This window comes from Zingiber officinale, chromosome 8B (genome assembly GCF_018446385.1).
Source record: "Zingiber officinale cultivar Zhangliang chromosome 8B, Zo_v1.1, whole genome shotgun sequence".
Lineage (NCBI taxonomy): Eukaryota > Viridiplantae > Streptophyta > Magnoliopsida > Zingiberales > Zingiberaceae > Zingiber > Zingiber officinale.
The window spans coordinates 4429406-4570037 of NC_056001.1; the positions used below are offsets into that span (position 1 = coordinate 4429406).

The following is a 140632-nucleotide window of genomic DNA, read 5'->3' on the forward strand; positions in this document are numbered from 1 at the left end:
AACAAGTCAAAAGGAGCTTGAAACGCTAGCTAGAGGCGCCTTCAACGAATTGCTGAAGGCGCCTCCAAGCCCGCAGTCAGCGTAGATGGATAAAGTTTTATCCATCTACTCGGCAGGAGGCACCCTCAACCTCGTTGGAGGTACCCTCAAGGCTTGAGATAAGTTTTCTAGGAGCTATATAAAGGCCCCTAGAGTTAGGAAATTAACATTCAACTCTATAACAACTTCCTAACAACTTCTGAGCATTCTTAGTGTGTAAAAAGGCTTCTATGCCTACAGTGAATAAGACATTCTAGTAGAGCTATTCGACTGCCTTGGATTAACAACCCCCTGAGCTGTAATCAAGTTAAATTCTCTGTCTCTCTTTTATTACTGTTTATATTAGATTTTATTGTTGCTATTATTATTCTTTAAGTTGAAAAGTGTAGAGGAGGGTATTCTTTATTTGTAGGCAATTCATCCCTCCTCTCTTATCGACCCCGCTGTACTAACATGAATATAATCAGGAAAGGTAGACTAACACGTAAGAACTAGTTTTATATCAATCTGATATCATTAGTTAGTTTTGGGCAAAATCGACTGGTGGACCAAATGCCTCCGGATTAATATGAAATTAGTTTTTATGTGTTAGTCCACCTCTCCTGATTATATCCATGACCTCAAACATAAATTTGACTTAATATATTAAGAGCAATAATTTTTTGAACATGAATATATTTGAAAAATTCAATTTGTATTCAACAATTCATTACTTTAAATATATTGGGTCAAATTGATGTTTAAGGGTATGATGATGTTTGAGGGTAAGAATATATATCAAGAGAATTAGTTGAGCACATAAAATCTAGTTTCATGTCAATCCGATATTATCGGATTGATATGAAACTAGATTTTATATGTTCGGCTAATTCTCTTGATTATATTCATTCCCATAAAAATTAATATAACCTAATATATTAACAACAATGATTTGTTGAATATATTTACGTCTAAAAAATTATTACTCTTAATATATTTAGTTAAATTTACGACATAAATATAATTAGGGGAGGTGGTCAAATATATAGAAATTAGTTTGACCTATCAATTATGTTTACTTAAAATTAAATTGGATTAAAAAAATAAATGGACTCATTTATTTAAAATTCTAACATTCGAGTTCAATGTAAAATACTAATAAAAATTATGAAAAAGTCAGCGTTGCAACTCCGCAAAAGAGACCTCTTTTATTATCGGCGCCTCTGGAAATTTTCCTCATTTTACGGCTTCTGGATTTCTGAGAGGCGACAGAGATGGAGACAGCGTTTCAGGTATTTAATCTTGCTATTTTCCGATGTACTGCAAATCGATCTTTTGGGTCTGGTTCTTTTTGTTTTCTGAATTCTGATCGTGGTGTTTGCGGACTTCTGTTGCTTAAATTTTCTTTTCTTGTCTTTCGTTGGGATTGGAAGTTTTTTTAGGTATTTTGCCCCTACGATTAAGTTAAAAAATTTGAGTTTTGCATTTACCTTTCATGAGTTTGCTTGACTCTGGGTTACTGAAAGAACGTGATCGGCAAATACCCTGTCCGCTGCAAGTTTTGAGCGAAGCGATTTAGACGAGTGGGTAGGGTTCTCGAGATGATTGAGGTAGCTGATCTACTGTCTTTTTGAAGAACTGGGTAACGCAGAGAGTTGGATAAGGATCAGGCTCTTAGGAGTTTAGGCTTTTTTTTTATTGGAGACATTTGAGGGTTGTCATAAAACTATAATCTTGATGCCTCATCATATTTGGCAATGCTAAAATATCAATAGATGATTATTAGTCTTCAGTATTGTTAATTTGATAACTGATATAATATTTGCGTCATGAGAATGTTAAAATCTTATCTCAAATATGAGTTTTCAGTCCCACTCTATGACATTAATAATCCTTTCAATTCATTGGAGTATATCAAACATGAGTTTGTTTTTCCCCCTCTAAATTTCATGGTAGGAGATAGGGTGTTCATTGCTTGGTCAAAAACCGAAAATTATTTAAACAATTTGATTGTTTATTTATTTATTTTTGTACTAAATAAATTTAATATAATTGGAAAGCCAAATTTATATTTTTGAACGATAAAATATATATTTTAATGTTTTCCATTGAGAGTTAATTTGAATAACTCAAAATTCATACTTTTGCAAAATTTTACACTATGAAAACTCAAACTCAATTAACGTATTATTTGCTTAAACAAATTGGCCCATAAAGGGTTTCAATTAAGTATTAGATGTTTACAAGTATGTTGTTCAATGCTAATTTGCCTAAAATAATAGAAACAATTGATATAATTCACTACCTCATAAGATGAGAAGAGTCGCCGAAATAGTTGTTGAAGATTTGACCTTCTCACCACTTTAAAATTTTACATTGTTGTCAAGGTCCAAACCTTTATTTGTTGCCTATAATTAGTTGGTTTATAAGTCTTGGGAGCTTCAAACATTCAGTAAACTGTTTTCTACCCACTTCATGATACTAGGCTACTCGCAATTCTTCAACTGCTTGGTAAACACAAATAACCAATACTTGGCAGTGAGTAGCTGGTTACTTTCTTTTTCCTTAACAAATTGTAATTATCCAGTTTATAGGTATAGCAATATGCATATGTTTCAATCATCATGATAGTAGGCTATTCATTGTATCTTCAGCTGCTTGACAAACGAAAATCACCAAGCATAGCAGTAACTGTCCCTCTTCTATGTATGTTGCAGGATGGCAAAGAGGAAGTTCTTCAAGCTTGGTATATGGACAACAGTGAAGAAGACCAGAGATTACCCCATCACTGTGAACCAAAGGAATTTGTTTCATTGGGCAAACTTTCAGGTTTCAATTTTCATTTCAATATATTTTCCAAATTTTCTTTTCACTATTTCCACACTAGGATCTATTACATAGTAAACCTGCTCCATTTTCTTTTCTAGAATTAGGAATAGTCAGTTGGCGCCTGAATCCTGATGATTATGAGAATGATGAGGACTTGAAAAGAATCCGAGAGGCAAGGGGTTATTCTTACATGGTTTGTCATGAGGACCTCTTTCTTTTGATACTTTAATTAACAATGAAGCTTTTCTTCAAGAAAAGTAGCTTATTGCTTAAACCTTTCATAGGATATATGTGACGTATGTCCAGAGAAGTTGCCAAATTATGAGGCTAAGTTGAAGAATTTCTTTGAAGAGCACCTACACACTGACGAAGAAATACGTTATTGCCTTGAAGGGAGTGGTATGATATGATTTCCAATACTGGGTGTTGGGTTGATAGTTTGGCGGTTGAGTCTTATTTATCATTGTTATTCTATTTTTTTTTAAAAAAATTGTAATGCAGGATATTTTGATGTGAGAGATAAAAGCGATCGCTGGATAAGGATAGCAGTGAAGAAAGGGGGCATGATTGTCTTGCCTGCTGGAATCTATCATCGTTTTACCCTTGACACAGACAACTATATCAAGGTAACAGCAGTTCTTGAAACTTGTCCACTTAGATGCTGGTTTTTGTGCACTGGCTGAAGCAGAAGTGATTTTTTTTTTTTGACCTTTCAAGATAGTTTAACTAATCTCAAATACAAAAAGCTCTATTGAATTGTATTTTTATTAACCAATCAGAATTTTCAAAATGCAATTTTATTGACCAATCATAATTACCTTATCTCTTTTCAATGCATTTAGCTCTCACTACAATTTCATGGAGTTAGAAGCCTTTGCACAATTAATGTTGATAAAACTACTTAAGGATCAATTGGCAAGAGATCAACAATTACATTAGTTAGTTGCATAAGCAATCCCAATTAGACTCACTCAGGGGTTCTGTTCACCTATGTTATCGACTACTCGGGAATATTTTGCTTTGCAAAATTATATTTGCTGATTCACATAGGATTCCATGGAACAAGGCAACAATTGGACCATATACTATGACTGCATTCCATCATTTTCTTGAAACACCTGTTTGGGAATCCCGCTTCTTGTAAAATGAGAAATTGCAATGGCTGAGGTATGATATCAGGCAATGTTGATAGTGCATGATTGGTAGATTCGGATATACATTTTGACTCAAATTTGAAGGAGATGATCCCAGATTGTAGAAGTTTTCGCTTTTGTTATAGATTTGGTAAAATGAGCAAAGAAGAGGAGAGTCACGAGACAATGTTGGGCTATGTTGGTCTACGATAGGGCAAGCCACAATTGTGGTGCAATTGAATATTTTAAATACTGATTTTATGCTGGACCAGTCTTTGTGCTGTTGAGTATGCTTGTTATGTACTCAACATTTCATTATTTGATCGATGAATCATCTCTATAACTTTTTCTTGGGATGAAAGCAGCTATAGATGTTGGATTTAATCTTTTTCTTCTTGCAGGCAATGCGCCTCTTTGTCGGTGAGCCAGTGTGGACTCCCTACAACCGGCCTCATGATCATCTCCCTGCAAGGTTTTCAGCATGTCCTACCCTTCTCGTCTTGGTTCATTTCGGTTCATGTTCTTACTGGATTCGCGTATTTGCAGGAAAGCATACGTTGAATCCTTTATCGAGAATAAAGTGTGCACTCAGGCGGTTGATGCTAATTGATGGCCATCGGAACCAATCTGAAAACTACAAGTATCCGAGTCCACCTAAAATATAATTATACTAATAATATTTCTGCATAATTCTACCAGTAACTCTCTGCGTTGTTCATCAACATGTAGACCTATTTGTGATATGATTTCGTCTATTTTTGTTGCTCTGCTTTGAGTTGATGTATATGACACCTATAAAAAAAAATCATCAAATACCCTTCAAAGAGTTAATCATTTTCTAAAATGTCTTGTAAATTTTTCGTTCGTATCATAACAACTTCTAATGCTGCCATTTTTCTGTTAGAAATTTTCTTTCTGCTATTGAATTATCTGTTCTAACTTTTTAAATAATTATTAAAATATTGATTAATTTAAGAGATTTAAGCATTACTCTAATTATGTCTATTAGAGATGGCAATAATCCTTGTAGATCCATGTTTAGAAGGACATCGAGCATTACCTGTCAAGTTAGGGTGACTCATCGAAGAGAACTTGATGACTTTTTATTTAAATTTTCATAGCAAATATCTTGTATCATACTGAGGATGAAAACTAGTTATCTTCTGTCTGGTTATAGGAAGAGCTCTAATTCGAGCATTTTCGAATGAGTTTTATCTAGATTTTTTAGCTTTGGGTTTTGTGGAAGCAAAAGATCACAGACAAGAATTTTCTGGGGGTATTGTTCCATCACAACTGTTTGATTTATTTGACAACGCCTATTCATTGTTTTTTCAAATTGACTAAAAACCTTCATTAATCATTACCAATAATAAACGAGTCTTTATTTATTATTTTATTATTATCAATTCACACGCAATTTCCTTTTTCTTTAATAAAATGCAAACTTCTGCAGCTTAAGACACCATCAGGCACAGCACTCCTTAAACTACATAATCAAAGTTCAAGACTTGAGGAACATCATCATCCTGGAGAATTCATCAAAGTTCACTTGTCCGTCGCCATCCATATCAGCTTCTCTGATCATCTCTAAAACCTGCTCACTGGTAACATCATCTCCAAGGCTGATCATCACCTTCATGAGCTGCAATCCTCGAAAACAATCAAAATACTCAGCCATAGTAAAAGCAAGAGACAGCAGTGTCTTACCTCACTAGCCGAGATGAAACCATTCTGGTCTATATCAAAAACGTTAAAGGCTTCTCTCAGTTCCTCTTCTGCTTCCACCTCCTACAAAACCAGGATTAGGAAAGAATGCCAGATTTGAGCATCCGGTACGTGTCTTTATTTATAATTTGTCTAAACCTTCATTTTTCTATCCATTATGCTGAGGAACTCATTGAACTCTATGGTCCCATTGCCATTCACATCGACCTCCATGATCATATCCTGCAGTTCTTGTTTAGTTGGGTCATGTCCCAATGAACGAACGACATCAGCCAGTTCTTCGACTGTGATGCAACCTGATTTATTTTCAAGACGAAAAGACAATAATAATAAAACAAATTAGTCAATTACTCAAACATGAAAATCAAACTAAATAATGAGGGAATGGAGCAAAGTGTTAGGAACAAATTAATCAAACCATCTCCATCTTTGTCGAATAGGGAGAAGGCCTCCTTATGCCCCGCTGTGAGATCCATGGTGATCTTTCAACACTAGAGGTAACGAGGAAGGAAACAGAATCAATAAAGAAGAGGCAGGAATTCTCATCAGGACTGCCTCGTTTAATAGACAACGAGAAGAAGTGGAAATTTAGTTGAAGGTGCTTCAATACAGAGTATTGACTTGATCTGCCGAAAGTCAGTAACCAAGTTTCTTGGAACTTTCATGCTTTATTATTATTATTGTTATTCTATTCCAAAGTTTCCAAGAAAGCATCCAGTGATGTTTTAGAAGATGGCCGGTGTGGCCATGAGGATCAATTCACCTATTTGTTTGACCATTTCCCATTTCTCACTCCTATCGATCTTTTTAAAAACTCAGATTACTCCACCCAATGCCTCTTAATTATTAGCATGCAATTTCTGAACATTTTCCGGTGTATTTTTCAAAGCACGACAAGGTGCAAATCAAACTAGCTACATCGATCCACTAGATTTGAGTATAACAAGTTGAAATCCATTTTGAGTACTGCTTGCTTGCTGTCGTTACCACATATCAATTTGTTCGTCCCAGAAATTTGGCATCCAAGAACAGCATGATCGGAAGGTGTCAGTCCATGTCCCCCTTCACTTTATGGCTCATAAAGAAGAAGGTCCTCTTCAGAAATACATGCAAACAGAGAAAGATAGTTTAGGTCTGTCTGTGCATTAGTGGCGTTGTTCTTCTATTATTATTAACACAAACATAAAGAATAAGAAATTATGGTTCTCCAGTACAACTATGATTTTAACTTTCTGCAAGAAACAAACCTACTGTGATTGCTGAGAGAGGACTTCGCTAGATCTAGTAAAAGTGAACAAGTTCTTTATTCTAGCTATTGCCCTCCCTGTGGATCTCTCTCCTCCGTTGAAATGAATTTTCTCTTTGATTATTAAATCCAAGCAGTTTTTTGATATTTTTATAAACCTGACACAAATTTGTATCAAATGGTTGTATGGCCCTTTTTGTTTAATGTGTTAATAATAATCATTCATTCAATACCGAAGACCTTTTTACATTGGTAGTTCTATTTATTCACTATACTAGTATGATCGTACATGCAACGGGTAATATAATAATATATAAATTATTTAGGTCTTTGAAAATTTAAATTATTTGGATTTTCTAGTGTCACCCTTATAAATCAAGAATTACGTGTGTAATATAATAATATATAAATTATTTAGGTCTTTGAAAATATGAATTGTTTGGATTTTCTAGTATCACTCTTATAAATCAAGAATTAATTATTTGACTGTAACGGACTTCCTTATGCAAAAAATTATTTTAATTTAATATTATACTTGTCTTAGTAAAAAAAATAATAAAAGTATATTTTTTAACATCGTCGGTCTAAAATATTTATAGAAGTTTCTTTGATCATAGTGTTGTCAATTCAAAGATATGAGATTAAAGAGAACTATATTTTTTTATATAAAACAACCAAAGAAAATTAATGATGAGAAAAATTCATAATAATACGTTGTAGCTGAGTCTCGAACTCTAGATTACCGATTGTTTCGCTTGTGGAATTACTAATAAATCTTGGAATTATTTTTAGTGTAAATAGAAAAAAAGATATTAACATAAATATATTTTAGGCTTCACCAAAATTGATTAGTAAAGAGGAGAGATTTTTAATAAAATAGTAACATATTATCAGTTTTGACCAAGTGCAATATTGTAAATCATTTCGTCAATGTGTTCCGTGTGCATAAATTAATTAGCGAGAGCGACATTTCTTTTTCTATACACAATGACAAAAACGTTTTTCTGAATAATTTTATTTTGGGAGCTCGCGATAGATAAATTTTCTTCAATATCGCCAATGCAATTCGTCACTCAACATTTGTTTGCCATATCCTAATCCTCCTTGTGAAAGAAAAATTTAGTAATTAAGAGCCAAAAGATATTTTTAAATTTTGACTATACTATTCGTATATACTTATTAGCAAATCCAAATAAAAATCCAATTAATGCTTCCAATTAGCAAATCTAAAAGCAAAAGTCACTCACCAATCTAAATGTTAATAATTGTTTTTTTTTCACCGACAAAAAAGAATCCTTTCGGCTTGAAAATAGTTTTTTCTCTCTCTCCCTAGTCCCTAATCCATGTAACATGGTACTAAAATGTGTTTCTCATGTATATTAATTTCATTTTCATCTTCATAATTAGCGAATAGCCTAATTATAACCCCTGCAAATTAAACTTTGTAAAATGTAATTTAGTATCGTCGGTGCTCGAAGGTCATTTTCCATGACTAGGCTGCATACTACAAATCTGCCAAATGATCCTAGAGCTCATAGGCTACATCAACATCAACGTCCTCTCGGAAGGTGCGATATAGTTAAGACATAGAAACTCGACCTATCCGAATATACCTTCCCACGTATCTTGGCCAATCGCCTTTGCCCCCATCATAGGCTAGGCTCCACCACCACTGGATCTAGCAAACTGTTACGAAACAATAAACTTTGCCGTGAATCATCATCGTGTTTTCCTAGGCAATATATACATCTGTTATATATTCCCATGACCTCTCTTCCAAAGATTCTCCTTGCCACTCTTTTGTTCTTCTCTTCCAACAGACTCGCCTGCCTATAACTTCTTCGATCGACTCTTACGTACAAGCGCACCAACACAATGGAGGCTTCTTGTCTTATTGGTTATGCAGGGATTAGATCCTCTTGCCTTGGACCAAGGACTAGGAGAGGAGTAGCCTGCAGGAGGAGAGCAAGTCGGAGGTTGATGATATCTGCGACTGCGGCACCTCAAACGCCGGCCATGTACACTGCTTTGAAGATGACCGACGACACAAGGCCGCTGCTGGCGCACATAAAGGAGGAAGAAGAAAAGAAGGAAACGTACAGAGACAACTGGCTCGACCTCCTCGCGATCCGTTACTTGACCCGAGCCATCCAAGCGACCACAGGTTGGCAATTATGTATGCTCGTGCTAACTCATGCTAATGCTTGCGATTGCGCACTTGATCACTATTTGGATTCGACGACGTACAGAGAGTTAATTAAAAGAACGATCTTATTTAAGATCGATATACAGTTGATCGAAACAATGGCTTGCTTGTATTCAAGATCAATCACCTTCAATTCACCATTTATAGTTTTAGTATGCATAAAAAGGAAAAGAAACCAAAATTAGAAATTATTATCAAACTTTTTTGTTTTTTTTTCTAATATTATTATACAGAAAATAACCTTGGAGAAGGATGATTTCATTTGAGTTGCAGGGATAAGCAGCGAGAAGGAAGGGTATGAGGGGCTGGTTGAGGCAGCAGTCATGATATCCAAGAAATTTGAAACAAAAGCACAGCAGAATCTAGTGATCCAAGCTCTGCAGAAGGCCTTCCCAATAGCCATACTGACAATGGTAAGTGAGCTTACCTGTTTCCAACATTTCTTGGTCATTGATTTTTTTCTGAGGAGACCAATTTTTTTTTTTAAAATTTAGATTAATAGTATGAAATCCAGTTACATATTCAATCTGTGATACAGTTTTGAAATGAACAAAAGTTTTACTTTTCTGCATTCATAATTTATCTAATATACTAATTATTATATCATCATAAACATTTTTCATCCCATTATTGTATTATATATATATATATATATATATTTTGTTTTGTATAAGTTATAACTATATCCTCTCAGACACCTTTCCACTATCCGTCCTACCGATTTCATGTGGAACCGTCATATCAACGGCCTCCCTAGAGCCGGTCCCACGGATATGGAGGAAAGTAAATGCAGGTACACAGATGGAAAATGCATGGCGGAGACGTTAACTCCAGGTAGAGACACCCTGGGGATCGACCCCTGGACCTTTTAGCCACAGAACCATGCACTCTCCATCTGTGCTATGCCCTGGGGACCTACACGATCGATTCCATGATCATATGTGAGGAGGTAAATCAAGAAATTGTAGTTAACCAGTACGTGGAGAGATTTCTTTCTTAGACTTTGTCAAGATTTGAATCCTTATCCTATAATAATAACTCTATCCCGTTTTAGTCAACTCCACTATCCGCCCCAATGATAGCAAAAGGTGGAATTTGTCATCCAGCGACTTCAGTCACCCCTACCACTATCTATGAGGAGATAAATTGGGAAGCTATAATTGGTCAGTGCAGGAAAAGATTTTTTCTCTAGATTTGAACTATTGTCTTGATAACAATCCCACTCGAGGCTCCACTATCCATCCCATATGACAAAAGACGATTCACTTATTCTCAATATCCCTATCAATCTGTCCCTAGGCCAACGCCACTATCCATCCCATAGTGACAAAAGACGAATACGCTGGCTCCTAGCACCCCTATCAATCCATCTCAGGGTCAACACGGAGGAGGTAAATCACGGACGACTACTAACCTTTAGAATAATGACTAACACATAAGAAAAATATTTATCTCGACCTTATCAAAATTTAAATCCAGACTTCATGGTGACAATCATCACTATCCATCCCAGGACCTTATAAAAGGGGTCCGTGAATTATGAAATTGAGCAAACTCCTGGGAGGAAATTATTTCCAAAGAATGAACCCAGGGAATTAAGCACAGAAGTTATGCATTATTATTATACAGTTTTGCTGATGCGGAATATATTCTAGTATATTAACAACTTGTCATATACGCAAATTAAATGCTAAAATATAGAGATATTTGAGCAGAGATGATGATGCAATGAATATGGATTGGGAAATAATAGAGAGCTTTGACAGAGACGATGGCTTCTTAATTTTTTTCACTATTGAGTCTTCACCCAATTCATGAAAAAATGAATAAAATGATATGTATATATCTCTTAAACATAAAATTAATTGTTCTCTCACTTTAATTCTATCTCAGTAAAGAAGATAAATAAGAATAGATATAAAATGCCAAAATTCAATTGTTCTTTTCTCTTCACATAAATTATTTTATTTTCTTTCTGTTTTCTCCCCTCCAAATACACATGCCATTTAAAAATTTGGAGGTTCTGAGATATATTGCAAGGAATATTTAAAAATTTGGAAGAAAGAAAAACAAGTGAATAAAAACTAGAAATTAAGAGACAGATATGGTGTTTCCTGGAAACAGATGGTATATCACACTAGTTCATAAATCTATTATTTGTGAATTTACCTGGTTGTTTATGGAATTTGTCTCTTGCGATGGCAGATAAAGACTTTATTGCCACCATCCACATTTTCAAGAGAATACTTTGCAGCTTTCACTACATTATTCTTCCCATGGCTAATAGGCCCCTGTGAGGTAAATGAAAATTCTCAAATTACTACTCTTTTATGATCTGTATTAACTTGGAATTCCAAAAACTAAAATGAGAGCGATCCTTGTCTGAGCAAGGTCAAGGAATCACAAGTCAACGGCAAAACAGAGAAAAATGTGGTCTACATCCCTAAATGCAGGTAAAAAAAACCTATATTTTTTAGGCATGTTTCACACTGTTATTCATAAAGCCTGTGCTTTTCAAAGTAGCATGTCACACCTGTTCACCATCCCTTGTAGGTTTCTTGAGAGCACCAACTGCGTAGGGCTGTGCACAAACTTATGCAAGATCCCTAGTCAAAGCTTCATCCAGGATTCACTTGGGATGCCAGTCTATATGAATCCAAGTATATTAATTTTTTTGTAAACTCATTTCTATCATAACAAATCATACATGCCTGAGTTACTGCACCTGCATGAAATTTTTTGCATCGTAGGAAAACACCTCTTTAATTTCCATGAGTAGCTAGATACACCAACCACCAAGCTTACTGATTAGAGACCATTTGTCCCAGATATTTTTAAGTCTATTTCAAAAAAGAAGAAAGTTGGGAGGCATTATAAAACTTGTATTTGCCATAGACCGACATGTAGAGCAACAACAGCCCATTGTAGGCGCACCAATTTCTTCTAAAAAGAAGAAAAGAGAGGAGGAAAAGGGAGGAACTAGCTAGGGCCACAGAGCAACCACTTTGGGAACAAGACCAAGGAACTAAGTTCCACAAAGCAAACATAAAGTGCCTCACGTCGAGAAGCTTGCATGCCTGGAGATCCCTATGCAATGAGCCATACATGTGCTATGCGTCCACTAAAACGTAGCATCTTTGAAGAAACGTCATGTTCCATCACTTCCTCCCAAATGGCTGCTCCAATGACGCCCATTTCCAAATGAAGTGAACACACCGGCCGGTAACGTCAAATCTCGGTCCGCAGCAACAAGCACTGCATTGGTCAAATTGAGCTTTGTGCTCTTATAGACGCGCATAAGAAAGTCAGAAAGTCAGTATCCATATTAAATGTCTTAGATTCAAGCATCGTGATAATTACATGGTCAACCATGAAAAATGACCAACGTTTACAGTGCACAAAAGATTCAAATCAATCAAGATGATTGAATTAGCTAGCATCTATGCCCTATTGATGAAACATACTTTGTAATTTTTCTAGTTTCTACAATCTTTTAACTATTGTTATGATGCTTGATTTCAGAATTTGAAGACATGAGTTGTGAGATGATCTTTGGTCAGCAAGCACCAATTGACGATCCCTCACTGAAGCAACCATGCTATCACAAATCCTGTAATAGTCTTAATCAATGAATGTAAACTAGAACAGAACCTTCCTTTCTTTGAATTTATTCCTAGCCATTTATTGTATCGTTATTTTTTTTCAGGCAAAGCAAAGCAGGCACATGGAGTGAACTGCTCCTAGTGGATGGTGACTACGCAAAGAATCCAAGGACTCAAATCATTATACCAGAGGATTTCAAAGATTTCGAGGCCTCAAATCCATCCAAATATATGCAGTTCAGTTGGTTCTTCCACTGCAGTAAATTCTACCTGTCAAGTGAACAGTATCAGTATAGCCGATCGATATGATCGGTTGTTCTATTAGCAATTATGTGGTGAAAAATGAAATGTGTTAGTTTGGGGTTTTCTTTCTATAATGAAATAATGTGTTGATTTTTAGCTTCTGAAGAACCTCAACATGGAATCTAATGATTCAGCCACAAGCATTGCCATGAAGTATCCATGATTCTTTGAATCCCTCGATAAATGACATGACAGGATATAATGGGTAATTCAAGTCAAACATCTATATTGATTATCCAAGATCTCTAACAAGAGTATTAACGCTGCCGACAGTACGAGATCATTTTTCAGAGTAGCTGATTTATTTAACCAGATGATTCTGAGTGGAAGCATAATGGAATGTTGGCTGAGGCCTAGGTCTGATTGAAATAAATGAGCAAGTAGGAGCGATCTGAGATGACTTACATGCTCCACTAAAATTCTGAGGAATTCAACACACGAATCATTATGATCAACGGGGTTAAAAACCAAGTGTTCTTTCATCACTGGTAGAACATGGAATCAACTGCTAAAACAGGAAAAAAAATTTAGAGATAAAGCTTAACTTACAACGGGAACAATTTTAAAGAAAAAATTGACTGCCACAACAGGAACAATTTTACACACAAATTTGACTATACTGCAACAGCAACAATTTTACAGAAGAATATGAATTGTATTAAAAATGTTATATCCGATTATGAGAAATAGTATTTAAATTCTGATTCATCACAAAATTAAATTGAAGAATTGGAATTACAATATTTCTACAAGTTTTATATGCACTGATCCTGTTCGAGAGTCGAGGTGACGGACGCTAGAGATGTGACGCTCCTATTGACCGTGCATGGACCTACGATGAGACTAGCCTGCAAGCACAGAAGCGTCAGTGCCGAGTCAGAGAGTGGTTCCCTGGCGATGACCCTCCGACGCTCAAGTCAGATCTCCGGTGAAAATAACAAATAAGCAAAAAAACGAAAATGATAGTGTAACTGTAGCTACAGTAGAATGAACATACTTCCGATGAAGCTTAGAGTTCCTTATATAGGACACTGGGAGCGCGCGTGCATGCTTCTCAAAGCCTTCCCTGAAAGGACATATCAGAAAAAGTACCTATGACGTCATATTTCAATGACCCGAGCATATCCTGACAAGACAGTGGAAGCTTCCGTCGTACGATTCTCTACATGATCGTTATCTGATCATGCGCCGACCATGCTGTTTGTCGGCGGCACGGGTCTCGAGGAGGATATCAGTCGATCCTGCTTTTGTCTGCTAGTGGGCCGAGCGGATGACTGCTTGGCTACTTCTGCTATCTGGGCCGAGTGGGGGTGGTCGCTCGGGTACTTCCACTGTCTAGGCTTGCTGGATCGTGTTTCCGCTTCGCTGGCTATGATCTGATCTTTGGCCGATCCGGATGTCCGCCTGGCACATGCCCAGCCGCTCGGCACATGACCTGCCGGCCGGCGCCTGTTTTGGTGATACTGGGTTTTTGAGCGTCGGAAGCTTGGTACGAGACCGAGCTATGATAACGTTGGACCAACCATTTCTTAGTCCGCTCGGCTGACGGAGTCGCCCGGTCAGACGCTAGCTTGGGGGCGTTGATCGCCTTGATTTTCTGGTAGACTTCTACGTGACGTTGACCTCTTGCGGGACGGGATCTTACCTTATCATTGGATCATGCACCTTGCAGTTTCTAAATATAAGTTTACATGGAAAGTATTCTTGTGGGCAGCAGGCCTGGTGCCTGAGTGCAATAGAATCGTATCAACAGAAAAAATCTCGTCAGCTCAAAAAAAAGGAATAATAAGAAAACCAGATTAAGTTCTCCAAGTTCAGTCAAACCTGTTTTTTCCCAGTCTAAGCCCAAATTCACCAGATACAAATCTCAACTTATTCAGAACAATACAATTGACGCTGAATCAACATGGGACTTGAACAACTCCAAACATTTGGTGAAATTGATAAACTAGATGATGAAGCAAACAAGTTATCATGACCATTACAACATGGAGGAACAGGTTAGATGAATCTTAACTTTCAAATTGCACTCTGTCTCATCGTCAACTGCCCTACTTCAATCGGAGGTTTTGCCTAAAACTGTTCTCTTTCGTCATGCTCGACTAAGGACAGAGACCCCAACCTGCACAGCAGAGGGATGACATGGCCTTAGATAGAGCTACCTCTGCTCCGTGAGCAAACGTCAGAGGCTTCTGCTGCCACACTCACCGCCTCGTTGGGCCTCCATTACTAGCCCATTCAATTCCGGGTTCACTTCACCGTTTTACTTAAAAGGCCAGCTTGCGGCGAGGGTTAAGGCGCCGGGAATCGCTGGCAGCGCTAGCGAGGTGGCGAATCGTTTCGCCGACGAGATCCCTAAAGATCAGCCGCTCAATCTGGAGGGCAGCGTTGGATATCTCGGAAGCAGGCGTGGCGCCTCCATCGGCGATGCATTTCTGCAGAGCCCCGCACGCGGTTTTTTCGCCGGCGTCGGACAGGCGGAGGGAATCGGGGAGGACGCCATCACGTACGTCAGCACCAGGACTCCCCATGCAGTTTCCATCACCGGTACGTACCGCTGCAGCAGCGCACCGCTCCTCCAACTCCTCCGCCGATTGATCTGCGCACCACATCGCATCAATTTTATGAAATTCTCAGGTATGACTGACATTTCTCGACAGATTAATCCGATGTCAAATAGCCGATTGAATCGAAAAAGTTTTGGTGCAAAAAATTGTTTTATTTAATTTACCTTTAAAATCGATGCATCGATTGGTAAGAGGCGAAGGCGAGGAATCAAGCACGGAAATGGGGCTTGGCCGCTGGTCCGACACATGATAAACCTGCCACGCCTTCTCGCGACGAAATTCCGGTTTGATTCCGAACAGTCTCTGCATTGACTTTTTTTTTAAATAGTAATTTTAATTTTAAAATAATGAGAATATGAACACATTAAGGATTGTAGGGTTGGTATGGGAGCGATACCTCCATGCCGAACGGCGGATGGCATGAGCCCATGCTACTTCCATGGATGGTGGTCGCGGTATCGTCCTCCGCCGGTTTGAGAACCCTATTTTTGTTACGTGCAGCCGCCGTGTGGATGCAGTTCGTCGGAGACCCAGCGGCCGGCGGATCCGGCACTGCCCTCTTCGGGTTAGATTTTGTGGAACCGACTGCGGAGATTGTTCGCTGGGGATGCGAAGCTGCGCTCGACGGTCGCCTGTTCACAGGTGACCTCGGCGGCGTTCGGATCAACATGTCGCTTCGCCGATTAACACCTCGTTGCCCCACTGTGCCATCGCGCCGGCCGGTACCAGTGCTTCGGCTGCTTCTTGGCGGCGGAGCGAGCGAGAACTCTCGCGGGGCTTTGGGGACCTTCTTGATCTTAACGATTGGGGAGTCGCATTGGAGCTGATCTTCGAAGTCGTGCGTCAAGATACGGCGGCTGTTCGTGCGGTGGTTCGCCGGATTGGAGCGGAGGAGCCCCTGGAGCTGGAGCGCCTCCAGGATTTGCTTCAGAGTCTCCAAGTCCTTCGCCGGTTCGTCGATCCCTCGCATCTTCAGCTTCCTCTCGATTTCGCCGTAGAGCTCCCCCGACCGCTTCGTCTCCCGGAAGAAATCCTCATAAAGAAATCTATTCAAGTGGAGCGGCACGATTTGTGTGTTTCTCGTCGGGTCGAGCTTCTTCGCCCCAGTGAAGGTGAAGGGATCTTGATCGACGGCTTTGAAGAAACCCTCGGCCGAAATTGGATCGTCTTCGGGTGTTATAAACGAACTCGGGTATAGCGACCTGTATCGCGATGGATCTCTCCGAACCCCCGACTCAGACGCCGATCGACGGAGTTTGCAACGGCCGTGCTCCGCGCTATCTGCGCTCGGCAAGGCGTTGATCCCCATTAGCCGGGCGACGACGCTCGGCGACGGCCGTTGCTCCTCCACCTCCGTGTAGACGCCGGATTGACTTCCAGATGCGACCGGGATTACAGTCCGGACCTCCCGCAGGCGGCGGTGCTCGCTCTTCGCGTCGAACAGTGCGCGGCTATCGAGAGAGAGCCTCGGAGAGTCCCGGAACCTCCAGGTGAGCCTTCCCCCCTCCCTGAACCCGAAGACTGGGATGTAACGTTGCGCTGGTGTTTCTGCGGTCGGGAGGCTCCTCGTGGAAGGAGAACAGGGTTCCGGCGACGAAGGCATCGGATGACTCTCCTTGAACGATGAAACCGAAGTAGAGTAATAAGAACCCTCTGATTCCTGCAACGGGAACGTCGATACAGAAAGCTTAAAGTTTCGATCACAACCAAAACAGCTTCACGAAGCGAAGTAAATGCGCGCATTCTTGTTTACTCACAGAGGTCGTGGTCGACGGAAGGCGATGGTTGGGGCACTGGCGCCTCCCGGCCAGCACGCTGTGGCGGTCGAATAGCTGTCGGAGCCCGGCCATGCACCCAAACTGCGGCTCGAGGCTCTGCTCCTCACTACATCCACGGCCAGCAACTCCGTACGTCATCCTCCTCTGCCCTCTCTCGTCGATGCTCCGCCGCTAGCTCTTCACAGGTCAGATCTCAACTCCTAACTCGCCTTAATTCTCCGCTGCTAGCTCTTTCTTCACGCACACAACCACGAGAGCCTTGTGCACTAGTGCAGCGTTCATCACGGCTCCCGCTAAGGGGCTTTTAAAGTTGAGGTGGCCGCGCAACGACCGTCTCCTTTTTCCACTTATTTAGCAGAGTTTGACAGGGAGTCAAAGCTTCTTCAGTTTTGGAATGAGCTAGCTAGTGTGCTTTAGTTTTCACTCTTTTCCGAACCACGGCTGTAATCAAGCCGAGTCGATTGAGGGGACCACATACATCTATGTAAAGAAAATATAGCACATGTGTCCATACATCCCATGGAAATCGCACTGACGACGAGAGGACGTCGCGGGTGCTCGTTTTTGAAAGACTCGAGTGCCAAAAGTCCTGTACGTTCGTATGAATGACAATTCCCTGCTTCATACCGTGGACATTAAAGCAGCTCTCTCTTTTCCTTTGCCTTTCCTTCCGTTAGCTGTCACTTCAGTGCAGGAATTCATATGCATCTCGTGCAAGAAAGATTTCAGAAAGGTGAAGATGGGATGGGTTTGGTTGTATGTCCTCTCGGTCGAACCCACTCACATGCATTCCTCCAGACCCGAGAACGATGGGGAATGGTGTGCCACGCGAGAATAATAGAATGGGCGCTGTGGGATACTGGGCCGCCAGTGGCTCCCATGAGCAGTTGGCAGTCAGAGAGATACGATGACACGGACACTTTGTGCACTCATCCGTACCTTCCTCCCATGTTCTATCACTCTCACCCACCTCGCCCTTGTGCCTCTGATCACCTTCTCGCCACTTTTCGCTGCATCATGAAGTTCACTATCGTTAGTCATAATGCAACTCTTTTTCTATTAATAACTTGAACTTGTTTAAAGATCAATTTCTATAAGTGGCAGCTGGTCGCCCTTAGTGACTCAACTGGTTCATAAATTGCCATTGGTGGATCTGAACATGAACACCATGGAGCTCAAAATACTGCTCTTAGAAGTTGCACCATGCCATTGGATTATCAGTTAACAAGGAAGGAATCTTTTGAGAAGGAAACACTTGCAAATGCCTGCCATTGAAGTGAGGGCCCGGCCAGTCAATGTGCCCCTCACCCTGCCATCTGTGCTACGGATACAGCGAACCTCTTTCGAGTATTGGGAAGAACAACGAGAGTAGTGGGTACGGGAACATGAGGAGCAAAAGGTTCCAGTATCACATCGTCTGAGTATGGCAGGAGGTCTTACACTTCCCCACTGCCTGGGAGAGTGAAAGCAGTGAGTAAATTATATTACTGTTGGTTCTACCACATGAGTGCCTAAAAATCACATGGCTCTGGGATTCCTGGAGAAACGGCTGCAAGAGAACAAAACTTATACTAACAAACAGTCCAAATATGAGAAGAGGTTGATGCAGTGACACTTAATCCTAGCTACATAGTGCTCCTCTTAACGAACTAATTAACTTTAGTTATTCTGAGGTTTGAATATCTAATTGGCAAGGAAAAGATATGTTATTTTGACCATGCTCTGTTTAATTGGAGACCGTGCGTATTGAAAAGAATGCTGTGTTATGCAAGTAATGGCTCTTATTCACATAATATATAAGATCTTATCAGGTAAACTATATTTGTTTCCTTGTGTCCGATGTGCAGGGTGGCATGGCAAGGAGATGTATGCTTAAATATGAGGGTTAACGTCCTGCAGGCTAACTGCTGGGCTAGTGCTAACACTAGCAGTGTGTCTACTCATTCAGTTTGTGCACCCACCTCAAGACGAACAGGGGCGTTAGTCACTTCTCGATGGCGTCGCGTCGCCTCGAATGCGGACAAACGTTCTGCGCCAAAATAAAGGACATCAAGTCAAATCAGTCAAACTGAAAATCTTTGATTCATATGGTGGCAGTAATGATGACAAAAACAGGCAGACACTGCTCGCAACAGTCAGCACTGTGGCAGTGGCCGCAAGGGAGCAGCAGCCTGTTTTGCTCAGGTTAGTACACGATCGCATGAGTAAATTAGGTAAATATTGTGTTGATCTGGATTGGTTCTGCATCCTTTGAGCAGATTCTCTCTTATAAAAGCACGGGAAATTCTACCATATTACGGAAAAACTTGACTGGACCAATTCTTTTGTCAGTCGATATCAGAGAGCTTTTTTTTCTGCTTTGCTTTTGTCAGCCTGTGACCTTTGAATAGGATTTACTACTCGGGACCGAGCATTATTTGCAGTCAGGAATCTGACGGCTCTGTTTACTGTGAATAGGCATTAAAGAGCTTCAATTGCTAAGGCTCCTAGTTTCATAAGCTACACCGTGATAGGAGGATAATGGTCCTAAAAGCCTCGAAACTTTGAGGACGTAAACAGTCCACAGGCTTTGTCAAGGCACTGTGTTCTCCATGACTCATTTTCGGTTAGGATTTACCAAAGCATTGTTGCTCCTTTTCCAAATAAAAATACAAAAGTGAATATAGAGGACTGCCTGATGAACAACATGATCTGTAGAAGCACTGGAGTGGAGAACCGGGTTCTTTGTGCTGCAATGGCGTGTGTTGCCGAAAACTTGGCGGATCTATCGTTCTCAACAGCTATGCTTGAAATCGGACAAACAGCACAGTTTTATCATTTCAAGCGACAAGTTATAGAATAGACAGCCAAAGGAATTGATGCAGAGGTAATCAAGGCGATTATGTGGTACTAGAGGTCAGTGGAGATTATGTTAGTCAAGGAGACAAACAGCACAGTTAGGAATTTGATTCCGTAGCGCCTTCTTGGGGACCCCCGACCCAACACAACTCAGATTCCCTGCGAGGTTCCCCTGACTTCAAATGGCTCCCAATATTAAAGAGAAAGAATAGGAAGAGAGAAATAAATAATGTGAGAGCAATAATAGTACAATACAATATATAATGTTCAAAAAGTACTTAGTCGACTAATTAATAAATAATAGAATTATTCTAAAAATAATTCTAAGAATTATTCAAATAATTATAACAAAATTATTAGAATAATTATAATACTAATTTGATTTGAATTGTTGATTTGATCTGGTTAATTCTGATAATTCTCTTTTATCTCTTTTACCCCGATAAATTTAACGAGAGATCTTTGACGTTGAGTTTGTTTGCTAACTTGTTGAAACGTTGTCTGGATAATGACATAGTAAAGATATCAGCGATTTGATCTTTAATAGAAATATAAGAGACGGATAATTGTTGAATTGTCATACGTTCAAGAACAAAATGGAAATAAATTTTCACATGTTTTGTACGAGCATGAAAGATTGGATTTGCTATGAGATATGTTGCTCCAATATTGTCGCACTAAATTTTTTGTGCAATATTTGATGCAAGATGAAGTTCAGAGAGAAGTGTTTGAAGCCAAATAATTTTTTATGTTGAATTTGCTATAGTTTTATATTCTGCCTTAGTGTTTAAACGGGATACCGTATGTTGCTTTTTCAAATTCCATGAGATAAGATTTCATCCAAAAAATATTACACATCCACTAGTAGAGCGTCTATCTTCAGGAGAACTTGTCAAATCCAAATCACTATATGCATGTAAATCTCGAGATGATTGACGATATAAAAGAAGACCATGTAGAATAGTACCTTTAAGATAGCGAAGTATTCTTTTCCTATTATCCCAATTTTTTTTTATGTTGGAGCATGCATGAATTGACAAGCATAATTTACTATAAAAGTAATATCAGGGCATGTGATAGTGATATATTATAAGTCTCCAACAATACTTCGATAAATCTGTGGATCATATTGAGCAGGAGAGGATGAAGTTGGAGAGTTGTTTATAGCAATGGGTGTAGAGATCGGACGTGCTCCATCCATTTTGGCTCATTGAAAAAGTCTAGTAATGTATTTGCTCTGAGAGAAGATAGTCATCCTCATGTGAAATAAGCTCAATACTAAGAAAAAAAATAAGAAATACCTAAATCTCGAGTAGAAAATTCTTGATTAAGAAGACTTAATAATGTTGTGATATCCTTGTAATCATTGCCGATTATCAGAATATCATTCACATAAATAAGAAAAAATATCATAGATCCATTATTATATTTGTAAAATAGAGACGAGTTAGTGTTTGATACAGAAAATCTTTGAGCTTGTAACCAATTAAATAGTCGATGAAACCATACACGAGGAGCTTGTCGAAGACCATATAAGGATTTTTTACGTTGGCAAACATGAGATGAAAATTGTGGATGAATGAACCTAGGTAGTTGCTCCATAAATACAGTTTTCTCAAGATGATCATGGCGAAACACATTTGATATGCCCAATTGTCATACAGGCCAATTAGAACTAACATTTATTGATAATGATAGTTTGACAGATGTAATTTTATGACTGGGCTAAAAGTGTCACTAATGTCAATACCAGATTGTTGACTAAATCCTTTGACTACAAGTCGAACTTTGTGCCTTTCAAGAGAACCATCAGCTCAATGCATAAGACGGAATACTCATTTAGAGTCCACAACATTCATTGAGGGAGTGCGCGAAACTAAACTCATGTTCCATTGCGAAGAAGTGCATCAAATTCTATAGTCATTGCACTATGCCAATTTGGATCCTTGCTTGCTTGTGTAGAATAAGTTGGTTCAATAGATTTTAAAGAGACCACTAGAGTTCGTGGAAGGGGATATCGAGTTGCATTTGGTGGACAACGTTCATAAATGTCACTAACGGGAAGCATGTGATGAGAAACATTATCATCTGAATCACTTGTTGATGGCGACGAGAAAGTAGGCTGACATGGTAATGTAGATGACGGACTTGCATTATATGAGAATTCAGAACTAGAGAGCATATTATCTTCGACCAGTGAAGCTTCCAAGATTGGAGCAGCAACCTGAGGTGATTTTGATGGTATAGTGGAGTTATTAGAGAGCACCAGAGCAGGACCTAGGATACCATCACTTCTGACAATAGTAGGTGACATTAAGAATGTGTCACTTGTATCTGGAGGAGAGATCGAAGAAGCTACTGAAAAAGGGAATAGAGACTCATCAAAAATAACATGTCATGAAATATAAATTCGTCCCGTTGGTATATGCAAGCAACGATAACCATGGTGTGAATTGCTATAACCAAGGAAAACGCATTGTAGTGAACGAGAGACAAGTTTGTGTTTAGAGTAAGGGCGTAACCATGGATAACATGCGCAACTAAAAATTCGAAGGAAAGTATAATCAGGAGTTTGATTATAAAGTTTTTTCAAAAGGATACTTATGATTGAATAATAGAGTTGATCCGGTGGTAAGAACGGGGGACCCCCTTTTTGGGAAGTCAACGTCACGGGGAGGTCAAAGTATCCGACGTCCGACCGGAGAAGCGGAGGCCGGTCGGCCGAACGGGGTCACAGCTGAACCAAAGAAGACCCGACGGGACTAGGGGTTCCGACGCTCGTTGAACAGAGGTATATGGCCGAGCGGATACTGCGAACAGTCTCAAAGCACATTACCGAGAAGCTCCAAGTGGACCAGCACGAATGACCGGTCAGACGATGCCCATGACTGCCGACCGGTAGGACGCTCGGTGCAGGAACATAAGATACAAAAGGACAGAAGTATATTCTGACAGCGAGCATGTTCAACGATTAGATCATACGCAGGATCTTATGACAGCGGGTTCCCTTGTCACATCATAGACGTGCTTGGACAGTAGCAGTATGGTGTCAGGTAAGCTTGTCTGACAAGCACATACCGAGGTATGGGCTAAGGACACGTAGTTGTCTCGGTAGGTGTGCGTGAGCACCTTCACAGCTCTATATAAGGAGCCTTATACTTCGCCGGAGGTATGCATTCTGAAAGATTTGGAGCCACTTCTTTGTTGTCCACTTGCCTGACTTGAGCGTCGGAGGGTCGTCGTCGGGAACCCCTTCCCGGCCCGACTTCTTTGCAGGTTCGCCGGAGCGCCGTGTGACCGGCCGGAAATCTACGTCTGCGACAAGGAGAGCGCCACGTGCCCAGCGTCCGTTGATTCAGCTTTCGGACAGGATCAATTTGGCGCCGTCTGTGGGAACGCACCTGCATTCGACGGGAAGCAATGGACGAAGCTGGACGACCACACACCGTGATGCTCTCCCAGGAGGGGCCTGACGCTCTAATCGAGGCAAGAGCAGCTAAGCTCGTGGAGCAACAGAAACAGAAGGCGCAAGCTGAGCGTTCTGAGCAATAAGCGACGTCGACGTCAAGAGGTCGAGCGACATCAGAGTTCCGACCAGAGAATATCTCAGCATGGGGTCGAGATAAAGATCCGGTCGGCATTCAAGGGGAAAGAGGATGGCCGAGCAAACCACCTCCAGCCGTACCGAGCTTGGTGAAAGGTGCGCCGATGTAATTCATTTTATGTATGTCTTGGTCGCCTGTGTCCTTTTAATGCAAGAAGCAAAGTGATAAAACATATTTTGGAATTATTGGCCGAACGGCCGACTACACGAAGACCACGTGCCGCTCGGACCGTGTTGAAATTAGCCTTGAAGGTCGTCGAGCTCCGACGTTAAAAATCGAGAGACGAGCCGGCGTCTATAAACCCTCCGAGCAGAAGGTCGTCGAGCTCCGACGTTAAAAATCGAGAGACGAGCCGGCGTCTATAAACCCTCCGAGCGGAAGGTCGTCGAGCTCCGACGTTAAAAATCGAGAGACGAGCTGGCGTCTATAAACCCTCCGAGCGGAAGACCATCGAGCTCCGACGTTAAAAATCGAGAGACGAGCCGGCGTCTATAAACCCTCCGAGCGGAAGACCGTCGAGCTCCGACGTTAAAAATCGAGAGACGAGCCGGCGTCTATAAACCCTACGAGCGGAAGACCGTCGAGCTCCGACGTTAAAAATCGAGAGACGAGCCGGCGTCTATAAACCCTCCGAGCGGAAGACCGTCGAGCTCAGACGTTAAAATCGAGAGACGAACCGTCTATAAACCCTCCGAGCGGAAGGTCGCCGAGCTCCGACGTTAAAATCGAGGGCCGCGTCTATAAACCCTCCGGCGGAAGGCCGCCGAGCTCCGATGTTAAAAATCGAGACGAGGCGTCTATAAACCCTCCGGCGGAAGGCCGCCGAGCTCCGACATTAAAATCGAGAGACGAGCCGGCGTCTATAAACCCTCCGAGCGGAAGGCCGAGCTCCGACATTAAAAATCGAGACGAGCCGGCGTCTATAAACCCTCCGGCGGAAAACCGTCGAGCTCGTTAAAATCGAGAGACGAGGCGTCTATAAACCCTCCGAGCGGAAAACCGTCGAGCTCCGGCGTTAAAAATCGAGACGAGGCGTCTATAAACCCTCCGAGCGGAAAACCGTCGAGCTCCGGCGTTAAAAATCGAGAGAGGGCGTCTATAAACCCTCCGAGCGGAAACCGCCGAGCTCCGGCGTTAAAAACCGAGAGCCGCCGGCTAAAAACCTCCGCGCCGCCGAGCTCCGGCGTTAAAAACCGAGAGCGAGCGTCTATAAACCCTCCGGCGGAAGACCGTCGAGCTCCGACGTTAAAAATCGAGAGAGCAGGCGTCTATAAACCCTCCGGCGGAAGCCGCCGAGCTCCGGCGTTAAAAATCGACGGGCAGGCGTCTATAAACCCTCCGAGTGGAAGGTCGTCGAGCTCCGACGTTAAAATCGAGAGACGAGCCGTCTATAAACCCTCCGGCGGAAGGCCGTCGAGCTCGACGTTAAAAATCGAGAGCCGCGTCATAAACCCCCGAGCGGAAGACCGCCGAGCTCCGGCGTTAAAAATCGAGAGACGAGCGGCGTCTATAAACCCTCCGGCGGAAGGCCGCCGAGCTCCGACGTTAAAACCGAGAGCGAGCCGGCGTCTATAAACCCTCCGGCGGAAGGCCGTCGAGCTCCGGCGTTAAAAATCGAGACGAGCCGGCGTCTATAAACCCTCCGAGCGGAAGACCGTCCGAGCGGGCGTAAAATCGAGAGACAAGCGGCGCCTATAAACCCTCCGGCGGAAGGCCGTCGAGCTCCGGCGTTAAAAATCGAGACGAGGCGTCTATAAACCCTCCTAGCGGAAGGCCGTCGAGCTCCGACGTTAAAAATCGAGAGACGAGCCGGCGTCTATAAACCCTCCGAGCGGAAGACCGTCGAGCTCCGACGTTAAAAATCGAGAGACGAGCCGGCGTCTATAAACCCTCCGAGCGGAAGGCCATCGAGCTCCGACGTTAAAAATCGAGAGACGAACCGGCGTCTATAAACCCTCCGAGCGGAAGGTCGTCGAGCTCCGACGTTAAAAATCGAGAGACGAGCCGGCGTCTATAAACCCTCCGAGCGGAAGGCCGTCGAGCTCCGACGTTAAAAATCGAGAGACGAGCCGACGTCTATAAACCCTCCGAGCGGAAGACCGTCGAGCTCCGACGTTAAAAATCGAGAGACGAGCCGGCGTCTATAAACCCTCCGAGCGGAGGGTCATCGAGCTCCGACGTTAAAAACGAGAGACGAGCCGACGTCTATAAACCCTCCGAGCGGAGGGCCGTCGAGCTCCGACGTTAAAAACGAGAGACGAGCCGGCGTCTATAAACCCTCCGAGCGGAAGAAGGTGATCAAAAGGACTTGTAATCGCTATTAATATCGTTTGACCAGCTATGCGTTCCGCTCGGCCCAGTATCCAAGGGTACTTAATCAATATCAAGTGAATAATCTCTTGTCGAATCAGAATATACTCGTCCGAGCGGGAATGGTACGCAAAAATACCTTTTGAGCACGAGAGGTGTGATAAGAGGCGAGCGGACAACACACATATTAACTAGCAAAAGGACAACAAGCGAAAGGATAGCATATTAAAAAGACGGGCCGAGTGGCCAAATTACAAAAAAGGAGTGTCTTTGGCCGAGCGACCAAATTACATGTAAAACTTCTACTCTAGGTAATCATAGAGGTCTTTGGGGATGTTGTCGAGAAGAGCCACTTGATCTGTAGCCGGGATGACGGGGGACTAGGGAAGGTGCCCCTTGGACTTCAAATATGTTATCGTGGCGCTCATAGCAAGGTCAAATGCTGTATACATCCGCTCGCAAACCTTCTCCGAAAATTCAGGCGAGCGGATGTAATTCTATCTCAGGGCGGCGACTCAGCTCGGCTCGGCCTCCTGATATTCTGTGAAGACCGCTTGGGAGGCAGCGAGGGATTCCTGCAGATTTTTCAGCTCGTCCTTATGCTTGATTGCGTCGGCCGAGCGGCCCGCCTTTCCCTTATCGAGCTGCTCCATCAACTCCTTGACTTTCTGCTCCAATCCCCGAGCCTCGACATTCTTTTTCTCCAGATCGGAGATGGCAGCACCGCCATGTGGCATTCAACCACTGGGATGCATTTAATGAGCGCGTGCTCGACCTTAATGATGGAGATTGGCGGAAAATTCGAAGAGACGCTGAGGAAAGTTGGCGTTGTCTGGCGTTTTGGCTACCCCCTTTGTTTCCGAGCGGATGGTATTTTCATGGCGCCGCTCGGCCGAACTGATGGTCCAGTCAGTCGGACTAATCGCCTCCTTCGACTAGACTTGAAGGGGAGGCAAGTGATCCGGTGGTAAGAACGGGGGACCCCCTTTTTGGGAAGTCAACGCCACAGGGAGGTCAAAGTATCCGACGTCTGACCGGAGAAGCGGAGACCGGTCGGCCGAATGGGGTCACAGCTGAACCAAAGACGACCCGACGGGACTAGGGGTTCCGACGCTCGTTGAACAGAGGCATATGGCCGAGCGGATACTGCGAACAGTCTCAAAGCACATTACCGAGAAGCTCCAAGTGGACCAGCACGAATGACCGGTCAGACGATGCCCATGACTGCTGACCGATAGGACGCTCGGTGCAGGAACATAAGATATAAAAGGACAGAAGCATATTCTGACAGCGAGCATGTTCAACGATTAGACCATACGCAGGATCTTATGACAGCGGGTTCCCTTGTCACATCATAGACGTGCTTGGACAGTAGCAGTATGGTGTCAGGTAAGCTTGTCTGACAAGCACATACCGAGGTATGAGCTAAGGACACGTAGTTGTCTCGATAGGTGTGCGTGAGCACCTTCACAGCTCTATATAAGGAGCCTTATACTTCGCCGGAGGTATGCATTCTGAAAGATTCGGAGCCACTTCTTTGTTGTCCACTTGCCTGACTTGAGCGTCGGAGGGTCGTCACCGGGAACCCCTTCCCGGCCCGACTTCTTTGCAGGTTCGCCGGAGCGTCGTGTGACCGGCCGGAGATCTACGTCCGCGACAAGGAGAGCGCCACGTGCCCAGCGTCCGTTGATTCAGCTTTCGGACAGGATCAAGAATAGGAAGTCGATTTATGAGATATACGACAGTGTTAACAGTTTCATCCGAAAGTTTACGCGGAACCGATGCATAATGAAGAAGAGCTAAAGTAGTTTCAACTATATGTCTATGTTTTCTCTCGGCAGAGCCATTTTATTCTAGAGTGTGAGAACAAGAGATTCGATGAACAATTCCACAAGAGACAAGATTACGATGGAGAGTTTGATATTCGCCTCCCCAATCAGAATAAAAAGAGAGTATTTTACGATTAAAATATCGTTCAACTTGAATTTAAAAATTATAGAATATATTAAATAAATCATATTTCCTTCTCATAAGATAGAGCCAAGTATATTTACTAAAATGATCAATGAAGGTAATATAATATTGGAAACCTTGATTAGACAAAATAGGTACAGGGCCCCAAACATCAGAATAGATTATTTCAAGTGAAAAATTAGAAACATGATCGGATGAAGAGAAAGATAGCTTATGACTTTTAGATTTCATGCAGTCCCTACATGAATGAGATAAAGAGGAGGTAATGGAAATAGGTAAACCATACCTATTGATGATTGACTGAATAATACGAAGGGTAGGATGACCAAGTCTAGCGTGCCAAGCTAGTTTATTTATGCGTTCGCCAACAAAAGCTTTGATTGAAGAACTCTGAAGATAGTAGATGCCATTTTTTATTCTCCCATAAAACACAATAGTATTTGTTCCTTTATCTTTTATAAGATAATGATTATGATGAAATTCAAAAATGACAATGTTATCAAGATAAAACTGATGTGTAGATAGTAAATTTTTAGTGGTAGATGGAACATGAAAGACATTGCACATGTGAAAAGTTCGATTAAATAAATGAACATATGTGTTTCCAAGATTACCAATTTGCAAACCTAAATCATCGCCTACTTGAACCGTATCTGAGGCATAATATGACATTACGTCTGTAAAGATATTATAATCTAATGTGACATGATGAGTTGCTCCAGTGTCAATATAATATACCAATCAGTAGATGAAAATTTTGAGGTTTTACCACAAGTAGGCACAGACGAGAGGACTTTAGGATATACTTGTGAAATAGACGATTGTCTTGAGGTTGTACGACCACCGATGAAATTTGAGTCAAATTGACTAGGACATTGAATATCAAAATGTCCATTTTCGAGACAAATTTGACATTTTATTTGAGACCAATCAAGTCTTTTGGGACACAGATTTCCAGTATGACCAACGATGTGACAAATCTGACATTGGTCTGAATTTCATTTTTGGTCTCCTTGATGGTGTTGAGTATTTGACATCTAAAGTAAAATAACTTGTTCTGTAGATCATGTTGGCTCTGCAGATTGCGAAGAAGATGCTTCTGTGGCTAGTAGTGGCAGAAAAGAGGCAGCAATAGCGAATCTCCTTTTTGGTTAGTATCGGCAGTAGAGAAGGAGAGACAATCGACAGTGGCAACGGGCCGCTTCTTCAGAAAGGGCGGCGGCAACAGGTTGCTTGAGTCGGATTCTTAATAAAGGGGTGGCTTCTTCAAAGAAACTGGTGGCAGTCTTCTTCAGAGATTCCAGTGGTTGTGCATGCGAAGAAGAAAATGAGTAAAAGCTCTGAGTTGAGGTGAGAAACCAGTGCCAGGAGATGAGGTGGCGCTAGCAGAGGTGGGAGCGAAGGAGAAGGGGATGCAGGCTGATTGGTGTTGGGTGTCGGCTCTTTAGCTTGGAGTTGTGCCCACTTGGGTGGACCAATGGCTCGACAGTAGAAGAAGATGCACCCGTAGTAAGTTGGCATCGACAGCAAAGAAAGGAGAAAATCACTTCTCGTATGCTGCTGGAAAATCCCTTGGCGTCGGCGATGGAGCAGGCGGCGGCGGTGACAAAAGATGAAGAAGAAGGGAAAGTGTCGATAGAAAAAGAAAAAAAAATCAGATTAATAAATGGAAACTTTGTCTTGAGAAAGGGAAAAGGATAATAATAAGAGGAAATAAGAAATGGTGGTGGTGGTGCAATGAAAAGAAGAATAAAAACTATGATACCATGTTAAAAAGAAAGAAAAGAAAGAGAGAAAGAAATAGTGTGAGAGCAATAATAAATCTTATTATTCATTAATGTTTGTCCTAAGGATAATATAATATATAATGTTCAAAAAGTATTTGATCAATTGACCAATTAATAAATAACAGAATTATTCTAATAATTATAATCGAATTATTAGAATAATTCTAATACTAATTTGATTGGGTGATTTAATCCAGTAAATTCTGATAATTCTCTTTTTATCTCTTTTACCCATACTCCCTAAAAGATTCTCCAACTCCAAAGAGATCTCAGACTCCTACTCCCTGAAAGATTCTTTGACTTCGAAGGGAACACATTCGAAGGCGAACGTTCGCCATCACTTGCAGTAAGATGTAGGTAACATCACCATTTAGCCTGGAAGTCATAGATAATGCTTTATTTTAGAAAACGTGGGTAACATTAGCAGGAATCTTGGAACACATGAAAATTATGGGAATGCAACTGCCGCTATATAAAAGATAGCCCGATCTTTCATGCGTAGGTACGTATACACACACATTCAAATCCTAACTATTGTTCTTCATTCTCCTTTTATCCCCACTGGAAACTGACTTAGACATCAAAGTGGTTGCGTTAGAACCCCTAACCATCATTCTAACTTTCTTTCCCTATTTTCTCTCCCAGGTCCTGACAGACCTCTTCACAAGTCCTCATCATTGCTCGGTGCTCAACAACCCAATCAACATCAACGTCCGCTCTCCTCTCCTGTGGTTTGTTTGTTGACATTCACAAGTGGGATCAGAATCAATACGAGCAGATAGGAAATTTGTAAGTTCCTCACCTAAGCAAAAAGCTTTGTTCTGCGTAGACTATGGCTGTTAATGGATTAGCAACAGAAGCTTGGTAGACATATACAAAGCTAATTATACTCCCCTCGTTGGGCATTCTCTGGTGTTAATTGGATTCTACGGTGATGCTTCTTACTTTCATGATTCATAAGGTTAATTTCATTGTAATTCGACTTCATCACTGATTTAAAACAACAATGTAATCCAAGAATGGGCCAACAGTTGGAGGCCCGACTCAATATATGTCCAGGCTTACAAAAGAATAAACTATTTATAAATAAGTTGGGTACTGGATCAATAAGTTTATTTATATTAATATAACAGTATAAATTATATTGAATAAATAAATTTAAACAAATTGTCCAGAGCACTTTTAAACAAATTAAAATCTTGGTTACGATTTTATTTTATTTTATGTTTTTAGTCAGATATTTAAAGAATATCTCGATTATCTATAACAATTTTATTAAATTATAAGAACAATAATTTTAGTAATCGAGCTCATTAGAAAATATTCATTTATTTTTCCACGTTGAGAAATTCCATTAAGGAGTCTAAACATAAAAAAAAAAATATATGATTAAAAAAAAAACACTTTTGAGGTTGGAATCCACTGAAAAAGGAAAGTGTTCATCTCAAAGCGTCGATAAGTAGCAAAACGACATTTGACTTTATGAGGAATTATTTTTAAAAGGAAAAAAGATGGCTGACTTTAAGATGAAACACAAGGTAATCGTGGGCTGCGTGAGGTGAGACGACGTAACTAACTAACCATATGTAGATGGCACATCTAATGATAAATAGCTGATGACGTCACGAATGATTGCTGAGGCAATTTTAACAACGACAATTATATTTACTAAGACATTTAGGAATCATATCATGACCATTACTAATTCAAGATCAGTTATGTGATCAACTAGTGACCATTTTCCTCTGTTTTTTTTTCTTCCCTTTTTTTAAAACAAATTCTAACATGCAATTGCTATTTGTATTTGTCACACCTTTTTGACTCAATTTTGATGTAGTTGGGATCGGTGGAAATTATTTAAAAGTTTGTGGTGTTGAATGTTAATGGGGCAATGTGGAATAAACATGAACTTCCAATTTATCAAATCACATTAAAAAATTATTATTATTATTATTATTATTATTATTATTATTATTACTACTACTATATTGTGATAAAGATTATTCTATATTTCATAGCCTTGATCAATAAGATTTACAAATACAGATTTTGAAGAAGATTATTAATTGTAAAGTATATTTGTTAATCGTATCATCACAATTTCGTTTTCAACCACCCCAATTATCAATTCTACACATCACTTTCGTTTAAGTTTGTTCACAATAGTACTACTTGTTCAATGTTACATTAATCCCTTTCCTACGTGATTTACATGCATGCATCACTATCGTTTTTTTATTTGTTTGTTTGGGTTCGATGTTACTGTAACTTTCTTCGTTCTTTTTTTTTTATTCTTCTATTTCTTTTCTTCAGTGCTCTATGTTTTTTTAAAATTCTTTAAAAATTCTAAGTATTCTGCTCTTACCCTGCATTAATCTTTTAGATGGCCGATGTTTCAGGATTATTATATTTATTTATTTATAATTTTTAAGATAATTTGATTTTTTTTCTATTAGAGTTTAAATTTTTTTAACTTAACTGTATACGGATTTATATTTTATATTTCTGATAATATATTTTGTATTCAATAATATGATTAATTTTTTCCTTTTCTTTATTTCTATATAGTATTAAAGTAGTTATCCTTCTTTGACCTAATTTTTCTGTCGCTCTCTGTTATTGTTTCTTGTTACCGTTGTCGTCTCCTACAGCTGCTGTCAATTTTAACGCAGACATCCTTTTTTATTGATTTCGGCGCCAACGTCCTGTGTTGTTGATTTTGACGCTAACATTTGTTTCTGTCTATTTCGGCACCGACACTCTATGTTATCGATTTCGACGCCGACATTCTTTTATACCATTTTCGATGGCAACGTCCTGTCCTGCCAATTTCAACACCGACGTCCTTTTATGATGACTTCAACACGGATGTCCTATACTGTCGATTTCTACGCTGACTTCCATTTTTGTCGGGATTCTTCGAATGACTATGGGTTGTCCTGACACCAATTTTTGTGGATCGTATAGATGTATGTCCTTACAGTTTAATTATTCTGAGCATTATTCGTTCTGTTATCATATCAGGTCGTACAAATACTTCACGGTAATCTGATTTGTATATGTTAGAGCAGTTTCAACAGTTCCTTGCTTCACAATCCTCTGTCATGTCAGCTTCCTCTCATATAAGTTTGTCATCGTTTGGTATTTCAGGGATATCCATCTATGTGGACTTTAGACTCTGGTGTCTCCCATTATATGCCATCTAATTTATCATCTTTTGTTTTATTTTCTTCCAATTTATCTATATCTATTGTGACTATCGATAATACTCCTATGTCATTAGTAGATGTTGGTTCAATTGTTACATCTTATTTATCTCTTACTAATGTTAATTATATTCCGAGTCTTACATTAAATTTTGTTTTTGTTAATCAATTATGTGAGTTAGGATATTTAGTCTCTTTTTCTTCATCCAATTGTTATGTTCATGACCCGTAATCTCATAGGCTGATTGGGGCAGGCCATAGGCAAAGAGAACTCTATGTTTATATCAACTCAAAGTACCAGAAGTTGTAGCTTCAAGTGTGGATTTATCATCTTTCCATCTGAGTCATTCATCTTCTGATTTTTATTTGTGACACTCTCATTTAGGTCATGTTTTAACTTTTTGTTTGCAGTTTTTATCTTCTACGGGAGTATTAGGATTTTTAAAAAGTTTTGATATTTGAGATTATAGTGGTTGTAAAGTGGTCAAATTTTTTGTTTTCCCATTTTCTAAAAGTTTTTTTTTCTTCTGCTCCACTTGATCTTATCCATTCTAATGTGTAAAGACCCTCTCCTATTTCTACAAAAAGAGTGTGAAGGTATTATGTTTCATTTATTGATGATTGTACTTGTTACTCTTAGGTTTATCTTATGAAACATAGATTTGATTATCTTATAATTTCAACAACTTTAGAGTTCTTGTGAAATTTAACATTCTAGTATCATAAAATATTTTCATTGTAATTTAGAGGGTGAATACACTTCGAATCATTTTTCACATTTACTTGTTTATGATGCATGGTACTATTCATCAAACCTCGTATACAGATACTCCTGAATAGAATGGTATAACTGAACGGAAACATAGACATTTTGTTAAAATAACCCGTTCATTTTTATTGTCTGCAGTGTTCCTAGTGTCTTTTTTTGGGGGAAGCAATCCTTACTGCTGCTAATGTGATTAATAGAATTCCAACTTCACACAATTCAGACTTGTCACCTTTTGAAAAATTATATGAGCATGCTCCTGTCTATTTCTCTTTGCATGTTTTTTGTTGTACTTGCTTCGTCCATCATTCACATGTAGAGTGTAATAAGTTAGTCTCTCGGTCTGCTCTTTGTGTCTTTCTGGATTAGGGTATTAGTTAAAAAGGATATCGTTGCTTTGATCCTATTAGTCAAAAATTATATATCTCTCGTCATGTTGAGTTTCTTGAGCATATTCCATTCTTTTCTATTCTAGCTAGTTCGCATAATATGATAAAGTTAGATCTACTTTGCATTGATCCTTTTAATATCGACACTGAGGAAGCTTTACCCACAGCTCCTACTGGTAATTTAATTGAATCTGGTACTTTGGTTCTCGAGATATCCTACACACTTCTCCTTTTACGACTACCCAATCATCTCCTGAAGTTGTGGATGATCCTTCTCTCCACCGTCGTCAATCCACTCGTGTTCATAAGTCTACTAAACTACCAGATTTTGCTTACTCTTGTTATTCTGGTTCTTTTGCTTCATTTGTTGTATTTGTTCATTATCTTTTTGAACTTGTATCCTCTAGAGAAGTTATTTATAACCCACTTTGGTAGAGTGCTATAGTTGAGAAACTAACTATTTTGCATCAAACTCATACATCGGATTTGGTATCGTTACCGCCAAAAAAACATACTATTGGTTCTCGTTTGGTATGTAAGATTAAAACTAAATCTGATGGATCTATTGAAAGAAACAAAGCTTGTCTTGTTGCTAAATGTTATTATCAGGAGTATGATATGGATTATGAGGAAACATTTGCTCCCGTTACAAAAATGATGAATGCTTGTACTCTGATTATTGTTGCTTCTATTTGTCGATGGAGAATATCTCAGATGGACGTCAATAATATATTTATAAATAGGGATCTTCAAGAAGAAGTTTAAATGACACCTTCTCCTAGTATTTCACACCAACCTGGTGAAGTTTGCAAGCTTCGTAAAGCACTTTATGGTCTCAAACAAGCACCTCATGCTTGGTTTAAGAAGTTTTCTATAGTGATTACTTTGCTTGATTTGTATCCTAGTAATTATGATTTAACATTGTTTGTCAGATGTACGAGTGCAGGTTGTATTCTTTTATCATTATATATTGATGACATGATTATTAATGGTGATGATTTCGATAGAATTGTTTCCTTGAAATCTGAGTTGACATGTTGTTTTGCTAAGAAATACTTGGGTTTACTATGCTACTTTCTGGGCATTGAGGTCGTTTATTTCTCAAAATTGTTGGGATCGATTATGTAGCTAGAGGAGGGGGGGGGGGGGGGGGGGAATAGCTCGGTGCGCTCGTCGTGCTCTTCGTTGCTTGTTTCTTCAAGATATGCAGCGGAAAATACAAAGAAACAAAATACACAACGATAACAAGAGGATTTACTTGGTATCCACCTCACAAGAGGTGACTAATCCAAGGATCCACACACTCACGCACCCTCCACTATGAAAACACTCCTTTATGATAACTACCAAAGGCGGAGAAGCCCTACAAGTTCACACTACAAGAAGAAAAGGGAAAGGGAACAAAAATACAAGCAAAAGCTTACAAGTTTGCACAATAAACCCTAACCCTATATTTCTTCTTCTTGCTGTAGATCCGCCTCTTGACTTGGAAGAACCTCCAAGAACTTCAAGAACTGGCGGTATGAACTCTGTGGAGAAGCCTGTGAAGATTTGTGTTCGCTGGAGAAGAAGGCCGTTGAAGTTCTACCGAGAGAACAGCTCGCCAGCAGCTAAATACGACGCCAACGGTCAGATCCCGATCGATTGGATTGCTCCCAATCGATCGGGGAGGCTTTGGATCGATCGACCGATCGATCCAGAGCACCTCTGTGCTCTCGAAAATTACCTGGATCGATCAGTTGATCGATCCAGCCTTTATCGCGCGAAATCACACCTAGCTCCCAATCGATCCACTGATCGATTGGGGGATCTGGATCGAACGACCGATCGATCCAGCGCTGTTCTGTGCAATCGCGCACTTGTCCCAATCGATCCACTGATCGATTGGGAGGAGGTTTGTCGTGAAGACTCGCCCAATCGATCGGCCGATCGATTGGGCATGAGCCAATCGATCGGCTGATCGATCCAGCTCATGATTTCTCCCTAAAATCAAGTCTAAAGCTTCCTAAACCAACATCTGGTCAACCATGACCTGTTGGTTCATCGTGCCTAACATCCGGTCACCCTTGACCTGCTAGGAAACCCTCACCAAGTGTTTTGTCAATCCCTTTGACCCACTTGGACTTTTCTCCTCGTGCCATGTATCAGGTCAATCCCTTTGGCCTACTTGGACTTTCCTCCTCGTGCCAAGTATCCGATCAATCCCTTTGACCTACTTGGTCTTTCCAACACCAGATGTCCGATCAGCCTTGATCCATCAGGATTTCCTTCTGCCTAGCTTCACTCACTAGGTCTTTCACCTGGCTTCACTCACCAGGATTTCCTTCTGCCTAGCTTCACTCACTATGTCTTTCACCTGGCTTCACTCACCAGGACTTCCTTCTGCCTAGCTTCACTCACTAGGTCTTTCACCTGGCTTCACTCACCAGAATTTCCTTCTGCCTAGCTTCACTCACCAGGATTTCCAGTCAAGTATCCAATCAATCTTGACCTACTTGACTCTCCTTCACACATGAACAATTGTGTAAAATACCAGAAAATGGCGAATAATAATAAGAGAATTTTCCAAGATTTTTAGAAATTTTTCAGAAATTTTTCGAAAATTGTATGGACGAGTTTATGGGGATAAAACTGGGTTATAGGAAAGCCTATTTGGTTACCCCATTTAAGCGAGAAAAAGTTTGATTTCTTTTCCTTTTCATTTTAGTTTTTCTTTTTCTTTCTTTTATTTTTTCTCCGTAGTTTCCTTCTCCACTCACGCGTGCCCTAATCGGCGCTGCGAGCAATTTCTCCTCTCTTATTTTTCCTCCCGAGCTCGACCTTCTTTCCCTCATCTTCTCCCGTCGCCGTTCCCATCTCTCCCCCATCCTGTTCCTGTCCTCCGCGCAGCGCCAAACCATCATCTTCCCTGATCTTCACCGGAAACCCAGACGCCGATTTCTTGCCTGTTGACGCCATCCTCGCCGACCGACGAGAGCCAAGGAAAAGTCGATCTCTTCCTCACGTGATTGTGCTTTGCCCTAGCACCGACCGCGATTTCCTCTGCCTGACACCGACCCTCATCTCCTCTGCTCGGTGTCGCCGGCGCATATATGGTCTCTTTCATTTCCGCCGCCGCACGGGACAGCGCCAACTTCTCCACACCGAGCCCTAGTTCCTGATTCGTGGTCGCCGCCGCACGGAGCAACGCCGACCATCTCTGGAGATTTCCTGTTCGCGTGCCCTAGATTTCCTCTTGCTGTCGGATCCAAACAAAACAACAATGATGGTATCAGGAGAGTGCCACGGTTTTGATTGTTTGGTGGTTTTCTTGGTTTCCAGCAGCGTTCCTATTCCTGCAGCAACTCCTTCCAGCATCAACGATAGCTAGGAATTGAGGTATTGTGTAGGGATTTGATTACATGATCATGTGTAGATTTGAATTAGGGTAATTGTTTCATGTTGTTGATGAATTAGGTATGGTGTAGGGTAATGGATCCTTGTTGTAGATTGGGTTGGTTTAAAATTAATCTAATGGAACGATTAGGGTTAAGACAATTAACCCTAGTCAATTGTTAGATTTAATTTAGGTAGGCAAATGGTTATGTGGATTAGGGTTTTCCCTAATTTAGTCTCGTGGATTTTATTTAGCTATTTAAATTCTTATGAATTTAGCTAAATAATTGTATATCTATTGAATACAGGACTTTGACGCGAGACGAGTATCTTGATGTCAGATTTGGACATTTCTATTGGAGGCGGGTACTTCTGACTTTATGTCGTTTGATATGCATAGTAGTGAATTTGACAAATTACAATAATTATGTTTCTTATCTGTTCCGATTAGTCACTACCCGATACTTGTTACATGCTTGGTTGATACTTGTTTTGCATATCATGTTATTTCTTACCTGCTTATACATGCTTATAGGGGGTAGTGATATACCATGCTTCACCATGTTCAGGACCTAGGTTTTATACCTTGTTTTATTTGTGTACCTTTGATTTGATTCATTGACCTAAGGTGCACCTTCTATATATATATGGATTAGCTCAGGATATTTCCATGGTTAGTGTCATGCACCATTCGCATGATTGCATGCTATGCGATATTCCGCTCCATTATTGTTGAGCACATCACCAGTTACATGGATCTGCACACACCACCACTAATGGGTTAGTGGTCGATTCAGACAGAGTGTGTTGCAGTAGGGATTTTGTTTGGCTTCGTTGGTCCGCTCATGGGTAGTGTGACGCACCGTGGTAGCCGGCAGAGATTCCTCCCCGTCATCGTGTATCGGGAGATGAGAGCATTGTGCTCCCCCATTATGATTTGGGGTAGGAGGATAGGTGTGTTGGTGCGGGAAGCATCCGACGATCGAACTCGTGTTTTGATAATGGCAAAGAATTCAAAGTTAAGATGTTTTGTATCTAACATGTTGAATGAGTGTTTCAGGAAAGTCATAACTGCTGTTAGGCAAAGGGGTAAACCCTAGGGGGTGGTAACCCTAGGTCATAGGGGGTGGTAACCCTATGCGAAAAGTCTTGGCAGGTCGATGACTTCAGGCAAAAAGTCCTAAGGGGTGGTAACCCTAGGTGAAAAGTCCTGGTGTCGCGAACCAGGTGAAAGACTGGACTAGCCGGGAAGCGGATGTCCAGCAGAAAGTCCGGAAGCGTCGAGTGCTGAGCAAAAGTCCAGTCGATCTGGAGAATCGCACTGGCAACAGGTAAATCTCCTGAGTGGAGTAGGTGAGGACGCGTTCCCCGTAGAGGGAACAGTATGCGTCGGGTCGACCTAGGGTTTCCGGGCGGAAACCCGAAGTCAGATTCGGACAGTCAAGAGACTGCCATTATCACTTCTATTATGTTTTATGTGCTAACTTTGTGCTGCAGGGTATATTTGGGATTAATGTATCTTGCAGTGACTAAAGTGCAAAGATTAACCTCGGAAGAACAGTGTCCGAGGCGCCTCCATGGAGCTTGGAGGCGCCTCGGGTGCAAAACCTAAACTGGTTGCGAAGCAAGCTTCAAGGCGCCTTGGATAGGCTTAAGGCGCCTTGAACAAGTTGATGAAGGTGCCTTGGAGAGGTTGGAGGCGCCTTGAACAGGATAGAATTCGACCAGGTCGGTTCTGATCCACGCGGGTGATGCGGCCAGCCTGGAGGGGCCTTGGAGGGGTTTAAGGCGCCTTGAACACTGTTTATAAAGGGGATTCGACCAGCAGCTTGAAAATACAATATTCAAGTCTTCCTTCTGCATCTGCTAACGAACTCGTCCCGAAGTGCTGCAACTCGACACCGACAACCCAAAGCTTCAATTTAGTATTTTCCATTGTCGGTATAAGATTATTTACTGCATTACTTGTAAATCATCTTTGTATACTTTCGAACTTATAGTTGTTGCCCACCGGAAGCGATCAAGGATCGCGAGCCTTCGAGTAGGAGTCGCCTTAGGCTCCGAACGAAGTAAAATCGACCTGTGTCTTTTGTGTTATTTTCTTTATCTATTCCGCTGCGTTTTGTGTGTTTTTATTCCGATACGAACGAAACTTCCGCGAGCGCTATTCACCCCCCCTCTAGCGCGATCTCGATCCAACAAGGTGTACTCCGACATCATCCCGTCCACTCGGTCACTCATCAGGAGCAGTGACGACAGAGTGCACGGTTGTCACAGCCCTACCCACTCTGTCTCACTATTGTGTGTGAGATGGTTGACTGGCGTCAGGGGTGACCAGGACACATCATTGGCATCATACGCATTGATGCATTTATTTCTTGTGATTGTATTTGCTGCATTTATTTGCTGCATTTTGGTTGGATGGTCATGCTTGACATGCATACAGGATTTCTATACCTCTCGGACTGTTTATCCTTGTACCAGGTCCTAGTTAGTACAGTTTTCTCCTGTGTACTACAGTTGCATTTTATCCTTCTTATATCAGGAGACTGTACGCATGATTAGTGCTAGATGTTATTTCTCTACTATGTATATCAGTTGTTACCCGCTGAGGAGTTGACTCACCCCGTGGATATTTACTATTTTCAGGTTGATGCTGTCAGGAGAGAGTTCCAGTTGTTAGTCCCCTGCAGTCACGAGGATGTTTATTTATCTTTTGGTTTTATGTACTAGACTATGTTTGGACTTGTTTTGTTTTTGATACTTGGAGCATGCATGGATTGTACTTGTCGATGGGTTTTTAATTGGATTTGTTTTACTATATGTCTGACTAGACGGCAGAAGAAGTAAGTTGATTTGATCGTCGGATTTGTGTTTTATGGGTGTAGTTGAGTATGGTGGATTTTGAGTCTTATTATCATTGCCTATTAAACTGCGTGGATGTCTATATGTTGTGGTTTGTTTATTATTATTATTTGTTCCAGCCGCATGTGGCTGAGGTATATGGTGATGTAGTAAAGTTTCAGATTGTCCGTCGTACAGGGGAGATGTTGCCGAAATTTCTTAGGACAGGGACTCTTCCGGGGTGTGACAAATTGCACCTGTAATTTTCATGTATTGACTACATGTATTGTCAAACATCGAAACCACAACATCAAGACTCGAGCTTGACTCAATTCAAGCTCAGTCAACCCGGTCAACCTTGACCTGGGGAATATTGCACCAACAATCTCCCCCTTTTTGATGTTTGACAATACATTCTTTAAGTTAGACTAGTCCCATAGCCTCAACCTTCTTCATGCCACTAGGTAATGAAGACGTAAGTTAAACCCTACATTCTCCTCCTAAGAGGGCAAACTCTCTCTTAGATAATGAAGACCTAATTTAAACCCTTCATTCTCCCCCTATTAGCACACATCAAATTCATTCCCAATCTTTGGGCAAACTCTCCTCCTGAAGAGTTACTCTTCGTTGTTTACAACTTCACTCGTTGCTCACAACACAATAATGAATGTCTCATACCCTTCATTTTTCTCAACGCTCATCCTTGAGCATATATCACTTGGTATATTTACTTGTTGTACCACTTGTTGTGTGAGTACCACTTGTTGTGTGAAAGCCACTTGTTGTGTTCAGACATGATTCAAATGAAGATTCCATACCCTTCATTATCATCACATGCTCATCCATGAGCATGCACCACTTAAACAATGAAGATATCCACTCTCCATTGTAGTCAAATGTCCAACCTTGAGCATTTTCATGATAGAAGGTTAACCACCTTCCAAGGTGTATGAAAATTAGATTTTCATGTCCTTAAAGAGTAACTCCACCTAAAGATATGCACGTAACTTCTGTCATAGCACCAACAATGACTTAGAATCCCTAAACATTTAGGAAACCCAAATTTAGAAGTTTTGGGGTTCATAAATTCAATATTGAAATCAAACCTCAACCTAAACCTCTACATTGTCTTCCTTAATCAATCCATCTATGTTTTCATCATGAAAACTCCCCCTAAATATATATAAATATGTTTTGAGGGGTTAGGAGTGGTTACTTAGACTAAGGACGGTCCAAAATGCTGAAATCAGGCTTTCCCAGCCAAAATCAGCATCCCCAATCGATTGGAGTTGAGTCCCAATCGATTGAACCTTGCTGAATCGATCCACTGATCGATTCAGACTGCGTGGATCGATCGGCTGATCGATCTAGCGAGCTTCTTCTCGCGAGAAATGCCTTCTCAATCGATCGCCCGATCGATTGACGCACTCCAATCGATCCACTGATCGATTGAAATTCTGAAAAGGCTAAAATTCAATTTCAGTCAATTTCAGAAACTCCCCAAAAATTCTACAAAATTCGAAAAATTATGAAAATTTATGTAGACATTCCTTAGGGCATATAATATCATGGAAAAATAGTTTTTTTTTAAGAAAATACTTCATATTTTCCAAGATTGACACAAACTAGAAAACTTGTAAAAACTTTAGTGTTTTCTTCATGTTTGTGCTCAACTATTCAATGATGATTACTATCAAAAGATAGCCTTCACCAAGGTTTTCCAAAAGCATTTTAAAATGATTTTCAAAACCAATATCCAACTATGTTCCTTGGGCTTAATGCACATGACTTGTACATTAGCTTTCCCAATGATTGAAAAACACATAACTATGTGTTTGATGAACCTAAAACTCACAAAAATGCACTAAATCAACATCTTGAGTTTTGTTCATCATCTAACATCTCACTTGTATTTAATGTGCACTAAAACACATACAAGTCATCTTATAGTTCTTAGTGAGATGTAAACTTTTAGTTTTTGCCCTAATCTAGGGATCATGCATATCTATCTAGGCATTTTGAGTTGTGAACATCCACCAAGAATGTTACTTGTTAATAAATGCCATTAGTCCTTAATTTACAAGGAAATAAAATAATGCATGATGATGTTATGGCATACATCAAAAAGAAATAATTTTCAAAAGAAAATTTCTATAACTACATGATGTATGTATGACATGACATGGTATTTTTGTGTTTTTCATAATAAAGTATGAATGCAAAAACAAATATGATGTCATGGCATATGATGGGCAAACAAAGCATGACAAGTTTTAGCATAAATAAAATATACCTAGATTACCTATCTAAGTATCTTAAAACCTTAGCTCAATTAAAAATAAACCTAGATTGCCCACTATTTCCCAAGAAAATGCCAAAACCCAATTTTGACATTTCTATTGTTTTTCCTAATTTTGTGCCAATTCAAATTAAGCATATTCCTCAAATTTTGGCACAATTTTCTTCTTCAAGGAGTAATCATCAAGATCAAGTTCTAAATTTTTTGCCCTTACTCCTTAAGAACATACCAAACTCCTAACTTGGTAGTTCTTTATAATTTTTTCCAATTGTGTCAATTTAATTTAAAATTGAACTTTCAAATTGTGGCACATTTTACTCTTCCAAAGAGTAAACATTAATCCTTATCATTTTCAAAGGTTAACAATAACCTTGAAAATGCTCTTAGAGTGCCAACTTTATTATGATTGGGTTAACTACCCTTTCAATTAGAGTTGACACTCTCTAACCCATCTAAGGGGTAGAGAAAAATGCTCCTAGGAACCCAAAACCTATTGGTGCTCCTTGGATGCTCTAGGTATTCACTAGGGATAACCTCCCTAGATACCTTCTTAGTGACTTTCTTTGGCTTCTTAGAAGCCTTTGTCGCCTTTTCTAGGTCAACCCTAAGGATTTCTTTCCTTGTGACCTTTTTAGTGACTTTATTAGACTTCTTAGAAGTCTTAGTCACTTTAGTTGTAAAAATACTCCTAGGGATAACTTCAATTGTACTTTGACTTGACCCTTAGACCTAGACTCAGTTCCATAGCTATATGGAACCCTATGGTAAGAAATTACATCCTTCTTAGCCTTAGGTTTATATCCCAAACCTTTATGGCCATTGGATGACTTTAGTTGTCCTAAACCTAGGTTTTGCTCATTTTGTCCTTTTAGAATATTTTCAATCCTTTGTAGGGTCTTTTCCATTTTATCAAGTCTTGACCTCAAGACTTGATTTTCTTTCCATAAGTCCTTAGTTTTTGATTTATCATTAAGTCCATGAGCATTTATATCTCTAGGCTTATAACTAAAATCCTTAGAGTTATTGCCTAAATTCTTATCTACCTTCCTAAACCTAGGTGTGGTAGTTTTAGCATGTAGAGCCACATGTTTTTCTTTAAAGCTCTCATGCTTTCTATTCTTATGGTAAATAACATTAAAATGATAAAAATTAGAACTAGCATGCTTTTTACCATTATTCAAGGGAGTAGACTCAATAAATGATATCTTCCTTTTTACCTTGGAGGCTCCCCCTTGACTTGTGCTTCCTCCAAGAGCTTTGACCGCTTTCTTCCCCTTGGGACATTGACTCCTATAATGTCCCTTTTGATTGCAAGAGAAGCACACAATGCGCTCTTTGCTCTTCTTTGTTGTGGGGACGGTCTCCTTGGGCTTCTCCTTGCCATTTGGTGCCACTTGGCTCTTTTTCTTGGCCAATTTAGGGCATTTGCTCTTATAATGTCCATGTTCCCTACACTCAAAACATATGATATGATTTTTATTTTTATTTGAAACATTTATACCTTCATGTGTAGAGATGACACTTGATCCTCCATTTGATTTTGCTTGACTTGTGGAGGTGGAAGCTTCTTCACCCTCTTCTTCTCTTGACCCGGATGTGGAGGCTTCTTCTTGCTCCGGTGTCAATGATCTACACTCCCCCTCAATCCTAGAGGTGGGGGCTTCTTCATCTTCATCTTGTACATGGAACAAGGAGTATGCCCTCTCCTTGCCCTCTTCATTGCATTCCTTTGAAGATGAAGCTTCTTGGACTTCTTCTTCGGAAGATGAGCATCTCTCACCTTCGGAATTCTCCTCCTCTTGGTCTTGCTCCAATGAGTCACCCTCTTTGGATTTATCTTGATTTGGTACAATGGAGGGGATCTCATGAATCTTTGCCAATTTGCTCCATAGCTCTTTGACATCTTCAAAATCTCTAATTTGCTCCAAGATGTTGCTCGGCAATAGATTGACTAAAAGCTTGGTCACTTTATCATTTGCCTCACATCTTTGGATTTGGTCTCGGCTCCACATGCTCCTCTTGAGTACTTTGCCCTTGGAATTTGTTGGAGTTTCAAATCCTTCCATTAGAGCAAACCATTGCTCTATCTCCATCATCAAGAAATTCTCGATCCTTGATTTCCAAAGATCGAAGCTTGTTGAAATAAATGATGGAGGCACCCTTGTATCGAATCCGAGCCCATCTCAGAATTCCATCTTGAAGTTGAGCCTTTTGATGAAGTCTTCGACTTGTAGAATTACTCCAACTTCTTCACCCTCTAGCTTGTTGACCCTTCTGGCGATGATTCCGGTGAAGAGCGGCCTTGCTCTGATACCACTTGTTGGGACCGATTATGTAGCTAGAGGGGGGGTGAATAGCTCGGTGCGCTCGTCGTGCTCTTCGTTGCTTGTTTCTTCAAGATATGCAGCGGAAAATTCAAAGAAACAAAATACACAACGCTAACAAGAGGATTTACTTGGTATCCACCTTACAAGAGGTGACTAATCCAAGGATCCACACACTCATGCACCCTCCACTATGAAAACACTCCTTTATGGTAACTACCAAAGGCGGAGAAGCCCTACAAGTTCACACTACAAGAAGAAAAGGGAAAGGGAACAAAAATACAAGCAAAAGCTTACAAGTTTGCACAAGAAAACCCTAACCCTAGATTTCTTCTTCTTGCTGTAGATCCGCCTCTTGACTTGGAAGAACCTCCAAGAACTTCAAGAACTGGCGGTGAGAACTCTGTGGAGAAGTCTGTGAAGATCTGTGTTCACTGGAGAAGAAGGCCATTGAAGTTCTACCGAGAGAACAACTCGTCAGTAGCTAAATACGACGCCAACGATCGGATCCCGATCGATTGGATTGCTCCCAATCGATCGGGGAGGCTTTGGATCGATCGGCCGATCGATCCAGAGCGCCTCTGTGCTCTCGGAAATTTTCTGGATCAATCGGATGATCGATCCAGCCTTTATCACGCGAAATCGCACCTCCCAATCGATCCACTGATCGATTGGGGGATCTGGATTGATCGACCGATCGATCCAGCGCTATTCTGTGCGAACGCGCACTTGTCCCAATCAACCCATTGATCGATTGGGAGGAGGTTTGTCGCAAAGACTCGCCCAATCGATCGGCCGATCGATTGGGCATGAGCCAATCGATCGGCTGATCGATCCAGCTCATGATTTCTCCCTAAAATCAAGTCTAAAGCCTCCTAAACCAACATCTGGTCAACCATGACCTGTTGGTTCATCGTGCCTAACATCCGGTCACCCTTGACCTGCTAGGACACCCTCACCAAGTGTTCGGTCAATCCCTTTGACCCACTTGGACTTTTCTCCTCATGCCAAGTATCCGGTCAATCCCTTTGACCTACTTGGAATTTCCTCCTCGTGCCAAGTATCCGATCAATCCCTTTAACCTACTTGGTCTTTCCAACACCAGATGTCCGATCAGCCTTGATCCATCAGGATTTCCTCGTGCCTGGCTTCACTCACCAGGACTTCCTTCTGCCTAGCTTCACTCACTAGGTCTTTCACCTGGCTTCACTCACCAGGATTTCCTTTTGCCTAGCTTCACTCACTAGGTCTTTCACCTGACTTCACTCACCAGGACTTCCTTCTGCCTAGCTTCACTCACTAGGTCTTTCACCTGGCTTAACTCACCAGGATTTCCTTCTGCCTAACTTCACTCACTAGGTCTTTCACCTGAGTTCACTCACCAAGATTTCCAGTCAAGTATCCAGTCAATCTTGACCTATTTGACTCTCCTTCACACATGAACAATTGCACCTGCAATCTTCATGTATTGACTGCATGTATTGTCAAACATCGAAACCATAACATAAAGACTCGAGTTTGACTCAATTCAAGCTCAGTCAACCTGGTCAACCTTGACCTGGGGAATATTGCACCAACAAAAATGTTATCTTTTATCCTACTCAAAGTATATATCTGATATGTTTGAGTGTGTTCGTCTTACTGATAATGGAGTCATTGATACTTATATTGAGACTAATGCTCGATATTCTCCATCTGATGGCTCACCTTTGGCAAATCCTAGTTTGTATAGAACAATTGTTAGAAGCTTGGTTTATCTCATCATGACTTGTCCATATATTCCGTATATTGTTTATGTGATTAGTCAATTTGTCACTGCACCAACTACAGTTCACTAGGTTGTTGTTCTTCGTATTCTTAGATTTCTTCGGGGCACTCAATTTCAAAAGCATTTTATTTCCTTCTATTTCATCTCTGAAGCTGCGTGTATACTCTGATGCTGATTGAGCAAGTTATCCTACGAATCACAAATCTACCATAAACTTCTATATTTTTCTTGGTGATTTTCTCATTTTTTAGAAGAGCAAGAAATAAGATATTATTTCTAGATCTTCCATATAAGCTGAGTATCGTGCTATGACCTCAACTACTGAGGCAATTTGATTGCGTTGGTTGTTTGTGGATATAGGTATTTCTTTTCATCAACCTACTCCATTATATTATGATAATCAGAGTGCTATTCAAATTATGTACAATTCATTTTTTTTATGAGCAAACAAAACATATTGAAATTGATTGTCACATTACTCGTCATCATCTTCAGATTGACATCATCACAATACCTTTGTTCCTTCAAATCTACAGATTATTGATATGTTTACCAAGGCACATTCTGTTTCACATTTTTACTTCTTATCCAACAAACTCTCAATAATTCTAACTGTAGTATCATGATTTTGAGGGGAGATGTTAGATTATATATATATTTATTTGTTCATAACTTTTTGGGCAATTTGTTCTTTTTTTCTTTTTTTATTTAGTGTTTAGGATTTCTTAACTTAACTATATAAGGATTTATATTTTGTATTTCTAAGAATATATTTTGGATTTAATAATCTAGCTAACTTTTTTTCCTTTCCTTAATTTCTACAAGAATAAATTGAGACATGCAAATAGTTTATGATAGAGATTGCCCAGCGTCGTAAATAATTCAAACTCCTTGTGTCATTTACCCTAGGTGAGATTCGAACTTTTATTGCCTAGGGTGTTCATTCCACCGCTTAGGCACTTACCATCGCACCAAACAAATTAAGATTTAATATTATCTTTTTAGTAAGCTAACTAGGTATCTAACTCTTATGATCCAACTAATACTGGAGGTAACCAACACTGTCCCACGGAAGTTTCTCACCAACCATCCTATTGTAGTGGACGATCCAATGTCACAGAATTTTCAAACTCCCTGATTTAATAGTTTTTTTATAATCTAAGTATTTAATTAACTCTTCAAACCAACTAATCCAGGAGGTGACCTTTTTTTTTATAATCCAAGTATCCAACTCTTCAAACCGACAAATTTTAGAAGAGACTAACCCTGCCTTACGAAAGTTTCCCATCGGCATCAGGATAAATCTGAAAAGTACTTGCGGTTGCCCATGTTGAGCAACCAACGCTCTTAGGTTTGTCATCCCATTGGCAGAAAATATCTTGTAATGCGATGTGGATGAAATTCAAATCTTAAATGTTTGGTTAAATGTTCCTAGGTTTGTCATCCTTTTGGAGGAAAATGCCATGTAATGCGTCATTGCTGGGATTCGAACTACTTGGTTAACGACTAGAGTGTTTGATCGTTGCACCATTCCTCGGGAGCAACATTGAATATTATTATTTTTTGATAATCCAAGTTTCTAGCTCTTCCAACAAACTAATTCTAGAGGTGATTGGCCTGGCTCCACAAAAGTTTTCCATCGACCATAAGGATAAATCCAAAAGTATTAATGTCTTATCGCCCAACAGCCAATGTCTCATATTTGTCATTCTATTGGAGAAAAATACCTTACAGTGCGCCGTAGTTGGAAATTGAATAATGGGTGTTTGGGAACCGTTTGAATGATGTTATCTCTATGCCGTAGCTTGAGGGTAGTAGTGAACATTTTATTTTTTTATATATCGGATATCCTAATCTTATAACTTGACTAATCTTGGAGTAGATGACCCAACCTCACATTCTGTTCACTAATTAAATAAATTCAAAAAGTATAGTAGCTCCTAATGTGACATTGATGTGTCATTAGAATTTTGATCGTCGCAAGTGTACCTTACATGAGAATGGAACCCTTGTCATCGCCCGACAGCCAACGTCTCATATTTGTCATTCTATTGGAGAAAATACCTTATAGTGTGTCGTAGAGGGGAACCGAATAGTGAGTACTTGGGAACCATTGGAACGTCTTTGTCATTACACCGTAGCTCTAGGACAGCAATGAATGTTTTATTATTTTATACCGGGTATCCATCTCTTACAACTCAACTAATCCTGGAGTAAACGGTCAGACCTTACATTCTGCCCACTAATTAAGTAAATCCAAAAAGCATAGTAACTCCTAATGTGGCACGATGCATCATCATAAATTTGATTGTCGTAAGTGCACCTTACATGGGAATGAAACCCTTGTTGCTTGAGAGAAATGCCAAGCCTCTTGCTACCACATAATGTCCACATGTATCAATGAATTTTCTATTATTATTATTTTTTGATAATTCAAATATCTGGCTATAAGTATCTAGCTATTCGAATCAATTAATTCTTGAAGTAATTGATCCGATCTCATAAAAATTTATCACTAGTGATTAGGATAAATTGATTAACGTTCAAGGTGACCTATCCAAACTATAGCAATGTTCTCAGACTTATCATCCCATGGGAAAAAAAAATTCTACAATGTATCTTAACTACCAACTATCAAGATAAATCATAAAATGTTCACTGTGATCCAATATTTTTAGGTTAATCACATATTAAGAAAAATTCTATTGATTTTATTGGATCTGGTTATTAATTGATTATATATAGTGACTCCATTGTCAGGTATGAATAACTCTAGAATTAAAATAATCAAAATTCAACTCCAATGGGAGAGCCATCAACTTGGATGATCCGGTTGAGTACCATGCAATTCTGCCAATAACATTTTTTTTCATTACATTAATTAGAGATTTGATTAAACAAACTACACCGCATGCACCAGATGTACGATTTGTTTACGTTAATTCGAATAAATAACTCGGACAACCAATTCCGCATCGTAAGTTGTTAGACTCAAATATAATTAAATTATAAAAATTAAATTAACACCGAAAAACATATAAAAATAATTAAAAAGGATGGTGAGTCCGGGTAATCCCGTTCACATTAGCGAAGAAGCCTAGCAAATCCCGCTTGTACGGAAGGAACGATCGCCGGCCGGCACCGCTCGCCGCCGGTACGCCTTTCCCGTAATAAACCCGATGCGCCGTGGTTAGGTCCGTTCCTGCCTTCACGCTCTTCGCCCCCGCATCGGTCCTCTCCTGCTTGCCCACCGCCTCGCGACGCTTGGTTTCGCGGCTAGGACTTCCTTTCCCCTTCTTCTCCTCCGCGGCGAGGAACACAAACTTCTCCTTCCCGTCGCTCTGGCTTCGTCCGACCACCAGATCCCGCAGCCGCCACCGCAGCGACGACCCCGTGGAGCTGCTCTTCTTGCAGCGTGTCGGCGACGGGGACGCCGACGGGCTCGGGGTCCACACGCAGTAGCTCGCCGGCGGGATCCCCTCCAGCTCATCCATCCCCGAAGAAGCGGAATACGAAGACGACGACGAGGCGAGGCCGGGATTCTCCGCCCGGTCCTCCATTAAGAGCTGCAGGAGAGTACCTTGCACCGCTTCGGTCTCCTCATCCACCTGCGACTCGAGACGTTCCCCGTCTTCGAGGGCAGGGGCGGCGCGGCCGAAGACAGGGTAGATGGGGGAGCGGATCTGGCGGCCAGAGTAGATCTCCTCGGCGGTGAGGCCCTGGCGGGCATCGGGGTCCTTGACTACGAACTCAAAGTCGTCGTCAACGGCGACGTCCTTCGATCCGCCATCCCCCGGCAGCGGCCGTGACTCATAGAAGGCGGCGAAGGGCGCCCGGAAGCTGGGGGAAGCCGAGACGACAGGTACGCTCTCTTCTTCTTCTTCTTTTTTCATGGCTGCTGCGGCTGCTGCTTCTTCTTCTTCTCGTCTCATTGCTTGTCTGGTTGCCGGCTACCTGTTTGCTCAAATGCGGTAGAGAACATAAGGAAAGGTCGAGCAGCCTTCGGCGTCGTTAATAAAGGACAAGCGGAGGCAAAAGGATAAGCAAAGGACATTCTAGAAGGGCAGCCCCATTGGCCCCTCTTGTTGCGTGAATGCGTGTGACTGTGTGAGTGGGTGGGTAAAGTCAGGTAAGTATAGTGCTAATTTGGGACCCTTCGTCTTAGAACAGCGGAGGACGTCGAATGGCTGCTGGCTGGACGCCATTATCTTTATTCTTATCTTCTGGAAGCTTGTTTTTCCTGGGGGAAAATTATTTTCCGTTGTCGTTTGCATATGTATTTTTTTTTTCCAATTCTTTTGTTCTAGAAATAATTGACTTGGAAAAATAATTTAGAAACTGGTGAATTAATTCAGAAAGAAAATATATATAATTAAGAAGTTAATTTGGTGAGAACATGTGAGTTTTGTTTAGTAACCACGAACCATGTTAAATGCGCAACTATGCACCTCAAATGGAAATGGTCGCAGTTACGACACACAATGTGATTTGCTTAAACTATAAAATATATATTATTTAAGGCGATGAGTCATGTGTCGTATTCCACGACCTTTTCCACTTAAACTGGATTAGCGGATGGAGGCATTTTCATAATACGGGCGGTGTATATATTAAGTAGGGGCAAAATATGAAATTATGGCACAGATGGTGCTAGAAATGAGAATGCTTCCAACCTCGAGAGTGCGACGCGGATGTCCAAATGCAATATCAGTCCAAATTGCGAAATCGTCAATTCGCATCTGCATGAATCGTTACCGTTTTTAATTATTTTCAAGAAGACAATTCGCACGTGTTATTGCTTTTGGTTTTTTTCTCTCTAATACACATGAATTCGCACGGTTGAACTTATATGGGTGTTTATTTTAATATGTATTGAACTTAATTTTTAATGGGGGTAAATTCTTTAGTCGAGTGACTGACCTGCGTCATGTAAATGACGGTAAATGACTCCTATGCTATGCTAGGATAAAATTTATGTTTAGGATTAATGATATTATCTTTGCTCTAAAAGAAGATAATTTGTATTTTCTTCGCCTAAAGGACCGTTGTTGCAGTCGAATAAAATGTTCCCATGATTTATCTATATGTATCTTACTATGAGACCGGCGATACGTTAATCGACGAATAGGTGATCAATGGAAACATCAAAGTAATAAAAGGAATAAAGCTTAGGTAGTGATGTAGCACGTAAGGTAGGCCTCCGAAATAGGATCAAAGTTAAGATGATATGATAGTTAAAGTTAAGGTTGTTGAGTTTTAATTCAAGTTATTTCTTTTGGTAATGCATATGTATGCATTTAGTCCCACATTGCTAAGCAAAGAAGAATGGAAGGCCTTATATATGGACCCCTTCCATGCTTGCTTAGCAAAGTTAAGGTGGCCTATACACATGCGCGGGTCGAGTCCAAATCAAGTGGTTTCTGGGGGTTCGAGCAAGAAATCCATAAACCGGGCGCGATGCATGCAATCATCGCGCGCAGGGGGTACAAATTCCCAGTTCGTGGGCCTCGCACAGATACACAATTTCTGAACCTTACTCTTATATTACCCGTTTATTGCATGCTTGCTATTTTGGTGCAAATAGATTACTGTGTTAGCATAATCAGATTACAACAAAGGTGAGGTAGTAGTCAAAGGTAAAATGTAAGTATCCAAACGAACCACCTCTTAGAAACAAAGCTTCCAACATAAACCCGGTCAGTCATAAAGTCAGATGGACCTACAGGACTTAGCTCCCCGCTTTTCAAAAGCAAAACTTCCAATATAAACTTAGTCGAACAAAAAGCCGATCGGATCTACAGGGTTCAACTCCTCACTCCTCATGAGAAGAGTAACTAGCATAAATTTGGTCGAACAAAGAGTCGGTTGAACACAGAGCCTGTCGAACCTTGAGGACTCAACTCCCCACTCATGGGCAAAGCCCACAGTATATATATCCGCCTAGCCCTAGAGTCAACCAGACTTCCAGACTCAGTTCCTCACTTCTCAAGAACAAGTCTCTCAGCATACAACCGCCTAGACTCAGAGCTGGTTGATCTAGCACAAGTCCCTTAGTATACAGCTGCTCGGCCCAAGAGCCGGTTGGATCTCCATATTCAATTACTCATATATCTGTCCGACCCCAAAGCCAGTCGAACCTTCAAACTCTGTGACTCATTTCTCTTAGGCGTGTCTCCTAGTTACACTCGCGCAGCCCTAGAGCTGGTCGGATCTATAGATTCAATTCCTCATTATCCTAGGCACATCTCCCAACATATATCCCCCGGCCCTAAGATCTCCTCTAGGAGATACATTGTCAGAGAATCGCAATAACTTGACAGAGAATATTCCCTTATTCTGGCATGGAATCTTCCTCTGCTTAAAGGGGGACTGTTGTACCTACTCCATCATCCGACATATTTTGACATCAGATATTCTTTGACTTCTCTTTATTATGGAGGTTATGAGAATCAGTATAAAAATGATCCTCTCCGTTGGTCCGGTACGCTGAGAAATACTAGGTTATGCTATGTTACACACACTCACGCATATACACATCCGCATTTACTGTTCTATTATCCATCTTCTTTTACATTTCACTTAGTTGTTGTTCTGACTTGAGCGTCGGAGTGTCTGCGCCGAGGACTCCCTCTCTTATTTTCACTCTCACGTTTCTATTTACTCTCTCTAGTATACGCAAATGGGAGCGCTCGAGGCGATCTTCTTCCATTCTATCTTCTCACAGCCAATAACAGAGTTATTTACCCAATGCTTCATTTCCATCGATTTAACATAAGATCAAGTACATTCTCAAAAAACTAAAGTAAAGTTTAAGGGTACATTATATTATGAACTTATATTATATTAAAACATTAATTATTTTGAATATAAATAAATAAATTTCAGGTAAAAAAACATTCATAGTATGTAAGAAAATTCAATAAAGTTGGAAGATGAAATTGCATGGACAGTCACCAATCAAAGTCTCCCATCTCATATTCAAGCTGCGTAATGGACTGGGCATTCGTACGATTCGCTACAGCTAGTTCATTCGTGTACCAAATGCCAACTAAAACAATTCCAATTATCAATTACCGTGAATTTAATATTTGTTTTACTTGTACTCGTAATCATATTTATTATTATTATTGGTAATTAATTGCATGATATGATAACGTAACAACTAACAAACACTTTAAGAAGGTCTCAGAACACTAGAGATGGAAAAAAAACATTCATATATATTATTAAATATATATATATTTATTCTTATTCTACATGCTCAAAATCAGGGTGCTTTTACAGAAAATACAAAAACTCAGAAGGGTGCTTTGGTAAATGTTGCGTACCGAATCTGTTGCATGGTAAATGTAAACTTCTACGTACATCACAATATCACATGCGCGGTGCACGCATAAATTGTTCAGTATGCGACATCATTTTCAGTGCATGTATCATGCATATAATAATACCCATACTTATGAGTAAATCTTGCTGGCTAGAATCTAGCCAGCTAGAAATCCCTATCGCCCAATTAAAATGTATGCATGGACATGCATATAATTAATGGGGTCATATGAAATTACTAAAATACTCATGCATATACATGCATGCATATATTCTAGCTGGCCAGATTCTAGCCGTTTAGCAATACCCTATACTTATATATATTGATCACGTAAATTCAACTCAACTTCAAGATGATGTTCCTATAAATTTGAAAATAATTTTTATCAGACATAATTTGACACTATATAAATCTAGTCAAATTATTAATGTTACATTAATTAAATAAGTTGAGAGGACTATTTCAATCAATCATGTGAAACATAGTCAGGTGAACAAGTCCAAACATTTTTAAGAAATCAAATAATCGACCAATCAATTAGGTGAACAATTAATACAGACATCCTAATCAAGTTAAGAGATGGGTAATCAATTAGCTTAATCAATTCCAATCCATATGCTTCTCAAATCAACATTATAGCTAGAGGAACAAAAACTATATTTGAGTCAATTTGTTCGGTTGAACTGTTCCATAGTTCGCCAGCAAATCGATCATACCAACTTAATTAGTATGAAAGGAATTTAATTGACTCAATCAATAGATATAAATCTTATAGTATCTCTTAATCTATGTTAAGTGGAAATAAAAAAGACAACCACTTCTTTGACCAATTAACGAACCGATGGTTTTTAATTTATAACTATCAAATAATCTGAGTATATCTTGTTTTGGTGCAACTTTTCGTTATTTTTTTTCCCTTTCAGAATTGTTTTTGAAATCGCCATCGCAGCTAACTCCCAAATACAGTGCCACGTGAACTTGCACATGCACAATTAAATTGGTATTAGGTCAATTAATTAATCTATCAGTTGAGATGAGACAGGATACGTCATAACTATCGTTTCCTATAAAGAATCTTGTATTCTTTTAAAGATGAAGTAAAATCTTTGACCTCAAAAATTACAATTTTATAAACTCGAAGATCGTTGTAACATGGCTTTCTAAATCTCACGATCTCAAATTATATACTTTAACAAATTCGATGCAAATTTTTTACTTCGCCTTCTAACATTTTCCAAAAACCAGTTCTACTTCGCAAGAATCATAGTCGTAGAAAAGTCAATGAAAACCTTGCAAAATTGACTGTAAAGTTCTAGAGTACGTGAAATCTGTTGTTTAAACAGAGTAAAATTTTCTAGAAAATTTCAGTGTTTAAAAATAGAACAATATGATCAAGGTTTTAAAAATTTCAGTGAAATACGATTACTAACATTCTCAATCACGATCACCATGCCAATAGTTTCATGGGATCGATGAGATGTAGAGAATGAATTTCGCAAGAAAAGAATCTATCAATAGTCTACACAATTCAGGCACAAAAAGTAGTTTCGACTTGGCAATGTATCACCATCAGCATATATCTTATAGTTGAACATAACATTCATAGCCATTCATACTTTGGAGCAAAAACATTTGTTTTACGTCGGATACTAGAATGGCAAATTTCTCAAAAAGATCTTTTCAGGCACTGCAAGACAAGTAACAAGTTAGATTTTAGTTGGATTCCAACTATGAAAAGTAGAAAGAAACAGCAGAATAAAAAACGGGTAAGGATGAAGGCCATCCATATTCCATACTCTTGTTGGCCAGCATACTGTTCTAACGCCTCTGTCGTTCTTATGAGTAAAAAACATGCAATCTTGATATTGGCCAATTGTTTTAGGTGAAAACATATGGAAAAATGAAAGAGTATCAACTTCACACTTAGCTTTCTTTAATCTCATCTTAATTACATAAGCCATTGAACGTTTCAAATCTTAAAGCAGTGCTGTCAACATTTAACTATAATCCAAGTTCCAGATCGATACCTATAGTCACATAACAAGTGCACCTTATGGTGGAGTTTTAAGATTTAATATATGAAAGTAGAACTCGGTAAATTAGAACAAGTAAACGCATCCCATATCCATTCGTCAATAGCAAATTTCATCAGAATAATTATGGTGCTTTCTGATTCATGGATGGAATTCACAGCAAAAAGTAGTAACTTCTAGAGAATGACATGGAATGAGAAAAGAATAAAAATGTATATCTGTGTCTGATTTATAGGAATGTTATAATAATAGACAGGGCATATTCTTCATAATTCTAAAACATTGCCATATTGCTAAAAGAAATACTTGCTTAGTCAACTCAGTGGGATCAATTAGCTCAGTTCTACGTCTTGCTCGACCAACATGATATCATTCTTCCTGCTCAACCCATATTACTCACCTATTGATACAGCACAAGCCAAGATTAAGGGTTGGGTGGTTTGGGAAGTAGAAATTTGGAATGAAGTAGTAAAGGGATTGTAGAAACTTAGGTATCACACCTGAGGATTCTCGGACATCACACTATAGGAAGACTGTATAAAAAAAAATATAGAAACTTAGGCAGCACACTTACGGGTTCCTAGACATCACACCTTACCCTATATTTGGATAGGGTGAGGAAGGTTCATTAACGGAAGGGGAAAGAAGGGGAAGAGAAGGAAAGGGAAGGAACATAAAATATTTATATTTCTCTTGTTTGGGAGGAATGGAAGGTTTACTACTTGTCTGGTGGAAAGGGAGGAGATTGAAAGTTAAATATATAAAATTATTAAATTACCCTTACTTTTTAACATATCACCACCATTGGCTTTGCAATCCTCTCTCGCCACTTCTCGGACGACCATTCGATGGCAGCTATCATCGCCTCCGCCCCACCACAACACTGTTGTATCCCTCCCTCCCACTGCCTCCAGTCACCTCCCTGCACATCTCCGCCGAACCTGCGACCGACCTCACCACCTCCACCACTCAATCCCTTATCCGACGGTCGATTGGACCCTGGAGCAACACATCTGCGAGTCCCTGGGCATCCTGACCTCATGGAATCCAAATCCATCTCCCTTGAACTGAGATCCTCGCTGATGCTCCTCAGAGCTGTGCAGAAGCTTGCTCCCTCCGCCTTGGCTGCATCGTCCACGACAAAGCCACCTGGATGGCAAGCATACAAGACTTCGAATTGGGGGTTCACTAATTCGAAATCAATCCAAGGATGCAACTTTTCTCCTTTGTAAGGTAGGGCACCGAGCCATTGGTGGACAGATTGCCGCTTGCAACCAAAACCTCACTGGAGAGGGTAATCTCGATGAGGCTTCCACTTAGATTACCAGTTTTTGCCATTGCAAAGTTCACTGCCATGAGATTGGTCGATGATTCAGCACGACTTCAGTTCCCCCTTTCAAGAGGAGCACCATTAGGGACAAGAAAAAAACAAAGCCTCCGTCGTCACCAACACTGGGAGAGATAGAGAAAAGACAACGAGGATGATAAGACGGGGTGAGTGTGCGCAGTGTGGTAGGGCGAAGAGCTTGTGAAGACAGCAAGCTGAGAAATAGGAATAAAATTGGAATAATTATTTTTTTGATTCCCCTTACCCTTCTTTACACCCCAAATCGGAGTGTAAGGAATTCAGCCTCTTTTCCCCCTCACAAGGTTATTGCTTACCCTTCCGTCCCCTTCACCTCCTTAACTCACTTCTTCTCAAACGATGTTAAAAGTTCCACTTCCCCTTGTTTACCCTTAGCTCCCCTTCCCTAACTACCACCCAAACAGAGGCTCGGGCGCGCCTTTAACAACACTAATTGTATCATACAACTAAAGAGAACTCTCAAAACTTTGATATCTATTTCATATTCCAACATTATAGCAGTACACATATTTATACTAGGGCTCACAAAGGACTCAAGCAACATAAATGCTAGTAAATAGATTCATTGAAAACATAAAGGGCTCATAAAGACACATAGGAAACTTAAAATACTCATAAATATGCTACAATTTTCCAAGCATGGAAAATTAAAGCATATTGGAATTGTTTGTCATTTAATGCTGACTTTTAACTTCAACCCTTATGAATTGATGAACTTTATATTATTTCCCAAGCAGGTTTATCATCTTCCAAGGCATGCCAAATTAATAATGGAGTTTTAGAATTTTTATTTCTGCGCTTATAGACTTTTAATGGAGTTTGCCACTTGTCTCCATCAACTCTCCACGGGTGAGAAGACTCGTCTTTGGCGAGTTAAAAGCATGGAATCTTTCTTGAATCACGTTATTGTTTGCTTGAAGTGTTTCTCCTTGCTCTCCTTGAACTTGATCACCTTTAGATTGAGAAATCATGGTTTCAACACCATTTAGACGAATTTGCATGCCATCAAGTTGCTTGATTATGCGAATAAGTATCTCAACGCGTTGATTATGTCAACTTTCCTCTCTAAAGATCCTCCGGGATCTTGTAGACATATTAAAGCCCTAAAGCTCTGATACCAATTGATGCAACACAAGCAGAGATTGAGGGTTGGGCGGTTTGGGAAGTAGAAATTTGGAATGAAGTGGTAAAGGGATTGTAGAAACTTAGGTATCACACCTAAGGATTCCTAGGCATCACACCATAAGAAGATTGTATAAAAAAATGTAGAAACTTAAGTATCACACTTAAGGTTCCTAGGCATCACACCTTAGGGAGATTGTTTCACACAACCAAAGAGAACTCTCAAAACTTTGATATCTATTCCATATTCCAGCATTACAGCAGTATACATATTTATACTAGGACTTACAAATGACTCAAGCAACCTAAATGCTAGTAGATAGACTCAATGAAAACATGAAGGCTTCATAAAGACACATAGGAACCTTAAAAGACTCACACAAAGGGACTTAAAAGACTTATAAATATGCTACAATTTTCCAAGCATGGGAAATTAAAGCATATTGGAATTGTGGGTCATTTAATGCTGACTTTTGACTTCAACCCTAAGGAATTGATGAACTTTATATCATTTCCCAGGTAGGTTTATCATCTTCCAAAACATGCCAAATAAATAGTGGAGTTTTAGAATCTATATTTATGCGCTTATTGACTTTTAATGGAGTTTGCCACTTGTCTCCATCACCTATCCACTCAGTCCACCTAATTTGTCTATCTCACTTGATCCAATTGACTCACTAGACCCACACATCGTGCTCAATCCACCCCATCTAGCTCACTCATTTTGTCAACATGCTTGATCCATTTAAGCCAAATATAGAATTCATCCACCTGACTTGCTAGAGCATGTATAGTGCTGGTATGGTTCAAGTTGTCCAACTAACCAATTTGTCATCCCATTCCATCCGCTCATCTGCTCCAGTGCACTCAACCTACCCAACAGGACCATTTTTTTTTCTAACTTGCTTGGTTCATTCATTTTACCGGACCAGTTTGCCCTACTCAAACTACCCAAGTTTGCTCCACACAGTCCACCTACCTATTTAGCCATTTAGCCTTGCTAGTTCCCTTGACTTATTAGATTTGCTCAATTGATCAATCTATCATGTCTTATCAGTCTCACAAGTTTAGGATTTATATTTCCTAGAGGATGGAATAATGTGTATTCATTAGAATGGCGAAAGGAATTGCTAAGAATGATCATAAGAGAATAATAAATTTTGATGAGAATAAATATTTCAAGTTCATATTTTTAAAACAATTATTACACAACTCACAAGAAATATAGTAGCTATTCCTGAGAACAACATCAATATTAAGCAACTGAAATTAGCAAAATTATTTCCGAAAGAAGCTAATGTAAAAGGAACAATTAATAAAATCACTGAGAGATAATGCAATCCATTTGTTTTGAAATAAAACCTGACATAATCAAGGTAGGTAGAAGACGTAATTTGAAATAATAAATCTTCTATTTAAATTCACCCGTCAGTTCCAAAATACATGCATCAATGTCTGCTGTGCCAACATCCAATGATACAGGAAGATTCCAACGAATACAAACACAATAAACAGGTAAGGCATAAAACAACAAGAGGATCACAAAATGGCCACTCCAGAAAGATAACCCACAAATATGAAATTGATCATCAATGAAACTAGAAAAATTAAGGTTGCATATCAACTTTGACCATCTTTTAGCTCTGAAAGTTAGAGACAAACATAAACTAAAATTTAATTGCTAGCTAAAGGAATCGGTTTTAGACACGAACTCTAAACAATGCTCTTGCTATTGACTTAGATTAATCAGTCATAACGCTCACCACGGTACAAACGGTGATAACTAGCCATTTCACAAAGAAAACATAAGAATGTGGTCGTTAATTCACCAAGACAGAGTACACGGATGGATAACCAAGCTAATTTAATTGAAAATTTGAACAGATAAAGAAGAGGAAAGGCTTAAATTTGCAAACCTAAGCACGAAACCTTCGCCTCGTCTTTTGATTCCTCCGAGCTCATACGATCGAGATCTTTGCCCCAACTTCCTCGAGCTTCTTCTCGGCCTCTTCTGCCTCCTCCTTCGTTGCGCCCTCCTTAAACTTCTTCGGAAGCCCCTCGATCAAGTCCTTGGCCTCCTTCAGCGCCAGGTTCGTCAGCGCCCGAACCACCTTGATGGTGGCGATCCTGGCGTTGCTGGGGACCTCCTCGATGACCACGTCGAACTCGGTCTTCTCCTCTACCACAGCCTCTCCTCCGGCAGCCGCGTCGGTAGCGGGTCCTGGGGCAACGGCAATGGCGGCGGGTGCGAAGGCGGCCGCGGAGACACCGAGGCGGTCCTGGAGGTGGTCAACGAGGCTCCTGGCCTCCTCTAGGGTGAGGTTGGAGATAAGGGTACCAAGCTCTTCGATCTTGGGGGTTACGGCGGCGGGCGGGCGGAGGAAGGCAGCACGGCGGCGGCGGCGAACGGGGAAAGGCCGAGAAGCGAACTTTATGGCTTTGAAGGGGACTTCAGCCGAAGAGGAGGAGGAAGGTGCGGAGTAGTAGGAGACAAGGGAGAGAGCGGAGGTGAGTGTGGCCGCCATTTTTTGCTCCTCTGGCGATCGGGAGGAACGTGTAGGGAGCGGTAGGACAGGAGGGGATCAGGCAGCGACTACAAATATAAGGTTTGTGGCGAATAAAGCGGTCTCATTCTTCGGATAAGCTTCCGGTTCACTTGCAATTTCGGCTTAGTTGTGTTGGTTTGGTTTGACCGCTTGATGGATTTGATTAATGGACCGGGTCTATTGGGCCTTATTTAGATTGTGATAGGAGGGAATATAAGTCACTGCAAGGGTTGATTAATTCGGTTCGACCGAGCCGGGCCCAACTTAATTCCAGACATCTGTTGACTCGGGTTGCTCTCCACCGTCACTTCCGTCTCTTCAGGATCTCTCACCCAATCAACTCCAATCGCCACAGAACTAGGGTTTCAAGACTGGATCGCTTCTCCGGCTAATTTTCTAGTGAAAGAGGTGTGTCTCGAAGTCTGGACTCTTGGATGATAATTTTGGAACAAATGTGGAATGATAAAATTTCTAGCGTTATTATTAAGGGTGATCATGGATCAGGTTGGTTCGATTATTAATGTAAAAAATTATTCAATTCTACTAGATCAGATAATATAATATCAGGACCTACATCTGATCTTATATTCGATGGTTATTATATTTCAGATATCCGACGGATTATCAGTTATTTGGATATCCGACGCTATATCTAATGAAATATAAAATATAAATATAAAACAATAAAAAAAATAAAATATTTTAAAATGATAATAGACATTATTCATTATACGTTTAACAACTAATCGTCAGTAGCTTCTACAACATGTACCAGCTTATCGGCAGTAACTACTACAACGTATAGCAATTTATCGTCAGTAGTTGCTACAAGTAGAGGTGATCACGGATCGGATTGGTTCGATTATTGGGATAAAAAATTATCCGACTCTATTAGATCGGATAATATAATATAAAGACCCTACATCCGACCCTATATCCGACGGATTTTTATTTTTCGGATCGATTTGGATTGATATAAATGGATTGGTCAGTTTGACGGATGGACTGCTCACCCTAGTTATTATTCTTGTGCAAAATTTGAAGAGTACATAACAATATAAAAAAAAAAAAAAAAAAAAAAAAAAAAAAAAAAAGAAATGCAATTTAGACCAAACTTTGGGAGTAAAATAAAACTTTCCCTGTCCGGATAACAATATAGTTACCCTTTCAGAACAGATTTATAAAACGAGCGGGCCCTAATGATTTTGCCCAATAACAAGTCAGGTATTAGCGTGAGCAAATCGAGCAGGTTATGGATTTTGTTCCGAGAATAAAACGGTGATCCAGACACCGCAAAGGCAACGTTGACCAGCAAAGACTTGGGAAAGGGTGGTTGCCCTCTCCTCTCTCTTGATTCCGTTCTTCTCTGGCTCTGTCGCTCCTGTTTCTTGGGCTTCGGCTTCTTCTGTTCGCCAGCGGAGAACAAGAGGGGAGAGGGAGGGAGTTGCGAGGGGCCCGAATCCCCTCGCCGTCGATTGCAATGGAGTCGGATAGCGTGGAATGCGTGTCGTCGATTGACGGATTGGACGAGGATGAGACATCCCCTCTCCATCCCGCCTCGTCGAAGCTCCACCCCGGCGCCGCTACTCCCGCTGGAATTCCCGCTGCCACCAGCGTCCACGAGCTTCTCGAGTGCCCTGTCTGCACCAACTCCATGTATCCCCCAATCCACCAGGTTGTTTCTTGTTCTTTCTTATGTATGGCTTTTAAGTGATGCCACGATTTTAAGGTGTTTTCTTCGTTAATCGTTGGATTTTGGTTTGAACAGAAATCATTATTTGATACTCTATTTTTGATGGGATAACTTGGGTAAAAGCGGAATTTTTGTGTGTATTTTGATATTTTTACCTTTTGGGGCTCGTTATGCAATTGACTGGTGACTGCTAGAAAAATTAATTCTATCACGGAATTGATTTTTCAATTATATGCTTGACGGTTTATGGGGTAATTAATAGTTGCTGTGCGCTTGTAGAATTTCATTGATCAGTTTTGGTTCTCTTTGATGCTCCAGAACTATGCTTCTAGTTGTTCATAAACTGAGGTCTTGTTTTTATGGTCTTCGTTCATGTTAGTCATAGACACATATCATGAATTTGATTGGTTGTATGAATTATTGCAAGCGATAAAGAATTTTAGATTTAGGCTTTTCATTGATACCTAGCCTTGGCTTAGACCTACAGACCTTGTGAAAAGAATTAAGAATATGAAAACAAACAATCCACGTAACATGAGCTGGCATCATAATTCCTCTGTTCCTTTTATGCTGTAATTTGACAATTGTCATTACGAAGCCTTTACAACTCTAAATTTACTTAAAGCTGAAGGCACAAAGAATTCTTTGATTCTTGTAAATCTATTCATCATTTCTTGTTGTGTGCATAATTTAGATGGGATTCCAATATTCGATTTTCACTAAAGATATGCGTATTTGTTTTTTCATAGGTCGCATGATCTGTTAAATTCATTTATTACTTGAATCTTTTTTTTATCTGAATCTGTAAAACTAGTGCAATTCATAGTTTCTGGTCCAACCGGAGTTATATGCCACATTGAAATTATGTCACTTCTTATAATAATGAGAGCTAACTTTGTGCAAACATTATTATATCTGAGAATACATACCCAATTTATATGCATAATTTGTTAGCAATCAAGACCGGTTCTCTAGTTTACAGGTTGAAATGCACTTATATCAAACCATAATTTTATGATTTGAAGGAGCATACGCTCCATTCTTTGCATTCACATTAACATTGTTTCTCAAGACTCAAGAGTAGCTTGCTTTTTTCAGTGTCAAAATGGGCATACAATCTGTTCAACATGCAAAGCGAGGGTGCACAACCGGTGCCCTACTTGTCGGCAGGAGCTTGGAGACATTAGGTGCTTAGCGTTGGAAAAAGTAGCCGAATCACTTGAGCTTCCTTGCAAATATAATTCACTTGGCTGCCCTGAAATCTTCCCGTACTACAGCAAGCTGAAGCATGAAGCCCAGTGCAGTTATAGGCCTTACAATTGCCCTTATGCTGGCTCTGAATGCTCAGTTGTGGGGGATATCCCTTTTCTGGTTTCACATTTAAGAGATGACCACAAAGTAGATATGCACAGTGGTTGCACATTTAATCATAGATATGTCAAATCCAACCCTAGAGAGGTTGAAAATGCTACATGGATGCTGACTGTAAGTTTGCTAACCCATGATACTAAGACTTCAGATTTTTTTTTGTTGCGTGAACTTAATCTAACCCAGTAAATATGAACTATGGTGCTTATCTACTTTATTTTAAACTCTATTGTGCTGAAGTTAAATTCACTCTAAACCATATTAGAGTTCTCATTTCAGTTTTATAAGAAAATCAACCTGAGGTACCCTCATGGTTACTTGTCGCTCTTCTGTGTGTTTCCATGCTAATCTTTCATTTTCTTTCTCTATAATCAGGTATTTAACTGTTTTGGTCATTACTTCTGCTTGCACTTCGAGGCTTTCCAGCTGGGAATGGCTCCCGTGTACATGGCATTTCTGCGCTTCATGGGAGATGAGAATGAAGCAAGAAACTTTAGCTACAGTGTCGAGGTTGGGGCCAATGGAAGGAAGCTAATATGGGAAGGTACACCCCGAAGTATTCGTGATAGTCACCGGAAAGTTCGGGACAGTCATGACGGTCTCATCATTCAGAGAAACATGGCTCTCTTCTTTTCCGGTGGTGATAGGAAAGAGCTGAAACTGAGGGTCACCGGCAGGATATGGAAGGAGCAACAGAACAATGATGCTGGAGTCTGCATGCCAAGTCTCTGCAGCTGAGATCCTGCTGTATTTTGTGCTTATTCGATCTGCTCAAGATGCTTTCGTAACTCATGCTGGAAGTTTCAGCTAAATTCTTTCCCCTAGTGAATTTGAACTGTGTGTGTTTTTAAGAGGCAATTGATGTATTTGAGAAGTCAAATTGCCAAGCTTGTCAAATTTTGCCAAGAAAAATGACCCAAGTTCAAAGTAAAGTTGAAGATTATCTTATCCGTGAGTTCCTCGCGAGTTTTAAAAAATAAACTGTCAAACATGGATCAACCAAAATCATGGACCCACAAATTTTATATAAAATCTTTTATTATATTTGCTGATATTGCCATGATTATGTCTAGTTAGCCTGCCTAATGATGAGTAGATGCGCCATCCAAGTAGATAAAAAGATTCCATAAGACCCATACTGCTGTCTCCATCGATCTATAGGTGTCGGGGTGGGATATGGCCCCAAATCAATTGTTCTTCGTGGGCCCAAACTCTCACAGCTCCCTGCAACTTAAGCTTTCAAAGAACTCACTGGAGATTTCAATGATTCTATTTCAGAATACGAGAAAGTAACAAGTAATCAATAGTTTACATGTTTTCAGTGGAAGTTTAAAGATTACAGGAACAGCAGTAGCAGCAGAGGCTCACTAATAACACAATCAGTAATTTTAGAAGCAGGTCTGATGGCTAGGTAACCTTGACGTACATACACAGAGCCTCAGTAAAGGTAGCAACAATAATGCCTGTCACTGTGTAAGATCCATTGACTGCTCCTACCATTTTGTACCATTTTGCTCAATTCATTGGAGGAGAATAATTGAAGCCATCGGTCTCTAATGGACGAAAGAATCTGAATCATTCTTTCGGGGTTCATGTCCCTCGCCGTGTCAGATTCAATAACATTTCTCTCATTCTGCAATACTTTGTTGCTGAAGTAGACTTGATTAAGACAATGACCATCTCTTTCAGCCTTTGTTTTTCTGGTTTCAGCATTAAGCCATCTGACATTTAATCAGCTCTATATTTTTAGCTGGCTAACAGTTTTAGGAGCCTCGGATTCTAGGTAGAAGTAACTGTTTTTATGAGTCGCAGAGGAAATACGAGAGAGCCACCGACGAGATATAGAGATAATATATTGAGCACCTATCTGCATGCATACTAACCACTTCCCTTCTTCTCTCTTCTAGTTCTTTTGTCCTGCCCTTCAATCTTCAGCCATCCTCTGCCTCCGGTGCTATAGTTATAGACAAGAACAAGTAGCATCACGTAGAACTTTGATTCTACTAAGAGAATGTAGCAGCAGCAATAGGAGAAGACATGTTTGCGCCTCAGTTGACGCCCATGCCATATGCCAACTACCATGGTCGCCGACTCAAGCTGTTGGAAGACATCTTTCCCTCTTCCCACCATGTCAGCATCCCTGATGATGAGCTCATGGTAATCCTTGCCTTCGATCTCGTATCGACTGTTCGAAGAAGGCATTGACTTGTTGCTTGAACGCCATGAAGTATGAATCATCTTGGTTTCTCCATATATTCTTGGCTGCAAAACAAGTTTTTTTTTTTTTTGAAGGAATTTTCTTTGATTTTTTTTCCCTGTTAATGTTCTCGGGTGAGATCCCAATCCCATAGTTCTCTAGATTTGGGGGATTTGATGCATACAATGAGATGATGATCCCATAGTTATCTACGACCTGACAAGTGAAAAACAGAAATGACACAAATAAGATGATCTTATAGCAAAAACTGGAGCATCTAAGCTTTGACAGAAGCTACCTTCTGGAAGAGCTGCAGAAAACAATTTTATTTGTAGAACTAGTGTTTTCCTAATGGTTAGAATCATCCTGTCTGAAAAGCGGAGAAAGATGGCAGGCTAGAAATGTAGCTCAAAGATTGACGGAGTGAAGACTACGCGCGGCCCTGCAACGCAAAAGGGGTTAGTGTCGGGCTGGGAAGGAGTTTTCGATGTTGATCCTCTGACGCTCAAGTCAATTTCAGGCATAATGAAGAATAGTAAGAATGTTATAACAAAGAACGTGTCGAATAATAAAGTTATACATACCTCTACCTGTAGATAGGAACTCCTTTTATAGTGTCACTGTAGTATTTATGCACGTATTTCTAAGCGCACGACATTTTTCACAGTATTCTAAGGAAAGACAAATCAAAAAGTGTTTATTATCTTTCCTTAAGCGAGCACACAAATCTCTGATGTGATAGGCGGGAAGCTTTTAAAGGTCAGTCTGGTTGCTGAACATGCTCCGTTGTCAGTGGCACAAGCTTCAAAAAAGGTTAGATGAGATATGCAGTTGGGTCCCCCTATAGGTCGACCGAATCCCGCTCAAACTGGCTGTCCCCGTTCGATCATGCCGCTCGGAGCTGCTGACTTATCTCCTTCTCTGCTTCCCAACTGTTAGTGGTTACTTTTGTCCAACCAATCATACCACTCAATCGGCGAGGACTAGCCTCTCATGGATTGTCACTTACCTCTTAATTCGAGTAGCCGCTATCAGGGCATGGCCATTCGACATCCTTGTCCGACCGACCGGGGGCTCCCGATTGTCTGGTCCGATCGGCCGACTAAGCCTTTGATAATTTTTGACCTTGACCTCCATATTAGCAGGCCTTTTACCCTTTTGACCCTTCTTTGGTGGCCTCTCTCTATTGCCTCTCTATCACCGTATCATAGAATATTCTTCTTCTGAGATGTTGGTTTTTCATTATAGAGAAGCACCGTGCAAGCTCCTGCTATTTCAGAATATGTTCTAGGAGCTGAATTGGATCTCTTCAAAGCTCCAGAAATCCTCGTAGAAGAGCCGCCACTTGAACTTGATAGAACGGCAGATGTCATATCTGTTCTATCTCCTGGACATGCGACTACAGAAACAATTAAGGCAGCGATACAGAGTCAATCAGATTCAAAGAAGATCATCTGATAGATATATTCTATGAGCGCAAGGACCTTCTGGAAAAATCAGAAACTGAAAAATTCAATATCACAACTTTCAGACGCAAATGCAGCAATAGCACAGATGGATGAAGCTGTCGCACTTGAAGAACATACTGAAGGATCAATGCAGAGAAGTGCTAGTTCTGGATGTTTATGTGCACTGGAATGGTTCCCCAATTGCACTTTGGGACCGGACGTTCTTGATTTCCAAGGATTTGACTTCGAAACTGCATTTGGTCTGAGGAGGGCATTCAGCGAGGGAGATATTCAGGTTTAAACAAAATTTTAGATCTTGGTATTACTTTCTTAATTCTTCTTCTGGTATGATTATTTACTTGAGATCTATGGACTTGACAAAATTGTTGATTTTGAATTATCAGAATCTTGGCAACATCAGTACTTCTCAGTACGCTTGTAGGAAGGTTCTTGCGGAGAACCTGCCTCGAGTACGTGGAAGGTTTGCAAAGGTGTGAGTGATGCTAGGAAATCAAACATGCTTATGAACTAGGATTTGCTCACAAAGAGAAGGTGAGATGCTGGACATTCAGACGAGTGTTGCAACCATGATCTGTATATACATCCCCTTGTACTAGATTTCGAACTTTGGTCCTCAAGTGTAAAACCACTATTTCCATTCAAAAGTGCACTCTACAGGATCAATAACATTAGGAATACGATGAACAGGCTAGTAGTACATTAACAACGATTTCCTTCATAGTCAAGATAGAAACTGGAAGAAAACATTATATTACAAATTCTGGCTTTGATTTCTCTTCTTCTTCTTCTTTCAGGGGTTCAACAACATCTTGCTCTTAGTTCCTGATCCTGGACTTCTCTATGGCCTTTGGAGCTGCAACACATTTAATTAAACATATTAGCATACAAATAATAAATCAGGATATTCTTCAAAGAAATCTTGACTACCTTTACGGATTCCAATTGCATCTGAACCCTTCATAATTCTCAGCCTCCTACAAGAGTCAGCAAACATACTGCAATGTATCGGAGAAGAAGACAATTTTAAAGATATATAGAGAGAAAGCAACATGGGCAAACTAATTGGTCATTCAGTATGTTAACAGGAGCGACTAGAGGAAGAGTTTCCCTGTGATTATATTTTTTTACTTACGGCCATGGAACGTCACCGACGAGCATCCAATCCCCATCCTTGTCCTCGTAGGTAAGGGTATGTTCGGATCCTTGAAGAAGGTCCAACACTCTGCCCTCAGTAGTCATCTCTCTAGCACTCAGTACTCCATATGAACCACACCGGCCTGAAAATAAATCAAGTCAACCCACAACATTAATCTTGTCCTTTGTTTACTGAAATCAGCAATCTCACAGAAAACGCACGCAGTCCTACAGAATGTCGATAAAGAAGAAGAGCTCACCGAAGGTGAAGCAAGTAAACATCTTCTCTAGTGCCAGTGACAGCTCCTTGTAGTCGGAGTACATATTAAGATTGACTTTTCTCAGGTAGGGAGCTCCATCCATGCCGACCTTCACGTAGTGGCACTCACTCACTCCATTCGCATCGGCATCATCATTGTTCTTTGAACTATTGGATGCGATTGTATTCTTTCGGTAACTACGGATCGGTGGCCAACCAATTACAATCTGTGTCCTATCATATATAAAAATTAATTTCAGAAACCAGTTTATGAATGATTTCGTTTTATAAAACTCATTAGACATGTATGATACATGTAAGACAGCAAAAAGGAAGGAGAAAATATATAAACCTAGATAAGGGAAAACAAATTTTTTAACCCGAGTAATTGATCTTCTTCAATTCCACTTCTATTCCTCTTTCTAAGCTCTCGTTAATTGGATATATTTTCGAGGATTTCAATCTTGTTATTTTTTTTTCTTTAAAAAAAAAAATTTATTCTTTTTGGCCAGCATGAATATAGACCTGAATTTCAAACAAACGGATTTAATAAGCATAGCGTGAATCAGAGAAATTGACAACAGTCAACATGAAGAAATCCTCAAAGAGAAGATCAACAATTCATAAAGCAGCAATGTGTGTGTGTATATATATATATATATATATATATATAAGCGGACTTACTTCGCCGGAGGCGGTGGCGGCGCCGCTTTGGTTGCTCCACCGGCGTCCTCCCCTGCCTCAGAGAAGGAAGCCCCGTGGATGACGTCAGAGAAACCCCTTTTCGCGCCGCCCAGTGTGAGGCCGGCGGTTGCGCCTCCGTCGACCACCACCCGTCCGTTGGAGCCGGGCAGGCCGAGCCGGAGCTCGGTATCGTTGACGCCCATGTAGTCGTGCTCCGTTGGCGGCGTCATGAAATGAAACTATACAAGGAAGATTGAAGACAACTGCGTGAGGCAAAGATGGAGGAGAATAATGGTGAATGAATGATGAATCGAATAGGAGAAACTAGATGTGCGTGCGGTACATATTTATTATGAATGAATGCATATGCTGTGAAGTTTAGATGATACGTTGAGAGTGGTTGAGTGTTAGGAGAAGAGTACACGCACACCTTCCGACAAGGAATCTAATTTCCCGACAGGGTGCCAGACAACTCCCAACTAAATATTTCCCAGCTGCTGTTCTCATCTTTCAGAATCTATGACAGATACGTTGTTTCTTACCCCCAAACCCCATAGGGTGGCACTCATTCATATTCACTCGATAAATTCAAATTTATCATTATCCGCCCGCATCTGAGTCAGTTCAGGAAACACGCTGTTAAATGACAACGAGAACGACCAAGTTTCTCGTGGGCATCGAGGGAGAAAGAATTGATGCTGCAGGCATTCATCGACTTGTCTTTGAGCACAGGCTTTAGCAGTTTAATAGAGTCAACCAATAAGTCCAATCCGAGTAGTGTAGAACAGTATACATCCTTACTTGACCTGTTTTGTTGTAGTCAACTCATCGATGAGGTTTGTCCTGGTTCCAGGCAGCAGAGCATGGTCCGGTGACGCCCTTCAGGCTTCAGCTACAGTTCTATTGGGTCTCTTATTGTTTTTGCCTACTCTGCAACACTCACGCTGAATAAAGCCACCAAAGATTCTATGTATATCAAAAATCAAACAAAAACACACACAAAAAGAGGCAATCAGTATGTCACGGACAAATGTGAGAGTGATGGGACGACATATCCACCATTATGTCCCTTCAATTCCAAGGTCTTTTATGTCCAGTTGCCCAGAAAAAAGTTCCAATTCCAATTGTTGATGCAGATTACATGGAAATTAAGCAATCTTTTGGAGAACACAAATACACAAATATGATATGTTTTTTATTTTTTTTTAATATTCCTGGTGGCATAAAGAAACTTGGAGGATACAGATGCTTTCCTGGATGCCAACCATAAATATACAAGAATAGATGGTTCACTCTTAACGAGATTTATTTAAGAAAAGGACTCCCTGGGTAGCTAGATAATTTGATGGAGCAAGCGAGAATCTTCTTGATTATACTTGTGTATACTCCAGCATCAACAGCCCTAAATTAGTCAGTCTGATCATGGTTCTTGTTCTAGTAATTTCCTTATCTCTTTCTTGTTTACCTGGAGAATTTTGGAGGGGCCAAAAAGCAAAAGAAGACAAAGTACAGCTTATTTTGGATATTCACACAAAAATAAAACCGCAAGGAACTCAATAGAGAGAATGCTAACCTTTCCCATGGCATTTCGAGGAAGAGAATCCCATAAGAACAGCTTTGTTGGTAGCTGAATGAATGCAAAGAATATAAATCAATAAGAAATAGGCTGCATCTATTTAAAATCATAAGCTATAACACTAATCCTACTGCTGTCTCATGGATCTATTCTAATTGGCAGATTTGATCAAGTATAATCAACCAAGACTAAAAATTAATCTTTATCGAAAATAAAACTGAAGACTTGCCATGTTTGGTACTACCTAAACCCACCAAAGAAAGCTTTTGAACTATTATTTGGAAAAAGAACAAACAAATTGTGAAGAAGAGGATTTTTACAATATAAATGTACTCAAAATGTCTTTTAGCTGTAAGCAACCTGTTCAATGCTTATGGCAGAGTAGACAGAAAATGCTAAGCACTGCATTACTCAAGGACAAGTACCTTATATGGAGCTAGTTTCTCCTTGGCCCAATTACGTAGATCTTCTAGTGTAATAATTGGCTCTAGTTCTTGCTCTGTGCTTCTCTTTGCATCTGTGTGCGGCACAATTACTGCACTCACAACTTCCCCGTAATCCTCATCAGGTAAGCCCAAAACACAACATTCTAACACAGCCCCATGCTGGAGAACAAAGCAGAAAACTAATGTTAGTGCAAAGATACCAAGTTAAGAAAAGCATCCATCCAATAAACACATCTTTGAATGAACAAGTTGTGTTACCTAAACAAGGAAAAGGCACAATTGTTTTTAAAGAAAGTACAAAATAGGAAGGTGAATCAGATTTTAAAAAGTAAACTCCCTTAAAAAGAGAGGCATCTTGAGTGACTAGAAATTTCCTAATTTTGGAAGCCAAAGTTCTAAAATTAAATAGCATTATAAATATAAATCTTTGTTCAACATTCAAGTTGATGTGTTGCTAGATTCTTTATTGGGAGGAGGGGATATCCACACCCCAATGTTCACTAAATAAACCCCAATTTTTTTCTCTGGAAAATACCCTTATGTGAAAAGTCTAAAATGCCCTTTTTATAAAATTTATAAAATATCTTCCTCCCCTCTTTCTCCTTCCTCCATCCTTCTCTTTTCTCTCACTTTTTCTCTCTATCTATTTTGTCACTACAACCTAATATCTCCCAAAATATAAAGATTGTAGTAACAAATCAATAATGGACCATGAAGATTCAATTCCCACGAACAATATAAGCTTCTTTTCCATTTTTTATGCGCAGTATAATTGTATATTTGTATTCTCGTGATTTGAACGGTAGCAATCTGAAAGTGATTCAAACGAGCAGTGTTCGGCCATACTAAGCCAAACACTTTGAGCAGCGTTAGGTCATACTAAGCCAAACACTTTGAGCAGCGTTCGGCTATTAGAAACCGAACATAACAAAATATGTTCGAGGTGTAAATGTTGAATGCTTGCCCTAATGTTCGGTTGATTGTTGTCGAACATAGCTAAATATGTTCGGCATCTTAGTACCTAACGTGTGCAGTCATGTTCGTCCACTTGTAGCCGAACTACTAAGGCAACATTTAGCTATGTCTGGCCGAACACGGGGTAAACAATACAATTTAATGCGTATTTTTACATATCTATATTTGTAATATTATGATATCTTCTGATTTTTATTAGGAATCAAATACACGCTCTACGGAGGGTAGTGTCATTGGTCCTATGAATAATGAGATAATGATGGATTATATAATGGTGTTCACTACGAATGAATGTTTTAAATCTCATGATGCACTAGTTGCTTGGGCACATAAAGTGGCAAAGGCGAATAGGATGGTTGTAGTAGTGAAAAGATCAGACAGCAAAGATAGTGGGAGACGGGTTCGGTTGTTTTTGGCATGTGAACGAAGTGACCAATATCGTTAGCATAAAGAGAAGTTGTTCGAAGAAAGATGTGAGAATGTGATCCGAAAAGCGAGCAAGGAGAGATTTACGGGAACAAAGAAATGTGGTTATCCGTTTTTAATTAAAGGTATGCAAATATCCATTGACGGACCATGGGTTTTAAATGTTGTTTGTAGTGTGCATAATCATCCTAACGCGCTGTATTTGGAAGGTCACTCGCTAGACGCTTGTCACGTGTTGAGGAGTTGGTGATTGAAGAGCCACAGTCGACCGAAAGACATATTAAGCGTGTTAAAGTTGAGATTTTTTAAAAATAAGTCGATAATGAAGACTATTTGCAATGCACGACAAAAGCATAAAACAATCGAGCATATAGTGTTGGTGCAGCGGGACCGGCAAGAGGGGGGTGAATTGCCTACAAAACAAAAGTATACCCTCCTCGATTCTTTCAACTCAAACAGTGCAATAGTAATAAAGTAAATTAATAGAAATAAAGAAAAAGAACTCAGCAATTTACTTGGTTACAACCAAGAAGGTTGTTAATCCAAGGCAGTAGGAAAAACTCTGAAAGATCTCCTTCTCTGAAGGCGGAGAAGCCTTTTACAGTTTGGAAACTTAGAACTATTGCTAGGAATGACTACAGAGTTGATTGCTTGAATGAATGAATATTTCCTAGCTCCAGGGGCCTTTAAATAGCTCCTGGAAATCCTATCTCGAAGGTCCAAGGCGCCTCCAACCAAGTCAAACGGATAAAGTTCTATCCGCGCACAAACGGTCGAATTGACCTGGGCTGAGGCGCCTCAAACAAGCTTGAAGGCGCCTCCAATGCCTGATTGAGGTGCCTCAAAGGTGGAGGCGCCTCCAATCTTGATGAAGACGCCTTGAGCTGTATTTCCAACTCGCTTTCTCCTTTGCTTTGACTTCCGAAGCTCCGTTTGTTTGGGTGATTTCGGCCAACCGAATTAGGGCTTACCCGAACTCAATTTCCGACCTTCTCCTCGATCAGGCTTCCGTCCCGACTTTACGTCCCTCGAACGTAGCGCACGTTTTTCTCGCCCACCGGTGTACTCTTTCGTAGCTCTCTCGTCCTTCAGACGCACTGAGCCCGTCGACTCCCTTCCCGTGCCATCCTTCTCGCTAGCTGCGTCTTCCGCTCGACTTCATGTGCTCCTAAGTTCCTACACACTTTAGACACAGGGATCAGAAAACAAACAAGACCTAACCTAAACTTGGTTGATCACATCAAAACAACCACGGGGTCCAACATATAGGTCGATCACGAATGCAATACCTTATGGCAAAGATGGAGTATAACTATTTCTACCATCACAGACGGTGCGAGAAAACTGACCTAGTGAACGATATTTTCTTTGCTCACCCGACGAGTATTGACCTGTTGCGTGTTTTTCCATGTGTATTGTTGATGAATTATACGTACAAGACAAATCGATATAGGTTACCGCTATTTGAAATAGTTGGTGTGACGTCGATGGACTTGACATTTTCCGTTGCTTGCATGTATTTGGTGTATGAGCGTGAAGATAACTACTTATCGTCATTGCATATCTTAAGGTCGTTGATGGACGACTCATCTTTACCCAATGTAATTATAACTGATCGAGAGATTGCATTGACGAATGCGATCAAAAGTATTTTTCCCACTTCAAAGCATTTATTGTGTCGCTGGCATATTAATAGGAATATATTGGCAAATTGCAAAAAGGGATTTCGCACCAAGGAGAAGTGGGATTCTTTTATATCTTCGTGAAATGTGTTGGTGTTAGCTAAAAATGAAGCTATATTTTATGAGTTGCCTAGGAGATTCCAACAAGATTATTTAGACCATTCAGATGTTGTTCAATATAGAACAAATTAGTGGATTCATCCTTTCAAAGAAAGATTTGTGTCTTGTTGGACAAATAATGCCATGCATTTTGTCAACACAACTGTAAAATACCGAAAATAGGTGAATATGAATAAGGGAATTTTCCGGAATTTTTGGACATTTTTCGGAAATTTTTCGGAGCTCGTATGGAAGAGTTGACGGGGATAAAAACGGGGTCCGGAAAAGCCTGTTTAGGCTACCCCATTTAAGTGAGGAAAAGTTGAATTTCTTAATTTCTTTTCTTTATTTATTTTGCCTTTTCTTTATTTTTCTTTTCGCCGTTTCCTCTATTTCTTCTTCCCGAATCTGTTTCTTCTCCCCGAAACCGTTCGCGCGCCCCTTCTTCCCTGTAGTCGACTCCTTGCCCTAATCGCCGACGCCCCTCCTCACTGCCGCCGTGACGCCAAGCGCTACTGCACAGAGCCGGCGCCACCGCCGGCCACCACGTGCCCTAGCCGAGCTTCCTCCTGCCGAGGCTGCGCCCTAGCATCCTCTCCCGCCACCACAGCGACGCCGCCGAGGACTCGGCTCAAGTCTCTGCCCCGATCTCCAGCAACGCCGTCCCTCTGCCCTACTGTTGGCTGCCAATTTTTTTCTCTTGTGCCGATCATCACCGTGCCCTTGCTAGTAGCCGGCGTCGCCCGGAGCAGTGCCGCTCCTCACTGTGCTGCCTCTCCTCTGTTCTTGAGCAATCCTTCGTTGTGGTGGAATTAGGTCACGGTTAAGGTAAGGCAGTGATGAGAAGGTTAGGGATTTGAGGATCTTGATTGATCTCGGATCAGTTTCCTGTTCTGTTGGTTTGATTTGTAGGTTGTTTTAGTAGTAGGATGTTAACAAATTATGTTTGATCTGTGATCTTCTTACCGGCAACACTCAAACCAGCATCACCAGTGGGTTGGATCAAGAGCAGAGGTTTGAATCAAGGTAAGAGGTAGAGTAATTGTTACATGTTGATGAGTTAGATTCATGTATTGGATTAGGAATATATTGGATTAATCCATGTTTAGGTATGATCTTGATACCTATTGATAATTTATTCATTATTAGGTTGTGTAGAATAATTAGGTTATATGGATTAGGTTTGGAATTAAATTAATGGTATGATTAGGGTTAAAGCAATTAACCCTAAATAATCGTTGGATTTAATTTTGGTAGGATTAATGCTATATGATTAGGGTTTTGCCCTAATTTAGTGTTAGAGATTTTTATTTGGCTATTTATATGAGTTGTAGCTAAATAAAAATGTATATATATTGGTGACACAGGACTTTGACGCGAGACGGGTATCTCGGAGTCAGATTTGGACTTTTCTTATCGGAGGCGGGTACTTTTGACTTATGTCATTTGATATACATAGTAGTGAATTTAACAAGTTGCATTAATTATGTCCTTTATTTGTTTCGGTTAGTCACTACCCAATATCTGATACATGATTGATTGATTGCTTGATTTGCATCCCATGTATACTTTATTTGTTTATACATGCTTATAGGGGGTAGTGATATACCATGCTTCACCATGTTCAGGACCTAGGTTTTTTTTTATACCTTCTGTGTACCTTTGATTCGATATGATTCGTTGACTTAGGGTGTACTTTTCTATATATATGGATTAGGTCAGGATGTTTTTATGGTTATTGCACCATTTGCGTGATTGCATGTCTGTTCGATAGTCCACTCCATTATTGTTGAGCACATCGCCATTTATGGATCTGCACACACCACTACTCATGGGTTAGTGGTCGATTCGAGCAGAGTGTGTCTCTGTTAGGCACCGTTGGTCCGCTCGTGGGTAGTGTGATCTGACGTGTTATCCGACAGGATTCCTCCCGTCATTGTGTCTGGGAGTTGAGGCATTCGCTCCCCATTTATGATTTGGGGTAGGAGGATAGGTGTACTCGATCCCGTCCACTCGGTCACTCATCGGAGTAGTGACGACAGTGCATTATCACCCTACCCACTCGGCCTCACTATTGTGTGAGATGATCGACTGGCGTCGGGGGTGACCGGGCGTCATTGGCATCATACGCATGATGCATTTATTGCTGTGTTTGCTGCTTTATATGCTGCATATTGTTTGGATACTATGTTTGACATCAGGATTTCCATATCTCTCGGTCTTGTCTTTATACCAGTCTGGTTAGTCAGATACTCCTGTTATTTCAACAGATTTACCTTTATTACATCGAGATCGCGTGATTAGTGCTAGGTGTTATTTCCTACTTTGTATATCAATTGTACTGCCGAGTGTTGGACTCACCCCGTCTCCATTGTTGATATTTTCATGTTGTAGAGAGAGTTCCAGTTGCTGGTCCCTGCAGACCTCGAGGATATGATTGGTTTTCTTTGGTTTCTTTTCTGTTCTAGACTGTTTTGAACTTGTTATGTTTGGATTATTCTACTTATGAATATTGTATGGATTTTATTATTGCGATGGATTTGGATTTGGATTTTATTCTACTACATACCTGCCTGGACGGCAGAAGAGGTGAGTTCGTCGGATTTGAGCTTTACGAGTGTAGTTGAGTAGGGTGGATTTCGAGTCAGAGTACTATTGTTTGTGATTACTATTATTAACTGCGTGGTTGTGACAGCCAGACGCTGAATATCTATAAAAACTGCGTGGTGATTGTTTTTATTTATTGTTATTATTCCAGCCATCTGTGGCTGAGGTATATGTGTTATGTAGAAATTTCAGATTGTCCGCCGTACAGGAGAGATGCTGCCAAAATTTCTTCGGACAGGAACTCCTCTGGGGCGTGACAACAACAACAAATAGGGTCGAGAGTGCACATGCAAAATTGAAGAGGCAACTTGGTTGAGCCAGGGTAATTTTGAGACATGTTGGACTAAAATTTACTCTTTACTTGAATTATCTCACACTGCAGTCAAAGATTCATTTAAAAAGAGTATTAATGTAATCCAACATCGATACAAACCATCCATATTCAAGTTTCTGTGAGGTGTAGTTTTAATTACAGCTTTGGAAAAGATTTTTGATGAAATGAAGAGTATAAATGCGACTGGCGTAGATCCTTTGTTGTGTGGTTGTGTATTGCGGAAGACATGTGGTTTACCTTGTGCACATGAGCTTGCCGATTATGCTCGGGTGGACATGTCAATCCTATTAGATAGCGTTAATAAGTTTTGGAGAAAGTTAAATATGAAGCCGAGTAAGGGGATTGATGTTAGGGATGACATTAGTAGTCGATGGTCTGAGGCGGTTGGTGATGTTAACATGATTTTTACAATAGTGAACGATTGACAGAGATTGTTAATGTTGAGGAGATTGTCAATCCAACAACAACCTCAATGCAAGTCCCAGAGGTAAATACTCGCACTCGTGGTTGACCAAAAACTTTGAAAGCTAAACGAATAAAATCAACCGAGCGTGACCTGAGTGCTTTTGATTATGTCGAGTCTATCAAAGATAGTTGTTCACCGGTTGAAAATCTTTTAATTGTTAGTGGACCGACATTTGCACAACTTATAGGATTGTCTACAACAAGGAGGCAGAAGCAAAAGGTAACGACATTTATTTTTTCAACACATTTAAATAACCATTATTTTTTTAGATGTGATTGACTTTCTTATATCACTTTTGAATAGATTGTTCGTCATCGTACACATTTAACTTCCACTGTTCGCTATATTGATCAACTGCCATCTCATCTCCATGAGTATATTGTTGGCACTAAAGATGTGACGGCAGATGGTAACTACGGTTTTCATTCCATTGCTGGCCTACTTGGTTTTGGTGACGATGCATGGTCGAGGATGCGACGGGACTTGCTTGAGGAGATTACACATTTCGAAATATTATATGAAGGTATATTCAATGAAGATGGTCATTTGTAGTAAAGCACAAGTTGAATTGCTTTGATGAAGCAACGTCCCTCTCACATTGGATGACTTTACCGGAAATGGATTACCTTGTTGCATCAAGATATAATATTGCCCTTGTTAATTTGTCTGCTCAATTATGTTATATATTTCTGCCTCTGAGAATTCCTATAGTTGAGCCTCCAAAGTGTATTTGTATTGCACATGTAAATGGAAATCATTTTATTCAGGTATGTGTAATTTCAGTTCAACAATATACATTTCTTAATTTATAATTTGTTGCATTACTAATTATTCATTTTTCGTGTATAGGTTTTTTTTCATCCATTACCTCCCATTGTTCACAAGTGGTATGGATGTCATTTTCCATGCGTAGAAATGGGATTTTGTGTATACTCATCAACTTGCACTGTATAATCATATATTATTAATCATAGCATAGATATTGTTCATTTGGATGTTCATTTCGATGTTCATTGAGATTGTTAACATACTCATATTTACAAAATCTCATCCGACAATTTAGGATTGCACGGTCTGAGATTACTGAATACTTGAACCTTATTCCACTCATAACTCTTGGGGATATCCAGAGAAGCCGAGTATGGATTTTTTGCTTTAGTTACTTTCTAAAATTTTCTAAATTTTACTCACTTAAGGTATGGTAACTCTTTAATGGCTTAACTAGTGTGCATGCTATAGTGAGAGCAATAGGTTCCTTTAAGTTAAATGAAAAGAATGATTAAATTAATGTAGTAGCTACAATTATAATTATTTTTCATGTTGTAGCAGCTACAGTTTTGTAACTACTATACAGTTGTAGCAGCTGCAAAACCATAGCTGCTACAACTATGTAGCAGCTACATATGCTGCTACAACATGTGTAGCTGCTATAATTATGTATCAAACTTCCGGCCATCATAACTTTTGATTCGGATATCAGAATTAGACGATCTTTTTTTTTTTAATCGTAGCTCATTCAGAAATTTATAATTAAAAACAAAAGATCGTCTAATTCTGATATCCGAATCAAAAGTTCCGGTTTTCAGAAGTTTGCTACACAGTTGTAGCAGCGACGGTTTCGTAGCTGCTACAACTCCAATTGTTTTTTATGTTGTAGCTGCTACAACATGTGTAGCATCTACAATTGTGTATCAAACTTCCGAACACCATAACTTTTGACTCGGATATCAGAATTAGATGATCTTTTTTTTTAATCGAAGCTTGTTCAAAGATCTATGATTAAAAAAAAGATCATCTCATTTTGATATCCGAATAAAAAGTTATGATTTTCAAAACTTTGCTACATAGTTGTAGCAACTACAGTTTTATAGTTACTATAACTACAATTATTTTTCATGTTGTAGTAGTTACGGTTTCGTAGCTGCTGCAACTACAATTATTTTTCATGTTGTAGCAGCTACGGTTTCATAGCTGCTACACAGTTGTAGCAACTATGAAACCGTAGCTGCTACAACATGTGTAGTTGTTACAATTATGTAACAAACTTTCAAACACCATAACTTTTGACTCGGATATCAGAATTAGACGATATTTTTTTGAATCGAAGCTCGTTTAGAGATCAATAATGTAAAAAAAAGATCATATATCCAAGTCAAAAGTTAAGGTTTTCAGAAGGTTGCTACATAATTGTAGTAGCTGCGGTTTCGTAACTGCTACAACTATAATTGTTTTTCATGTTATAGCAACTACGATTTCGTAGCTACTACAATTACAATTAATTTTAATGTTGTAGTAGCTACGGTCGCCTAGTTGCTACACAGTTGTAGCAACTACGAAGTCATAGCTGCTACAATTGTGTAGCTGCTATAACATGTATAGCAAACTTTCAAACACTATAACTTTTGACTCGGATATCAAAATTAGACGATATTTTTTTTAATTGAAGTTTGTTCAGAGATCTATAATTAAAAAAAATATTATCTTATTCTGATATCCGAGTCAAAAATTATGATTTTTGAAAGTTTGCTACACAATTATAGCAACTACACAATTGTAGCAGCTACGAACTCGAAAGTTTGCTACACAATTATAGCAGCTACGAATCCGTAACTGCTACAACTGTGTAGCAGTTATGGGTTCATAGCTATTACAACTATGTAGCAAACTTTCGAAGGTCGTAGTTGTAGCAGTTACGCAACCGAAGCTGCTACAACATGAAAAATAATTATAGGCGGTAGATTAAGCATTTAAAGGAGTACACATTATGACTTTGTGGTAGATTAAGTATTTAGGCACTCCTTTGTCATCCACTGATTGGAAGCTTCATATGTCATTGAAACACTGAAGATCTGAAAACACATACACTTTGACAAAGCATGAGTGTTCTTTCCCATCAAAGACAACAAAAAAAATAGCAACTATGGCTCCAAAAAAATGAACTCAACATCATGGTGAAGAAACAATTTTAAAATCCAAAATAACAAACTCTAAATAATAATTTTTTGCAACAAACGTTGTTAAAATAACATTAAAAGTACAAAAATTATATTAATAATCCAAAAAACTACATAAAGTTCAAAATGTATACATATAACATTAAATAATATCAAAATGTATCCAAGAGACTCCTCCACGTTGAGACTACTCCTGTATCGAAGTCTCATTGCAGTAATTTGGTTTGTGATATAGACATTTGAGCACGTCTCGCTCTTCACCAAACCAAATTTTTAACGTTAAGTGCATTTTAAAACCCCACAACAATGATGGATTATATGGACCATCTGGAAATGGTTCGTGCAATATTTCATCATCTTCATTGTTCCCTCCAACGGGAGTTTGCTCTCCTTCACTCTCATTCATTCCTTAAGGTAAATTTTCTTATGGAGGTAGCTCTTCATGCACATCTTCTTATTGTGGTACTTGTGGTGGTAGCTCTTCTTGGGGTACTTGTGATGATTGTATCTCTTCTTGTGATGATTGTACCTCTCGTGCAAGTCTCTTTTCTCAGCATTTTCTTTCAGAAGTTGTTGGTCTATTCCTCCTTGAAAATGTCTTAAGCATTTTTACTGCAAGACACAAGTGAATTAGATATACAACCAACATGTGTTGTTGAAAGGAAATGGAGTTGTTAGGCCACTCAAAACCAAACAAAACACAATGTGTTTAGAAAAACACAACCGAACAAATCCATCGATGTTCAGCTTCTAGAGGCTGAACGTTTTGTGTTTCGTTTTATAGACAAAAACTGAACACATTCGGTTATGTACGCTGGTCATTGATCGACCTTGTGTTGCGTTCGGTGGACCATGGCTAGGGGTGTCAAAAATGAACCCGACCCAACGACCCAACCCGAGTCGACCCGAAAAAAATCAGGTTCGGGTTGGGCATTTTCGGGTTCGAGTCGGGTTCGGGTTGGAGGGTTGGAGAGCAAAAAAATTTCGGGTTGGGTCGGGTTGGGTTCGGGTTGACCCGGGTTGGCTTAAATATAAGGTTTTGTGGGTTTTTTGGGGGTTAAATCAAATTTTATTTTAAAAATTTAGATGTTTTAATGTATATTAATATCATGTTTGTATGATAATGATGGAGTATTGAGATAAAAGTGAAGAATTATAGGGAAAATAGCCCAAAAAAGTCGTTTTGAATCGGATTTTCGGGTTATATGGGTCGGGTTCGGGTTGATCGGGTTCGGGTTCGGGTTGAGGTGTTTTGGGTTGAACTCGGGTTCGGGTCGGGTTCGGGTCGGGTAAAAAAATAAAAAAATAAAACTCAACCCAACCCAACCCGACCCGACCCACCCGAATTGACACCCCTAACCATGGCCGAATATATCCTAGTGCATTCAGCTGATCAGGCAACAATGTGTTCAGCAGACCAGGGCCAAACGACACGTGACTAAAATTTGAGATTTTCCAAATGACACATGACTAAAATTTGAGATTTTCATCATATCTTTGCCATACATTTTGCAATTTCAACAACCCAACACCCTAAAGTCTTTTCATGTAAAAAATATCATATTCAAGTAAGTTTCTACACTTTTAAATGAAAACTAAACACAAATCTAACAAAAACAAAAATTTACTATGTAATGATAATGTAGAACACAATGAAAGGCCGAACGAGCTAGTACCTGTAAAATTCGAGTACTGTTGTTTGATGGCGTTTCTAAAAATCGAGTTGCCCAGTTTGTGCGCTGAAGGGACAAGAGAGAGACGAAGAGGAGAAAAGTTGGAGATGTAGATTTTTGACACTATGCTTCTTTAGGGTTTTTAGAAAGGGTAAAATAAGAATATTATGGGGTGTATTTAGCAAATTGTGATAAAAAAAATTATTGATGGGTGTATTTAGAAAATGGGGTGTGTTTAGTTAACGTGGAGGTGTGGATAGCCCCTCCCTTCTTCATTTTGCCATCAGTTTTTGGTCTTCTAGGCATCTTTTGGTAAATTATCTACATGATCTAAAATGTAGTTAGTTAATGTTTGTAATTCAATATCTCTCGCAGAGTGGATGTCAAGCTTTTACTGTATCCTAATATCTTCACCACTCGTAGAGTAAAATATCAATAATTCAGTTTTCTCACCTATTTCTCTGCTCTTAAGAGTAAATGTTGAATGTTATTATACACTTTGTTTGTGATACTTTTATCTCTGTTCTTTGAATGAAATTTTAGAAGATAGGTTTTTCATATTCTTTTATCCTCATTCTACTCTCTAGAGAACATTTCTCACTCTCCTCTTTGATATCTCATCTCTTGGAATAATATTGGAATTAGTCTCTCAATATAAACTCCTTGTCACAAGGAAAAGAAAATAGAACTATTTAACTAATTTCTAAGCAACCCTTCACAGTTTGAAACTTCTTCATAAATGACAATATCTTGCAGCATCTTTAGTTTGAGGTTGTTAAAAAGAAGATTTTGTCAACTCTTTCAAGATATATCAATTCAGTTAAGGTCTCTTTCAAAGATCATCACCAACCTCAGTCCAGACCATTGCATTGTTAAAGTTTCTCAACTATGGCACCAGTGTTGCGTCTTTGTTATCTCCATCAAGTATTTTAGTCAGTCTTATTTTACTATATTGAGATTTTTGTCAGTGTTGATCCATGTTGCATCTTAATGGGAGTGTCAAACTAATAGCAATATGTGGTTTTTTGAGTTATTGTAACACCCAAGTTTATAATCTCAACATCAGAACAATTTTGGTCTGGCCAAGAATGATTTTGTGTTTGTGCTGACACATGTGGCACTTACCAAATGTGTAATTTGGGAAAAAAAGGCGGGACTCACATGGAAACATAGCAGCAATGGCATCTATGGTAGAATAAGAACAAGGAGGATGAGGGACTAGGCTGGCAGCACAGCGGTGACCGTGACAAAAGAAGTGGAGGTAGGAGGGTACTAGGAAAGACATTGGAAAAAAACCAAAGAAAGAGTTGGAGATGCCAATGTTTAGTTCCGAGCACAACGATTCAACCACATATCAAGATTTTCAATACTGAGCCTCGTATAAATTATTATGTTATTTGGTGATATGTGAGAGCCAATATACATGAGTGCTATGTTCTTTTCTTATATTGCAATGATATAAGTTTATCCAACACTTCTGTAACATATCATATAAACACTATAGCAAGGTACCGCTTTGATGATTTGAACTTAGAAGTACAAAAACACAAGATGTAGGAGATGCATGATGCACTACAAAGGAAGATGGTTTATGTACATTTCAAATGAAGCAAAATATTGTTATTCAAGATATGTAAGATTTACTTGCCTCCAAGAGAACCGCTTCAATCTCTAGTGCTGATAACTTGTAACCACCAACTTTCATAATATCAGCATTAGTACCTGGAAAGTGTAAAAACAGATGCTGATCTTTACAGAAGGGTAGGCCTTCTCTTAGAAATATGCTATAACACTTTTCACTTCACTTGCATGTCGTTGTTATCAATATGAAGAAAAAACTAGTTTTTTCCTAAAACAACATTTTTTGTCAAGATTAACAAAAATTACCGGTTTACACTGCCCAAAGTGCTTCACAGGAAAATTTTCTTTAACGTGGCACAAATCTCAATGAGAATACAGTGTGGAAACAGGCTGAGAACATCAAGTTTATGCTTGAGACTGTCTATTACCATTCATGACGCGACATCCAAGGACTTTCTATGGTATATGTGTCAAGAATGAGACTGCATATTGATAAATGCAGCATTTAGACTGCAATCCAGAATTATTTGACTTACTTCAACTGCATATTGACAAATACAGCATTCAGAATGCAATTCAGAATTATTTTGACTCTCTTTTCAAGCAAATAGTGATTTTTGAAATGTGCAATTAAGATAGATAACTAGCAAAATAATTTTATATTTGGTATAAAATAGTGTTTCTTGATATTCATACCTAGTATTCTCAATTAAACTATGGTAAGACAAATTTCTGTTGTCATTTGATAAAGCATGGCATCATGATCCTCAGCTCCGAGAATATAGTGGATCAGAAGAAAAATCATAACTGAATTAAGTTGAACATGATGTGCAAAACAGTGCCACAGATAAATATTCATTGGGCTTTTCTCAACTTATGCTGCCAGTATAGCATGGCTACATAACAAAGAGACAAAAGGCCAAGAGAAAATCATTCATTTCATGGAATTTCTAGTGTATATGCCACTCCTTTCTTGTGATAAGAAATGATTACTCAAGAAGTAAGAAAGTGAGAAATAAAATTAAATGCATGAATCAATAACTTCTTACGTCCTAAAATTATGTAATATCCATCTTCATCCACTCTGACTGTATCTCCAGTTTTGAAGAATCCATCATCAATAAATGAATCCTTCGTTGCCTAAATCAAAAGATGAGAAAAACAAAGGGTAAAGTCAATTACAAGCAAAGTATCTAAAACTGTTAGTCAAGCTTGTTGTTTGCTTTATTCAAAACTTCTACAAGAAAACATGATTAGGCATTACATTTTTAAGTAAACTCAATCTACAAGTTCAAATCTCCTTGGCTTAACATGGTGATAATTTACATTCAGCAGGTGGCAACTTATAGCATAGCCATCAACAAAAGATAAACTTCGACGAGATGTCCCCATGGAAAGATAGTGGATAGAAAAAAAAGAATAGAGTGATTCTGAAGGCAAAAGAAAAGAACCACAGAAAGTTGTACTGAACATCCTCAAACTATGGTTTATTGAAGCAAACAGGTTTGTGGATACTACTTGACTATTCATTTTCAATAGAGAATATTATTCACAATGAAGACATAAAGTAGCTCATAATATTTTCTAGTAATGGATACAAAACCGAAATAAAAGAAAATAGCAAACTTCAGTGACTTAAAATATGGTATTCCTAATAATTTGAGTCGTACCAGCAGCTCATATGAGATTAGGCAATCATGGATAATCTATGATAACTATATTAATTATCAGAATATGCACAAGAGAAATAACTAGCAGATTGCTAATAGTGGAACTGCATCTTTATCAGCAGGCATGAAACACCGATATATTACTTTGATCCAAAGAACTAAAACTGATCACACCTCAGGTTTTTTCCAGTATTCCTTGAACATAGAGGGGCTTCTTACACAAAGCTCTCCCACTCCCTTTGCACCAACAGGACGACCATCTTCTGCAAGAATCTTGACCTAAACAGGAGCAACCAGAGTTATGTTCAAATGGTTTGGTATAAATTTTCTTAAAAATATTATAACACTAGCCATAATTAAGCAATATCTACTCAGCAGCTAGGCAAAAGCTAATTAAGCAAAGGAAGTATTGCATAAGTCAGGTTTTCATAACTAGGAGAGCACAACCAGGAACAAACTGAAAAAAGGTTAAGGAAAGCATAATCCGAATAATTGCCGAAAAGAGCTTGAATTGAAAGATAAACAGAATATATGTAAAGCAATATCTGCTAGAGGGCTATAACTTTGAGCAAATTTAAAATTAGGAACTCTGCTCAAACTTTGTCCTAAAGATACCATCGGTACAAGTTTACATCAAATTAAGTTAGATCATTTTTCCAATTGCACCAAGCGAAGAGTTCCAATTCTGGCTCAAAAGTTATAAACAATAAGCAACTCTATAACCTTAATAAAACATGCATGACATTCTTGTAATATAGTGAGGCATGAAGTACTTTAATGTCGGACCTAATATTTCACATACCTCAACTCGAGGAAGGGGTTTCCCAACAGTGCCTGCCTTTCGTGCACCATGCAAAGGATTGGATAGTGCCATAACAAACTATAAAGCACAACAATAATCAGTACAAACCATATTTTATATTTCTTGGCATTAATAAGCTTAGCGCAACTGACATAGACTAAATCATCTTTTAAGGAGTCCAATAGTAGGGTGGAAGATGCAAAGGTAGAATGGATATGAAGCAGAAACCTCAGTCATTCCGTAGCGTTCTAGTAGACGATGACCTGTAATATCTTCCCATTGTTTCATAACAGGATATGGAAGAGCCGAAGAACCGCACATCTAGATGAAAAGTTGTGTAAATTCCCAATTGATATCACTGTTTTTATTCCAATTTAAAATAAACATGCGAACACAGAAAAGAGAAAAACTTATAGAAAACTTGATCTTGGAGTGTTTGTGTCTTCAAAGAGCAAACCTATATGAAAAAAATCCAAATAAAAGGACCAAGGCAATCATACAATGTACTGCAAGCACAAAATGAACTAAGCTATTCTAACATTCACTGTCTATTCTTTCTTTTAGAATCCAATTGATAGTGCTAAAGTCTCAAAGCAAGAGATCTTATCTACATGCTTCTACTAAAAGGGAAGGTGAAAAAACAACAAGAATAACAAGCACGATCAGTGAGGACATGATTAACAAGCCATGCCGTGGGAACTAATTGGAACAGTACTAGAAACTATTAGTACCGAAGCATAAGAGTTGGGGGTTGTATGGAGAAGTCTTGTTCATTCAAGGAATGGAAACATAAATAGTTAAGTTAGGGTTTTATGTCAGAATTTTGAGTAATGCTAGTAATTAAAATAATTAATTTATTAATAATAAGATAATTTTTTGTTTTTGATAATCATATTGATTAAATTAAATCACACATTTTCCTTAATTAATTTAATTATAACTTAATATGTTTAAATAGAATTTTTAAATTAATTAACTAAAATTAATGAAATTAAATAAGATTGATTAAATCAGAATTAGATTAATTTAAATTGACTTTGATAAGATTTTTACATTTATTAATTAAACAAATTTTAATTCAAAATGATTAAATCATGGATTAAGCAATAACCTAAAGCAGAAATTACATTAAATCAGATTTAAATTTGATTTATTTAACTTAATCGATCAGATTTTAATCATAGATTGATTTGCTCAAATTAAATCAGATTCTTTTTAATTACTCTAACCACAGTTAGATTATTTTAAATAGACTTTTAAATCTGATGTTATTAACTAAAGTTAATTATATTAATTAAAGTTGAGTTAATAAAAATAAAAATTGATTAAAATTGCAATCTTGTAATTTTCACAATATTTATGATTTTAATTTTTTTCCTGATTCTTCCATAATGGCAAAACCTAAGTTTGTCAAGTTTCTGACTCTAATTCTGATGCCAATATTGATGCTGTCAATCAAAGAACTATCAAATATTGATTACCATACATATCTTATTATGCTTACCAGAGATGTCTAGTGTCATGACCAGGTTAGATTCACTACAACTATTCTACCTAATAGAATTTCAAGATTGGTACATGAAACATTGAATTTACTAAGATTTCAAGATTATCAAACACTGGACTATTTCATAAAATCACTTTGTCAAAAGGTACTTTCCTAAATGCAATTTTTGAATGCAAATGCAATAAACCCAACAGAATTGCATTAAAAAAAATTGTATGCATGAGTCACTTTAGGCAGATTCATAGCTTTTGCTTGCATTTGTAGTTGGCAAAAAATTATGCATTTTTCCATAATTATCAAGTTCAGTAATTACATTTAAAAATTTTATAAAAAAGAGAAGAAAAAATTGCATCCTAATAGTAATCACTTTACCATTAGACGCAGTTGTTTAGCCGCAGAAGCAACTGCCTCTTGTTGATTAGGATCCATAGTTTTATATCCTTGCAGTAGCCTGGTATACATAGTTGGAACCTGAAAATCCACAATGCACATGAAATAGATAAGCAAAAGACAGATTCTGAATCAGACCTACCACAAACACATTTTAATTCACATGAGTTCATTGATTTTTTTTTTTTTTAAGAAGAGATTAAAATAAAGTTAGACACTCTTACGTGAAGAAACTATACATTCTGTTGAAGGGAAATTTTTACCTCACATTTTGTTCACATACAGAATTTCACAAGTTTCCTTAGGCCCTTTTGGTTGCTAAAGATATAGTACTGAAGATGTTCGCACTGAAGATATGACCTCATAGTACAAATCGATTGTTTCGGGTTGCAGGCCAAAACATTACAATCAACAATATGATACTTAATTTCTGAAGTTCATCTACATGCCCTATCGTGTCATTAAGTCAAAATTACAACAGAATATAGGCCCAAGAACTTATTGCTCTTAAACAGCAGTAACTATTTCATCCTTAGCATTGTTTTACCTTAACTTCAATCAAATTTTGTTGTTCTCAGTAAAATTTGATCCATCTAGTATATTAATTCTGACAATTTTCCAAGAACTTGAGAAATGTAACATTTTTTTAATCATATTCTTCAAAATATATGATTAGTTATGTACCCTTACCCCTGTAAAGACAGTAATTGCATCTTCTGCTGTGTTTCCATCTTTAGGGTATGAATCACACCATCTTTGCCACACACCTCGGACACTAAATTTTGGCATGAACTCAACCTGTAAATAGGAAAATAATACAAAAAGCATTTTAACAAGATAAGATGATCAACACACATTTTTGAACCTAGATTTCCAAAGAAAGAAGCTAGCATCCATTACAAAGAGTTGTCACCAATCTTCATCATTACATCTAGTGTCTTGATTATATTGTGCTAGATAAGACTACAGTTGAGCTATAGAAATGCTGGAATTGAATGAAATGCAGAATATAGTGACCGTCGTAATGACAGAAAGGATTTTCAAGTTGACACCTACCACTGATCCTGCATAAAGAGGTGCAAATAAAGCATTGAAGAGACCGTGCACATGTAAACTAAAGGTTAAGGAAGAAACAGAACGGTGAGCATGAATGAACATGGTATACTCATCCAGTAATTTGATGCACTAGGGATATTAAGGAAATCATAAAGAAAACATGTGTTTGATGCTTCTGCGTACAAGACTAAACTGGAATTTGAAGAACAAAATTTTCAAACCAAGTTTCATATTATAACAGAAAGTAGACAAAAATTTGGATATGGTGTAATGGCAGACAATGCAGAAAGTGATCATGGCATGTATACTCCCAAGCTTCAGTCAGAATTTGGACCTGGCAAAAAATCCAAAAGGAAACAGTTAGTTTTGTCATGTCATAGAAATGGAAGGGTAGATCATAACTGCCCATACAACAGTCACTTCATTAAACTAGTTCAGTAAATCGTAAGAAAAAAAAATACTTCTAGAAAGAGCTGCTCACAACAGAAAGAAATAATAGCCACTAAAAGTATTGGTACTATGTTTGAAATAGAAAAATAATAATAGACAAGAGGTAAAGTTGTGAATGGTGAGCCAGTACCAATGCTATGGCGTGTAGTGTAAAACTTAGACTCTACAAGCAAATTTGTGAAGAAACTTCATTTAGTGAAGTTGATGTGAAAAAATGGATCTTTTTCTAATATTCCAGATAGGTCAATCACAAACATGTCCTGCTGCTTTTGTTGTGGTGAGGAGCCTAAAAAGTGTCCATGGAAATTATGAGTAAACCAAGAAAGGGGGGAAGAGACCAAAATAATCAAGGTAAAACATAAACATTATTTAGCCCATGAAGTAGAATTACTGAAGCCACAAAAATGAATTAAGATCACAAATAACACATCAACAGATAATATCAAAAGGCAATGGAACTATAGATGTTTACTACTAAAAAAAGAAACAATCAGTCGTTTAATATACAGGAGTGAAGTATTCATATATCATACTCAGAATTCAGAATTGTTGTACTTAACTAAACTCTGTAGTTAGTAAAAATGCACTCTCTATTACTTCCTCCTAACAAAATAAAACCAGCTATTCAGCTTCATGACTTGTATATGCCACATTTATATCTAACAATTGAATTCCTTAAAAATCAGAACTAAACTTTTCAGAAAGCAGTTATACAAAAAGCAATTTTCTTACTTGAGAAATTATGTTGTTGTGAGTGTGGGCAACACCTTTAGGTTTACCAGTTGTACCACTTGTATAAAGAATCAAAGCAGGATCATCTCCTGTGAAATAAGAGTCAAGTGAACATGGAGAATTAAGAGCAAGTCTCAGAAGCTATCTACAACAGATGTTTGATAACATCTATAGATGTGGGGTCCATAAGAAAATTATTAGTAAGCATATCAGGGATTATCTAAAAGAATATGAAAAAAGGCAACACAGACACACAAACACACAGATGACTACTTCATCATGATGAAGACAAATAAAAGAAAAGGACAGACAGCAAGAAATTGATTACCTTTCAGCAAGCTTGAATCCTCAATTTTCCTGATCAAGTCAGCAACCAAATTAGCAGCCGTTTCCCCTGAATATTTATTCAAAATATCTCTTGATGACATACTGGCAAGTGTTGGAAGTAGAGAAAGTTTAGCAGAGCATTTAGCAGCCACATTCTCCATGATTCCTTGATGGTCTTGAGTGCTCAATATCATTGATATGTCCTGAAAAAGAGAACAAATTAAAATTCTTATGGTAGCATCAATATGCAAAAAGGTATTCAAAGAAAAGGAGAGAAGTTGAGGGAGACAGAGAAGAGATTGTGAGATTAACATGTAGTTCACCTACATTAGAAGAAATTTGCACGAAGTCACTCAAGAAAAAGGAGTACTCTAAGATTTTAGGTCACTTGAGGTTTTGAGCATAATTAGGCCAAATTTTAGCAGACAATTCTTCTTCATTAATGTTACTAATATCAAACTATTGCACTACCATCACAGATTCACAGCCCTACAATTTGGAAGTCAGATGTCATGTAACCAAGATGTCCATCATAAAATACAAATTAAATATTATTTATTTATAGTGTAGAAGACGCTCACTAAATTATGTAAAAAAATTCTAGAATTTCCAGAAAAAGTGGTCGACATACAACAGAAAAAACAGACTCAAATACAGGTTAACAGGAGAAATAAAACAGATATGATGGCTTCTCTTCTAACATGAATATATGTACAATCTCAAATCATATTCAAATGAACAGATAAATGAACTTTCATTGAACTTATTGTTTCTTCCAACCTTTGGCAGATAGGAAATTTTCAAAAAAAAAAGTTAACCAGGTGATAATTCAAATGTACAAACAGAAGGGGTATGGTACATACTGAATCATTCATGACATGCAAAAGCTCTGATTCCGGATAGCTGAGTGCAAGAGGAACTGCCACTCCTCCACTAAGCCATGTACCAAAGATTGCTGCAACAAATTCAGCAGAAGGTTTAGCCACAATCCCCACCCGGCCACCATTAAGATCCCTTGGACCATTAACAAATCCAATTGATTTTGCGCACTCTTCTTTTGCCTAAATCAATCGTTAAACTTAAGCAAATATATTGTAGAACAAGAACCAGAAATTCAAATACATTTTATATCAATTAAAAGGACCCAGTACCCATTGGCTTTCATCTATGTCAGGAGACAAAATAGAAACCTTAATGATTTATACAAGCATAGGTGCAATCCATCACAAGACACTTACATTTATGGTGCCTGCGCCAAGCAATAAGTCTGAGATGTTTAAAGCAGAATCAATGAGTTGAACATGGGTATAGTTTTTCTGCTCAGCCCTTATAGCAACACGTTCTTCGGTTGTAGAGACATGAGCAAGAATTGCTTTAACAGCCTCCATCAACGTACTAGACGATCTAGTAGTTTGAACTACACATAAGACAACACAAATTTTAGAAGTTACAACATATAAGAAGACATGCATATTTCATCTGGTTAGTAAAGTTGATGATTAATTGACTCAAAGGTACCTTCACATATGATAAGAGTAATGAATAAGATACGGCAAATATTGTGTAAAGCACTCTGGTGTAGAAGAAAACTAAACTGAAACTGGACCAGTTGAGAATTTTTTTTAGATCAGTTTGATGATTTCACTCACTATTATTTTTTTTTAAAAAAAAAAGCGCTTCTTTTTACTGATTTACGACTTATAAATTATTCAATTGTTTACATATTTCTTTAGCAGCTCTAACTTTGTCTGATTAGATATAAAGATTCAATAACAATTGCAATGCATAAAAATTAAACCAAAAGCTCCATCTCCAACCAGATAGGATCATGCAAACTATGCAAAATGAAACATCAACCTAATCAAGACGAAAGAAGTTCAGTGAGTGCGTGAGAGAGAGATCACCAAAGAACAAGCAAGATTGGGAGTACAACGGCAAGAGGTTTCTAGATAGCAACGAAAGTGCGAATGGTGGAAGGAAGAAGAGAGACATGGTTGTGAGCTTTGAATGAGCTCGTGCAGCAACTACAAGTTTAGCACTTGCAGTGATCGTCCATCCAAAATTGTCTACTAACTAAATGGTGTAAACCTTCAACAACGAAGTTTTGGTAGCAACTAACACAAAAGCTGGCAGTAATCGTCCAACCACTTACTGAACGTATGCTGTAAGCTTATGACAAAGAAGTTTCTCTAGAGGACTAATATTTTCTTTTCTCCAACTTGCATAATCGAGAATCAGAATAATCAAATTGTATATCTCGGAATCTCAACCATTTAAGGATTTCGCTTTCTCTTTTTTTTTTTTTTTTTGTTAAAAAAAAAGTTCTTTTACTGGAGCGCGACATAAAGTCACAAAGTATCACGTAAAAAGGCAAATTGTAAAATGCCTCGTTGGCTGTTCCGACTGTGATTGAATATTTGATAAGGCACGTCAACAAAAATCCCAATTTCTAAAACACCAACAAATAAATCATTAACTCCATCCTCAAAAGGACAAAGATCGCCAACGGACGAGAGACGAAACATCCAACAGCGCCGACCCTAATCAGAATCGAGAAGCCCGCACAGCCCTTAAACGGTTCTTGAAAGGCAAAACCGCAAAACTGATCAAATGAGTGTGCGCACCGGAGAAGAGGCGAGACCGGGCGAGCCAAGGTGAAGCGATTCTAGGTCGCAAGGCGAGCGAGACGACGCGGCGAAAAGGGAGACGAGATACACGGTCAGAAGCCAAGGACAAAAGGCATCCCAGCGAAGCAGGAACAATAATCGTCCATCCACCTACTTCTCCACCCATTTATTCACCGAAAAAACCAGTCCCATCCGGTGAAGGTCGCACACCGCATTCAAAGTTAAAACCGCCGGAAATAAGAAAATGACAAAAGAAATCAATAAAAAAAGAACACGAAGGGCGGTCTTCATCTACTTGCCGCTTGTGTGACACGTCAGGCTCCATCTTGGCAAGGTTCTTAGGCCATCTGCAACGAGTCCAGATCCTCTGCGCCCGCCTCCCGTGCGCCCTCTGCGCCCGTCGCTACGCGACAAAAAATCCACGCACTAAGCACGTGCGTTTCTCCGCTCCAGTAATAAAACCCAGCTCCAACGCACACATATCGCTTCCTGCTGATCGATCTGTTGACCGATCAGCAAGAATGTTGATCGGTCAGCAGACCGATCGGCAGGAATGCCGATCGGTCTTGCTGACCGATCAGCATTCCAGCAGGAAGTTATTAACTTTTTTTAATTTTTTTTCTTTTTTTGTTTAAAAAAAATAAAATAATAAATAAAAATGTTTCTAATACATATAATAATTATACAAGTCCAATATACTTCGATCCATATTAATCCTAATAAAAAATAGTAAATACTAATGTTATATTTTTGTAATATTAGGATAATTAGTAGGCATTAACGATCAGTCGGCTGAAAAAGCCCGCTTCTCCTCTCTGCTTCTTCTCCAGCCGACGACGGAGCTCTCTTCGCTTCTCCAGCTGAAGACGGAGCTCCCTACGACCGCAGGACCTCGCGAACCCTAGCTCTCCGCCGATTCCCTCTACGCCCTCTGCGCCCGCTGCCCCGTGTGCCCTCTTCGCCCGGAGGTAACAAAGATTGCATCATAACGAATTATGAATTTTAGTTGGCCTTGATATTTGGGTGGCTACATTGATGTTTCAATAACTTCCTTATCATTTCTAATTTTGTAAATGTCACAGAAAAATCCTGTGCTCAACCATGTTACTAAAATCCTAGATATTGGTTTTGTATCTAAGGACATGCTTGATCCTTATGTTGGAGTAGGAAACCTCATTATTTCTCTGTTTATCTTACTTGCTCATGCAAACTGGAACCTAAAATTTTAAGTTGAACTAATGGTAAATTACTGCTTCAAATCTTGAATTTTTTTGCTAATTGGCCGCAGCCTCGCGCTCTGTGAATGAAACCTGTTGTGATTACTGAAAGCACAGCACTTTACAGTATATGGTCCATTGTTCTGGATCAGCTTGAAGTGCTTGCACATTTTCAGGATTTTCTGTGACATTTTTTCACATGTTAAGTTTCCTAGAAAGTTGTTCATTGCTATTTGTTAATAATAAAACTGATATTACTTAATACTGATTGTAGAACAGATCAGAAGTATCCTCTGAAAGGTGTTCTTGTTAAGTCATGGAGGGCGAATCTACGAGTTGTCGTAGGTTGAATTTTGATGAGTCAATTGAAGAGTATTCTGAAGCAAACCAAAGCTGTGGTGATTATGAAGTTAATATAGAAGAAAGGGCTGATGAAGGTAATAAGATTTATAGTGCGTTATATTGAACTTTATATACTTCGTTTTTTACATAATTTGATTATCTATGTGCATTGTTAATTGATTTGTTTGCATTAATTGATTAATTTTAAAGGCAATGAAGATGATACAGAGATTTCCCCCCCATTAAGCACAGATGAATTGGTGCCAAAAATTGGTATGAAATTTCAAACAGAAGAGAAAGCGTATGACTTTTATTTGAAATATGCTAAACAAGTTGGATTTGGCATACGAAGGACAAGAACCCATAATGATAATTCGGGCAGATTAATTGACAGGATGTTTTGTTGTAGTGCACAAGGAAAAAGGGGAAAGGACAAACGAGATATTTATGTGAAGCAAAGTCGTGCTGAGACAAGATTTGGTTGTGATGCTAAACTGAGGATTAGTTGTCGAAATAATGACAAGTTTTGTGTGGTGAACTTCATTAAAGAGCATAATCATTATCTTTCAAGCTCAAACAAAACACATCTCTACAGATGTCATAGGAACATATCTTCTTCTGCAGCGATACAAATTGAGATGGCAAGTGAGGTGGGAATCCCCCCAAAAGCATCTCATGATCTTATGATGAGACAAGCAGGTGGGAGGGAGAATTTAGGGTTTATTCCTGAAGACTATAAGAACTACTTGCGATCTAAAAGAACAAGAAATATGAGAGTGGGGGATACAGGAGGTGTTCTAGAATATTTGCAGAAAATGCAATGTGATGATCCAAATTTTTTTAATGCTATTCAAGTTGATGAAGATGATTTGATCACAAACATTTTTTGGTCTGATGCTAAGATGAGAGCTGATTATGGCAATTTTGGAGATGTTGTTTGTTTTGACACAGCCTATAGGAAGAACAATGAAGGTCGTCCAATTGCATTGTTCGTGGGTGTTAATCATCATAAGCAATCCATAATTTTTGGTGCAACTTTATTATATGATGAAACTACTTTGTCATTTGAATGGTTGTTTGATACCTTCACTAAAGCTATGTCTAAGAAAAAACCAACAACTATTCTTACAGATCAAGATGCTGCAATGGCAAAGGCTTTAGCTTCCAGATGGCCTGAAACACATCATCGTTTATGCATTTGGCACATTTATCAAAATGCCGCAATACATTTGAGTGGAGTTTTTTCTCAATTCAAAGAGTTTGCTAAAGATTTTGCCTCTTGTATATATGATTTTGATGAAGAGGAAGACTTTCTTTCTACTTGGAACTTGATGTTGACTAAGTATGCACTTGAAGATAATGATTGGTTGAGACGTTTGTTTAGCATAAAGGAAAAATGGGCGTTAGTATATGGAAGACAAATATTTTGTGCGGATATGACTACAACCCAAAGAAGTGAGAGCATGAATAGCATTTTGAAAAGGTATGTCACTTATCAGCATAAGTTTTTAGAGTTTTTCAATCACTTCGAAAGATTGCTTCAGGATCGTCGATATGAAGAGTTAAAAGCAGATTTTAGATCCAATTCAAGTGTTCCATGTTTATTGTATCCGGTTGAAATATTAAAACATGCTAGTTATACTTATACTCCTGAGGCATTCAAGTGTTTTGAAAAAGAATGGTATAAATCTCATGATTCTATTGTAGAAATTTGTGAGATTGTTGGATCACATGCAACATACAAAGTTACTTCGCACAAAAAGAAGCACCATCATATAGTTACACTCTATTCATCTTCTGAAAAAATTCAGTGCAGTTGTAGCTGTAGAAAATATGAATTTGCTGGGATTTTATGTTATCATATTTTGAGAATATTTTCTATGAAAAATATTATGAAGATCCCAAATGAGTATATTTTGAAAAGATGGACAAGAAATGCAAAAGGTGGATACTTTGAAGGTAATGATACAATTGTGAACAAAGATAGTTTGGATCCAAAAATTCTTCACAATATGCGATATAGAGATTTGTGTGGGTTATCTGTTCAATTGGTTACCAAAGCAGCAGAAAGGGATGACACCCACATGGTTGTTAAAAATGCTATGTTGAGCTTATGTAAGATGGTTGATGAAAAATTACAAGTTAATGAATCAATTGTGCATCAATCAAATCTTAGCCAAGAAGCTAGTCAGTTGGTTCAATCTCTAGATGACACAACAAGAAATTTGAATGAAACAGAGTATCAAATTGGTGAAGGAAACGATCTTACAGTCAAAGGAATTAAACCTAAAAAGAAAACAGTTTCAGGCAAGAGGTTGAAAAGAGGCATAGAACAAATTTCTAGAAAAAAGAAAGGGGCAAGCAAAACTAACCAAACTCCAACAATTGTTCAGGTTTCATTCTTACTAATATTAGATTTTTTTTTTTTGATGTTACATTTAAAAAGCATATAGAATTAAATAATTTTATTTTTTTAATAGGGTATAGAAGATCCCAATATAAAAGATCAATTTCCACCACTTTTGCCAACACAACTATCTCAGGTTTACTTATTTTTTAACATTCCAAAATTAAATATTTATTAATAAATTCAGGCAACTATCTCAGGCTAACTTTGTTAGTGATTATTATCAGGTGACTTCCTCAACTTCAAAATTTCAGACTGCTATATCAGCTTTGGACAACAGATTAAACGAAGAACAAGTAAGATGAATACCACCTGCTATCATATTTTATTATGATAGTTTGACATTTACATTATGTGTTTATTACAATATATCATGAGTATTATTGTCTTGCCTAATCTGCTTATTATTGCTTTGCCTACTCTCTACTTCTCACATAGTTATATTCCCCCCTCCCCTTTTGCAGCGAAGATATCCACCTACTGGATACCACTCGCTGGATACCACCTGTTGGATACCGCCTGCCAGATTTTTTCCTCCAGGACATCCACCTACTAGATATCCACCGTCAGGATATCCCGCATCTGGATATCCACCTTTCGGATATCCTCCAGTTGGTTATCCACCTTCGGGATATCCTCCAGTTGGTTATCCACCTTCTGGATATCCACTCTTTGAGTATCCTGGTACATCAGCTCCACACCACGGTGAGTCTCATGTTTTATTACCAATATTCACATATCAAGTTTATAGGTGACATGATGTTTACATGTGGGCATATTCTGAATACAGGCGGACAGCACGGGCATCGAAAGGAAAAACATGGTACCTCTTGAACAAATAGGAAAAATATGGTACCTCTTCTTCTGTAGGTACCTCTCGATCTTTTGTTACAGTGTAAGATTGCTTATGTAGCAGGAATTTGGTACACCTCAAATTAACTGCCTTAGTTAGAAATGCTACATGTATTATGTAGGTATATGCTAAACTGCACAGATTGTTTCCTTCCATATATAAACAAATTTCTCAATTCAATTGGATTTTTTTTGTTGAAAATATTAGTTCTTATTATACAATTCCTTTTGGTGATGTTTAGTAATGGCTAGTTCCTTGATTCAAGTCATACAGTTTTGTGTTTTGAGTTTCATTAATATTATTGACGATCCTTTACAATGAACACAAAGTACTTGTCATTCGTGTTAAAAATCTATTTGATGTAAGTATATTGTCTTTTCAATATTATTTCTATCTTGTGTAGGAAAGTTCAGCTTGGGTTACTTCACATTTTGGGCAATCATTGCCGTCGCCTGGGGTTCTATTGCCTCCGCCTTAATCATAGTCTTGCCAATACTGGAAAGCTGGAGGACAATTACATGTGTCTTGAGTGGCATGTTCACCAACGATGCTTTGATTGAAAAGGTTGATGAAATGAATATCCGGATGCGTGCCATCATGTTGGCAATGCCAGTAATCGAGAGACACTACTTGCTGGAAAATGGCACGGCCAAGAAACTTGATTCCTTTGAAGAGGCAACCCCCAGTGTCACAGGTGGTGGTTGCTGAACTGTGGCTACTTGCTATGAGGAACTTCGCGACTTTGTATCATCTATTATGTGCTGTGTAAACTACTTACTAAAGGTGCATAATTTGTTGTACGCTATGCTCTTGCTTTTCTCCTTCAGCTTTGTTCAGTTTCCAAGATTTTAATGGCAAAAATATTACTGTGTTTGACATAAGATTTATTTTGAAAATGGTGTAACACTTTCAGTGATTCGAATTGACCCCTATCTTCGATCAATTCTACCACAGGCCCATGTTTCCTAAATTTTGTGGAATGATGCCCATGAATCTTATATTGAGCATAAGAAAACTGTTAACTTGAACTATTATGTTTTGTTAAAACTATCCACAAAACATTATGGCATCTGTTCAACAGGCTCACACTTTAGTTCCTCATCACGTCACCCATCATATTGAAAGTTTAGTTCAGAAACATATTGTGAACTCAAAGCCAGGTGGTTATCTGATCGGTCACCAGATCGATCAGTAACCACCGAGAATTACTGATCGGTCTACAGACCGATCAGTAACTGATCAGTACCCACCGAGAAGTTACTGATCGGTCTGTGGACCGATCCACAGCAGGCAACGGAGGCGACGGAAGGATAGGGGGATCGGTCTGTGGACCGATCCACAGAAGGCTGATCGGTCCACAGACCGATCAGCAGACTGATCGTTAATGCCTGCTAATTATCCTAATATTACAAAAATATAACATTCCTAATATTACAAAAATATAACATTAGTATTTACTATTTTTTATTAGGATTAATATGGATCGAAGTATATTGGACTTGTACAATTATTATATGTATTAGAAACGTTTTTATTTATTATTTTATTTTAAAAAAAAAAAGAAAAAAAAATTTAAAAAGGTTAATAACTTCCTGCTGGAATGCTGATCGGTCAGCAAGACCGATCAGCAGGAAGTGATATGTGTGCGTTGGAGCTGGGTTTTATTACTGGAGATGAGAAACGCACGTGCTTAGCGCGTGGGTTTTTTGTCGCGTAGCGACTGGCGCAGAGGGCGCACGGGAGGCGGGCGTAGAGGATCTGGACTCATCTGCAACGCTGTTAAAATTCCAGCGTTAATACCTACGTGGATGTACGGTAATACACTGTAGCATTTAACGCGTTCAAAGAATTGAACGCGTTAAATGCCTACCGATTGAAAAAATATAATACTATATTGCTATTAACGCATGACACGTTAATAGCGTTGCAGTTGGCCTTAAACGACCTTTATCTTATGTCAGACATCCATAATAGTAAATCTCTTTAAAAAAAATTTATATTTTATCATATTATTATCATATCAAAAATTAAAAAATTATTTTTTTTTAAATCACTCTCTATTATCATAAAACTTCTCAATTTTTAAAACTCCACTTCTTTTAAAATTCTCTCTCTATCATCTTTCCATTATTTTTTTTATAAATTTGATCCCAAGATTTTGATACAAGTTTATAAAAAAAATTATAAACCCCACCTATATAGTGGATAAAGGGTTTATATTGAGAGATTTATAGCATATATTGCATGTTATAAATCTCCCATTGCAGATGCCCTCATAATTAAGCCGGTGTTCGGACTGGTTCCTATATATTTCGGATGCTGTTTTTTAATAAATTTACCTTAAAAAAAACTGAAAATTTAAAATGCCTTAATTTTATGTATAAATTAATTTTTTTTAAATATTTCCTTTACCTTATATATTTAATTAGATTTTTTTCAACTTTGATCTTAAAAAAGGAAAAAAAATCTCATTAAATACATTTATAAAGTAAAAAAATATTAAAAAATTATAATTTAAGTTCGAAATTAAGGTATTTTAGATTTTTCACCTTTTTAATGAATCTATTAAAAAATTAGTATCCAAAATGGGTAGAGGATCAAGAGGGAATTAAGAATTATGGATCAAGATATCCAAACTGATAATTAAGTTTCAAAAGTTTCTTTGTTATATATATATATATATATATATATATATATATATAAAAGATTTTGATACCTGAGTCACATCTTATATTGGACTTTGATATTCTAAGTAGGTTCCATGTGCAATGCGATTAAGTACATGGGATGCTTGAAAGTCACTTGGGCTATAGATATATATAAAGTAGAGTAACAAAATTGATATACTATCCACCTTATATTGTACATTTCGTGCACACTTAGTTTAAACTCTAAATACTATAACCTAAATCTTAAATTTTAAACCCTAAACTTTAAAGCTTTAGCCTAAGCTTTAAAAAAATATATACTAAGTGTGCATAGGTATACAACATAAAGTGGAATGCATATTAAAGCCTTTTATATATACAGAGTCAATCTTAGATGGTCAAGTTGGGTCAGTGCACAGAGCTCCGCCTCCGACGGACCCACTTTTAAAAGGATGGGTTAAAATATAATCTTTATATATTTCTAAAGTAAATACTAAAACACTTTTATAATAGTGTCTTAAGAAAAATCTCTAAACACAAGTTTAATTTATGTGTTTTGTTAATCAAATTATTTTTATAGCAATGATTTTATTATTTTTTATATGAATATAAAAGGTTTATTTTCTTACACCGGACCTTTCAAACTCTAGGGTCGACCCTATATATATATATAGGATAGTGCTAAATGGTTAAAATTTGGCCACCCAGAATATATACATGCATGCATGTACATACAAGGTGCTCATTAAATGTAACCCGTATCTTGCTGACACGTGGCAATCTTTCTTTTGTCAGGGTATGGCGGTGGCGTCACCTCCGATGGGACAGCCGCCGTTTGAAATGAACGGCTGGATGATGACCTCGTTCTTCACGACCTGAATCGGACGGCTAAGGTCGTACGGGGCAAACGTTATAAATCTTGCGGCCCCCTCTCTCCGCCGCCTTCTTCTTCATACAGTCGGCGCTCCTAGTCTCTGGTATACGACTATGGAGAGCCGATTCGATGAAGAAGACGCACTGCGTCTCATTCGAACGTATGAAATTCCGGCTGACCATGAGATAGTTGTGGCTAGTCCTTCCGATCGGCCTAATGACCCGCCGCCCGGCACCATTTGCTTCTTCCGTGATCAATTTTTGGCCGGGCTGCGCTTTCCTCCACATCCGTTCATCATCAAAATATGCAACCACTTTCACCTCCCGCTCGGCCAATTAGTCCCGAACTCGATTAGGTTGCTGAGCGGGGTGATAGTCCTTTTCAAATTGAATGATATCCCCTTGAACCCCAAGTCTTCCACTATTTCTTCTACCCCAAACAATCTGAGTGGGGAACCTTCATATTTCAATCTAGGTCGATGATCCTGTCCGAATGCCGAATCAACGGACGCTGGGCACGTAGCGCTTCCGGCAGCTGGCGTGGATTTTCGACTGGTCGCACGAACCTCCGTCGAACCTGCACAGAAGTCGGGCCGGGAAGGGGCTCCCGGCGGCGACCCTCCGACGCTCAAGTCAGGTAAGCAGATGGTGGAAAAAGTAGCTCCAAAGATGTCTCACGCGTACCTCCGGCAAAGTATGAGGCTCGTTATATAGGATGGTGAAAAGGTTCCTGTGCGTCCACCGAGGCACATACATGTCCGTAGCCCATACTTCGGTATGTGTCTGTCAGAATGCTTACCTGATGCCATACTGCTACAGTCCAATCACGTCTTCGATGGGACAGCAGAACACCTTGTTGTCAGACTGGGAGTATGGCCTAACCATAGGATTTGACGGTTGTCAGAAGATGTTCCTGTTCTCCTTTACCCTTAGACATTGTTTCAACTGAGCGTCGGAACCCCGACCCCTGTCAGGGCACCTTTTACTGTTGGATGCTTCTCGGTTAGCCGATCGGTCTATCCTTTTCTTCCGAGTCCGGTCGGCTCATCCTCCTCCGGTGGACCCCCCGGCCCTTTGATCTCCACGTGGCGCTGACCTCTTGCAATGAGGTCCCCTGCCTTGACCACCGGATCAGTCGGGTTTCATCCTATTTACCAACATGCCGAGCTCCAATAAGCATTGGAAGAAGCATTTCTTTTTTATGCGTCTCCCCGAACGGCCGGCCTTCCGAACGAAGTGGCAGACGGCGGTGCCGAATCAACCGGGTTTCGGCAAATTCAAGAGCCATCCGGCGTATCTTCATGCGGCCAACCAGCTGGTCGGCCAACGTTACGATATCGACAAGTTGCTCCTTCCTGGAGTAATGTACATATTTGGCTTGTCTCCCATCCCAGCCGATCTGCCTTGCAGCATGAGTAAGCGATTCTTATCCCCCTTTTTATGTTGTGCTAACTGATTTATTCTTTGTTTCTGCAGCTGAAGTTATGTGGCGTGCTAAGGCAATCGAAAAGCTCAAGCTGAAAGCCGCCAATATTGAGGCGGTGAAGGACAAAGAGGCAGCTGAACGGGGTTTGGTTCTGGCCGGCTCAACAACTGAAGGGGATGGGGGGACTCAGATGGTTCCCACTGATCCGGCCGCCCCTATCTCCACTGATGACGCCGCACTCGATCTTACTACTACTGAGCATGCCGAGGAGGAGGGCCGATCGGCAGATGAAATCCCTCTGGTGACTCGTAAACGCCGTCGGCTAGAGCAAGCCGCTCAACAACCTCCACCAGGAGAGCAGCTTTCCGAGCGGGGCGATGATGCTCATGTGGTTTTTGAGGCGGTCTCCTCGGAGCACACTCCGACTCAGCTTGACTTGTCGCCGACCATCACTGAGGCGCAACCTTCCACCTCTCGGACTCTACATCGTCTTAGGCGACTGGGCGACCGTCCGGTCCCGATCGGCGAGTCCTCTGGCCATGCTGCTGCATCTCAAGATGACTCGAGCGGCCCGAGGGTGATTAAAACTGTCCTAAGATTTCCCTCGGAGGAATACCTACTGTTCGCTGATCGGCCATCAGTTCCCGAACAGCAGATCACCCTCACCGGTCCGCTCGCCAAAGTTTGGGAGGACGTGCGCGTACGCATCGCGCTCATGTCCCCCAGTCAACTAGGGGACAGCAACCTGCAGCAGGCGACCGGGGTATGCCTTTCTGCTTTACTGATACTTTTTATTTTAGCTTTTAACTTAACTACCTTTGTTCGCAGAGTTGGGTAGAGCAGATTGCAGTCAGCAATCGACTGGCTGAGCTGGAGGATGAAATGAAAAAACTCAAACTTTCGGAGGCGAACCATGGGCAATCCACTGCTGCTCTGGAGAAAAGCAAAAAGCTTTTGGAAGTCGAACGGAAACGAGCTTCCGATCTGGCGAGCGAGGTCGCTCGGCTTGAAGCTGTGGTCAAACAACGGGATAAAGAGATCAAGACAGCGACCTCTCGGAAGCGCCAGGCCATTGACGACATGGACCTAATGAAGGTGGAGATCAGAGGGCTGGAGCAACGCATCAAGGATCTGGATGCCCTTCTGGCCACCGAGAAGGAGAGCCGCTCGGCCGATCTGCTTAAATTTGAAGGAGACTTGAAGGATCTCCATGCCGCCAACGATGCTTCCCGAGCCGCGCGGACGTTTATAGACGCCGGCTCGTCTCTCGATTTTTAACGTCGGAGCTCGACGGTCTTCCGCTCGGACGTTTATAGACGCCGGCTCGTCTCTCGATTTTTAACGTCGGAGCTCGACGGTCTTCCGCTCGGACGTTTATAGACGCCGGCTCGTCTCTCGATTTTTAACGTCGGAGCTCGACGGTCTTCCGCTCTTCCGCTCGGACGTTTATAGACGCCGGCTCGTCTCTCGATTTTTAACGTCGGAGCTCGACGGTCTTCCGCTCGGACGTTTATAGACGCCGGCTCGTCTCTCGATATTTAACGTCGGAGCTCGACGGTCTTCCGCTCGGACGTTTATAGACGCCGGCTCGTCTCTCGATTTTTAACGTCGGAACTCGACGGTCTTCCGCTCGGAAGTTTATAGATGCCGGCTCGTCTCTCGATATTTAACGTCGGAGCTCGACGGCCTTAAAGGCTAACTTTAACATAGCCGCTCGACGAAGATATTTGCCATCTTTATAATTTTGCTTCATGCATTACAAGGACATAGGCGACTGAAATGTATATAAATTTACATTTAGCGCACCTTTCACCCAGCTTGGATAACGTACTCCAGGCCGAACGGCTCGGGGTCTTCTTCGTCGAGCGCTTGGCTCGGATAACATACTCCCGGCCGAACGGCTCGGGGTCTTCTTTGTCGAGCGCTGGGCTCAGATAACATACTCCTGGCCGAACGGCGCGGGGTCTTCCTCGTCAAGCGTTTGGCCCGAATATTATCGACTCGGGGCCTTCGGCATCGAGCGCTTGGCTCAGATACTATACCTCCGGCCGAATGGCTCGAGGCCTTCATTGTCGAGCCTTTGGCTCGGATACTATACCTCCTGCCGAACGGCTCGGGGCCTTCATTATCGAGCGCTTGACTCGGATATTATACCTCCGGCCGAATGGCTCGGGGCCTTCTTCCGGCAAATTACGATGAATTTTATGTCCGAAAGAAACTATATCTGAAAAACTAACCTGCCGATCAGCATAAGATTTGACTCAATTTCTCAACTCCCGAATACCCGTGGAGTGAGGTGGATACAATGTACTCGTCGAAATTTATCAAGGCCAGGAGGATGGCGAAACTTCCCGGTCGGTCCTCCATGGCCGCTCGGCCCCCCCAGAGGTGGAGGCGGCCTGCTGCGATATCCTTTTACTTGAGCCTTCTGCTCCTGTTGCTCCACGAGCCTAGCTACTCTTGCCTTTATCAGAGCGTCGAGTTTCTCCACGGAGAGCATCACCATGTATGGTCGTCCAGCTTCATCCATCTCTTCCGATCGGATGCAGGAGCGTTCCCACAGCTAGGGTCGACCCTATATATATATATAGGATAGTGCTAAATGGTTAAAATTTGGCCACCCAGAATATATACATGCATGCATGTACATGAACATTTTAGTAATATCATATGCATATATTAATTACATGTATGTACAAGCATGCATTATAATGGGAAAATTGAGATTTCTAGCTGGCCAGATTCTGACCAACAAGATTTACTGATATATATATACACACATAAAACTATTTTCTTTCTCTTGCATGCAAAGTAGTGCTATCAACGTGGTACTGATTTCTACAAACCAGTACCAACAACAAATAAAACTAACACTAACATTGGTGCTGGTTTGTATAAATAAGCACCACGTTGGTGCTAGTTTCTACAACAATAAATGTGGTACTGGTTTTAACAAATCAACACTAACGTTGGCGTTGGTTTATAAAAATCAGCACCACGTTGGTTTTGATTTGTAGAAACTAGCTCCAACAACAAATAAAGTCAGTTGCAAAACTAGCATCAACGTAGTGTTGATTTCTACAAAGCAACACTAACAACAAATGAAATCAGCACCAATATTAGTGTTAGTTTGTTGAAACCAATACCAATGTTGGTGCTAGTTTGTTGAAATCAACACCAACATGTCGCTAGTTTGTAAAAACCAACACTAATGTTGGTAATGGTTTATAAAAATAAGCACCACATTGGTGCTAGTTTCTACAAACCAGCACCAACAACAAATAAAATTAGTAGCATCATTAGTGATGGTTTGTTGAAACCAGCACCACATTGTGTATGTCTTATGTGGCCGACAAGAGGAAGTGAATTGTCTTATCAATAAATTTAAAACTTTCTTTTGTTTTTTTTGTTTAGCAAAGATGAACATAGGATAAGTAGTTAGAGAAATAGATATAAATTAAAGAATAAGAGGCAAAAGAGTTACTTGGTTTATAGCCGAGGAGGTTGCTAATCCAAATTAAAGTAAGTTCACTAAACGACTCCTTCGATAAAGGCGGAGTAGCATCTTACAGACGTTGAAAGCTCAAAAAAAACCTACAAAGCAAGAAATTGACATTACAACATTTGTTGTCAAGTGTTGTTCTAAACTAAAAAGACTATAACTCTATTTATAGTCCACTAGTTTAGATAGTCATTTTTAATAATGTAGTATCTCCAGGCGCCAACGACTTGAAAGGGTGCCTAGTTGGTGCCAAGGTGGTCCGAGCTCCCGGATGAGTCAGCTTCGTGCCGACTCATCCAACTTCTTCTTCGATCCCTTAGATGATCTTCCAGCCATCTAGAATTGAGCTCACCTTAAATCTAACTTCGGCCTTCTCCTTGAGCAGTCTTTTGTTTCAACTTCTCGTCCTTCGGAAATGTTGTGCGCGTCTTTATTGTCTGCTGGTGTACTATCTATAGCACCTCGTTTCTCGGATGCATCGAACACGTTGACTCATTTCCTGTGTCATCTTTTTCATTAGCTGCGTCTTTCACTTGACTTCTTGTGTTCTTAAGTTCCTGCACATTTAAACACAAGAATCAAACACAACTATATATATATATATATATATATATATATATAATCTAATCTCATGAAAATTTCTCATTCAGAAAAATGAATTTTAAGGGACGATCCAATGTTATAAGTTTTCTATGTGACATGCCCTAGATGAAATTTAAACCCTAATTGTCCAAGAAGTTCATCCCATCTGTTACATTTTCTAATTTTATTTTATACTGGGTATAAACTACTTGATTTATGGATACTTATACGCATTTGATAAGCTCCATCCATAAAGAACGTTTTGGGCCAAGCTTATGATCGATTTCCCTCCTCTTCGTTGTTGGAATCATTCCTACATCAGGCTTCAAGTTGGCCTCAAACCCACGGCGTACGGTATCCACAAACGGATAGGCCAATCCCAACTGGAAACGCGTGGCATTCCTTCAGTGGATCCTTTCATCGTCGAACGCCATCCGAAACGCTTGGACTCCGCACAACCCCTGTTTAGATAGCAAAATAGCAGCTACGGCCACTTAGAGAAGCAGCAGCCTCGCCTCTTAGAGAAGCAGCTATGGCCTCCCTCACCGCCGTGGCAGCCGTTCAACCGGTCATTGCGAAGGGCCTCGCGGGAAGCTCCTTCAATGGGAAGCGGCTCTCCGTCAAGCCCTCCCGCCGAGCCTTCTCTAGCACCAGCCTCAGGTGACCGCAAATTCTCTCTTTTCGTGTCAAATCCCCGCCATGCGTTTCCAAGAAGAACTGGGTGTGATCAAATTGCGTTCTTGATAGGTCCTGCGCCGTGGTCGCCAAGTACGGCGAGAAAAGCGTGTATTTTGACCTCGATGACCTCGGCAACACCACCGGACAGTGGGACTTCTACGGAACTGACGCCCCCTCGCCATACAACTCACTTCAGGTAGGTCAAAATCGAGCAGGATACCGCCCTCGGCAGTTCAATTAATGACGATAAAGAGTTTTTGAAATTGCAGAGCAAGTTCTTCGAGACGTTTGCAGCTCCTTTCACCAAGAGGGGTTTGTTGCTCAAGTTCTTGCTGCTAGGCGGTGCCTTCACGATAGCGTATGTGGGTTCCTCGGCTTCCGGTGACCTGCTTCCCATCAAGAAAGGCCCTCAGCTACCACCCACAAAAGGGCCTCGTGACAAGATATAAGTGGCTTCTGTAAACATAAATCAAGTTTGGTTATTTCCTAAATTCTATTGTTGATATATACTTAATTATCTTTGTAATCTATGCCTGTCTGATTACTCTATGATGTGATAGAAATTGAAGTCGATCTGAACAATGAGTTCTTTTCTGTTCGGTTTCTATACTGATTATTTTACCTCTACTAGGTCTCACTGATTAGTTTTTCTCCTGTGCTTGCATGGTCTTTGGAAGCTTGTTCTCCCATTTTATTCAGGAAACTAAGATTGCCTGAATTTGAAACATTGGTGATTCAAGTTCTAAGTTGTCAACTGGTTTATGCAGTGTATCTTAACAAAACATTCCTTGTTTATGCAATTTAAGAATCCAATAAGTGAGAACTACCGTAACAAAACAACTACTATATCATGTTTTTGTTTTTATTCTTCATATTTGTTCCTTGTCAGATGCTTAAGCCTCCTGTGTCTCTAGTTTGAATATGCTGATAAATTTCTTGTTAACCATAATATTAAGAGGCTTCCTCATGAATTTTGAGTCATCTGTCTTTGACACTTTCTCCAAATCAATTGTATCATCCTTCTTGGCTTGATTTTCTTGATCCATTTGCCAACTCATGAAATCTGAGAGTGTCATGGCATTGTTTGCTTCTGATGTGCTGACCTTATCATCTTTCAGCTGCGTGTTGGAGGCTTCAAAAGTTGGACCTCTATAAGAGCATCTGCACGGATTACATCTTCTATCCGGGTTATGACAGTGAAAACTAAACTTTCTATCCGAGTAGCTCCCCATGCTAGAAAATCCCACGTCCTAACAATGAAATTGAGAATCATTAGTAATTAAGAAATTTCAGAATTAATATTAGTCGAACATGGTATTAGTTTACATCATCGATACCTTGTTAGATTGGATTTTACTGATGTCCAAATTAGATTAAGGAATACCCGGAAATCTAGGCTTGATAATGAGCAATATTGTCTCGGCTCTATCTTCAAACTGTTCTCTTTCCTCCATGCTAATACCTGAACTCCAAGATGATTTAGAATCTTTATTGTCCATCTTTCTCTCCCAAATGACAACAGATGCTTCAATTCTATTTTCCTTTTTTTTTTTTTTTTTTTTCTTTTTTAGGTATCCAACTCTTCAATTCTACCTTTTAGTTCTAGGATCTTGTATTTGTTGATAAATGAATAGATGAAAAGAATGCTTCAACATCAAAATGATCGTCCGTGGTGTTTTTATAGAGGGATTCTCCAAGCCTTGACCTTCCATTATATCATGAGAAATGGTTAGTGTCAAAGGCATGGTCAAATGGTTGATTTTCAAGCAATGACATTGCTTGCAATATACTAAAACAAAATTCTGTTTTCCTGAGGTAACATCAACAATGAAAGATAACTCAATGGGTGCCTAGACTTGGTTCCGGACTCTTTAAGAACACATTCTCATCTTTTAGATTTGAGTTATCTTCTTCACCATCTAAATTTAAACTAAGAGTTCTGCGCTTGATTCTCACATCGTATCATAATCACGTGCATCGAACTCGATGCTTCTCCTCTATAATTGTTGAGCTCACAAGAAGATCATCGACCTACTTCCAAGTTGTAGAGAAACTATGCCGTGCTCTATCTTGTGCTACAAATCTTTGTCCCGGCCAATTAAGAAAGGCGAGCTAGTTTTTACCTTCCAATTGAAGTAAAGAGGAAGGAAAACTAGCTCACCTCTCCTCTCTAAAGACAAAAAGAGAGAGGCCGGGAGATTGAGAGTTCAAGTCCACCTGCAATAATGGAATAATGAAGGAAGAAATAAACTTGCAGGCAGAGGAGAAGCACCGAAGAATGGCCAAAGCTAGGAAGTTGTATTAATGTCGATAAGACAAAGTTAAGAAAAATAAAATCGAATAAATCATCAACCGACCTTAGCTCAGTTGGTAGAGCGGAGGACTGTAGTTGTTGCAGCTGATCCTTAGGTCGCTGGTTCGAATCCGGCAGGTCGGAATTTTTATTATTTCCCATTATATTATTTTTGTTATTTACTTGATAATTAATATTTTTAAACGGTAAATGGGCCATTCCACATTTCGTTATTCATTGAGCCCATTTAAAAGCCAAATGGGCCATATGTGCTTCCAAACTCATCGCCATCGGGATCATCTTTATGCGGGACGAGCTTCGGCGGACGGCGGACCTCCGATCGCTGACTTCGAAGGTACGCGATCCGAAAAAGAAATTGAGGCATTCAAATTTTGCTCTCGACCATCAAGTTCTTTTGTTCAGGGAAATGCTATCTTCAGCTAGAAATTTTATCTCTTGATAGACAATCTGCTTCTGCATTGCGAGCAATGTTGTCACGGTACCTGTAGTTTGCTAGGTCGTTATATGTCTGCTAAACCATAGTGATTACTGTAGAATTGATAAGAACAGAGCTTTTAATTTATCGTACTGCTACATTTTTAGCTTCTGTTATAGATATCGCTCAAGGTTACATGCTTTGTAGTCGAACTCTTGTTCTATGTATTTTAATCTCTTGGCCACATTTGCTGATATCATCAAAACTCTTGGAAGTACAGATGGTCCCCATCGCGAATGACACTGATCTCATCAATTTCTGCCATCTCTCGATTCAACACTTTTATAGGACGATATCCCACGAACTTTTCACCTGCAGTTTTTCCGGATATAATTAGAACAATGGGTACAAGAGACATGGAATCTTTAGGATTGTAACATTAGGTTTCTTCTTGGGATTTTTATATGTCTTTGACCACCTGTTTCTGTATAACCTCGACACTGATACAAGTTACTTATGGAGTCATATTTGTTTTTTTAAATTAATTAATTTCTCTATCATTAATGAATGATTGTCTATATCAGTTCAAATCAAACTTACCACTGATTCTGAGTAGCTCCTCCATAGTATCAGGTAGATTAATCATCTTCGGGATCAGCTGTATCGCTGGGTCTGCCTTTTGAGAATGCATGTGAATAACCACTCGTTTGGCGGATTCATGGACTCCAATTTTCGAACATGTCTGTAGCATTTCATCATTATTCTTCAGTGAGCAGCTATATCTTAAGTCCTGTTCCCCAACAAACGTTTTTCCACTTCCGTCCCTCATCAGAAAGTCTGATGCACCACCTTTCGGTTCATGTTTTTTAGCCATGTCCTTTTGAGTCCACCTGTTACCATTAACTTTATCAATAGTTGTTTCTTGTTTGAGCAGAGTTTTAGCAGCCTCATGGTGCCCTTCCTTGATTGTTCCATGTGACACAGTTTGTCTATCTGCTTGATCTACTTTCTGATTGTTAACGACAACTTGAAGCTTATTAACTTTACCGACATCCTTGTTCATATCTAGCTTTCCATGACTGTTTCTTGCATTCATCTGTTCCTGTGTATGGAGCTTGCTAACATTATAAACATCTTCATCTTGTGTGTAGTTCTCATTCCTATTCCTGGATTCTTTCTTGAAACATTCTTTAAGTAGTTCTTCTGGATCAATTTTCTGTATGCCAGGATATAGTCTCTCATGCAGGCTTAACCTCTGATAAAACAAATGTAGCAAAACATGAGGTTATATCTCCAGCAAGAATTAGTAATAATGTATTGAGAAATTTCCATTTTTGCCCAAACATTTGTACTTTTTCTTCAAAATAAGCCCAAAATGACAAAATTGTGAGAATATCTCCACTACTATTGACACTCATGTTTTTTTCTATTCCCTCAGCCATCAATAGTTAACAGAACTTCACCACCAAACTATGGATGATATTTAAAAAAGCATGCAACTGTGGGATGGAAAAGTGTGAATTTTCTTATTTTATTAGTATTACATGCTGATATATTCTTTATTGTACCTCAATAAGATTTCTTGTGGTGATAGTCTCATCCTGCCTGCTTTCTTGAATGATGTTGAGGAATGTGCTTCGGTTCAGTCTAAGAATTTGTGTGAGTTCTGTTGTTGTTATTGTAAATGGCTGTGGAACATGACAGAGTATTCCAATCTCCCCAAACATTTCTCCAGTGGATAACCTTCCATGAACCTAAATTTGTAAGAGTGAAGCAGTTATCACTCTGTTAATGTTAATTTTGTATTGATCAGGTCTAAAAGTTTTACCTTCTTGATCCCATCCACATATGTTCTCATTTCCTGCAATAAGAAAACAACAAAAGATGTAATAGAATTTGCTAATTATTTTGTAACAAAAACACTTATGCAAACAGCCCAAAAATTGTAGTACTAACCACTGCCCCTGATACTATTATATACAGATCTGTTGGTGATTCATTCTGCAGCATCACATCTTCGTTAGGTGGAAAATACTCGACCCGCATTTCTGACACCTAATTTCATGATTATCTTGTCAGTGCATTCTTTCATTTCATTTGCCTAGGATTTATCATATAGAATCAGAGCCTCACCAGTTGGAAAATGACTGTAAAAGAGACACCTTTGAAAAGGTTCACTCTTTGAACAATGGGAAAGAACAGGTACTTGGCTATACTTGAACGGATTGCCTTTGAGAGGCCGTCAAGTGTCTCTTGTTGTTTGAGCCCCTCTGTTTTGAATCTTAAGCATATGTGAGATAACATTTGTTCCTCTAGATATTTCGGCAACTTATTTCTTGTTGCAAACTCAGAAGCAGCCTGAATGGTATCTCTCTGTAGATTTACATGATCACTAATTAACATATTGTAAAATTGTCTGATAATGTTATGCTGTCCTATTGTTCTTTCTTGACCAACAAACAAATGCAGTTAACAAGTGTTTTCTTTTCTGAATTGAGTGAAACACATGTAGGATGGACAGATGTAGTAACTAGTATCTGCGAAAAAAGTTAACAGCTAGAGGAACAGCTTTCTTTATGACAGATCTAGAGTTGCTTGAAGTAGGCCTTGTTTTTATGCAGTTTCTTTGTTTACCTTTTTAATAAATAAGCATATGACGTAGTTTATGAGGAAAATAAGAGAGTTAAAAACTAATGGCATAGAACATACGAAGTTTTTTGTTTGACTGGTCTCATTGACAATAAGATTTGTCATATTTCCAATCAGGTAAGATGTCAAACCCAAATTGAATAGCATGCAGCAGATGTAGAATAGCATTTCTCTGGTGTTTTCAGCATGTAAGTCACCATAACCAGTAGTTGATAGTGTTGTGATTGACCAGTATATTGCTGTTACATATCTGACCCATAGATTATCCTCCATGAAGTTTGGCTTCACTGCACCTATCCATGTTTGTTCTGGGACAGGGTATCTATCAGCGATCATGTAGTTAAAGCATCCAGAACAGTGAACTGCAAAAAGAGTTACCTATGGTACAAAAATGTTAATTGCATCAAACAATTTGGTGGCTGCTTGAAACAAGATTTGAAAATAATGCTGGAAGCTTACTGCAAAAAGCTTTGTGCACCTTGTCCAAAAGTAATTGAAACGAATATCCTTTTCGAGTCTGAAGAAGATACTTAAGGAAATCATTTGGTTATTTATGGATGTTTTTTTGTATTGGAAGATGTTAAAGAAGATGCAGACCTAGCAAAGAAGGAACTAACTCGATGCAGACGCCAGAGTCTCAGCATACTTAGAATTTTGAAGCAGAAGGTGTTAACATGCCCACTGAAGAACAAGCTGATTATTTGAAAGGGAAATGTGGAACATACATCAAAGATGAACCATGTGGACAGGTACCTGTCAGAATAGGACATGTTAGTTGAAATGGGTTCTAAACATCATTTTTTACCATATTTCCATATGGTTTTTAAGCATGGTATTTGAAGAAATATGATGCAACTGGTAGTCCCAATAGCTAACCTGAGTGCTATTCTCTTTCGATCATCCACCAAAACATATGATTTATGATCAACAAATGCAACAAAGAAGGTCAGTACAATGTCAATTGCAAAAAAGCTGTTGACAATGTTATCCACAAGAAATATTGTGCTTGGCAGGTCTCGGAGAAATGCAAACTCAAACGGACAGATCCAGGCCGAGTAGAGAACCATTAATATCAAAAACACCTCCCATAGTCTGAAAATGGTTGGTAAGAAGAAAATAAATGACTTTTTTTCTTGAAATTTGAACCTAACAGAACCTGGAGACCGATAGTTGAGTTATTATACCTGTAATGAGGATCATATGGCAAAACAATGTACTTCCTGAGTCTGTTTGGATGGTTCACTGTTGCTCCAAGTGATGGCAAGAGATGGTTGTGTATTCCATATCCTCTTTCTAATTGAAAATCTTCATGACAAAAGTGGTCTAAGCAGTTCATGCGGGAACATAACATGGTTGCACTATGAAGCTTCTGTTGTCTGATATTCAGTGGTATTGTGGTAATGTATCTGAAGAGTGATGTGGTATATATAAGGTAGATTGATTCTTCTGTGATGTCAGTGATCAAATTGGTTGTGATGGACAACACAAAGCAAATGTTGGAGGAGAAACTAGGTCATGAAAAGGAAAGGGTGTAAGAAAGGAGTATACTTGGATGTAATCATTCGGAACAAGGAAAACTGCAGATTGCCTAATGATTCTAAAGAAGTCAGATTATTAGTTTTATTGTAATAATGGATACAAATTCTTTGCCAAATTATGAGTTAGATGGTGAGAGATCCAATATCATATATGTCGTGGATGGTCTTTTGTAGGACAATTTAGTTCAAAATTGTTTATGGACAAAGCATTTGAGTCATGTGTGATCCTGTAGTCTAGGTCATTTTGGAACTAATCTGAGCAAGTAAATGTAAAATTTTCAGGGCAAAGGACCTTTGGCAAGTTCCAACTCACCATTTTAGGCTACCTGAAATATGCCCCTGAAGTGCTTGCAGATACCTGTTTTTAGGCAAAAATCATTGGATGATAAGTTTGGCATATGAATGCGACGAAGATACTCAAATATAGTTTGTTATCTATCATGTGGACAATAAGATTTTGATTACTGTAAGCATCATTTGCTATCTTCCTAGTGAAGTTGTATACATTCTGATGGGAGATGATAGTGGCTGACTGAAGAATTCACACCTTATTTAAGGTCCATTGGTTTAGTTAAATATAAAAGAATGCCATTGTCATATTGAATAGAGCAACTTGTATTTGGATAGAAGTATGGTAATACTAAGCAACATACACAGAGGTAGCTCCACAGTTTCAGACAGATCACCAAAATAAACTGACTCTGAATGACAATTATGATAAAAGGATTGATACTGAGTTTTGCCACAGGTGAAAAAGTTTTATAGTATCAACGGGAAAATACCTAGATATAGCTTAGCGAACTACCTCACTTTTTGGTCAACTTTTGTGCCTCTTATCTTCTTCTTCAAGGGGCGGATTGCAATTACGGGCCAAGCAATGGTTACATTGATACTCTGATCAGGCTTTATAAAATTAAAAGGAGCATCGAGATTGAGCTTGCCTACCACTCAATAAATATACTAGAGCTTAATGTCAACGGACATTGCTTGAGAAAAGTTCATTGCTTGTTTTCTGAGGTCCAACAAGGCTTCCTTATAAGCACTAGGAAGGAAATATGAGATGAAAAAGTTGAGTAGTGCACTGGTGCCTGTCAAACTCTTCAAAAGAAAGAGAAAATGATCGGAAGGAAATATGAGACGAAAAAGTTGAGTAGTGCATTGATGCCTATCAAAAGGGACATTAATCATGGAAGGATGTGTAGGAACATGGAATAAGTGCTATGATGGAGAAGGTACCTCCATTGCTAGTATTTCTTTGTATCATCAAATATGTACATTGGTGACCAAGTGGCAAGGGTGATAGAACAAAAGTTACCAATAGCAGAGACCAAATGGTACATAAGTGGATAAAGTATTCAGGCATCTCAAAAATAGGTTAGTATCACAACTGGTTCACATTTTTATGATACAAAAATTGGAGGAACCATGAGAAAGGCAAGCTTCCCTAGATATAAGAGGTATAGGAGGGCTAAACATATATAATTATGAACATATCTACAACAAAATAGGGAGTAAGAATTGCATCATCCCAAAAGCGATGATGCACATGCATGAAACATAAGGAGTGAATAATCTTATGGATAATGATTCTTATGTTCAGTGACCCCATTTTGCTGGAAATCTATGTTCAAGTAGTCTGATGGATGATACCATGAGATGAACGATGTAATTTATAAATGGCCAAGCTGAATTAGTTAGAGTTGAAAGTGTGAGAAATAAAGTGAGACTAAAGAAGACTGCTTAATATAAATTAGAATGAATTTAAAAGGTTTTGGATGTGTCTTGCTCATTCAATATAACTTTATGTAGAATTTAAGAAGAAGAATATTTTATCACGTCATAAATAGAAAATTGTATGAATACACATTAATTGTATAAAAACCCATGATCTAAAATACTAATATAGGATAAATCCACTACACCAATAATCTTATTCCTATGACTCTTAACACTCTACCTCAAATTAGAGAATAAATATTGTATATGTCTAACTTGTGATAAACTAGAGAAAGTCTAGTAAACAAAACATACAGGAGACAATCGAGTAGACAGGAGTAATAAAACAAAAACATAATATTTGCATGCATGTAGGCAAAACAAAACTTGAAGTAATGGAGCATGCGATCAATAATCCCTTCAATATGAGATTGACACAACTATCTTCGAACCAAGAGACAAATCAACTGTCTGACAAAGGGAGAGGGATAAAGAAAAAAAATATGGAGTGAAACTGGAACGGAGAGATCTCAGGAATTGATCTCTCCGAGTGTGCTTCTCCTTGAAGCATCAGTTATATCAATATGCAATATGCCGAGGTAAAGGAGAGCACTTTGGGGTTCTGAAAGTACAATAAATAGCACAATTTATTTATTTTTTCTTTGATGAAGGAGATATCTAGAGAAGGCATAAAACAAGGAGATTTGTACTCGTAGATTTAGACAACAAAAAGAAGATGATGCAAAAAGAGGTTCAACAACAATTATAAGTTGTTTGATCATTGAGTGTTGCTAAAATTGAAAATGAAGATGAGTTCTTTGTATGTTTGTAAAACTAAAAGGGGTGAGTTTCTACAGCTCAATCTATCATTGGTGCAAACGAAAAGAAGCTCTAAGATACAAGCGTAAAAAAATGGGCATTAAATAGCAATGGGTTGATGGCAGAATTGGCTTGGTTGATGGAGATTTGGGCAGATCTAGTGCCTTGATGTTGATTGCATGAGTTTTCATTGTGCATAAAATTCATATAGCCAGTCTCAAATAGTTGAGACGGACTTCCTGTTTTCTCATGGTAGTGATGCTGAGGTGTCAATATCTTAACAAAGTTGTTGATTGTACATGAAGATTATTTGATCTACAACTCAAAATGGCTATAAATTTCTGCAATTTTGCACAAAGCTGATTAATGTCAGTGGGTGTTATTATAGAACTGCATTCTTGAACTTGTTGAATGCATTTGAGCTCAGTAAAAATCATGCAGTCTGCCTTTTTATTATTATTATTATTTTATGTTTGCACGTGTGTTGAAATGAAAACGGTCCATCCAATCTGGGTTTTTGTCCTTTTTTTTGAAAATTATTATTTTATGTGTACGTGTGTTAAAACGGTCCATACAATCTGTTTTTTAAGAAGTTAGTCCATAATGAATATCTGGATTATATTCCATGTCTTAAGTGTCAAATCTTAGACGCTAAGGACTTTGCTTCTGAGACACAACTTGGTTGTGGGGATATTGTGGTAATTTAATGACAAGGTATCAAATTGTTAATGCCCCTTCTCATGTGTCATTGTTCAAATATATGGAAGGTACCACAACATAAGTTATTGGAATGGTGTTCCATCGAGTCCTTCAGTTGTGTTTGCTTGAGAAACTGATCCAGATACGTGGGTGGGAATCAATCTTACTAGTTGTGTGCCAATTTTTTCTGACATGTGAAATTTGGTATCTAATTAGTCCAAGCATGGATATGGGAATCAGATTCTTTGTGCTCAATTTACAATTGCTCTCTTCAAGATCTTGTCCAACCAAACAAGGCCTTGCCATTCTCTTCAAGCTCTACTGCAAAGGACTAACCAATGTGAACTATATATCTACATGCAAAGTTTCCTGTCAGTGCCAACTTCAACTGGAATGACAAATTGGGAAACTTGAGCAACACATTCTCTGGACCACGGATCATGGAATTGGGCAATGGGCATATCTGCTTGTATTTGTCATTTTCTTCATCATAGACATGCACTATATATATACAGTAAAAGGATGCCAGGGCTCTGGTCTTTGTTCTTCCAGGCATTACAATTCTAACTCTCTGAATCATCTATGCTCAAATAGCTATCTTTCCATCTTGAGTTCTCTTAACACGCAATTTTATTATGTCCATTTGCAGTAAGATCTCAGTTAAGGTAAATATTTTGTACACCATTAGAGCAAGCATTAATACTTACTTCTTATTTTTTTAATTGAATCTGTAGCATTAACGCGTTCAAAGATTTGAACACGTTAATGCTACAGTGTTGAAAAAGGTGTCCACATCGCGTTAATGCCTCATGCATTAATGCCGTTGTGGATGCCCTTATGACTTATTGGTTCTTGATAACTGTTTATTTTTTAAACAAAACAAATGATTTAGATACTTTGTGCATCGTTTTCTGATGGCAATATTCCTACAACGAACCTTTTCTGTGGAAAGTTAGTGAGATGGATGGCCACGAGTTTTGCATTGTCATTTTCTGAGTATAATTCTCAATACTTTTTCTCAGCATTCTTGTGCAGGAAAAAAAATTGATGACTATTAATCAACAGATGTTTTAGCATCAAATGAGCTTTAAGATATTCCCGTATAGGCAAAGATCCCTCAGCGAAGACTGTTTTGGGTATATCTCATAAATCTAATCGAGTTGGTGCCCCCAACCTTTTCCCTTCTCCATTCTGTTTAAAGTAGGAACTTTTGTTTTTGGCTAGAGAAGCGACCTCACATGTATTCGGGAGCTAGATGACGATGTTTATTTATTTATTTATTTTTTTGGCACGGTGCAGTGAAACAGTCGTGTACTTTTGTCATGGTCGAGTTAAGTATGGATGACAATATTATTGTGAATTTATGTTTTGTAATTTCTTTTTCTAACTTGCGTTTACCATTTTAAATAATAACTGACTAACTAAAACAAAAATTACGGTGGCCTTGGAATCAAATGTTACATTAAGATGTAATTCAGTAATATAAGTAGGTGTTATGTCGTCTAAATATATACATAAAAATGCAAGTTATTTTTTCCTGAAAATTGTCATTTGAAACCAATCACCCAGCAGGATTCTTTCAAAATAATAAAGGTTTATTCAAGCATTCAAGTTGCTTTAGATTGGAGCCAACAGTAGCAGATTAGGCATCAGTTCATGATAACAAAGCACCAAAGAACGCATCGCTACCACTAGATAAGATATGATCACGTTTAACAATCCGATACGCCACCTTTGTAGTGTATCTAATTCTCTCTAATTTAAACCACTAACTCTTCTGTCACAAAACGATGGAAGAATATCTGAATATGGACACGATACAGCTCTTCACCCAAATCTTGTAATATTATTTCACTAACGACAATCTCTTTTTGTCTGGGCCAGATCCGACCGGCCGACCCAGGACAAACAAAAAAAATCTGGTCTATAATCATTTGAACAATAATCATATTAATCATGGCAGGCAACTCTTATCGATCAGTACCACTGCACAGGCCATCAGTCATTTCCCAATTCAACATCGATCCTTCATGTCAAACAGAGTTTAAATTATCGGCGCCCTTTGTTTGTGGGGTCAGATCATCGTGGTTTCATTCCTTCGTCCCATGATCACAATTCACCACCAGCATGTTAAACTGAAAGCATCTGTCAGGATCAGAATTACACTGACGAGGTGAGAGTGTGCTCCTACTCCGATGCCACCAGCCAGAGCGCGCCATCGACAGTCTTCTGCCTGAATTATTATTCTAGTGTTAGTGTTAGTGTTGGTGCAGTCTCGAATGGTTGCTAGCTCGTTTTTAGTTGGCACTGAAACCCCATTTCAGGAGTGGTGAATTAGGTAGATGCAATTGTAAGCATTTGGCCTACGTACGAGTCCTGGAATTAGTCAAATTCCAAATCACAGGGGCATCGGCATGCGTACGATTGCCTAGCAATTGGAGTGAACATCGATGTTAAGTTTGACTCGCAACTGGAGTGATCAAACGTTCCATACGAGACAGAATGTGCGAGAGCAAAGATTAAATTACTTACTACTCAGCCATCCACTCTGTAATTACCAGGTAAATAGTCTTTTGATTTTTGATATTTAATTTATTAAATGGCCCATGATTACAATTTCAAGAAGAGGCCCGTTACTAGGCCCAGGCCCACCCCATCTTTCAACAATGCGGCATGGTTCGAGCCCAACCCTAGCCCATGCCCCGTCCACTGGTCTTCGTTATAAATGAAGTCGCGAAGCGGAACAGTGTGAGACCGGGGGCGCGTTAGAGAGGGACGTCAAGGTAGCCGTTCGCCGTGCGGAATGGAGGAGAACCAACTCGAAGGGCTAGGTTCCTTATCTCTGCTCCCGCCTCCGCTTCCGTCTCTCGATGTTGGCGTCGCGCTCTCTGACCCCTCGGGAGACGCCGCTGCGCGAAGAGAGGCGCAAGGCTCCGAGGCCGACCCTACTCGGGTCGCTGCTCCTGGCCGCGACTCAGGAGAAGAAGGCATCGTTTCGGACGTAACAACGGCATTTCATGTTGAGGTTGATATCTTTGATGCCGCCCGTGGTGATGTAAGCCTCCGAGAAGCAGAAGTGGCACTCTCCGGCCCGGTGGTTCTCTCGGGTGAACTTCGGGATGAGATTGTCCGGCAGGTTGTGTGTTCTATCCATCTTGTTTATCTTGATAGCAAAGCATGAAATGGAGGATACTTCTGTTGATTATTTGTCAAGTTTTGAATTTGATGGTCATATTTGATAAGGGTGATTAGATAAATTGTAGCAGAACAAATCTTTTAACAATTACAACGAACATTTTTTTAGGTAAAGAGGGAAATTGAAACATTCCAAAGCGTTGTCTTATCAGACTCACAAGAGAAATGTTGCCATTTCTGTACCAATGTGTCACAAAGAAATACATACCGAGCATAGAACTATGGACATAGAGAGAACAGATATTTGCTATGGAAGATTCTGAATTGCAGGCAAAACATTGTTGTGGAAGATTGTGACTTAATGTTTGGCTTATAAACATATTTCACAGTTGTAGTAGCATCACCATTCATAAGTTGAAGCACTTTTACGAGTGGGCCCGCTCATTTGCAATGAAAATTTGTTGATTTCAATCTCTTAAGTCACTGAATATGATATCTTGTACTATTTTTTTTCCTTAGGGAAGTTAATTAGCAAGCACCGCTGTGATTTGGTCACAAGATACATCCTCAAGGAAACTTGTTATTTCAATCTTTGCATCTGTCATGTTCTAAAAATTCTTTTTGTTGACCAACATAACAGAAGAAAACTACATCATATTGAGTGACTCAAGATTTATTGAGTGACCAATCTTAATAAATGATCTCATTTTAGATATGTTTTTTTAAATTTTTTTTTTTAAAGATGTAAATTTTTTTCTTTGTGAGATAGGAAAGTTTGATTTAGGAAATGGACCTCTTAATTCAGCTACCTTGCTCTGGAGGGCCAAGTAGGTATATGAGTGGAACTATTGTGATCTACAAGGGTCTATTTTTGGTTCGAAGATCACAATATTTATAGTATACCTCATTAACAAAACCAAAGTAAATATAGGAATAAAAAAAAGGTCAAAATCAAGGTTTATGATCTCATATTCTCATTTCGATGTTGAGATTTGGTGATTTGCTAGATTGAAATCATTCTGGTGGTGTTAATACTACCTTCAAGGTTTAAGATCTCATTTCGATGTTGTGTTTTGGTGGCCTTCTGGAACAAGGCCATTTTAGTGCTGATTATCTTGGGGTCCTAGTAACTTCCTCCTTGCCAAGATCACTGCCTTTTGATACAAATGAAGAAAATTCATTTTGTGCTAACTGGAAATGGTGTTGTATTTGTATGGGAAAGTGTCCAAAATATATATTTATGCTTACATTTTTTATTCTATTGTTTTACTAACAATAAACATTCGAGCAGTCTAAGCATAATTAGTGTCTTTTTTCTTAAAACTTTAGAAAATTAAAATCAGTGGTCGGAATACTTGTTCCTAGCTTTCAATTGCTCTTTGTTAAGCTTGATGATATTGTAATTGGCCACTTGTAGGTTGAGTACTACTTCAGTGATGAAAATCTTTCTACTGATAGTTTTCTCCTAACCTTCATCAAGAAGGACAAGGAAGGATATGGTATGTCTCTCTTCTGACTTATTTAGAGTGACTTATTTTCTAGCTTGGATTAAATTTCACGCAGATTGTTCTTCCCAGGCCTTTGTTATTGTTTGTATCTTTTGGTGGGTTTTCACATATGCATTTATCAGCAAGGAACAACTTAGCATGGATCACAGGATGGAGAAGTTAAGAAACTAATCATGGGCAATGAAAAATTGACAAGTTAGCCACTACATGTTCTTCTGGTTCTGTTGTCAACAGTTTTACTTAGCGTATGCACATCTGATTGACCATTCAATTGTCTGCAAATTGATTATCTCCATTCTCAGACTGATCGTCTATACAAATGGAGTTATGTATATTATTTGGCTATTGCTTCATAGGAAATTTCCAGAAGAAATGTATACACAATTGCTTGCAATGTGTTCATGTACATGCATTTTGATCTTGAATTGTTCCAAGAATGAGAGAGGAGTTGATGAAGGAAAGCAGGTACTTAGGACAGCTTAGCTAAGATGATTCTCCTGGTGCAGCTTTTTTTACTGTTGTGCCGAGCATCTAGTTTTTGTCTGAATGACTAAACAAACTGCTAACTGATTCTCTCTGTTTCTTGGGAATTTGTCAATATTCCAGTGTTTGCTTCTATTGTTTTGATTGATTTCTTTGAAATTTCCTTCCAAATTTTCTTCTATTTGAACATTCTGGTCTTGGTGTAGCCACCTACTTTTTTGGTCAAGTTTTTATTGGAATAATATTTTCTCCCCTGCCTTTTTCATTATATTTTTTGGAAAGCTCATACAAGCATGTGTCATTTGTCGGTCCCTTTTATTACTTCCTTTTTTATTTTTTCTGTTGTACTGACTACCAACTGTTTTCCTTCCCTTATGCTTATATGTTATGGTTTGATTGACTACTTTGTTTTACTGATGCTATTGAGAAATTCTGATTGTTTCTTTACTTCTGATATATGTTGGTTTATATGTTTATTGGGGTTTTAGTTTTTTTGGCTATTCTGCATTTGTGTTATGGAGGACCATGACGACACAATGGTGATGATCCTGCACTTCTATTGCTGCCCAGCAAGCTGCTGATGGTGGCTCACCTATTTTCTAGTTTAGCAGGAAATGATTCTTTCCTTACTCACCTGAGATTGTCCTTTAGTATATTTCAATATCACTTCCAAATTCGTGTCTAGAGTACTTATAGTCTAGCAATCTGTTTTTCTGGTTGTCACAATACTTTACTTTTTACCGTGTGCATTTTTCTAGTTATGGTCAAATTGCCTAAGCCAGCTTGATTTCTTTTGTGTCCATAGCACTGTTAAAGTAGATCTTGATCGTGGCTGAGCTGGCTGTGATTTCGCGGTCTGGCCCAGCCACAATTCAGGTATTCACATTGGTTCATTCTCCTAAGCTGTCATCATTTTGTTTTGTAGCACTTTTTAAGTGATTCATCTTTTAGTTATGCTTCATCCTAGCTTCAAGTGCGAAAGAACTTGGATCAGAATGCTTGTTGAGTTCAAAAATAGTTTCTCATGTTCTCTTATTTAGTTTCTCTCTATTATATTCAGGCAAACTGTGTAATGGTTATTTCATTTCATTTAATATTATTTATAAGTCTTTTAGTAATTTATACATTGGCATTTTTGTGTGAAAGTATTAAGCTATATTAAATGTGTGGAATGTCTGAAAAAATTTCTTCTGGAATTAACACCTACAGAAGTCTAAAACTAATTAAATTGTTCATACCAATATGATAACTATAAGAGTGAGTTCTGGGATTGGAGCTGGCATTATGAATTGTCGTCTTTAATTTGGGACTCAAAATGGTCCAACTATTGGAACGTTTACAAGGTTGTACATAGGCATATACGAAATCTTGAATATTTTGTTATTTCCAAGTTCTATTTTCCTTTTATATCGGTATCTCAAAATTGGCCACAGATATGGCTCAGCATGACTATACATCTCAGATTTTTTTTTTAAATTTTGTTTTTGGTTATTGCAGTTCCTATAAAAGTTATTTCATCTTTTAGAAGGATGAAAAAGCTCACCCAAGAGCTCTCTTTGATTGGTGCTGCACTTACAACATCATCCCAACTTGTAAGTTGTCCCATAACTTTTGTTATGTTTTCTTGCATTATCCTGGCTTTCAATTGTATCTAGACAGTTGTTGCTCTTTCTATCTAGCCTGATTTTATCTTGATTTATCTCATCAAATCAGGTATTCATTCTTAAAAATGACAACATTACAGGTTGTTAGCGAGGATGGGAGGAAAGTGAAGAGGTTACAACCATCATCAGTTGAAATTGCAGATACAAAGGTATCCTTTGGGATATTCAATATCTTCTAATATATTCCCATCTGGTGCCGCATGATCTTAGTAATCCAAATTTGTCTCTTGAACTACCAGTTGCGGACTGTCATAGTGGAGAATCTACCAGATGATTGCTCAGAAGCTAATATTAGAAGAATCTTTGGCAAACTTGGAAAGTATGTTACTGTAATATATTTTTTTTAACAAAGCACTAACGAGTTCTTTTACACTCCCAATTTTTCTTATGATTTTCCAGAATTGTAAAGGTCACTGTCCATAATCCACATTTGATGGAGAAGTTAACGAGCCAATCGAAGTCTAGGATTATACTCAGTAGTAAGGTATGCCTCTTCTAAATGGCCAAAAGACAAAAATGGATTCTATTGTGGCTCATAGGATGTGCAAACAGAAACGAACTGCTACTTTGTTTTTGTTTGTTGGTTTGGCACATTACCTTGACTCAAGTACGTATGTGTAATTTCTGTTTCCCTGGATAGATACACTCCTTTGTTGAGTATGGAACAGTTGAGGCAGCAGAGAGTGCTGTAAGTATTGTGTTCTAATTCGAACATGCACTTTGATAACATGATAGATAATTTGTTTATTTATAATGCATAAACCAGGTAAATTCCCTCAACGATGAAAAGAATTGGAGGAGTGGCATGCGTGTTGAACTTTTGGCAAAGAGAATGGTTGTCTACAGCTTGGTACATATTTTTGATTTGCTAACTTGTCTTTGAGACTAATTTTACTTTTCAGGAGAAGCATTGGCTTAGTTCAAAAGGCCGCAAAGTAACTATCTCTGAGAATAATAGTTCTCTTGTAGAGGAACCAACTGCAGATGGGGAGAAGATTTCCATAGACTGCCATAATGAAGTTGCTATGAAGGAGGTTGGTCACTTGATTTGCAAATTGCCATCTTTTGGTGCTTAGTTTTTTTTCATTAGTTAATATAAATGTTTGTTGCCTTGGCTCAATGGTAAAGTTCCTCCCGTGTGGCCTAGAGGTAGGTCACAGGTTCGAGTCTCGGAAATAGTCTCTTGCAAAGCAAGATAAGACTGCGTACAATAGATACTTCCTCGGGTTCTGCATTGGCTGGAGTTTCATGTGCTGCCCTATAATATAAATGTTTGTTCAATAAAGCCTAACCAATTATTGTCTGTTGAGTTATTCATGATGTTGCTCTGAGCAGCAATATGTTTTCCAAGTCTAATCTGTCTTTCAAGGTGATTTTTGACGGATCTTATTTGTCTGGAATACAAAGTTCTTGTTTGTTCTTTTGCATGTGGAGATAAAAATTGAGCCCTCTAATTGGTGGAATGGGAAACAAGCATTATACAATAGTGATATAACATCTTATCTTTTGTTTTTTTTTTTACAAAATATTTTTGCAGGAAGGTGGACGGGGTAAAGGCATAAGAAGAACAAAATATAAGAGCCGAGGAAGAGGCCAAGCTCAACAAAATGGTAATTGCCATGGTACGGTACCTCTTGGCTGCCTTGATCTTGTTTTCTACCTTTCAGGTTCGATTGAAATGAAGTTGCTTTTATTAACTCTTCCTTTTTTTACTAGGTGGATCTGCTTCAGGCGTAGAGTTGGTGAACAAACATGTACAAGGGCCAAGGATGCCAGATGGAACAAGAGGTTTTGCTTTTGGACGGGGCAAACCTACATCCTAATGAACATGATACCTGGAATTTTAGATTGGCATTTCATGACAAGCTTTGTATAAAGTGTTCCGTATGTTCGAAATGTGCTGAAATGAAGCCAAATGCTCCATCCAGATCTCATTCTGGCTTCGAACAACAGTGTTCCGTAGTTTAGGATTGTTCCTATCTTGTTTTGCTTATACCGCTTAAATTCGATTATTATCAGTTTCAGATATATGTTGCTTCTCTGACTGCACAAATCTCTCGACAACATGACATAAAGTTGGACAATTATTTTATACATAGCTGAATCAATTGGATCATCATTCTTTCTCATCTGTTGTGTGTGTGTGTGTATATATATATCAAATGGATCGTCATTGTTCTTTCTCATCTGTTGTTCATAATTTATCAACTGTTCATGAGGTTTACTGGTTAATTATATTTAACTGAACAAAAAAAATTAAAGCTGTTTCAGGTACCGATTCCACACAGCCATGTAATGAGCTGTATCCAGCTATATAAGTGCACTACGTATAAAGCTTTTCCGGTTCTCGCGCTCAAAAATCATAAACCTTTACAAAAGAAAAAAAAAACCCCTTGACTCGGCAGTGCGATCCTCGGTGGATCCCCACTGGCGACACATACCAACAAAATACATTATTTATAAACATCGAAAACATCAGTGAGATCTGGAGAAGTGGAAACTCAGCAGAGCAAATGGTGTATTCCAAAGGTTGGACATTCGGCTCATCGTCTTCGAGTAAAAATACGTTGACGTGCCACTTTCACTTTGGGAGATGATTTAATGCCAACGCGGTGGTGCAAGCTGATGAAAAAGATACTTGTGATGATCCTGCTGCTTTGTTTTACTGCCAGCAGCTAGTGACTCTCGTGACAGAAGGTGATCATGCAGTCTGCGTCTACAAACCATGGAGATACAAGTGCTTTGTGGGAGAGTCAAAGAGCCTCAGCTATGGTGGGTCGGACGGACCCACAGCATCACTCCATTATCCCTCGATACTTTATGCTATCATGAATATAATCCATGTTGAATTCAATGTCTTCTGCATCTAATGTATCCTATTGTACCGCTCAGTTGCCGATCGAAATAGCTGTCGAGATCGAGATATAGATGTATGTCAAGTAGACATTACTATACTGTTCATGCAAAAAAGGCAAGTAGATAATCAATATATATGCTTCAAGTTGGCTGAAGAGATAACGGCTCATTTATATTATCCATAGTTACATCCATCTATGATATCAATACTTGAACTTAGTTAGTGCTCATCATCATAAAGTAGACAAGCAAAAGTTCTAGAGTGAAGAAATATACAAACATTTCTGCTCAAAAGGCAAACAAGCTGATATATATCCAAAACTTATCATTGAACGAGTTGGACAACTAGTGATGAATGCTGCAATTTATGTCCTCTATCCCTATTTTTTTTTTTTTTTTTTTTTTTTTGCAGATTAGAGGGGGACATACTTAAAACAATGAGACAGTTAGGGATCAATTTCCGATAGACGTATGTCCTCAGAAAAAAAATATGTTCCAACCCCTAACCAACTTAGCATGGTTGGGTAGGTATAAACTGACGAATAATTTATCTCTTTTCATATAATCTTACAAATTATGTCCTCTTTTGATTTGACGTTCCATGATCCAATGTCATCTTTATTATATATATTTTTCACCCCTACATCCACCAAGTCTTTCTTTAGGATCACATTTATTACTCGTTATCCAGCTAATAGTATTCAATAATCAAGCACCCACTTTTAAGGTCGATATCCAGCCATACGAAGTACGTAGAGGCACTTGGACAGGAACCAGAATCCCAGGAGTCCCTTAACATATAGAAACAGCCACAAGATTCTTTCAAAATCCATGGTATATAATAAATATACTCGCACTCAATCTATCTATAATCTCTGAATGCTACGAATTATAATAATTAATGTGCAGTTCCTTTGTTGCTTTGCAATCGTGACAGAATATATATAAGCGAGAGATCAACTAATCTAATACATATATCATTAGTAAAATGAACCTGAGAATTTACATGAAAAGCTGTTGGAATGACTAATCAGTTCCACGTTATAAGACTAATTTATCTTGCAAACGAAAACTATTGGATAATGCAAATGAGAGAGCAAGTATAAATAGGTTCACTTGTACACTTGCTTGATACTTACTCATCTGCGAGGCGAGGCAGCACGATGAGAACACTAACCTCATGGCTCATCTTGATGGTCGTTACTGCTCATTTCCTGGGCATGAATGAAGCAACTAGGCCATTTTCTCATGGGGGAGAGAACAGAGGTAGGATCTTCAGCAGCGAGCTAGCACAGGGGTTATTAGTGAGGAGGAAAGTCAGGGTTTTGATAATCAGTGACGGGAAGAGAGAAGTACCTGCAGGACCAGATCCTCAACACCATCGTTAATCTATTCATTCACTGCATCATCGTTGCGTCGTTGTTTTATGTTGCATGCATGCTTTGCTCAGCTACTAAGTTCATCTTCGTTAATTAGGTATCATTTGCAGGGTGGTCATTGGATTTTTGTTCCAAATTAAGGTTGTAACAATATCTGATAATCAAACAACCATGCAGTTCTAAAATCTCAAGGAGAATGAACTACCAACAGATTCAGAATTTTTATTAGAAAGAATCTATATTCCTTATAAATCATGCTTTCTTAGGACAATGAAGGAATGCAGAGACTTATTATGGTACAAGGCAAATTGATGAGTTTGGAAGTCATGGAAATCATATATATGAGTTGAAGCATGTGTTCACAATGTTAATGAGTTGAACACATATATATTCAAGTTTATTTATTTAGTTAAACGAGTTATTCAAACTTATTCATTTAATTAATTATATATATATTGAATCAATATAAATAAATTCTTACTAAACTCAACACTAAACTGAACACTGCACCAAACTTGCTCACGGATCATTTACTACCCTACTCTTAAATCAGCAACTATAGGACAAAAAAGTTGTGAAGGTGGTTTTTTTCAGTGAATGTATTTAATATCATACTTTTGTTCTTGATGCAGCCTCTCTCACATATTGAATATAAGTATATAACCATCCACTTTTGCATGATTAACGAAAAGAAATTTAAGTAGCGTTAGAAGAGTAAATATAAGTAAATTAATATTTTGGAACCAATTTGCATCATCTTTCTAGCATGAACATTAAAAATGTCGGCTTTTCCCCTAGCTTCTTGACTGCATACAGTAATTAATAATTTAATCTATACTATTGCTCTTTACCACACTTGACAGAACTGCACGGTTGTTTGATTAATTATCAGGCATTGTTACAACCTTAATTCGGAACAAAAATCCAATGACCCAGCTGCAAATGATACCTAATTAGGAAGATGAACTCCACGCTAATAACCCCTGTGCCAGGTTTCTTTCTGCTGGAGATCTTACCTCTGTTCTCGACTCCATGAGAAAATGGCCGAATTGCTTCACTCATGGGCAGGAAATGAGCAGAAACGACCATGAGGTCAGTGTTCTCATCCTGCTGCCTCGCCTCCATTTAGACCGAACATCGAAGGTCCTACGCCAAAAGGAACTAACATTAAATTCATGAGCTTGGCCCTTGAGAAAGAAATATAATTAAGCTGCCTAGATCGTCGTTTTCTTCTGCAGGAGTGATGGATACGACTTTGAGTGAAGTAATTTAAACTTGAATTTCATACGTAGTTTATTTTTCATTGAGAAATCTATTTAAAATAGTCAAACGCCCATCCCATCTCTGTTAGATTTTCCTGCGAAGAAGCAATGACCCGATTACTACAGAGTAAACCCCTGTGAAAACGTCGAATTCGAAATATATCAATAATAGAATTCGAATTCAACTCCTATTACACTGACTCTCACTATAAATCTGATCCTGTAAATTTGGAAGGAAATTAATAAGAAAAATGTGCCAGCTTGTGAAATATTCAACAATCCTTACGAAATAATGACGTATTTACAAAATTATTATTATTATTATTATTTTAGAAAGTAGAACTGCAAAAATGTCAGGATATATATTCACCGTTCAAATCAATCCGATCATTATCATTATCATCCAAACACAATCGAATGATGTTTGGATCTGTCGTAAACAGAGAGAAAGAGAGGGAGAGGGAGAAAGAAAGACCACCTAATTAATACAAATGGTTGAGTGAAGGGGTATGTCTTGGAAGACACTCAAGATTGACCTCGGAGCCGAAGGACCTCACTCACCCTCTCCCTCTCTCTCATTCAGTGAGGTGAAACGTCCTCCCACGAATCAGCTCTTGCCCCATCTCCACTCAATCATTAATTCTTCTACCTCTTCCTCTTTATTTCCTTAATTTTCCTAGTTCAATATGTTTTTTTTTCCATGCTATATATTGGCCAAAGGTTTGTTGACCCCTGTCCAAATTAAGTTCGAATTAATTAGCATTGGATATAAATATATATGCTGATTAACCGTAGGCCACACATATTTGATTTTTCTATGGAAAACTCATAAAATTTGCATATCTGAATGCAATGGCAAGGTGAAGCTTGAGGGACAAGCAAAGCAAGTCGTAGTTACTTGTTCAAGTATCTCTCCTCCGTCTACAAATAGCCAGCCCTTGTTTTGTCTTTTCCTTTTCCCATTGAGTTTTCTTGCCGCAGCATTTAGATTATCAGAGAAGGAAGAGAAGAAGGGTGATGAACGAAATCACACAGTGAAAGAGGGCCGGGAGATCAAGAGGAGTACTGAAGAGAGACACAGCTTAGCAAGGACAAACTTCTTTCTCCTTTTCTTTTTCTTTTTGTCTCTCTCTATCTCTCTCTTTTTCTCCTTTAACTTCCTTCTTGGCTTCATTCGGTTATCATTTTTTTATCCTCTGGTGGAGGAGAAGGGAAATACAGAGAGAGAGAGAGAAGGAGGAAATTTAGGCAAAACAAATTAAACATGAGATGGTGCAATCCGAGATGGAGAATATGGAGAGAAGCATCAACAATTCAAGCTCTTCGAGTACGGTTCTGATGAGAACAGTTCTCACCACTTGCCCTTCTTGTGGCTACCGCATCCACTACGAGCCACGGCCACAGGTCTTCTTCTGCTTCGACTTTTCTCTCCTGCATTATTATTTTCTTCTACGACGTAATTAAAACTATGTATGAAAACGTTTCGTGTTGATTATTTTCAGGGTGGTGTACGAGGTGGCGGCGGAGGGGCGGCGGCGGCGGTGGAGGAGTTGGCGGGCCTGCCGGCGGGGTTGAAGTTTGACCCGACGGATCAGGAATTGCTGGACCACTTGGAGAGCAAATCGAGGGCGGATCCGCTGAGGGTGGATCATCTCATCGACGAGTTCATCCCCACAATTGAAGGGGAGAATGGTATCTGCTACACTCACCCTGAGAAACTCCCCGGTAATGGTTAAATTTATTTATTAATCACTCATAATTAAGTTTTATATCCTCCATATGGTAATTAATTACTCCAATTTTATCAAAAAATAATAATAAAATAAATAAATAAATGGTCTATTTTTATTCCATCTTGATTAATTTCTTGCTTTCTTTTACCTTTTTTTTTTCTTGGAGACTTGCTGGCTAAGATTTAGACGGAATCTAAAAAGAATGTTCACATCAAACGAAATCAACATTTGTTTGAATTTCTTTTGCAAAAAATTAATGGACTCCTTCAATATCTAATCTATACATTTGTAGGCGTGAGAGAAGACGGTGTGGTGCGGCACTTCTTCCACCGGCCTTCGCGGGCGTACACGACGGGGACGCGGAAAAGGAGGAAGGTGGTGGTGGAGAGCGCGTTGTCGGAGGCGCAGGGCAGCGAGACGCGGTGGCACAAGACCGGGAAGACGAGGCCAGTGTTCGCCGCCGGCGGCCGGATGAAGGGGTTCAAGAAGATCCTGGTCCTCTACACCAACTACGGCAAGCAGCGGAAGCCCCAGAAGACGAACTGGATCATGCACCAGTACCACCTCGGCGTCGACGAGGAGGAGAAGGACGGCGAGCTGGTGGTCTCCAAGGTTTTCTACCAGACCCAGCCCAGGCAATGCACCGCGGCCGTGAAAGACGTCGACGTTAACGCACTCGAAGGGAAGCGTAAAACTGCGATCAATGAGGAGGAGGATGAGAACGATGGCAGGGTTGATTATTATAGTCAGCAGCAGCCCTTGATGGCGTACAGTGACATTCAAGGCGGCCAAAGTCAAATGCTCCGTGGCTTTCCCATGCATGGTGCTAGTGGGGCTTCCTTTCTTACTTGAAGGGAAAAAACCAGGAAAGGGAGCGAGAGAGAAGGTTTGTATATCGACCGAGCAAGCATTCTTGTGATTAACTTCCATAATATGTTTTACATGTATGACAACTTTAGATTTGTTTGTAATAGCTTTCTTTTATCCTTGGAGAAACTGAAACCTGCAAGGTAAATGTCGAAAGAGCAGGATTGACTTTTGAGTCAGTATGTATACGCCGCATGCAAATACGGTTTTGCTGAGTTAACATGATGCTTTGATACCTCACGATGAAATATGGGTAGTGTCGTCTTCAATCTTCATCTTTGAGTCATGCCGGCCAATATTAATTCGATAATGACTACGGCGGTGAGACGCCGCAACACAAACAAAAAAAAAAACAAAAAGGCAAGAATGATATCATCCACCTTTGAATTAGAGAATGAATAAAATTGCATAAGCATGGACAAGGGATTAATCAGCTGTTTACATATTACAGAGCGGAAAAACATATCATGTACTTTGCATTTTCATACATCATACTGCACAACTTGAATTGGCCTCACAAAGGGGATTAATATAAACGATGTTCATTGATTGGGAAATGTTTTAAACTGATGCAACTGTTCAAAAATCAAAACCTCCCGGTCACTATAAAAAAATCTTCATCAGTTTTCTTGGAGGACTTGAAGGATAATGATTGGCGCATGCGTCGAGTTAAATAGGATAAGTCTACAATGATGGAAGACGACACAAATGAATAGAACGAACTTGAAAGATAAGCAGTACCTTCATTGAAGCACTTACAAGATGCTACCAACATTACTTCTGAAGAAATTAGGATAAAGCATTAGGATATGCACAAAAGTCGATAATGCAAACCAAATACCATTTGTCTGCAAGAATTGAGTTTCTGAAACCTCTGGATACAAGCATACAAACAGTACAAGAGACAATTATATAGCAAGATCTGAACAAAGTTCATGCTACAAGCACTGGCTTGTAGTGCCATCTGATAATTTCATAAATGATGGTTGATAAGTAATGATATCCGAGTCCAGGGAAGGTCAACGTGCACAGCTTGAAGCTAACCTTTTAATTACATTGAACTAATGAGATGGAAAAGGATACTTTCTTTGCTTCCCAACTTCTATTTGATCTGAATACCTTCTAGAATTGTGTATGAGACTACTAGTTAAGTCTTTGCTGAAGTGTACTAATTTATGGGAAAGGTTTTCACTCAATAGAGCATCCAGATTGCTTACATATATACGACGCTGGCATTAATACCAAAAGGCCAGTAGGTGTAGTTGGATAACTAGGAGGGAGGGAGGAGCGCAAGTGACAAAAAAGTGTCACTAATTTATGCTTCATGTCCAATTTTGTTATCCTTCCCCTCTTCCTCCCCCCGAGCTGTTGTGAAAAATCAGCCTGGTTGCATCAACAATGCTGTGCAAAAGGACCAAAACCAGCAAAACGGCATCCAGTCATCATCTGACAATTATATAACTGAACATAGGAAAGTATCCAAAACTCGTGTGTTTGTACCAGGAAGATGAGGAATTATCAGACCTATTGAAGGGCATATCAAACATTCACTTTGGTAAACTTGACATTATTTTTTTTTTCAAAAAAAAAAAAAAAAGAGGTGGTATACTGAATATGTTTGGGTATCAAAGAAAAGGCCACCTGAACAGTTACAACTAAATATTTCATGACAAATAACCAGTGGGAATCACGAGTCATGATCAACATGGTGAAAAATTTGTGCAACTCCAACAAAGATAACTGATTGCAATCAACAAGCAACCAAATGCAATTTCTTACTTCAACTGTTGCTTATGGATTAATATTGCCTGTACTACAGATGAAAGGCATAACTTTTCAAATTTGCAATGGAGTGGGATGCTCATCTGGGCGTCTGAAGGCATCAATACACCATCTTTAAGAAAAAATTTTAAATCTTGTGCTAGTGAACCCATATCAGAATTTGCTGTTCCAGCCTGACTACTGTTTCTTAAATGGACACACTCAACAGGTAGAAATCCAATTTTCTCATAAGAACAGACCGATGTCTCGTTGAGCATTTTGCCACTCTCATTCTGACAGGCACAGGGTTGCCTTTTGGACGTGCTCTGATTAATAGATCTGCTAGGAGATTCATGGCACCTTCTAACTGTTGCTAAAATATTCGAACAACATGAAGCAAGAATGTCATGGACATCATCAACCCTTGACGAACGATCACTTGAATTCACGGAATCAAAGAGTATACGGTGAACCAACACAAACAATGTTTGCACACAACTGCCACAACAACAATACAGGCATGAAAAATCCAACGAAGCTGAAAGGCTGCCATTTCTGTCAGGTGACATACCCAATTGTTCAGTAATAATCCCACTTGTTGGTAAATTCTTTTCTAGACCATTCTGAGGATTCGTAACTCTCTCAGAGCAAGACGGAATCTCCTTGCCCGAGCTGTCAAAAACACAGACATTAGACAGCGATGGATAACTGTTTTCTGTCCCCTGTGAAGCATTAGAATGATCTACATCATGATTTTTAAAAAATGGTCTCTCCAATCCATTTGTTCTGCTTTCACTCACTGGTGCACTTGCAGATTGAGAACTTAGATGCAAATTAGATGAAGGATTGTCTCTGAAACAAACTTCAGAAGTAGATAATAGCTGAGGTGCTTTAATCAGATTATCATATTGAACAACCTTCACAAGTTCTGTAGGATTTTCTTTGATCAAAATAGCTTGAGATTCACAACATGTCGGATCAATTGGCATGCTTGATCCATTTTTTAGACTAGGTTTTTCATTTGACACAATATCCACCAATGCATCATCTGGAATAGTTGTATTAATATTTAGAGGTCCTTTTTGAATCTCCGATGGTAAGCTGTAGAAAAAAGGAAGGGGATAAACCCTATAGATAAAACTCCATACATGAAAGGATAGTTCGTATAATTTCAATTGTTCAACAATGATAAAGATAGTTCAGTTAGATGAAAATTTGAATAAAAATTTAGAGAGATAGGATATACAACTAGAGATAATTATTATTCATTTTAATATATATATATATATATATATTACCTTGCGGCACGCATCCGTGCGGATCGGTGCGGTGGATCGATCCACTAATCGATTCAGTGGATCGATTCAGCGCTCGTCTTCTCATGCCCATCTCGCGATCGCAGATGATTCTGGCCGCAATCCAACCCCAATCGCGATCGGAACCCCCTGGGTTCACCTTCCCCTCCAGTTATAGTAAAGTTCGGGGCAAGCGGCCGGAGGCCGTCGACGGTAGGAGGGCGCGACGGGTGCGAGAAGACAAGTCAGGCGGGGCTGAATCGATCCAGCCGATCAGTGGATCGATCCAACATGGATTTTGACGCACGTTGTACTTAAACCGCACGGAGCGTGTCACAGGGTCTCTCTCTCTCTCTCTCTCTCTCTCTCTCTCTCTATATATATATATATATATATATAGGGAAATAACAAGTTCTCAATTACCTAACCTATTGAAACAAGGTCCCAATTACCTAACTATTTTACCAAGATTCAAGAATAAAGGGAACTCATCCCCACGGGGTGCCCAGTTGGCTAGATGGTGACAGATTTACTATCCCTCGGGGAAAACCTCCTCCCATCCCCTAGCCACTTGGCAGTCGGCTATAAGCTGACTCAATAATTTACCTCCATATAACCTGAGGACGGGATGTAAGGGATGTCTGGGGTGAGTATAATCACCTTTTTCTACAACAAAAGAATAAAGGGAACCCAATGAAAATTAATCACAGAAAAGTAGACATCAATTTATCAACTTAACATCCTGATTGCATGACAACTAAGAAATAGACTAATTAATATATCTATACACGGTATACCAATGTATACAATCTGGGCATGTTTTGTCGTGATTTAATTAACCTAACAAGAGTTACCAAGTCAGTCAAAAGAAACAAGAATAAACACAGGTCGTCCTTAACATGGGTGTATAAGCTGAAACCAAATTTGTCAAGCTATTAACAGTAGGTTTTGCTAGGAATTATAACTTTAATAAACTTGATTTGATTTATTGCAAATAAAGAAAGCATTTAATTTAAAATGTAGAAGTAGAGATACTTTTTCTAGAAATATGGAGGAATAAGGTTAACATCTAAGGAAGCTTCTCATAATTTATTGATATCCTTTCTACAAAAGAAGTTAATGAAGCACATGGTTTCAAGTTATTTGATATAAAGTACATGGCTAATAGTTATATGATAGAATGAAAGAGAATTCTAAATCATCTTTGCTAAGAAGGAAGCTACATGTCACGACCCATATAGGAGAGAGAATTAAGTCATTAAAACCCAAAGATTAGTCCAAAAATGCTAAGTGTAAGTTAGTAAAAGCTTACTTGTCTTTGATTATAAAATCATCCTATTGGTTCGCAGTTCTCCAAATCGATGAGCTAAAATAAGGTCTCATATTATCTCCAGTTGAGGCTTGACACCCATAGCAAGGTCTCTAACTCATAGCCTACAATCATCTATAATTAGTAGAGCTACATGATCACACGAGCAATCTTCTTTCCCTACACAAATTTACTCCGATAATACTTGTGACAAGTCATATAAATACAATTTTCCACTTAATCATTGACCCAAAATGTTTAAGTCCAAAATAGTAGCTCACCTTTCCAAGCTTATTAACCTATTTATTAGCGAAAATTCTCCATGTTGGATTGAGCTTAGGATGTCACCCTAATAGTGAAATTATGAATTAGAGATGATTTAATATTTTAAGGAAGATATGTAAATGAAATCCAATCAATCGAGATACATGTTAGGGTTTTTAAGCTATGCATTTTATAATAATTCTCTCTGATATAATTGGCTTCCCTAGATGTGCATATCATTCAAATAAAGCAACTCTACTGGTAGAAGGAGAAGGATTCATACCAATTATGGATCAAGGTAGGCTTTTCCCAACTCCTTAGATGGTGCATGTGCTATAGTTCTTTTTCTCAAGCCTTATAATTTTGGTTAAAGAGTGAATTTATTTGCAATTATTCTCTTGACAATTCCAGTGAATTATTTTCTTTCAAATCTTCTTTAAATCATATCTGATTTCCATTTATTCGCATGACATTTTGGTTAATCATTATCATGCCTTGAAATCTTTATTCTCTTATTCTTGTTTCAGATTATGCTTAGGATATAAGATGGTAATTATTGAAATAAAGAACACCCTCAAAATTATGGATTCCTACATTAATCCATATTGGGATCAGAGTTGTCATATGTAGCAATGGCAAGATTAACCATCCTTATGATGATTATGGTGAGTCCATGTCGAATTGTGGCAAGTGTGAACACCTCTCTAAAAGAGTGGGAGAGTTACATCAGCCACTCGTACCTTATGTGTGCATTCAATATTCTTGTCCTTGTTTAATGCTCATGCATAATTTCATCTTGTTCTTTTTTTCCATAAACCTTCACTGCTTCAGCCTTGACTCATGGAAACCCTACTAACTTGGTATTGATACCATGTTACTTATATGTTTCTTCTATTCTAGTTGATGATTTAGCAATCCAGTAACTAAGAAGAGTTTTATCTTTAGAAGCTTCTATTGCTTTTATTTAGATTTATGAATTAGGATATATGTAATAAATAGCCAATGGATATATCTGAGGCAATGTAATGACTTTTAATTCTGATTTAAATTATATTTTAACATGCCCTAGAATGTCTTCACCATTATGTAATAGTGGCAATACTTAATGTCCTAGTGCAAAGTATGAGGTTTATTCAGTGCGACAGTTTTCATGCTTAATTGATGAGGCTGTCATAACTTCAGTTTTTTGTTGAGAAACAATTTTCACAATCAGCAAAATTAATTAATTAAATGAATGTGTATAATTGGTGGCAGTGCATGAAGTAGGCATACAACTGCACAAGCATTGAAGATCAAACAAAATGCATGCACAGGAAATGAGAAATTACCTACGAAAAGTGTAAGCCCAGCAATTAACAATATCCTCCAAATAAGCCACCTGAGAAAGAATTCGAAAATAACGAAATGCATCTTTCCCCTCTGAAATCCTGGTACGAATCTGTTCCACTAAGAGTTCTAAAACTCTTCTGACTTCAGAGGAAACTTCTCTAACTGATGTGTAGATACCATGGTAAGCCAATAAACCTACTGCTATTAGTCCTCTGACCGTACCAGATAATTCCCTGTCTTTTATATTGCTACCTCCTTCAGAAACTAGCTTCTCTGGCATGTTGCATGCATTCACCAAACAAGAATTGAATGGCCAATGCTTCCAAGGACCATTTATATCAGCACAAGGACCTTCTTTCAATTTTGAGGTGACCCAACAAAGCTCTGCAAAATGAGGGTAACGCAATATTTGGTAGCCAAATGTGGTGATTCCTAACATGGAACCACCCTTCACACTTTTACTGACAGTTTTTACAACCGAGTCTTGACAGCCATTGTGCTTAATGTCAGTGATACCATGAACTATTGTAGATGGCAGGGGCTGTGCCTGATCATCTCCTAAATTTTGCTGCTTTTGATTATCCATCAAGGAAGCCTCGCCAATAGTAGCTATCTGCTCAGTATCCTTCTGTTCATTAG

At 39.1% G+C, this 140632-nt stretch overlaps 16 protein-coding genes, 1 long non-coding RNA gene and 1 other non-coding gene across 23 annotated transcripts in view; 10 read left to right on the plus strand and 8 right to left on the minus strand.

Annotated features, from left to right (window-relative positions):
- Positions 1-1176: 1176 nt before the first annotated feature.
- Positions 1177-4824, plus strand: LOC122014700 (1,2-dihydroxy-3-keto-5-methylthiopentene dioxygenase 2-like). Its single transcript, XM_042571071.1, has 7 exons — positions 1177-1310; positions 2736-2847; positions 2946-3040; positions 3132-3246; positions 3349-3473; positions 4382-4452; positions 4527-4824. Exons 1-7 carry the CDS (start codon positions 1293-1295, stop codon positions 4588-4590), a joined length of 600 nt encoding a protein of 199 aa, XP_042427005.1. The 5' UTR covers positions 1177-1292; the 3' UTR covers positions 4591-4824.
- Positions 4825-5417: 593 nt separating this feature from the next.
- On the minus strand, positions 5418-6282 carry LOC122016288 (neo-calmodulin-like). Its single transcript, XM_042573526.1, has 4 exons — positions 6124-6282; positions 5844-6001; positions 5688-5768; positions 5418-5622 (listed from the first exon to the last, which is right to left on the minus strand). The coding sequence occupies exons 1-4, from the start codon at positions 6179-6181 to the stop codon at positions 5482-5484; spliced, it is 438 nt and encodes a 145-aa protein (XP_042429460.1). The 5' UTR covers positions 6182-6282; the 3' UTR covers positions 5418-5481.
- A 2444-nt stretch (positions 6283-8726) lies between these two features.
- LOC122016218 (beta-carotene isomerase D27, chloroplastic-like) lies at positions 8727-13140 on the plus strand. The gene is made up of 7 exons (XM_042573451.1): positions 8727-9115; positions 9431-9570; positions 11363-11455; positions 11549-11610; positions 11711-11817; positions 12680-12769; positions 12864-13140. The coding sequence occupies exons 1-7, from the start codon at positions 8827-8829 to the stop codon at positions 12899-12901; spliced, it is 819 nt and encodes a 272-aa protein (XP_042429385.1). The 5' UTR covers positions 8727-8826; the 3' UTR covers positions 12902-13140.
- A 1852-nt stretch (positions 13141-14992) lies between these two features.
- On the minus strand, positions 14993-17824 carry LOC122014501. Of its 2 annotated transcripts, none has more exons than XM_042570734.1 (4): positions 17387-17824; positions 16027-17289; positions 15794-15932; positions 14993-15661 (listed from the first exon to the last, which is right to left on the minus strand). In XM_042570734.1, the coding sequence occupies exons 1-4, from the start codon at positions 17543-17545 to the stop codon at positions 15330-15332; spliced, it is 1893 nt and encodes a 630-aa protein (XP_042426668.1). In that variant the 5' UTR covers positions 17546-17824; the 3' UTR covers positions 14993-15329. The 2 variants fall into 2 exon arrangements, with proteins under 2 accessions (XP_042426668.1, XP_042426667.1); XM_042570733.1 differs by having other exon boundaries at positions 15794-15941.
- Positions 17825-49870: 32046 nt separating this feature from the next.
- LOC122014232 lies at positions 49871-50893 on the minus strand. Its single transcript, XM_042570406.1, has one exon. The coding sequence runs from the start codon at positions 50822-50824 to the stop codon at positions 49940-49942; it is 885 nt and encodes a 294-aa protein (XP_042426340.1). The 5' UTR covers positions 50825-50893; the 3' UTR covers positions 49871-49939.
- Positions 50894-55710: 4817 nt separating this feature from the next.
- Positions 55711-61344, minus strand: LOC122016199 (50S ribosomal protein L12, chloroplastic-like). Of its 2 annotated transcripts, none has more exons than XM_042573431.1 (2): positions 60657-61343; positions 55711-55906 (listed from the first exon to the last, which is right to left on the minus strand). In XM_042573431.1, the coding sequence occupies exon 1, from the start codon at positions 61263-61265 to the stop codon at positions 60699-60701; it is 567 nt and encodes a 188-aa protein (XP_042429365.1). In that variant the 5' UTR covers positions 61266-61343; the 3' UTR covers positions 55711-55906; positions 60657-60698. The 2 variants fall into 2 exon arrangements, with proteins under 2 accessions (XP_042429365.1, XP_042429366.1); XM_042573432.1 differs by lacking the exon at positions 55711-55906 and adding an exon at positions 60183-60308 and having other exon boundaries at positions 60657-61344.
- A 1227-nt stretch (positions 61345-62571) lies between these two features.
- LOC122016767 (E3 ubiquitin-protein ligase SINAT5-like) lies at positions 62572-65295 on the plus strand. The gene is made up of 3 exons (XM_042574162.1): positions 62572-62961; positions 64078-64464; positions 64723-65295. The coding sequence occupies exons 1-3, from the start codon at positions 62767-62769 to the stop codon at positions 65083-65085; spliced, it is 945 nt and encodes a 314-aa protein (XP_042430096.1). The 5' UTR covers positions 62572-62766; the 3' UTR covers positions 65086-65295.
- An 832-nt stretch (positions 65296-66127) lies between these two features.
- Positions 66128-68293, plus strand: LOC122013379. The gene is given in 2 exon segments (XM_042569635.1): positions 66128-66504; positions 67793-68293. Coding segments are annotated over 2 exon segments (597 nt in total). The 5' UTR covers positions 66128-66408.
- Positions 68294-68618: 325 nt separating this feature from the next.
- Positions 68619-70435, minus strand: LOC122013378 (auxin-responsive protein IAA21-like). The gene is made up of 5 exons (XM_042569634.1): positions 70091-70435; positions 69408-69640; positions 69146-69290; positions 68941-69008; positions 68619-68866 (listed from the first exon to the last, which is right to left on the minus strand). The coding sequence occupies exons 1-5, from the start codon at positions 70318-70320 to the stop codon at positions 68829-68831; spliced, it is 714 nt and encodes a 237-aa protein (XP_042425568.1). The 5' UTR covers positions 70321-70435; the 3' UTR covers positions 68619-68828.
- Positions 70436-71187: 752 nt separating this feature from the next.
- Positions 71188-94691, minus strand: LOC122015109 (probable CoA ligase CCL8). 2 transcript variants are annotated; one of them, XM_042571798.1, is made up of 17 exons: positions 94468-94686; positions 93082-93260; positions 92707-92904; positions 91845-92046; positions 91517-91605; positions 90599-90668; positions 90335-90387; positions 89969-90076; positions 89261-89359; positions 87610-87702; positions 87382-87459; positions 86754-86858; positions 85959-86049; positions 84977-85050; positions 72092-72271; positions 71664-71717; positions 71188-71555 (listed from the first exon to the last, which is right to left on the minus strand). In XM_042571798.1, exons 1-17 carry the CDS (start codon positions 94634-94636, stop codon positions 71511-71513), a joined length of 1887 nt encoding a protein of 628 aa, XP_042427732.1. In that variant the 5' UTR covers positions 94637-94686; the 3' UTR covers positions 71188-71510. The 2 variants fall into 2 exon arrangements, 1 of the variants encoding a protein (XP_042427732.1); XR_006120835.1 differs by lacking the exons at positions 71188-71555; positions 71664-71717 and adding an exon at positions 85338-85450 and having other exon boundaries at positions 72204-72271; positions 94468-94691.
- A 1312-nt stretch (positions 94692-96003) lies between these two features.
- Positions 96004-97595, plus strand: LOC122015688 (protein FAR1-RELATED SEQUENCE 5-like). Its single transcript, XM_042572704.1, has 4 exons — positions 96004-96124; positions 96240-96330; positions 96439-97512; positions 97574-97595. The coding sequence occupies exons 1-4, from the start codon at positions 96004-96006 to the stop codon at positions 97593-97595; spliced, it is 1308 nt and encodes a 435-aa protein (XP_042428638.1).
- An 11183-nt stretch (positions 97596-108778) lies between these two features.
- Positions 108779-109592, plus strand: LOC122014415 (photosystem I reaction center subunit VI, chloroplastic-like). Its single transcript, XM_042570643.1, has 3 exons — positions 108779-108980; positions 109068-109194; positions 109268-109592. The coding sequence occupies exons 1-3, from the start codon at positions 108853-108855 to the stop codon at positions 109445-109447; spliced, it is 435 nt and encodes a 144-aa protein (XP_042426577.1). The 5' UTR covers positions 108779-108852; the 3' UTR covers positions 109448-109592.
- Positions 109593-111350: 1758 nt separating this feature from the next.
- TRNAY-GUA lies at positions 111351-111435 on the plus strand. Its single transcript is given in 2 exon segments — positions 111351-111387; positions 111400-111435. It is a non-coding gene; the product is annotated as a tRNA-Tyr (tRNA).
- A 139-nt stretch (positions 111436-111574) lies between these two features.
- Positions 111575-112268, plus strand: LOC122016737. The gene is made up of 2 exons (XR_006121180.1): positions 111575-111646; positions 112008-112268. It is a non-coding gene; the product is annotated as an uncharacterized LOC122016737 (long non-coding RNA).
- On the minus strand, positions 111888-115727 carry LOC122016736 (potassium channel KAT3-like). Of its 2 annotated transcripts, none has more exons than XM_042574128.1 (11): positions 115561-115727; positions 115253-115468; positions 114974-115057; positions 114836-114893; positions 114437-114754; positions 113861-114100; positions 113684-113782; positions 113556-113588; positions 113296-113481; positions 112328-112982; positions 111888-112099 (listed from the first exon to the last, which is right to left on the minus strand). In XM_042574128.1, exons 1-11 carry the CDS (start codon positions 115725-115727, stop codon positions 111987-111989), a joined length of 2169 nt encoding a protein of 722 aa, XP_042430062.1. In that variant the 3' UTR covers positions 111888-111986. The 2 variants fall into 2 exon arrangements, with proteins under 2 accessions (XP_042430062.1, XP_042430061.1); XM_042574127.1 differs by having other exon boundaries at positions 114974-115129.
- Positions 115728-121877: 6150 nt separating this feature from the next.
- Positions 121878-127966, plus strand: LOC122016534 (la-related protein 6A-like). The gene is made up of 11 exons (XM_042573864.1): positions 121878-122284; positions 123701-123782; positions 125772-125866; positions 126019-126087; positions 126178-126257; positions 126338-126422; positions 126579-126626; positions 126705-126773; positions 126841-126972; positions 127476-127560; positions 127655-127966. Exons 1-11 carry the CDS (start codon positions 121952-121954, stop codon positions 127759-127761), a joined length of 1185 nt encoding a protein of 394 aa, XP_042429798.1. The 5' UTR covers positions 121878-121951; the 3' UTR covers positions 127762-127966.
- A 4296-nt stretch (positions 127967-132262) lies between these two features.
- On the plus strand, positions 132263-134275 carry LOC122017993 (NAC domain-containing protein 73-like). Its single transcript, XM_042575727.1, has 3 exons — positions 132263-132839; positions 132938-133160; positions 133461-134275. Exons 1-3 carry the CDS (start codon positions 132705-132707, stop codon positions 134018-134020), a joined length of 918 nt encoding a protein of 305 aa, XP_042431661.1. The 5' UTR covers positions 132263-132704; the 3' UTR covers positions 134021-134275.
- Positions 134276-135639: 1364 nt separating this feature from the next.
- LOC122015081 overlaps positions 135640-140632 on the minus strand; it is an 11404-nt gene continuing 6411 nt past the window's right edge. Inside the window, exons 5-6 of one of the 2 annotated variants that reach the window (XR_006120823.1) lie at positions 138404-140632; positions 135640-136897 (exon numbers count right to left, since the gene is read on the minus strand). The exon at positions 138404-140632 is cut by the window's right edge and continues 325 nt beyond it. Coding sequence is in view for 1 of the 2 variants with exons in the window: in XM_042571757.1 (XP_042427691.1) it covers positions 135811-136897; positions 139993-140632 (1727 nt within the window). In the remaining variant the exon portion in view is untranslated. The remainder of the gene's footprint in view (positions 136898-138403) is intronic. The other variant, XM_042571757.1, reaches the window with a different exon arrangement.

Excerpts from the sequence above, each read along its gene's own strand:
- LOC122016199 (XM_042573431.1), bottom strand. The coding sequence starts at position 61,265 with ATGGCGGCCACACTCACCTCCGCTCTCTCCCTTGTCTCCTACTACTCC.
- LOC122017993 (XM_042575727.1), top strand. The coding sequence starts at position 132,705 with ATGGTGCAATCCGAGATGGAGAATATGGAGAGAAGCATCAACAATTCA. Across the intron at positions 132,840-132,937 it reads ACTACGAGCCACGGCCACAG|GGTGGTGTACGAGGTGGCGG; the intron begins GTCTTCTTCTGC and ends GATTATTTTCAG. Across the intron at positions 133,161-133,460 it reads TCACCCTGAGAAACTCCCCG|GCGTGAGAGAAGACGGTGTG; the intron begins GTAATGGTTAAA and ends ATACATTTGTAG.
- LOC122014232 (XM_042570406.1), bottom strand. The coding sequence starts at position 50,824 with ATGAGACGAGAAGAAGAAGAAGCAGCAGCCGCAGCAGCCATGAAAAAA.
- LOC122016288 (XM_042573526.1), bottom strand. The coding sequence starts at position 6,181 with ATGGATCTCACAGCGGGGCATAAGGAGGCCTTCTCCCTATTCGACAAA. Across the intron at positions 6,002-6,123 it reads ATTCGACAAAGATGGAGATG|GTTGCATCACAGTCGAAGAA; the intron begins GTTTGATTAATT and ends AAAATAAATCAG. Across the intron at positions 5,769-5,843 it reads TAATGGATAGAAAAATGAAG|GAGGTGGAAGCAGAAGAGGA; the intron begins GTTTAGACAAAT and ends CTGGTTTTGTAG.
- LOC122016736 (XM_042574127.1), bottom strand. The coding sequence starts at position 115,727 with ATGTTATGTTCCCGCATGAACTGCTTAGACCACTTTTGTCATGAAGAT. Across the intron at positions 115,130-115,252 it reads CGAAAGAGAATAGCACTCAG|GTACCTGTCCACATGGTTCA; the intron begins GTTAGCTATTGG and ends CTATTCTGACAG. Across the intron at positions 114,755-114,835 it reads GGTGCACAAAGCTTTTTGCA|GTAACTCTTTTTGCAGTTCA; the intron begins GTAAGCTTCCAG and ends TTTGTACCATAG.
- LOC122014415 (XM_042570643.1), top strand. The coding sequence starts at position 108,853 with ATGGCCTCCCTCACCGCCGTGGCAGCCGTTCAACCGGTCATTGCGAAG. Across the intron at positions 108,981-109,067 it reads TTCTCTAGCACCAGCCTCAG|GTCCTGCGCCGTGGTCGCCA; the intron begins GTGACCGCAAAT and ends CGTTCTTGATAG. Across the intron at positions 109,195-109,267 it reads CGCCATACAACTCACTTCAG|AGCAAGTTCTTCGAGACGTT; the intron begins GTAGGTCAAAAT and ends TTGAAATTGCAG.
- LOC122016767 (XM_042574162.1), top strand. The coding sequence starts at position 62,767 with ATGGAGTCGGATAGCGTGGAATGCGTGTCGTCGATTGACGGATTGGAC. Across the intron at positions 62,962-64,077 it reads TGTATCCCCCAATCCACCAG|TGTCAAAATGGGCATACAAT; the intron begins GTTGTTTCTTGT and ends TGCTTTTTTCAG. Across the intron at positions 64,465-64,722 it reads ATGCTACATGGATGCTGACT|GTATTTAACTGTTTTGGTCA; the intron begins GTAAGTTTGCTA and ends CTCTATAATCAG.
- LOC122016218 (XM_042573451.1), top strand. The coding sequence starts at position 8,827 with ATGGAGGCTTCTTGTCTTATTGGTTATGCAGGGATTAGATCCTCTTGC. Across the intron at positions 9,116-9,430 it reads AGCCATCCAAGCGACCACAG|GGATAAGCAGCGAGAAGGAA; the intron begins GTTGGCAATTAT and ends TTTGAGTTGCAG. Across the intron at positions 9,571-11,362 it reads CAATAGCCATACTGACAATG|ATAAAGACTTTATTGCCACC; the intron begins GTAAGTGAGCTT and ends TTGCGATGGCAG.
- LOC122016534 (XM_042573864.1), top strand. The coding sequence starts at position 121,952 with ATGGAGGAGAACCAACTCGAAGGGCTAGGTTCCTTATCTCTGCTCCCG. Across the intron at positions 126,627-126,704 it reads TTGAGGCAGCAGAGAGTGCT|GTAAATTCCCTCAACGATGA; the intron begins GTAAGTATTGTG and ends TGCATAAACCAG. Across the intron at positions 126,973-127,475 it reads ATGAAGTTGCTATGAAGGAG|GAAGGTGGACGGGGTAAAGG; the intron begins GTTGGTCACTTG and ends ATATTTTTGCAG.
- LOC122014501 (XM_042570733.1), bottom strand. The coding sequence starts at position 17,545 with ATGACGTACGGAGTTGCTGGCCGTGGATGTAGTGAGGAGCAGAGCCTC. Across the intron at positions 17,290-17,386 it reads TTCCGTCGACCACGACCTCT|GAATCAGAGGGTTCTTATTA; the intron begins GTGAGTAAACAA and ends TTCCCGTTGCAG. Across the intron at positions 15,662-15,793 it reads TCGATGCATCGATTTTAAAG|ATCAATCGGCGGAGGAGTTG; the intron begins GTAAATTAAATA and ends TGTGGTGCGCAG.
- LOC122015688 (XM_042572704.1), top strand. The coding sequence starts at position 96,004 with ATGGAGGGCGAATCTACGAGTTGTCGTAGGTTGAATTTTGATGAGTCA. Across the intron at positions 96,331-96,438 it reads TTTCAAACAGAAGAGAAAGC|TGCACAAGGAAAAAGGGGAA; the intron begins GTATGACTTTTA and ends GTTTTGTTGTAG. Across the intron at positions 97,513-97,573 it reads ATGAATAGCATTTTGAAAAG|GATCGTCGATATGAAGAGTT; the intron begins GTATGTCACTTA and ends AGATTGCTTCAG.
- LOC122013378 (XM_042569634.1), bottom strand. The coding sequence starts at position 70,320 with ATGACGCCGCCAACGGAGCACGACTACATGGGCGTCAACGATACCGAG. Across the intron at positions 69,291-69,407 it reads GTTTACTTGCTTCACCTTCG|GCCGGTGTGGTTCATATGGA; the intron begins GTGAGCTCTTCT and ends ATTTATTTTCAG. Across the intron at positions 68,867-68,940 it reads TGCAATTGGAATCCGTAAAG|CTCCAAAGGCCATAGAGAAG; the intron begins GTAGTCAAGATT and ends AATGTGTTGCAG.
- LOC122014700 (XM_042571071.1), top strand. Across the intron at positions 2,848-2,945 it reads TTCATTGGGCAAACTTTCAG|AATTAGGAATAGTCAGTTGG; the intron begins GTTTCAATTTTC and ends TTTCTTTTCTAG. Across the intron at positions 3,247-3,348 it reads TTATTGCCTTGAAGGGAGTG|GATATTTTGATGTGAGAGAT; the intron begins GTATGATATGAT and ends ATTGTAATGCAG.
- LOC122015109 (XM_042571798.1), bottom strand. The coding sequence starts at position 94,636 with ATGGGTGGAGAAGTAGGTGGATGGACGATTATTGTTCCTGCTTCGCTG. Across the intron at positions 86,859-87,381 it reads AACCCCTTCCTCGAGTTGAG|GTCAAGATTCTTGCAGAAGA; the intron begins GTATGTGAAATA and ends GCTCCTGTTTAG. Across the intron at positions 71,718-72,091 it reads AGAAACTAGCTCCATATAAG|CTACCAACAAAGCTGTTCTT; the intron begins GTACTTGTCCTT and ends GCATTCATTCAG.